The 121,119-nt window shown below is 27.6% G+C and overlaps 3 protein-coding genes and 1 long non-coding RNA gene across 10 annotated transcripts; all 4 read left to right on the top strand.

Moving 5' to 3' along the window:
• The first annotated feature begins 40,831 nt into the window (after positions 1-40,831).
• LOC100207132 (UPF0047 protein YjbQ) lies at positions 40,832-43,137 on the top strand. Its single transcript, XM_065791965.1, has 3 exons — positions 40,832-40,854; positions 42,058-42,199; positions 42,610-43,137. The coding sequence occupies exons 2-3, from the start codon at positions 42,100-42,102 to the stop codon at positions 42,957-42,959; spliced, it is 450 nt and encodes a 149-aa protein (XP_065648037.1). The 5' UTR covers positions 40,832-40,854; positions 42,058-42,099; the 3' UTR covers positions 42,960-43,137.
• Positions 43,138-49,214: 6,077 nt separating this feature from the next.
• Positions 49,215-89,933, top strand: LOC100201609 (T-complex protein 1 subunit theta). The gene is made up of 13 exons (XM_065793981.1): positions 49,215-49,585; positions 55,936-56,026; positions 62,233-62,444; positions 65,066-65,135; positions 71,497-71,579; positions 71,655-71,700; positions 75,226-75,287; positions 79,449-79,586; positions 82,720-83,053; positions 83,129-83,316; positions 83,428-83,592; positions 83,670-83,789; positions 89,683-89,933. The coding sequence occupies exons 1-13, from the start codon at positions 49,529-49,531 to the stop codon at positions 89,746-89,748; spliced, it is 1,632 nt and encodes a 543-aa protein (XP_065650053.1). The 5' UTR covers positions 49,215-49,528; the 3' UTR covers positions 89,749-89,933.
• A 2,476-nt stretch (positions 89,934-92,409) lies between these two features.
• LOC136078834 (uncharacterized) lies at positions 92,410-92,847 on the top strand. The gene has a single exon (XM_065794649.1). It carries the CDS (start codon positions 92,410-92,412, stop codon positions 92,845-92,847), a length of 438 nt encoding a protein of 145 aa, XP_065650721.1.
• An 11,611-nt stretch (positions 92,848-104,458) lies between these two features.
• On the top strand, positions 104,459-109,529 carry LOC136078341 (uncharacterized). Of its 7 annotated transcripts, XR_010637736.1 has the most exons (8): positions 104,463-107,547; positions 107,933-108,030; positions 108,135-108,265; positions 108,337-108,470; positions 108,683-108,752; positions 108,876-108,960; positions 109,048-109,200; positions 109,345-109,529. It is a non-coding gene; the product is annotated as an uncharacterized LOC136078341 (long non-coding RNA). The 7 variants fall into 7 exon arrangements; XR_010637735.1 differs by having other exon boundaries at positions 104,461-107,547; positions 108,683-108,960; XR_010637733.1 differs by having other exon boundaries at positions 108,876-109,200.
• Positions 109,530-121,119: the final 11,590 nt, after the last annotated feature.

The following is a 121,119-nucleotide window of genomic DNA, read 5'->3' as shown; positions in this document are numbered from 1 at the left end:
TTCATAGATTTGCAAAGTGCATGCAAATTAATGATAATTAATATGCAATGATCTAATGATTGTATACTGTTATCTATTAATACAAAATAGTGAAATTTCAATTTAATTCCTTTAACTTATTTACTAATAAAAAAACGTATTAACTTGAAGAAATTAAAATAAAAGAAAAATAAAAGTTGTTTTAACATTTCTTTTCAAAAACCGTTAAAAATAATAATATCATATTAAGTATTTAATAATAAGTTAATAAAAATATCATATTATTGCCGGTGGCGTTACTAGGGGTGGGGACCCACCGGAAGACACCATCACAACATCAAACAGAGGGATGACACCAAATTGAAAAATGCAAGTATAACAGTATGCCTCTAACTTTTTAAAAAGAACTATTTTTTTTTTTTGGAAACTCAAAATTTGTGTTATCGGCCCTGTATGTGAAAGTCTAGAGGGGTGACATAAAAACTTTACCACACTGGGAGATACCAACCCCACCAATGCCACTGATTATTAGTGTTGTTAAATGCACAATAAAAAATAAAAACTATAATAAACATAATAATTCAATATATTCTATTAGATTTTATATATTTTAGCAAAACTTAAAATTCTTTTCAAAACTTTTAAAAGTGTTTTTAATATGCAAACAAACATTACTTCACTTTAAGGAAAATAAGAAAATTTAAAAAAAGCATGCTTTTGAAGAAGGCAATCATAATAATTAGGTATGGTTTCGTTTAAAGTTAATTTTAAATGCACTTATTTTAAGTAAAACCTAACATGATTTTATTAGGGCACACAAAAAACCATGCTAAAACACAATTACTTTCTTCAATAGCGTATTTAGTTATTTTACTTAAAAATAACGTTGAATTTAAAGTACGTAAAACTGAAGAAAGTAATCATGTTTTAGCATGGTTTCTTTTAAAATCTTTGAAAATGTGTATTACATGTTAGTAACTAATTGTTTTTTCTTATAGTAATAGTAATAGTAATATATTTAAATAAGTCCTCGTAGATAAAATGACAAATAAATAAAAACCAAACAAACAAACTCAACAAGTTATACAAAAATTTATGGTTTGTGAAATATAAACTTTAAGTAAAAAAAAAAAAAAAAAAAAAAAAGCAATTGTTATTCATAGCAAGTAAGTTGATATCAAAATTGGGAAAGGGAAAAAAGATTGCTTTCATTAAATTAAAGTTTACATCTATGACAAATAGTATCTAAAAAGCCAATATTTGTAGCTGCTAAAGCACGAATTAATTAATAAACGTGCAGCTCATCTTCAGTAAAATATGTACTGTTTGCAGCTGGAGAAAAAAATACTTGTCAATTCTATTCTTAAATGCGTTAACTGACAGAACCTTTTTGCATGCTGACGGCAAGTTATTCCAATCATTGACAATACGATTTGTAAAAAAATTGTGAGGAGCATTATTATATGTGAATTCACGCATTAGGACGTTGGAAGATGATCTGCGAATTGGTGGATTATGCCAATTGATACTCTCAAAACTGTTTTCTAGCTTAAACTGTTGGATTAAGTTGCCACACCTCCTGCGAGTTTCCAAAGTAATAAAATTGAGCTGACGACACCTTTCAACGTAAGGTAATCCTATTAAATCATGAGAAACTTTTGTTGCTTTGTGCTGAATTTTTTCGATTTCTTTGATGTCACCTTTTAAGTAAGGACACCATACCAGAATAGCGAATTCCAGGTGCGGCCTAACATACGTAGTGTATAACGTACTCCAAACTTTCATATCTCTTGATCTAAATGTCTTTTTTAATAGGCCAAGTATCATATTCGCTTTATATGTTGCAACCTGTATGTGTTGATTCCATTTTAGATCATTGGATATGAAGATACCCAGGTCCCTCTCAATATCCGTTGCCTCAAGAGTAAGTGATGCATTTCCATCATTCATTACATATTCATGATTACTATTTCCATAACCAAGGTGCATAACTCTACATTTTGGAACATTTAACTCCATTAGCCATTCCTTTGACCATTCTGTGACAATGTTTAAATCATTTTGTAGGATCAGGCAATCAGCATCGTGAAACTCAGGTCTTATTTCTTGTAACAGTTTAGTATCGTCAGCATAGATTTTATGAACTGATTTTAACTTATCCGTTAAGTCGTTTACATAAATAATAAATAATGTTGGACTAAGTAGAGACCCTTGAGGAACTCCGCTTAGAACATCGGTCCAGTCGCTAGAGTGTTCACCTAAAACAGTTCGCTTTTTTCTACTAATTAAAAATGACTCAATCCATTTTAGAACATTGCCATTAATCCCATATGCTTTCAATTTATGAAGAAGTCTACGGTGAGAAACTTTATCAAACGCTTTCGCAAAGTCCAAAAATGCAATATCGACAAAATTTCTTTTACTTAACGCTTTCGTGATGTAGTCGACACTCTCCAATAAGTTAGATGTGCATCCTTTTTTGGACATAAATCCAAATTGATTATGTGAGATGCAGCTCGTTTTTTCAAGATATTTAGTTATCTGTTCACTGATAATCTTTTCCATTACTTTACATGGAGCTGATGTGATAGACACTGGTCTGTAATTAGCGGCATCAAGACAACTTCCTTTTTTAAACAACGGTGTGAAGTGTGACTGTTTCCAAGCTGTAGGTGTTGAGCCTTTGGACAGTGCTTTATTGTAAAGGAAAGTAAGAGGGTAAGTCATTTGAGCTGTGCATTCTTTAAGTACCTTTGGACTAATGTTATCAGCACCAATAGATTTATTCGGGTTCAAACCTTTCAAATAAGCTAGCGTCGCTACAAAATTAATAGTTATATCGCCTAAGTCTTCTTGATAATGCCTTCTCTCAAAAATAGGTAACTGACTACTTTTACTATCATCAACAAAAACTGATTTGAAGTGCTCGTTAAGGCTGTTTGCGATATGTATTCCCTCTGTTAAAGTTTCACCTTTTACATCAGATAGAGCACTAATAGATAAATGAACATTCTGTTGCGCCTTAGCATAAGCGTACACCCTTTTAGGATTACTTTTATCTGATGCTAGTTGTGCTTCAAATACTCAAACACGACGTTTACATGCTTTCTGCACTTGGCTTCTTAGTTTCCTATATTCACGAATCAGTGTCGCTGATCGCCAGTTAGTCGCCAGTTAGATAAGTAATTGCCCAGTTGTTTTTTTTGCTTTATCATAGCCAGTACCTCCTTATTCATCCATGGCGCATTACGGGTGGTATGGACTTTTTTTAATGGAATAAATTGTTTGCTGAGTTTATTATATTTATTGCAGAAAAGTTCATAGCACTCATTAGTGTTTTAATTTTCAAATAATTGCTTCCAGTTAGTATCCATAATCTTTTTACCAAAATTTATAGTCACCCTTTATTAAAGTCATATTTTTTGTTTGAGAAAGTAGTCTCATTTTTAGAAAGGACGACATAATCCCAACTCAATATGCGATGACCTTGTGATGAATTACCTAAAGGCAGAGAGCTAGATAAGTTGATTACTCTTGTTGATAAGTCTGTAATAATTAAATCCAAAATTTTTTTTGCTTTACTATTAGATGCTTCGAATGTTGAGAAATCAACTAATTGTTCTAGGTTATGATTAGCCAAAGTATCAAGAAAAACACTTGCCGCACTATTTTGACCACTTAGTAATTCGATCCTGTCATTATCGTGCCATTTGATATCCGGAAAGTTGAAATCACCTGCTAGTAACATACAACTATACGCTTTTCTATCAACAGCTTGCTTAGCCAATATAATTGTTTTATTTATATCATTTATATTCGATAAAGGTGGTCTATTAGACACAACCAATAAGAACAATTTTGTTATAAATATGTTTTTAAAATAAATAAAAAACTATCAATTGCATAACTATTTTTAAAAAAATTGCTGAAGTAATGCTTTTGTTTTAAAAAATTCTAAGCTAACACAAATGCTTGCATAAGTAAAAGTAAAGAAACATGACGTTCATTTTTCTGTCTTTTTTTTAACAAATGTTCATACTTTTGTTGATTTGTTGTTCCCTGACTATTTACAAAAGTACAGACAATCACTACTTATAAAACTACAGACAATCACTATTCAAATTATTGATTATTATATATTGCTTTTAAAAAAAGTAAGAAAGAATTTGAAAAACTTGAAAAGTTATTTATAAATTATGTAAATTATATAAATTGTAAAAACATTGAATCAAAGTTATTTGTACTGATGCTTACAGAAATAAAACTAAACAAATTAATTTTTTATAACAAAACTTTTTTTACAGTAAAAGGATCATGATTGACCAGTCTTACATGATTTAGTTTTAGCGTGTAAATAGAAAAACCCTCCCAGATTAAACCCTCACAGTGTAAATAGAAAAACTCTCAACAACCCTCACAAAAACAATATAAACATAATAGGAAATCAACACCCTAGCAAAATCAAAAGCATTGATAATTATTTGTTAGTGATATTTTTAGTATTTTAAAAATCATTTTCAGACTCTTTAAGTCTTTTCTCTATTTTCTTTTCCTTTCTATTTTCTCTTATTTTCCGAACATAAAAAGTGGTTGTTAGTAAAATTGTTCTGTTTAAAAAAGAGCTATAATTTAACATTTGAATGAAACTTTTTTGAGCTCTATTCTTTATACATCAATTTACTTGATGCATAAGAAATATGCTTCAGTTGAATATTATTATTTTAGGAAATATTACTAAAATTGCAAAGATATATATTTTAAGATATGTATTTTACTCTAAAAATATCAAAAATGTATCACTACAAAAACTACATTACAAAAAAAAAATTTACTTTATTATGTTTACAAAAATGTCAAAAAAGTCTTTTTATTTATTTACAAAAATTATTATTAAAAATTTATTATTAGTAATTTGTCTCTTTGAGACAATACTAAAATATTTTTATTTTGCTTTTTTGTCTTAATTTATATAATAAGAAACTAGTATATATAATAAGGTGTCCCAAAATTTTAAAAATTATGGGTATCCAAAACTCGGCTTCTATATGTAAAATGACTAAATATATCAAAAATATTGATCTTAGACAAGTATGAGCATATTGCAAAACTTGGAAATTTTGAAAATTGTAAATTTTTGTCATATCTTCTAAGTTTTAACTAATTTTATATTTAATATATTTTCAATATGTTATTTTTATGATAAAACATGGTTGAAATTTTAGTCAGAAACAAAATTTTAATCTTTTACAGACATTTAGTTTGTTTTTAAAGATTGTTCTTGCGATCACTGCTATTTATGTTCAGGAATTTTGATCCATAAATATGATTTTAAAAAAATATAAACTTTTTTAGCTTCATATACAAATATATTTTAAAAAATGGAGTACGCTGAAAAAAGACCTAGCAATAAAGGACTAGAAGAAAGGAAAAAATACACTGTTCAAAAAAATGCAAGATAATCTCTTTATCTGCTAAAATTCTCCACAAATGAGCTTCTTGTCAACCAGTTGCCCAATGGTAGAATTATCATGCCATGTTTTCACTTTTTCAAACCATAAAGGTAATTTGAGTACCAAGTTTTTTCATAGCTTATTTACTTACCCCCACAATCAATCGAAAGAAATATATATTTGAGTTGATTTTTTTTTTATTATTGGAAGGTTCTAATCCAGCAAAGAAGTTCACATGTTTGTCAAAAACAAGAAGCTGAACTCTAGTTTTTATCAATACAGCATATGAGAGATTGTAACCTCAGCTGTCACTGATATCTGGATAAGAGCTGGCTTTAAGTGCAACATCAGTGAAAGGACTATTGGGTAAATTTTACAATATTCTTTGCAGATTTGTTTTTTTAGTAACCTTGATTATGTCATAACATTATAGTGTAAAGATTCTTATACTTGTGAAGAAATATAACTAAATGATTGATTGAAATAAACTACACTGGAGTTCCACCAAAGAGAACTGGACTGAAGGCAAGTAAAGTCCCAGTTTGAGTAAAAACTTGTTTGATATATCTAATATAAATTGACATGATTATGAAAGATCAGAGAAGAGCAGAAGAGATGAGAAGTAGATATAGCCTTTTATAAAGACCAGAGATCTGAAAGGAATATGGACATGACTGCAAACAATGATGAAGAGTTTGACTAAGATTATTGAAAAGATAGGTGGACTGGATTGGATGACATAACTACAATATAGCTGAGGTAGTGTTAAAGTTTGACCAAAATGCGTTAAATAATGTTTACTATTGGTGAACATGTTTATGCTATAAATTTCATAAGCCAGAAGCTTGCGTAAAACCAAGCATGGTTATTAGCAAATATAATTTGTTTGCTTACATTAGAAATGACAAAAATATCTCAAACATCACGAATGGAAGGGAAAATAAAAGGGTCAAGACAGCTTCCACATTTATATCTCTGACATACTGTTCTTGGTTCTTTCAACACTGTCTAATTAAAAAAACACCAGTCAATGATTTGGCAGCTGGCTCAATCACTACAAAACATGCACAATCGTGCTTGGTATTTAACTCAACAGCTTGTTATTATGGCTTTATATGATAATGGTATCAAAGGAGACAAGAAAAAGGTGCTTTAAAAACTACAAGAGTTTCCAATTCTTAAGGATTTTAGAAAGGAAAAACCTAAAATTCCTGTTATCATACTGCCTACAACACTATCAGATTTAGTAGGTTATCACAACTGTTTTTTCTTGCCTAGATTACCCATTACCAGGTTGAGTTATTTGTAAACAGTCATAAAGATATAAACCAAAATGAATTGATAATGCAGAAAAAATTAAATATAAGTCTGACCAAAACCCACCTAAATAATATTTAAAGAGCACGTTGCACTTTTTTAACCTTTCTGTCCACAATTTTGAAATATATATGCAACATATATTTGTATAGCGCACAACTTTTATAAGAACAAATGTTTAACAGAAAGAGAATTTTTAAAATCTTCAAAAAAAAAAATATTTTTCTTTTGTTAAACTAGTTTTACACCAACTTAAGTTTTCAAAGTAAAAATTCTATATATATTCTGTATATTTGGTCATTTAGTAAACCAATCTCTAAATAGCACACACTTTGTTTTTTTTTTTTGTTTTTTTTTTACAATTTTAGGACATTCTAATATACTAAATCAAATTGTTTAGTGTTAAGTATAAACCCTAATCCAATTTTTTTTTTTCTATCTAGATATAATATATTTTGAGAAAAAAATATTGAAAATGGGGTTAAATTTATGCACTTTACACTGGCTTATATTTAAATAGTTAATTTGTTTATTTTAAAAATCACTGTAAAAGTTTATAAACCTGATTTGTAACAACACATTCTCCTGGTTCTGCACAACCAGCACAAGTGTATACATCATGTAATATACAATGTATGACATACACTATTTATTAAATAACATATACACTATGGGAATTTCCCCATACATTATTTTCACCATACAGGATGGGAATAACACAAATCTTTCTATGACATGCAATTAAATATCATGTCATTCGAAAATGAAATTAAACTTATCAATCGCATATGACATAAAAATACACATATACACGTATATATTAAACAATATAAAGTATTTAAATTTTTTTTTTTTTTAATTAAAATATTAAAAAAAATTAAGGCTAAATACATCAAAGACTTCAAGAACTACATGTTTAACCTAGTGTTGAAGTTTCTTATTTCAAAAAAATCGTGTAGATAGAAATATACAACTGAACAGCAAACCCAGATTAATGTTTTACCGGGTAATCTACATAATTTTTTAACACTGTTATCTAAAGTTTTTTAATTTTAATCAGTTAGGTCCTTTTTTAATAAAATTCAAAGCCAAATTATTTTAGCAAACAACAAGAAAAATAGCTGCCATTATTAAACTTAAGTTTAGCCAATCAAAAAGCATTATTTTTATTTAGTGTTTAACCCAAAGGTGAAGTGCTATTTCATATATTATCGTAAAACAAGCAATCGAATTTTTATACGTTTATTTTACCTTTACGCTTGAATTGCAGGGGAGCAGCTGGCTCACAGATCAGTTTCTTGAAAAGTTTAAAATGAGTAAACTGTTTAAAATACTAAGATATTTTGTCTGTTTGTGAACTCTGATACATTGTTATCAAATAGAAAAACTTATTACTTGTCCCAGCTAAAACGGGGATAGAATATAAAACAAAGCTACCAATTTTTTTTAATGGATCAGCAAAAAGCAAGCCGAAATTATTAGGACTATTTTCCGTATTAATTATTATCAATGACAACTGCAGCACATCAAGCAACAGCAGTTTGCTAACAATATGTTGCCTAATGTTCTACATGAAGTTTGCTTACGACATGCCTTGACATCAACTCTAAATACTATCATATCTCAACAAAACAATAACGTATGGTTCGATAACGTATAGTTCATAGTTTATAGTTCTTCATAGCTCTAAAACAGAAGGAAACTAAATAAGAACATCTAGTTCGCGGCTTATCAGCATGTTTTAAAATGTTTTTTAACTTATATCGTGAGCTTTGTTTCAAGTTTCCTTTACTATATATGTGCTTTATATAATACACTGTGTTGTTTATGATTCGTTTTACTATAAAAGTGAGATCAGCAAAGAATCCGATCTTACTTATAAAGTGAGAATAAAAAAGCTCCCTAGGTAAAAAATTAATGAATTTTTCTAAGCAAAATGTTTTTCACGTGAAAAATTCATCAATTTCGAGTGAAAATGTTTTTTACTAGAAAAACTGATCAATTTTTTATTTACCTAGGGAGCTTATTTATTCTCTATGAAAAAGAAATTTTGTACCTAAATAAAAACTTGCATAACTAGTCAATGAGTACCGCAAAGTCATTTCAGTTATAAAATAAATTCAGTAAATGCAAGAAGCTCATTTAAACTATAATTAGTAAATGACGCAAAAAATTTAATTAATTATACTCAGTATGAAGCGATGTGTCGCATAGTTTTGTAATGGGACCAACTTTGTTGTTAAATTTCAAAAATCATCTTTTTGAGACGATTTAACTGAAATGAAAACGTTTACAGATAACACTAAGCTTTTAGGGTACATCGGATATCTCCTACCCCCCCCTCGCCCGCTCCCTCTTCTTTAAAAAGGATAAGACGATTCTATAATTAGACATCGACAAATTTGATAAGTAGTGCCAAATTTCTAGTCCACTAATCAATCACCATAACAATACTTAAAGAACTGGGACGAGTTACAATCTAGAGGTTGCGGTTATTGGGAGAAAAGGCCTTAAAGCCACTCAGTAAACAATTCCAACTGGGTCCCAGCTGGAATTGACTAGGATCAAGCTGGGTTTACTGGATTGGATTTGGGCTGGGAATCGATCTAGGTTCTAAAATGTTTTCATATAGTGAAAAGTTGCTACCTCAAATTAAATCTGGGTTTCTAGGTATATAGGCATGGGGCTTCCGTGAATGGTATACAACTGGTTTGAAAATGGGACGCAAGTGGTATAATGGTGGCATGTATTTCGCAATCAAGAGCAGTTTTATTGGCATTGTTTTCATTAAAAGTTTTTAAACAAGTAAGATAAAAATGAAACTTTTAAAAAGACCTGCTGCCCTTATAGGCACCACATCTTTTTTATATATTCGTCTGTCTTAAAAATATCTATTTTAAAAATGTTTAAATATTTTGATAGCAATATTCAGGTATTCGTTCAACAAACAACTTTGCTAGTCTAAAAGAGGTTCATCATTGTTATCAAACTTCTTGTTTATTTTTATTAAGTTGCTATGAAAGGATCATGCTTACTATGTATGTTATCTATGCAATAGTATAATTTTTATTTATACATTAGCAGTTCAGTGATAAATTATGAGGCACATAGTATTATTAAGTGCCTAATAATTTAACAACTGAACTGCTATTGTATAAATAAAATACTACTTTTCTGCATAAATAGTATACATGCTAAGTATTATTATTATTAATGATAGAAAGAATTTTTTTTTTTATGTTTTAAGATTTTCTAAATTGTAGCCACACTGAGACAATAAATTATTTGTATATAATAAAAAATTTCTATTAGTTATTATAGGCTGTTATATTATTATTTTAGAGTATGTTGTGAAATAAAGAAAATATACAATTATAAAATGGTTCTCAACTTCAATATATAATTGGAAATGTAGTTTTAACCCTAAAAATTAAAACTACATTTTCAATTTTATATTGAACTTGAGGGCCTTTTTATAATTGTTTATTTAGTTTATTTCACAACATGATTGATTAATCATGATTGTTTTTTAAGTATTTGTAACTTGCTATAGTAAGTCATTTTTGATTTTGTTATTGATTATATAATTATAACATAAAATAGTAATGTTTGATATCTTTTTTATAACTTTGTAAAAACACTTATAATATTAAATTATTACGTAAAATAAAATACTATTGTTTGGCTGTATGATATAGCAATACAATGGTTATTTATTATATGTGTATTTACAAAGTTTTAAAAAAGATATCAAATATTACTATATTATGATATAATCAATAACATGTCGTTGCGTTGGTTTGACAAGGTTCTAACTGATCCGTGAGTAGTTTTAAGTAAATCTATGTCAAAAAATGTTATGTTCCTACGATAATTTATCCTACAATAATATATTTATTACCATAGTTATAATTTATTACCATAATGTTCCTACCAAAATTTATTAAAAAATTTATTAGCTAACAATATTTTCCACTTATAATAGCATAAGCATTTGCCTTTAGTATCACTATTTGTAACTAAAAAATGTTTTACTCTTCTCTGAAAAATAAATACCCCCAAAAATGCAGTTAGAACCTTGTCATAGTGAAGTATGTAGTTAATGCTTGTCATATCTTCACTATGACAACCACTAACTACGGTTACAACAGTAGACACTAACTGCGGTTATAACACTAGACAACCGCACAAACTGCATTTACAACAGTAGTTAGAAACATTTTAGCAACTTTAAAATTTTGTGATTGAAGTTGTTTACTACTTTTAAATTTTGTAACTGAAACAATAGTATAATAAACGGTAATTGTCATATTATCTAACAAGATTCTAAACGGTAATTATCCAACATAATAACAAGATTCGACAGTTATATTATATATAATAATAATTACATTATGGTTTGAAAGCTTAAAAGCTTTTCACCCTTAAAGTCTGGTGTATTTATTTGAATAACATATTAGTAATGATAATGATTTTTTCCGTTAACTTGTTTAAGGGTGCTTATCAATGCGAATGGTCTATAAAAATCAGCTACCCTTGTGAGCATTTCAAATTAATTATGCGTATGATCCACTTTCTGGACATGAATGACTAGTAAGTCAGTATTTTATAGTGTTTAAGTTAATGCTAGGAATCTTTAAAAATGTAAGACACTACTTGATATTATACTGTTCCGATTTTGAGGGACGCAGCAGTCAGACCAAGTAACTAAGTTGCTTATCAGTTCCTCTGCCACAACATCCAACATCTTGTAAAAGTCACTTGAAAAATATTTGCCGGTATTGGTCACCTTTGATTCAGTTCATAATGCTCAGTATTGTTGCTTGGTTGTTGTATAATATGCGGCCAAGTTAATCACACTTTGTTTTCTCTCATAAAAAAAAAAATTATTTCCAACATTACTATCTTAATTTATAATACTTTAAAAAGTTTTTTTAAATCATTTAAAAAATCTTTTTTATTTATAAGACAGCCTAATTTTTAACATTGCTAATAAATATTTCATTACAAGTTGTTCATTTTTTTAAATATTACTAATGTATGCGATGCAGAAAACTAAAATTATATTATTTTGTTTATCAGCTATATTCAAAATTATACATGCATTAACTGACCGTTAGAAATGGGTAATAAACATGCATGACTTAAGCCATTATTAGCTATGGGTAATAGACATCCATGATTGACCGTTAAGGGCTAGACACAATTAATTGACATTGCATTGACTGAAAGTTAAGGATATGCGCGGCAAAATGTACTTACACCGATTAACGATAAATTTGTGAGAATACTGAATTGTCATTCTTAGATTTTAAAAAAGAGTTCTACCTAATAAAAACCATTTATTTTTGTTTTGTAATAGTTATTTCAACCCTCATAGAAACCAGTGCTTTTCCAGTAAAAAGATTGAGATATTTGTATGTTATAATTACTCACTGATTCTTATTTACTCACTGATTCACTGATTTAACAAGAAATAAAGATATGCCGACCAGTTGTTGTGCAGTTGGTTGCTCAAACAAATTTAAAAATAAATGTGGATTGAAATTTTATAAACTTCTATCAGGAAAATTGCCTATTGAGAAAAGAAGACGTATAGACTGGATTAAAGCTATTAATCGTAAAGATTAGAATAGTTGGGAAAGTGAAAAAATTATTTTGATAACTGACACATTTTTTATCAGTTATGCCCTTTGATGAATGTTGTTAGCTAATAAAACTATTACGTAGTAATACGTTTAACAAGATTCTTTAAATTAGTAATTTATAATATTTGCTACATTTATTAATTTAATTAAATAATGTCAATTGTAAAAAGAATTTATTATATTTTAGGGAAACGTTCTGATGACTCATCCGACATTGACTGGAGTCTATCTGTATTTAATCACCTTGGAGCTGCTCCGATATCTAAGGACGAGAAAAGATTGCCATAAAGCTATATGTAAAAAACAATCTTTCAAAAAATCAATTCTGTTATTTAGCCAATTGAATGATATAGAGCTCAATAACTATAACAATAATATAAATATTGACATAAATCCACCAAATGGCGAGTCAGCTATTTCTAAATTTTGTCAGCGTGATACTTATAAAGCAGAAGTGGAAACTCTTAACTTTCAGTTAATGCAATACAGAAATGAATTCATCGAGAAATCTAATGAAATTAATGAACTTAAGAAAAAATAATGCCAGACTAGACCAAAATAAATGTATTTCATACCAAAACAGATAAGCAAATGAATTTTTTTTCAAGTTTGTCTCGAACTACGTTTATGTGGCTCTTTGAAATAGTTAAAAATTGTATTACAAAAAATCACTCAAGGTTATTGTTGAAGAACCATCTCGTAATTATACTCATAAAACTAAAATTAGGCCTATTTAATAAAGATATTGCTTTTCAATTTAGACTAAGCCCTGCAGTAGTTTCAAAAATTTTCAAAACAATAGTACCAATCTTTCTGCTAGAGTTATCAATCTCATTTTTGGCCAGACCATGGAATAATAAGGAGTAACCTTTCTATATGTTTTAAAAAAAAGTTCAAAGACTTTGTCTGTATTATTGTACCAAAGTATTTATTTAAAGACCAAAAAATTTAACTTCACGATCACAAACTTGGTCTAATTATAAACATAACAATACCATTTAATACCTTATTGGTATCACACCAGCTGGGACAGTTAGTTTTTTATCTCCTGGCTGGGGTCGTCGTGTTTCAGACAAACAGATAATGTTTGAGTCAAGCTTTTGTCAGAAGCTTAATGCTGGTGACTGTGTTCTTGCTGACAGAGGATTCAATATTAAAGATGACCTAAATGCTGTTGGGGCAACATTAAAGATTCCAGCATTTGCAAAAGGTAGACAACAATTATCTGGATGGAAAGTGGATACATCTAGACAGTCTAATGTACATCATATCTAATGTTCACATACATGTAGAAAGAGTGATTGGTCAAGTAAAAAAGTTTTGCATTATTCATATGACTATGTCAATCACTCAAGTGGATTTATTAGATGATATTATGATTATTATTTGTGCTCTTGTAAATCTCAATATGAGTGTTGTTACTTGATTAATGTAATGTATAAAACAAATTTACAGAGAAGCAATTTTTGCAGTTTTAAAATCTAAATACATATTAAAGGAGAGTAATATTTGTTATTATTTATTGCTTGGTTTTCCATTCTTTGCAAAACCAATTAGTACTTTTTGGAGCTCTTTTTAGTCCAACACAAGCGTAATGAAACCATTCATATATGCAGTTAGAGAAATTGCAAGGTATTGTTTTTCCAATTCTTAGTCTTTGGCATATACAGTAAACTTTCCTACTATTTATTGTCGATTTATCAATCATTCTGAGAATAAGATCTGTATCTTTTTTAATTGTTAAAATGAAACTTTGTTCACCTTTAACTGCACGGGAGAATACAAGAAAATCAGCCTCAGTTAACTAATTGTTAACTGTTTCAAAAAATTAGGTGTTATTGTTGACTTCGAAAAACAAAATATATTTCAAAAGAGTAGAAAAATTGCAAGAGCAAGAGCAATTTTCATATCTAAAATGAGTTTAAAATTTGTACAAGAACATCTGTTTTAAAAAGTTAAAAAAATTTTTTTTTTTAATAACAGTTCAAACTTTTATTACCAAAATTTATTTGAAAAATTTGTAAATAATTTTAATTATTATTCTTTCAATAGTTTTTTGAAGGGAATGTTAGGGTATAAAAGAAATACAAAAGAGATATTTAAGTTCTAGCGTTTTTATTTTTTCTAGTACAAGTATGCGCGCGCGTGTGGTTTACAAAATGATGTGACGTCGCACGGAAACTCCCCTACTTCAAAAAAAGTCGCAAAAACGCTAATACTCGCTAATCTTCTTCTTCTTAAATATAAATACGCTAATTTAATAGTGTTAGTGTCGTTTCACTTTAGTTTTTAAAATACCTTCTAGGCTTTTTTACACGCGGTTTTATATTCCACGCGGTCTTTTGAGCAAGGTCTGCAAGCAAATTAGAACTAATAAACTTTTAGTTTCAACAGGAATTGATATCGTTCATTGATTAATTTTTTAATAAAACTTTAAATAAATGTTTGTTTGTTGTTTTTGGTTTTATAATTTTCATAGCCTGTTTCTTTTTCTTTAAATAAACTAAGATTGTTTTTTGTGGACATGTAAGTGTATTAACGTAAATATTTGCTGCTTTAATGAAGTAAAAACTTGATTATAAATGAGTTAATTATGAACATTTTCTTTATTCTAATTTTGTGCCCTCAATTAGATTTATTAAAATATCAATTATTTTTATTTTTAGAACTTACATATGAAAACTGTAAACGTTATCGCGTTGACAAGCCTGATCCTTTGATCTTTTCAAAGATGAGTGCAGTATGGGAGGTCGCACCACCCATCATTTAGATTGGGTGGTCAATACAGGGGTCGAAGGTCCAGTAGGATAATTTTGAAGGTTGATATATATACAATTTTTTTCAAGTTTCACCAATATTTTTTAACACTATTTAAGAAAACATACTTTAATTTTTAATAAACTTTGATTTTCAGTTTTAGTTCGGTTTTTGTTGAGATTAGATAAACATTTTTATATGTGGAACTAAAACTTTGTGTTTATTGTGCTTTTGTATATATGTTTCATTTTCTTTTTTTTTCGATCTCATTAGCCTAAATATTGTTCTGTTTGCACTTATTAGCTATCTTTAGTGATTTTGTAAAATTGTAAACAGTTTTTTTCATTGTCGCACAGAATTTCAAGCGAATAGCTTAGCAAATTTTACATTATTTTTTAGAGCAATTGGAAAGAAATGAAGTGCTTTTTAGTAACTTCAATACATTTTATTGTTGTTTTTGTTGAATAATATGTTGTTTTAGAAGGGTTAGTAATAACGACATTTTTTTAAACAGTCAAACTGATACTGATTTGGATTAGTTTCTTATACAGTTTTAATTTGAAACTTCATTTATGCATTTAACATAAAAAAGTTAAGATTGTTATATGTTTACATTTCAGTATTTTTTATACCTCTCTGTACTATTAGCCATATTTCCTTTTAGAAAAAGTAATAGTAAAAATTAAAAAACTTCTGTTGGAAGTCGTCACAAAAATAAAAAAGGTTATGCTTCTCTATTTTTCTTAGTTTAAGGCGTTATGCTTCTCTTTAAAAAGGTATTTAAGTACATATATTAAAAATTGTTAAATTTGTTATTAAATTGTCTCATTGTTTTTATTACTTTAGATTAAAATATACTGACCAACATTTTTTTAAATATTTTTTTTTGATAAACATCTTAAGATCATTTCAAAATCTTGAAAATTTTAATAAAATTGGTTTTATTTTTATCTATTAGTTTTTTACCTTTTTGTAAATTTTTTTGTTTTGGTAAATCTTTTTGACCAGTTGTTAAATTAAAGAATTAAATTTTAAAGGTTTATATCACTTCTAAAGTTATATTTTGAGCTCTACATTTGCATTGATTTTATAGCTCTTTTAAATAGTTTATTTGAATTGTTTTAAAGATAAGAAACAAAATAAAATTTAAAATTTTTTTCTTTTTTGCTAGCATTAAGAAACCTGTTATACGGGTTAGTAATGAATAAATAGAATTTTAATTTTATTTAAAAAAGTATATGTTTTATTTATCAAAGTTCGGTTACTTGTCTTAGTTATTAAGCTGTAGGCTTTTGTTATTTTTTTTATCATTAAATTTAAAATAGTATACTTTCTTATATAATTTAAAATTGTCTTTAATAAATTAATTTAGTTTTCTTTTTAAATTTTTTTTTAAATAACAGTAAGTTATAAAAGTTACTTGATTTTTTCCTCTTGTTTTACAGTAGTAATACTGTTGGTATTATGTTTCATAATGATGAAACTGAAATAGATGATGTTGGGCTAAAAGAAGTCATTAGTGTAAATGCTACTAGGCGACTTGAAAATAATCGTCATTGAAATGAGAGAAATAGAGCTAGACAAGATAAAATTATTCTTCATCAAAATGAGAAAAATAGAGCTAGGTGAGATGAAATTAATCGTCGTCGAAATGAGAGAAATCGAGCTAGACAAGATGAAATTAATCGTCATCAAAATGAGAAAAATAGAGCTAGGCGAGATGAAATTAATCGTGGTCGAAATGAGAGGAATTGAGCAAGACGAGCAGAAATTCATTTAAACCTTAATGAGAATAATGTACGAAATGAGATGTAATGTACGAAATGAGACAAGGTAGAATGCATTGTATAGCAAGAAGTAATATTATTCCAGATAATAATTATTTAGGAGAAATGAACCAGATCTGTCAACATTGTGGTGCTAAAAAATTTCCTGATGAAAGTCATTTTCTATGTTGCCATAATGGAAAGGTAGTTTTACCTCCTCTTTCACCATTTCCGCATGCTTTACAAGATTTATTTACAGGGAATTATAAAGATCATAATTCCAACTTGAATTTTTTAAAATATATTAGAAATCATAATGTCTGTCTTTCTTTTGCTTCGTTTACAGCTAATGTGGTTCAAACTTTAAATCGCGGGCCACCATGTTTTAGAATATGTGGTCAAGTTTTTCATTGTATAGGTAATCTTCAGCCAGTTCAAGATATTCCTCCGACATATTGTCAACTGTATGTCTATGACCCACTTTCAGCAGTAAATTTTAGAATGCAACAACATGGCAATGATCTTTGCTTACGTGATTTAATGTTTCATTTGTAAACTATAGTAAGTGAAGAAAACCCATTTGATCTTGCATTTAAAAACATGGCTGAAGTAGAAGATGAAGAAATTCGTCGAGCAGCTATAGAGGCTTAGTCTCAATTGTAAAAATATCTTTACTTGAAGGGCAAGAGACGTTGCTATAACCTCCCTTCGCATAATGAAGTTGTCGTTGAATTTGTTGGTGAAGATGGTGCACCACCTGCTTACAGGGAAGTTGTTATTTACCCAATAAGGAATCCTTTTAAAACTATATCAAGTAATTCTGCCAACTTAGATCCTATGGTTTATCCTCTGTTTTTCCTGAGAGGTGATGCTGGTTGGCATAATCAACTGGTTCATAACCCTGAACATGCTACATTGGTTAAAAATCATGTTACTCAATCTCAGTATTACAATTATAGACTTTCAGTGAGACAATTTTTTTCTTCGATCTTTTATGGCAAGAAACTCTTTCAGCAATATGCTGTTGATGCATATGTCAAAATTGATGGCCAGCGCCTTGCTTTTATCAGAAATAACCAAAAAAAAACTGAGACGCGAGTAGTGTGATGCCTTACATGAACATGTAAACAACCTTGGAACTGATCATAATGTTAGACCAGGGCGTGTAGTGGTTCTGCCATCAACTTATGTTGGAAGTCCTAAAGCTTTAAAAGAAAACTTTAAAGATGCAATGGCTATAATTAAAAAAATACGGTAAACCATATCTCTTTATTACTTTTGCCTGCAATCCAAAATTGCGCGAGATAACTGAAAATTTATATCCAGGTTAGACTGCAAATGATAGACCTGACTTAATTACTCGAGTATTCAAACTCAAATTAAGTATCTCTTAAATGATATTTTAAAACATGGTGTATTAGGTGTGTTCAGGTTATCAAATTTTAAAAGCGTGGTTTTCGATGAATATCTGCTGAAATTCTAGATCCGATTTGTAAATCCTCAACTTTATGACATTATTAAAACTTGCGTGATTCACGGTCCATGTGACATACTAAATCCAAATTCCCCCTGCATGAAAGATGAATTGTGCAGCAAAAACTATCCTAAAGAATTTAATGCTAACACAGTAGCAGTTCATTATGGTTATCCGCGCTATAGACGTTGTGATAATGGTTTGGTTATCAATATTAAAGGTAACAATGTAGATAACCGCTGGGTGGTACCTTACAATCCATGGTTATCAAAGAAATATCAAGCTCACATTAATGTTAAGCTTGTATGTCTGTCAAGGCTGTTAAATATTTGTACAAATACGTATACAAGGGTCACGACTGTGCTAATATTTTAATAAATGAACAAATTAATTATAATGAAGTAAATACTTTTTTAGATTGTCGTTATATTAGTGCACCTGAAGCATTGTGGTGAATTTTAGAGTATCCAATTTTTGAGTCATATATCACACACTATTATACGCCTTAAAGTTCATCTTCCTGAGAATAAGATAGTGTATTTTAGAGAAGAAGCAGAACAAGTGGCTTTAGATCGTGCTGCTCAATGAGATACGTATGTATCTCATTTTGCAGCACGATCTAAAGCCACTTGTTCTGCGAAATGAGATACATATGTATCTCATTTTGCAGAACAAAATGAGATACATACGTATATATGTACTTTATACATTCTTACTATCACCTTATTACCATCCCTTTGTCTAACCTTCCATTTACAAAGTTTATCATCAAAAACAAAGTGATAAGGAATGTCTACATATGAATAACATTGGGCTTCTTGATTTTCAGAGTTTAACTTAAACCATGCCTTATCGAATTTCAAAAGCGTGGCATGAGATACATATGTATCTCATACCACGTGCTGCAAAATGAGATACATATGTATCTCATTTTCTGCAAAATGAGATATGTATCTCATACCACGCTTTTGAAATTCGATAAGGCATGGTTTAAGTTAAATTCTGAAAATCAAGAAGCCCAATGTTATTCATATGTAGACATTCCTTATCACTTTGTTTTTGATGATAAACTTTGTAAATGGAAGGTTAGACAAAGGGGTGGTAATAAGGTGATAGTAAGAATGTATAAAGTCAATCCAACTGGAGAATTTTTTTTTCTTAGACTGTTACTTTTGCAAACAAAAGGAGTAACATTTTGGGAGGATGTGCGTACTGTACTGTGCGTACTAATAATATTGTCCTTGAAACGTTTCGTGACGCATGTGTTTTGAAAGATTTGTTGCAAGATGACACTGAATGGGAGAATACTCTTTCTGAGGCGGTTTTAACACGTATGCAAAAGCAAATTAGACACTTGTTTTCAATTATTTTGACCTTTTGTGAACCTGACAACCCTTTACATCTTCGGAATAATACAAAGCTTTTATGATGGAAGATTTCATTCACCGCTCAGTCTCACTTTTTTCATAGCTGAACAAGCTACTCTTCATCAAATTGAAAAAATTATTTATCAAAGTGGTAAAACGCTCGCTAATTAAAATCTGCCTGTTATAGATGACTTTATGGGTTTAAATCTAGAAAATTTTGATGAAAATATTCAACAATCTATTGGCGAAGCCAATCAAATGAGGCTGTTGCTTAATGTCAATCAGTTAAATATATGTAATGCTATCATTGCTACCCTGAATGAGCAACCAAGTGTAGAAAATCAACATTCTAAATTATTTTTCATGGATGGACCAGCTGGTAGTTGAAAAACAATTATGTATAATTATTTGATTGCTGAAACCATAAGTAGGGGTTTTTAATCTGCTACAGCTACATGGACTGGCATAGCAGCATAATTGGATAACAGCACATGTAATTTAACCCCTGACTCTATACATGGACATCTTTTAAGACAAGTTAGTTTGTTTTTTCTTGATGAAACATCCATGATACCTAAACATGCCTTAAATGCAGTTGATCGGTTGTTAAAAAATGTTTGCAACAACAACTTTCCGTTTGGAGGAAAAGTCATTCTTTTTGGTGGTACCTATCGTTAAAAATGATTACAAGTAGTTTCTCTAACTGCTTTTAATCATTCACTAAAAGCCAATATAGCATTTGATATGACTATAGTACAATTGTTTATATCATTCATTTTTTTTTTAATCCTTAGTGTATTAATATTTTTGCTCTTCGAAAGAGATAAATTAAACGAGTTGGCTTTTCATTAAAGATAAAAATATTGGTTTCAAAAATGAACACTATAGCAGGCTTGGTCGGGAAGAGGGAGCGATCGCTCTCGAATACTGACCACGGAAATTATATTTAGTTGCGAAAAACTGGCCAGATTATTTAGTCGTTTTGAGAACATTTCAAAAAACAAAAAAAAGCGCGAAAGATTATTGGACCGTTGAGAGACAATTACCTTGTAGTTCCGATTGAAGTGCGAAGTTTGTTTAAACTTGTCATGTTAACAGGCATGTGCTTTTTATATAGTTCCCGCATTTATTTGTATTGTTTGAATAGATTCCTGGAATTTATTAATTTATTTGTGTGTTTATTTGTAGATTTTTTCATAATGGATAGTATGGAAGGAAAAGGGTGTGCAGTTATAGCATTATTAGATGGGAAGAGAAAACCGTATCAGATTTTCAAAAAATATTTCACCATAGAGGCCAAATTTAATCGACAAAATGATCGCGTCTACGCGAAAAGTCGTGCAGAATTACCTCACCATGTTGGATATGTCACCAGACGCCACCATCCTGAACAAGTTATGGTTTGGGCGGGGGTTAGTGCAATGGGCAAAACCCCATTGCATTTTTGTGAGTTGGGAGTAAAAACAAAAGCAAAAAATTATCAGGAGGACATTTTAGAGCAGGTGGTAAAACCTTTAAATGACTCGTTGTTCAATGGGGAACAATAGTCATTCCAACAAGACAGTGCCCCTTCGCACAAAGCGAAGACAACACAGAGGTGGTTGACAGCCAATGTGCCCGATTTTATCTCTACGGATGCCTGGCCGTCAGCATCACCAGATCTTAATCCATTGGATTATGCAATCTGGTCTAAACTGGAGGCGAAGGTGTGCTGCAAACCTCACACTTCCGTTGATGCCCTCAAGCGATCACTTCTCAGAGAATGGGATACTTTATCCATGGATACCGTGCGTAAATCAATCGAGGAATGGCGTCCAAGACTGGAGGCGTGCATACGGGCAAAAGGGGGTTATTTCGAGGACTCTCTTTATTAATGTGTACTTTAGCATTTTAACTAAAACATAACATGCATATAATATGTATATATTACATTTGTTCTTGCATTAAAAACATGTTCTCTTAAATTTTTTTACTGAATTAAAATTTCGCACTTCAAAAATAACTTTTAGCGCGTAAAAACTTAAAGCAAAATAAATTACGTTTAGAACAAATATTTTCGAAACATCGCTCTTTTATAATTTTATTTATAAAATTAAGCAACATTTTTTATATAAAGTAACATCTTACGATTGCTTAATAAAGAAACAAATGTTCTTTTATTTATCAAAGAGTATAATATAATTTTTATTTATATACTCGTGTCTTATTTCCAGTGCTAGATTAAGGAGGGTTGGTGCTAGAATGGGCTATAGCTCCGGGCCCGGCAATGTTTGGGGCCCTGAAATATTCAAGAAGACTTTTATTTTAGTTATTTTCACGCTGTGGTACATAAAAACGGCCTTCATAATAAAAATAGCCCCAAACCCCAAAAAGTCCAACAAGATTCTAATAAAACTAATGCTACTTTTATTTTTATTTATTTTATAAATAAAAAAGTTAGTTTTTTTAATAACTTTTTATGCTTCGCGTTTAACGTATTTGAAACAATTATTCTTAGTAAGATGAACAAATGAAATAAATAAATCATTGAGTTACTGTGGAAATTAAATTAATTAGATAAAAATTAACTAAAAATGTTAAAAATACTTAATGAAGAGGAAGCGGAACTGCTTCACAATACCGTTGATGATGTTTAGTGAGTGGGCTTTTTAATTTTAATTAGTATTTAAAACAGAAAAAAGTAAATTTAAGTTTAAGTATAACGAGTTTGTAAGAATGGCAACTGAAGCAAAATTAGTTAGAGTTAGTTAAACCAATATCTAAGAACTTAAAAATTTTTCTTTCTCGGGGGAAAGAATCAGTTATCAGGTACACGGAAGTAAATGGATTAGTTGTTAAAATATGGTGCAAGGTTTGTGCTAGGCACAAAACAGCTATATTAAAAGATACTTTAGTTAAAGGAACGTTGAATTATTCGTTTATTGAGGGAAATTGTTTGGTGACAAAACATCTGGTAATTTGTCAGTCCAGGAAATAATTTTAGCATAATTTTTACTCATATATAGTTATTTTACTATGTTTCATTAAAAGCATTATGTATAAAGTATTATATAATGTGTCGTGAATTTATCTTATAAGTTATTACATTGCTAAGAGAACTAACCTATTGTATTATTTAATTTTATTAATTATTAAATATTAATATTAAATTATTTAACTTTAATTGTGAATTTTTTTGATAATAATAAAGGTTGATCGCCATCTTAAAGGGCAATGTCATAGGTTGGCGGTACAAATTGAAAATTGGTACTCTGAAGATCCTGGAAGAAGTCGAGTCACCAATCTTGATATAGAAAACTCGGTACCACATAACAGCTGCGATGCGTTATCAAAGATGTTAAGATATGTCTATGAGATAGCTCTAAAACCGAGCATGTCACATAGCCATTTTGAGACGCTGATAAAATGTCAAAGAATTAATGATGTACTTCTTTTAGAAGGAAAATGCAACAATAAAGCAGGTTATTGATTTTTTTATAACTTTTACAATCTTATTTTTCGAAATGATTTTTCATTTTTTTACAACAGTTTATTTTTTACTTTTTAGTCCATTTTTAAAATGTTGTTTTTAAAAAGATCTTTTTAATGTATTTTTATTCAAATTTCTTTTTTTAGAAGTGAATATATCTCCTGCATTGCCAGTGCTGTAAAAGAAAAAGTTGCTAAAATCATCAATGATGAAAGTTTTTTCTCCATTCTCTCCGATGGCTCACATGCTAGAAAAATGAAGGATGAAAAAGAGTTGATTCTTGTGCGCGTTGAACGAGAGGGGATCCCTGCTTACTTTGTAGTTAATGAATATTCCTTTAACTGCGGCAGCTTACAAATCCAAACTTGTCAGCGCGACGGCCGACGGAGCAAGCGTCAATTTTGGAATTTATAATGGAGTGTTAACACAACTAAAAAACAATAGAATGTGGCTGATTAAAATTCACTGCGTAAACCATTGTTTAGAATTAGCTATAAAAGGTGCTGTAAAAGATATATCGCAGTTTAAAGAGTGTAAACGCTTTTATATTTCCATTTTTAGTTTATTTCGCAATTCTGGCAAATTAAAAAGCGCGGTTAAAAAAGCTGCTGAGGCTTTAAACGTTACATACTACACCTTGCCTAAATATAATTGTCTAATAATATTGGGAACGCGCATTATAAGTCACAGGAGACGCGGCTTTACAAGACTATTAAATAACTGGCCTTCGCTTATTGTGGGTTTTGAAAACGCTCTTGTAGATCGCGACACAAAAGCAGATATGCGAGCTAAGATTTCTGGGATATCCAAACGGTTTCATGAATACAGACTATTATGTATAGTTTGCAATAATTTCGATATTTTAGATAAATTATCTACGTTATCGTTGGTTTTCGAAAAGAAATTGTTATTGGTGAATGAATTAAAACCAGCAGTGGATGTAACTAAGGCTAGCTTAGACAAATTAAGCAATAAAGGTATCAATGATATTATTGATTCATGTTTACTAAAGTTTAGAATCAATGAAAAAGATGGCACAACTAATCTTGTTTCTTCATATTTCAAAGAAGGCCACGAATTAAAAAAATCGAATCCAGAGTTCGTTGAGATTGAGCTCCTGCAACATGGCTAATCTTAACTTGGAATGTCTTAGTTCTGTCATTAAATTAAGAAAATCAGCAATCAACATCATTCTGGCATTGATAAACGATAGATTTAGTTTGCTGTTAAATCCCATATTCGAATCAATGGATTGGTTAGGTCCAAAATTATGGACAGTAGACATGCTGTCTGCTGTAATTTTGACTGTGATACGGACAGCTGACATGCTGTCTATGGTAATGCCAGCCTCTCTTTATTACTAAAGGAACTCTTTTACCCTCTAGAGGCTGCAGGAATAGATTTTAAAATGGTTCTTCCGGAATGAAAAGCTGCAAAACTAGTAATAGTTACTCAGTACACCATTGCACTCACACCACTAGAAATGTGGTAGAAGTTTTTTCTTTATCATAGAATCAAGTTTCCAAACTTTTGTCTTCTAGTTGAACTCATGGTGCATATTTCTGGCTCTAATTCCGCTGTCGAATGCATTTTCAGTATTTTGACTGTAATACTGACTGATCGGCGTTTAAAGATAAATCACTCAACAATGGAAGACTCTATAATCATAGCAGGGAATGACCAGAATTTTACTTACCAAGAACGATAAGATGTTTTGAGTCGCGCTGTGGATATCTACTTAAGTAAGCAAAGAGTTTATCACCTTGATTTATCTAATGCTAGCTATGTCACTGATTATAATAGCGAAGAAAGCTGCTACAGTAATAATTTTAGTTCTACATCTGAATTGGACGGATAAACATTTGATTTTAGAACTTTTTACTCGTAAGTAACTTTATGTATGTAATTGTGTTTGTGCTTTGTTGTGTATGTTTTTGTTTTGTTCATGTATGTTTGTGTTCTGTTTCAACCTCTGGCGTGGTACTGATTCACTCGCAAGTCACTTAATGTATGTAAATATTTTTTGTGCTTTGTGTATGCTTTTGTTTCGTTCATGTATGTTTGTGTTCTATCTCGACCTCTGGTGCGGTGCTGATCCACTCGTAAGTCAATTTATGTATGTAATTATGTTTCTGTTGTGAAACAATATTGTCTAATGTTGGATATAGCTCCTTAACTTGTAGTTTTGTTGAGCTCTCTCCTTATGGAATGCGTCATTGCTGTTTGCCCACTACTCTGTAGTTTGTGCACAAAACAGTTTTCTAGTTTTATTGCTTAGATTCAGTCCTATAAAATTATTATATTACTGAAGAGTCCTAGAGGACGAAACATTGTAATTTCGCATTCATAATCATATAATTTTTTTATAGTATGAGTGTTAGTAAAAAAAAACCCTTTGAAAATGATTTTTTTTTGTTATACATTTTTTATTTATCGTATTTTTGTTTAAGGTGGAGACCACTATTAAAAATCGAAAAAATCATTTTTTCAATTTTAAAGTTTTTAAGTAATATAATTATCGTAGATTACGAATTTCATATTAGTATTATATAAAAATAAAGCTAACCCTATTAAAAATCAGTTTTTAATAATGCGGTTTAAGCATTTTCATAAATTTGTCCGTAGCAACGGATTGTTTATTCCGTTGCTATGTAGCAAAAAAGGAAGTTATCCAACAAAATACCTTAAAATTAAGACAAAAGAACTTCATTTGTGGTGACTGCTACTCTAAAACTACTTTTTGTTTTTTATTAAATTCTTTTGGTGCAGTGTGTTACATGGTTTTTAACGGATTTCTTCATTAAATGTCTAATTACTTTACAACAACAACAACATTCTTCGGCAAATTTTCTGTCTTCTATACTTTGGTTAAATAATAACTGAAATAATGGGAAATAAAGATAAAAGAAATAAAATAAGGTATAGCAAAAAATGCAGATTCTTCAGAGGAAACCAACATAAATCATCAAACGTTGCAGCTGAAAAAAATCTATCTAATTTAGAAGAATTACAATTCAAATGTAGCTCTGCAAAAAAAAAAATGAAGATATTGTCATCCTGTCAATTGTCACTTTCTATTTATTTACTATAAACAAATATTTAATCAAGTTGATAAGAGTTAAAATTGAAACTAAATCGCAAACCAAAAGAAAAACTTTTTTTTTCATGTGTTTTTTTTAAATGTGTTTTTCTCAGTTCTTTAAAATTCACGACTTTGCGGTAATTATCTCTTGATTCTCTTAACTGATTTTCATAAAATTTTCAGGAGTTGTTCTTTTAGTTATTATGGATGTTCCCTACCACTTTTATTGCATTATGATAACTCGATAAAAAGATATTAAAGTTCAAATATGGTCAAAAATGTCCCTTTTTTGTTTTCGAAGTGTTTTTTTTTTATTTAAAAAAAAACTGTTTAATGTTTTTCTTTTGTTTTGGTACAGGATCTTTTTCATTATATTAAAAGCAAGTCTGAAAAATTTCAAGTTAATACCATACATAGTTTTTGAGATATTCACCGCAACAAAATAACACTATTTTAAGGTTTTCGGGAACAAATTTATTAAGCCATTTAAAAATCAAAAAAAAAAAAAAAATTTGTCATTAAAATGTAAATTTTAATCAACTTATATAAAAATGATTTCTAAAATGTAACTTTTGAAGGATATTTTTTTATTAGTGGTCTCCCACCTTAAGACTTAAAATTATTATTTTTTATTTGAGAGGTTTAATAGTATCTATATTTTGTTTTTAGAGTTGGTTTGGTTGATTAATGATTAAAAACTGAAAATACATCAAATATCATTAAATATAATTTTAATAAAATAAAATTTATGAAAAATCCCCCGCAAAATGGTTCATCTAAATTTGCCAAATTTATTTTGAATATAAATGTTTTTTTTTACCTGAAATTTTTGTTTAAATATCACAAACTATTAGTTTACAGAGTTTGATAAAATAAATAATATAATTTCTGCATATCAAAAATATACAAAATTTTTAAAATATACAAGTTTTCGTCGTATTTTTTTTAATTTTTATTTACATGTTCATTTATCAGTTGAGTAATAGATTTTTGTTCTTTTTAGAATACTAATCATACACAGCCATGCTGAACCAGATTTTAGTTTGATGAAGTGACCTAGGGTTGGGTCATACCTTTTTGGGTTTGTTAGAACCATATCATTCTGGGAAAGTTAGTGTGAAAAATCATAAAACTACTCTTTAAAAAATATTTGGATTTAAACAGGGGTCAAAATGGGTCCCGGTCTTTGGCAACCTTCTGGTTAATTCCAAGACCCAATTGAAGGGGGCAAACAACTGTTTTATATTTTGTTAAATAATATAACTAGTTATTAGTTGCCCCCTCTTGAGGGCTTTAAAGGCAATTCAAAGGGCACCAAAGTTCATCTTTTTTTGACCCTTGTGTATATAATCATTACTAAACATAATAAATAAGTTTATAAATAATGAATAATATATTTTATTTAATAGTTCTAAAACAACGAAAGTAAAATATCAAAAATATCTTAATCAATCTAGCCAAATATGTTTATATTGAAAAAATTCAAAAAAAGGCATACAAATATTGTACAACAGTTTTATACTAAGAATTAGTTTTATACTAAACAATAGTTTTATACTAAACAATAGTTTTATACTTAACAATAGTTTTATACTAAACAATACTTTTATACAAAACAGACCGCAACTCATCATTACCACATGTGTAACCAAACTTCTTAATTGTGCGTATTTTCATTTTATTTGTTTTAATTTTAAAACTGAAGTATAATTAATAACAGTTGTAACTTATGTTAAATGGCATTTAATAAGGAACCTATATACTATAATAGTCAGGATTTATATTTGTAATATATTGAAGCGATATTTGCTACCGTTGGTAAAAAAGTTTGTGTTACTCTTAAGAGAAACATCGATGATACTAGTAGTATACAATAATTGTCTATAAACAGTATGATTGACATACAATCAACTTTAGAATTAAGTAACACAAAAGTTCTAAAGCTTGCAAAAGAATTACGATTCAAAGCACAAAACAGAAAAATTGTACAATCAGGGTTAGCAGCAGAGCTCAAACATATTAACCAACAACTTGATGATTGCTTTGTTGAGGATTTTGAACTTTTTAATTTAAGTCGCGAGAGGAAAAAAGTTTGGTTAAACTGATCCCATTTATCAGAACAACAGATGTCAATGAGTTTCTGTGGCAAGTAATAGATAAAAAAAGAGCCTACCTGAAAACCAGTCTTTAAAAATTTCCATTGACGGAGGTCGGGGATTCCTTAAGGTAATTTAATTTTATAATGTGCCACTTTTGTTTCCATAAAAGTTTAACAAGTGTTATTTATTATAAATTATTTAGATTTGTTTAAATATTGTATCAAATCCAAGTGAAACAATTAAAAACAAAATGAGAAAATATGAAGAAATTCAATCATCAAACTTCAAGGAAGAATCTGTAAAATCATCATTTATTATAGCACTGGTACCAGATGTACCAGAGACAAATCATAATGTTAAAATTCTGCTTAACAAGCTCTGTTTGGATAAAATAAGCTTTACTAGTGTAGCAGATATCAAACTCTGTCAAGTCATGTGTGATATATATGTCTCCAAGTTCCATGGCAACTCATCCGTGTTATATTTGTACATGGAAAAGAACATAATTTTTTAAAAATGATTGCACTGAGTTGTAAACACTTGGGTCACTAAGATTAAGTAGCAAGTTGTCTAAATTGAGCGGTTCAAATAAAATTAGAGCAAAATAATATTTTAACTGTACTGATGAAGTTCTTTTAATTGGAGAAGATACTGACCTAGTTGTTAATCATTTTTCTCCTCCAGAACTTCATTTGATGGAAGGGACAACAAACCACTTCTTTAAAACAATAAACAAATTAGCTGATCAAGTACTATTAAAAAAGATCGAAAATGATTTAAATATTTCAAAATCAATAAGAAATGGATCATATAATGGTAACGGTTGCCGAAAAATATTTAAAAAATGGATGAAGTACTATAACTTGTTTCTAGTCCTATTAAAACAATTGGCTGAAGCATTCAGGCTTCTGGATTACCTTGTTCACTCTTGCTTTGGTGTAAAACTAAGAGCAGCATTTGAAAAAGACATCATGTTAATTAAGAATCATTATACAACCTTAGTGGAAGATTATGAAATGACAGTTACTGTGAAGTTACACATAGAATTTCAACATGTAGGTCCTTTTTGTAAAGGTAAGGGCATTGGCTGGGTTTCTTTAGTGAACAAGCAGGGGAATCTGATAACCATCAAAAGTACGCAAAGTGTTTGAAAAAAGCAGTGAGCAATTTCTACATTAATATCAAAAAATTCATTATAAAATTTAATCATACAAATACATCATGACATAAAATTTGCATTTAATGTCATGAACTTTACTTTAATTGCAATTAACATCATGAACTTACATCATAAAATGAAATCAATTTTTATTTATTCAATATATTTACTTTTTATTTATTTAATAATAATTTATATTATTTATTTTTATTTACTTAAAAAGTTATAAATAATTATAAGTTTAAAAATATAAAGATTGATTATTGATTAAGATACAAATATTGTTTTTTTATTGAAACGAGATAAAATGCAATAAAATCTTTTTTAAAAAAGTATATATATTTCTAGACTAGATATAATGCTCTTCTTTGCAAATATTTAAAAGATATCACAAGTATAAAAAACTCTATTTTGGTCCATTTCCAACGACACTTAAAGAAATATAAAATTTAACAGACAAGAAACAAAAAAAAATAAAATTAAAAAAAATAAAATAAAAAAAACTTAAAGAAATTCGCGCGGAATAAATAACCGACGACCAAAAGAGATTTTAGTAACTTCTTGTAAAGAAACAGGAGAACGTAATTTGAATTTAACTTAATAAGATCTTAGTGAGAATATAGTAGACCATGCTAAGATCTATGGCCTACTATATTCACGGCCGCATATCTTCCATTTTCGAGGGGGAAATTAAGAGGCTGGTTTTGAAAGTTTTAGACACAAAATACGCTAAAATATTATTTTTTTAAATATTCTACTTCCTGAATTTACTAACTTTTAAAGAATTTATATTAAAAATGGTCAACAAATGTGCTGCACTAAAATGTACATAGGGATACTTAAGCAACAAACATAAACAAATTGCATCTTATCATTTTCCAACAGACCAAAACTTAAATCAAATTAAGATACGATTTGTTAATCGTTCAGATTGGATTCCAACAAAACATTCTGTTTTATGTGAACTTCATTTTGAAGATAAATATATAATTAGAGATGATAAATATACCCTAAATTGGCTTTTAAAACCTGTTCTTTTAAGTATTCTTGTGAACTTTTGCACACAAAAAAAATCATTTTTACCAGTAAAAACTTCTCGAAGTCCTCCTAAATTGAGAATATTCCAAAAAGATCAGTTAGAAATATTAAAATGATACAATTACAAATGTATTTGAATGAAGCAGTAGCACCACCAGGGTTTCAATTTAAATGATTTGAAAAAGGTGTTGTATTATTAATATAGTATTTAATGAACAGACATATTTTCCAACTATATTAGAATCAATCACAGTTGATTTAGACCTAAATGTACATTTGCAATACAAAGGAACACCACTTCCATTAGCAAGTTGGTTTGTTAAAAGACATAATGCAAAACCTAATAAAAGAGTATGCTAGAAAATTTTCCTTCTTATATGAGAAACTACACATTAGAAAATCATAACACTATTTTAGATGAAATTAAAGATAGAGAGCTTTATCAGCCACAAGGTAGGCCACCATACTCAGCAGAGATGATTCAATATACATTAGTTTTACGATATTCATCTTTACAGGCATACAAACTACAACTTAAAAAACTCCCTTTACCATCAATATCTTTATTAAATAAAGTTCAACAAGGAGGTATCAATTCTATAAAAACTTCTACGTGAAAAAGAAAAAATTTCTCCTGATTGTATTATGAGGATAAATGAAATGTATTTATAAAAAGCAGCGCAATATCAAAGAGAAGAGTATGTTGGTGCTGACGAAGAAGATAACTTGTACAAAGGAATTGTCGCATTCGTGGTAATCGGATTAAAAGAATCTATTCCTTTTATTGTTCATGCAATTCCAGAAGTCACATTCTCTGAAAATCACAAAAATAGCTGGCAAACTTAAAATCTTATAGGTGCTGGGTTCTCTGTGCGTGTTATAGTTAAAGACCATCACTCCACTAACGTTAATGCATTCTCATCATTATATACAATGTTCAAGTCTGAATCAAAATATTTTATAATTCACCTGCAGAATCATGGAAAGAAGACATATTTGTTTTATGATAGTGTGCATTTAGTCAAAAACCTTAAAAATAATTTATTAAATAGTAAAAAATTTGTTTTTCCAGACTTTAAATACTATAATGCATATATTAATATTGATTGTCCATCAGGACATATTAGTTAGGATGATTTTTTTAAGATTTGCCATAATGATAATGATCTGAAAGTTAAACTTAGAAAAACTCCAAAGCTTACATATGAGGCATTACATCCTATAAATAACAAACAAAGTGTGCCACTTGCATTAGCAATTATACATGAAACTACAATTGCAGCTTCAAAAAGCCATTATCCAAATCGAAAAGATGTTTCAAATTTTTTAACTATTTTTAACACTTGGTGGACAATTGCAAATTCTAAACAAAGGTTTTCGCCAAATATTATTGGCAATGCTATTGTATTAGTAGACAATAAATTGACATTTTACCAAGCTCTGACTGATTGGATCAATCAGTGGTCTCTTTCACCTGCATTCACCCTCACAACTCAAACTACATTAGGATTTGTAAATACCTTCTGTGCTCAAGCACTGCTTGTTGAGGAGCTCCTAAATGATGGATATGATTACGTGAAGACAGCTTGTTTACAAAGTGATCCAATTGAGAGTTTCTTACAATACAAGCAAATGAGTGGGGGAAGATTTCTTATAAGTTTAAGAGAAGTTTTAAATTCAGAAATAATTTTGTCATATCGTTCTTTAATTAAGAAGCATATAAACTTCTGGGAAAAAAATCTATTACCAGATATTCATCCTTCCTTGACAATGCTTGATGAACTGTTTAAAAATCGAATAGAAGAAATTATGGAAAGTTGATCTTGAAAATAATTCTTATCTATCTCTGCTAATATGTCAGTTGCATAGCAAAACTGCTAATATGTCAGTTGCATAGCATTTGTTTATATAGTTTAATAAAATATACCTATTGTTTGATTTCTTTGAACTACTTCTTGGCATTTTTTTAAAAAAAGTGTTAAAATATAAATGAATACAGATATATATTATATATAAATATGATATACATAGATATAAATGTATATTGATTTGAATAATTTCTGTGACAATTCTCCAACAAATATTACACAAATGTCTGTAAATCTTTGATATTTATTTTATCTTAAAAAGTATATATAATAAAAACAACTGCCACTATTACATTGAAGAACTTAAAGTTAAAAATTAAGAATAGAGTTGCTTTAAAAAATATAATAATTTGCGCAGCCATTTTTTCAGTAAAATCGGCCTCTTAATTTCCCCCTCAAAAATGTAAGATATACGACTATGAATATGAATCTTACCACGGATCTTAGCAAGATCTTTTAAGATCTTTATAAGTTTTCTTTTTCATTTATTTCTTAAAAAGATCTGAATAAGATCTTAACAAGATCTTTACAATTTTTTTAAAGAAATATTTCTGACAAAACTTGTTAAGATTTATTAATAAGAAGACTTATTAATTAATAACAACTAATAAGTTGTTATTAATTTATGTAAAATAATTAAGATCTTACAGATATTAATAAGATTTGTAAGACACCTCGCTCTGGATGAGCACCAAGAAAAAGAAAAAAGCAAGCTCATTAGTTATCCTGGAAATAACAGAATGAATTTATTGAGGTGTGCGGATAATTAGTGGTTTGAGAAATCAAAATATCAATAAATTTCATCATTATCACGAACAACACTCCCGATTCCTCATTATATTTACAGATGATGTTGGACAGATGTTATTAGACATAGCAAAAACTGATGTTGTTACCCTAACCCTAACAAAATAGATTCACATGTTGTTTTTTAATTAAAAAATTTAAAAAAAAGAAACGACATGTTGATTTTTAATTAAAAAATTAGATTGAAATGTTGATTTTAAATAAAAAAAAATGTATGTACAAGAAAATATTTATCCTGAGGAAATTTTAGTGGTCTGTATTGACTATTTTACAAAACGATTTTAAGCAAAACCTTTTAAAACAAAGCTGCTGATTAGTTCTTCCTATATGAAGTAATCTGTAAAAACTACATGACAGAAACTGAACAAAGAGTAACTTCTACTAATCACCTCCAATCTAATGAACTATGTGAACATTAGAACAGAGCTGTAAAAAGGCATTAGTTAAAGTTCTTGATGAAACAGTTGCTGAATGGCCTTATATTATTGAAGGAACATTATTTAAATACCATGCTCGTAAACACACTTTAATGCAATTCTTGCCATTTTTTCAATTAGCATCGTGGATGTTACCCAAATGCTCATTTTTAAACAGCTGAGACCAAATGCGAAACTCCAATCAGTCTTAAATTAGACATTTTAATCTAAAGTTGCTTTTTTTTAATTTTTTTTTTTTTTAATTTAATCATAAAGTTCAAAAATAAGGCTAAAATAAACAACATAACAAAGTTGTTGTGTATTTTGAATGATTTATCATTTAGATAAATATTATGATTGTCCGTCACATTAATAATATTAAATTCTTTCCAAATAGTTCTTTAATGAATCTCTACGGTTGCTACACCAGAGCCAACGTTAAGAAACCTGTAAAGCTCTTTAAAGAGTCATTCGGTTTAAGAGTCAAATTGTTCAAAGATTTTTTCAAAAATATTGAAAAAACTGTTCAAAACAATAAAATTAAATATTACAGCTAAAAATTAATGCTTTACAATTATAAAAACCATATTTGCTTGTATTTTATGTTGTATAATTTTGTTTGTATCAAATAGTGTAATGCTTTTAATCTACTAATTAAAGTTGAGTTTAATTAAAGAGCTGCCTCAAATTCAGTTATTTTGAAAGAAATCAGAGGACTACTTATTTTGTAGAGGATTTTGTTTATTTTTAATGAAATAAGCACTTTGGGAGTATATATTAACAGGAGGACCTTTTAGCTTCTATAGCAGTGTTTAAAAAATGAAGCCGAAGTTGGTTATTTTTGGGACTAAAATTTTCATGCGATTTACTAAAGCATAATTAATAGTTCAAAAAGGTTAAAAGGTCATTAAACTTTAATAACATCATAACGTATCAATAAGGTGTCAGTAGTGTATCCAAAGATATCTGAGATTATTTGTAATTGTTGATTATTTTATTTTGTAAAACTTAACTATTGTGTAAAATAATTTTTTTATTGAAGCTGTGCGGCCTTAAAAATGTAATTTTATGTTATTTCAATTATATTTCTTTCTGTACGTAAACTATTAACATTTTATATGCCTGTTAGTTATTTATTACCCACAAGAGTCATGTTGAGAAATATTTTTTTTATATAACAACTTTTTTTTCTAAAAAAAAATTAGTAGATAAAAAAAACTATTTTAACTAACCTTTTTACTACTTTTTTTGATAATGGTTTATTAAACACACTTCAATGCTTTGGCAAATATATAGCAAAAACGATTAAAAGAATAGTATATAAAGTTGGACGAATGAAAGTTCTGGGTATATGTACTGACTATACAACCAATATGAAATGAGCATGGAATCTAATTGCTCACGATTTTCTACACATATACCCTTATGGATGCCTGGCCCATACACTAAATTTGATTTTCACTGATGCAAGTAACATTGAATCGATTGGCGATTTCAAACAAAATTGTACAATGGTTGTAAAAGCGATAAAGAAGTCACAAATTATATCAGCTTTGTTAGAACAACACTAGCAGAAATTAGGACAAGCCATTCAACAATCACTACAACTTCCAGTTAAAACTAGGTTTGCTAAAAATTCAATTATATTTAATTGTTATTACACTATTTATCAATCTGAATCATCAAATTTAGTATGTAAGTTTAGTATGTAAGCCTTAAAATTAGACTGCTAAGTTTTTAATTTCAATTTTTTGTTTCTTTAGATGGGGTTCAATTATCTACTGCATGGAAAGTCTTCACCACAACAGATTAGCACTGCAGGGATTAGTGATTGATTATGAAGCTAAATCACTTCCTTAGTCTATTCAAAATCTATTGTTGTCAGAAGTATTCTGGTATAAAGTGGATAGGTTTATTAAATTATTAAAACTAAAAGGCATTGGAATTGCAGCTGTCGAAGGAGAAAAAATAAGCCTCTCCATCGTGGCCAAAACTTTTTCCGATTTTGAAATACCTTTTCAGGGCAATATTCTTTGCAACCCAATACTAAAAATTCAAGAAAATGCTATGATGAAAATAATTTACAGAAGAAGAAAATTTCACATACGAAACATTCATTTTAATGCAAATTTAGTGGATCCATGATATTAAGGATGTCATCTCTGGAGATGACATCCTTAATATCATGGATCCACTAAATTTGCATTAAAATGAATGTGGAGATGACATCCTTAATATCATGGATCCACAGAAATAGTGTATGTGGTATTGAAGCCCTCCATAATTTAGGAAAACTGGATCCTTCGATTAAGGACTGTGATGACAAAATTTTGGGTGAGATTTCTGACTATAGATCTAAAAAAGACTTTTTTCAAAACCTTTTATATGGGCTTCAGTAAAACACACATCTCCTGCAAGTTGGTGGAAGAGAACATGTTGTTTATGCGCTCCAATACAGTTAAGCATTGCTAGTGAAATTATATTACTTCCACCAACAAGTGCGGCAGTCAAAATAACATTTCGTGATAAAGAACAATGTGATAAAGAACCATCAACAAATCTAAGTCAAAACCAAGAAGTCTGGGCAATCTTACAGGTTTTTTTTTAATCTGTGTTTTTTTTTGCAAAAAAGACAGGTGTTTTTTTTATTTTTTATTTTTTTATGCAACTCTAGTTATTATTTATTTATATTATTTTTCCAAACGCTTCTGAAATTTTTATCCTAGCAACAGAAATAAAGTGTATATTTTCACAATAAAACACTTCGAATATTTATATATTGATCAGAGGAAATAGTCATGCGTTTAGTTAAGCTGAACTTGAGATCTTTCTAATTCTAAATTCAGTATAAATGTTATGAAAACATCTGGTTCTAAAGCAATTTTCCTTTTGCTGTTATTGGAAGCAACATTATTTTCTTTTGGCTTTTACTGGTTTTTAAATCTTGGTTTTTACATAACTTTTTTTAAAAGATAGCTACTTAGGCTTATAGATGAGAAGTGAACCTGCAAAACCAGATAAGTCCACTCTGGAAAAATTATGGGAAAATGAGAAAAATAAAAAACATGATTTCAAAGAAGATCTGAATAATGATTGATTGTATTATTCTTATGTATTATTAGACCACACTACACAGTAGAAAGCTTACACATATTGGTGCATTTGTTCCCTGTCCACAGACTCTAAATTTTGAGACTTATCTGCTTTTGCATGCTTATCGTTTATTTTGTTAAGTTACTTTTGTCCAAAATTAACATTTGTTTTTATCTTTCAATCAGAATGAAAACCAAATCAACACTTAAAGTAATCTTTTCATTTTATATCATTTTTTTTTAATTTCCAAAAAGGAAAATTATGATAAAAGTAGTAACTTTTTCCAAAAAATTTTTTAAAATTTCCATGTCTGGAATCTTGTCCATCAATGACATCAGAAATTTGTGATGATAAATCAATTTGTTTTATAATTCTAAAAAATAATGTAACTTTGAAAAATCAAAGTTGAAAATTAATATTAACACAGATCCCTCACCAAACTACCCAGTTTAACATAATCTATTACTGTTTATATCCAAAATGCAACGTTATTATCCGCACAACCGCACTCTTTTCCTGGCCTTGTTTCATCGACTGCATTGGCAGATGTTTCTAAATTTAAATACACTTTGACACCTCGAAGATCTTTCCATTTTGCAGTAAGCTACATGAAGAAGTTTATGAACATCCTTCAACTTCTTAGGGCTGATCGACCTGGATGATGGCAAACGGTTAACCACGATGTTTGAATGTTTTTCCTTTTCTTTAGGAGATTGACTGGAGTGTCCACGTCACATCTGTAGCTGGATTCACATCGAAGATTAATCAAAGGCACTTTGTTTCCACTGTATGTTCTCATTGTAATAATTATTTTTCCTTCTTGAATGTTTTTCACCGGTTTGTAGATAGCACTTGTTGCTGTCTTCCAGTCATCACAAAACCAGTCGGTTCCAATATAGAAAACCTTATCACAATGGTGCCTAAATATTTCATGAAATCCTTTAGGTTCCAATATCGTGTTGTTGATTTTCAACTCCTTCTCGATTCTTCCAAATAAGTGATCACAAGGAAGGAATGAGTGTCCACGTACTGGAAAGAGAAGTTTAATGGAATCAATGTTTGTTGGTGCTTCTGCAAGCCATGATACTGCCATACCAACCACAATGTTGTTTTTGTTCTGCCCTCCACAGCCATCACTAACCAAGCAAACAGTCTTAATTATACTTTCAAATGATTCCCTTTCCTGAACAATGTTTTTCAAATAATGGAAAACTGCGCTAGAAATTTCGTTTGAACCACGAGTAGCTTCATTTTCCATCCACGTATATGAATAATTCTTAAGAGATACCTGATCATGTAATCCAAAGTTGTATAACAACAACTGACAAAAATAAAATGCTTCCTGACACGTCACACGTGGCAAGGATTGAACTTGCACGCGTGACGTGTCAGGAAGTTTCAAACAAACACGATACTGTATGTCTTTTCTGGTATGTTCTTAAGTGATGCATAAAATGTTTTTGTTCGTAATTTGTGCACTCTCAGTTGCATAAGAAGAACAGCTTTATCTTTTGCTGAGCACACTAGTAGGTGATTTCTAAGGCTGTCAAAAGTCGTACAGGTATCACAAGCAGGCGAGGAAAATCCTATGTTGAGCTCCTGTCTGAAAACCCTACTGAAAAAACTATATCCAACTTTTAGGTATGCAGATGAGATGGTTGAATTATAGATTTCGCATAAGTTAGTTGTGTTTTTCAATTAAATTGGAAAATATAATCTTACACTTTTCTTTCTCCTATTGTGGCTTTCTGTTGCTCGAAGAGCACACATTGGCGAACACTCTTTTTTCGAGATTCGTTCTTGTCACCTATATACGATCCCCACCACGGCCTTCAGTGGTACATCCTCGATTTTCAACATGACGTTTAATAACACCATAAAGGCGGTTTCTATCGATTGGATGAATGATTTTTAGAAAGGTATTTTGACAAACACGGATTGTTTTGATGAAATAGTTCGTCGAGTAAGTCTTGTTAAATACCCTTTAGCAAAATCTCGTCCGCATTCTTTTGGAACTGGTCACTTTGACATTTAGAAGAATGTGGTTGTCCTGCTGCACCTTATTATTTGTTTTGAAAAACTCATGACGGAATGACAAAACATCATCATGGCGAACAAGTAAACATCCAAAAGCGGAGCATTTCTTGGTATTCTGATTCTCGGGAGTAGATTTTGTCTTTAGTCGCTTTTTGACTTCGTGTTTATGTTTACATAAACACGAAGTCAAAAAGCTTAGGGTTTAAGCTTAGGGTTAGGTTAAGGTTTGGTTAGGGTTACCTCAAGACTTGCTTGTCTTGTTAGGATTTAATTATGTACAGAATATTTAACCAAGTAATAAGTTGTTATAAACCAAACTTTCTTTAATTAATTTTAATATGGACTTTGTGTCTATATATATGTACATAATGCGTGATTATTAATAACGATAATGATAATAATATTATTAACAGTAATTTATATATATATATATATATATATATATATATATATATATATATATATATATATATATATATATATATATATATGTATATATATATTTATACAAATAAATTAATATATTAATTTTTTCTATATTACTGTAGTTTTATTCCAGGCTATTCATCCTTTATAAGTAGTGGTAGAAATCAAACTTTTGTGAGACACTATTTAAGTTCATCATTTTTTGTTTCACTTAATCTTAAACAAAACGACATAAGATTAAGGGGAAATTTTCAAGTTTTTTCTTGTAACTATTTTTGTGTATATCCGTCTACTTAATCAAAAATTTCAAATTTATCATCTGTATTTTGCTTGTCAAACAATGTTAATAAACATTTGAATTTAATTTATGATAAAAGAGCATATTATCTTAATTCAAGTCAAACAAGATGCTTTGGGCAATGAGAATAGTTAAAAGGAAATAAGTTGAAAAAATTCAGAAAATATAGAGTAGATAAATAAAATTTATGTTGATGTTTAAAAATTTTTATTCTAGAGGAAGGTTTTTATTAATCAGAGAAGTCTGAGAACCACTTTAAATGAGTATTTTTATTAGTAAAAAGTTGATTAAGTTGAAAACGTTAAAACTATTAAATATTATTTTTAAATTTATGATCATGATCTATTTAAATAACTTAAAAAATTACAATAAAATAAATTTAAAATGGTTCCACGATAAAAAGTTGTGAAGTTTTTTTAGGGGATACGGTTATGAGTGGTCAAAATCAAAAACTGATCCGAACTGAAAAGAATCTTCTAAACCGTTTTGCTGAAACATTTTGTTGTAAACACGAGAGAATTTTTTCTGTTTAGAAGAAAATTTTTAAACTGGAAAAAAAAAAGATTTTAAATATCGTTTTTAAATAATAATTATAAAAAAAATAGTTAACATTAAAAAAATTGGCTGCTCATTGATCAACGTTAACGTAGTAAATGTTTTTATTTCTAGATTAGCGTTACGTTGGGACACTGTTGGTTTATTTCGGTATTGCAGTCCGATCTTGCAGTCCGATCAAAAAAAAATTTTCCCCAACAAAAAAATTCACAAAAAACAAATTTTACTAGCTGGTCAACTGAACTAAATATAAACTTTTTGAAACCTTTTTAAAGGTTATTTTAAAACCCTAACTTTTTGAAAATATTTTAAAGGTTATTTCAAAATTCCTAATCTTTTGAAATCTCTTTAAAGGTTAATGCCTACGCTTCATCTTTCAAGTTGTTTAAAATCTTATCCTTTTAGAGTATAGATTATTTCAAAATTTTTACCCTCTTTTTTAACCTTTTTAAATTTTATTTCATAACTTTTTTGAATATCAATTTAAAATTTTATAACCTTAAGAAAAGGTTCAAATCTTTAAAAATTATTTACAAGCCAATCATGACAAAGGTTAACCAAAACCATTTGTTTTCATTCATATAATTTTTTATTTTATATATTGTAAATTAAAAAACAAAAATTTTTTTTATAGATAACCTAACAAATCAATGAGATAAAACGATAAACCAAATAATAACATCAAACAACTCAAAAAAAAAGATGAACGTCGATGAAACGTATGCAACGTGGAAATCTTCAATGCTTCGGTAAGAAACGGCAAAATCACAATGCTTGATATGATCCGCACTTTTATATAAAAATTAATACTATTTTTTTTTATCTATATATATTTATTTATTTTTTCACTAATAAATAAGATAGTGGTTAATAATTTAAATTTTTTATACCAAGCTATCAAAAACAAAAACTTTTTTTTTTCCTACTACAAAACACCTTTACACAGTGTTTCTGATTGCGTCGTTTCAATGCAAAAAAAGGAGAATGTTTTGAAAATTTAATTATTCAAAACTTGGGCTTAAAAATAATTCAGCTAATAATAAAAACAATGCATAAAGCCCTAAAGCATAAAAATTTATTTAGAATCCTGAATATTAATATAGAAGACCACTTAGGTTTTAATTATGTTTGTTTTTTAGATTTAATTAGCTAAATTGAATTTGGATTAGTTGAGAGATCTTTTTTTATGTTGTAAAGTGAGTTTTACATATTTACTGTTTTTAAAAAGTAGGCTGCAATTCATTTTAATCTACTGAATTCATATTACTTGCGTTTGTTCAAACTTTAAAAAGTTAAATTCTTTATAGGTGAATATTATCTGTACAAAAACGCGACAAACATCTGCTTTAATGTAAAAAATAGCTTAAAATTAACTTTTAATTTTTGACTTTTATTTTCAAAATTTTAGCTTTTTTCTATTTGATTTTAGTCATTAAAAGAAACGCCTCCCTAGATTCTTAATCTAGCTCCTCCCAAGTCGTAAGTTGGTTACAAGAGAAATTTTTTACGTTTTAATTTTAAACCGTTTAAACTTCGGCAAAGTTTTAAAAGAATTGTAAAAAAAAAAAAACTGTGTAATAGAAAAAACATAAAAAGAAGAAAATTTTTAAAAACTTCTTATATACTAAACACAAACATGGTCACTTAGAGTAAGTTGAATGTAAGAATATTCTAAATTTCAATAAATATTTTTACTTTTCTATCCTTGCTTTTAAAAATAAAGATTCTGTGTAACTTTTGCATGTATAAAAAAAGAAACAGCTTTTTTGAAGAATAATTTAAAAAATTTGTATCATACGAATTTCATCATACGAATCATAACAAATTATTATTTAGTTTTTAACAGATTTTTCTTATAACTTATTGTCTTATATATTTTATAATGTTAAAATAATTATTAAATTTATTATTATCAGTCAAAAAAATTAATATTATTAAATTATTAATATCAGTCAAAAGTATTAACAAAAGAACAATCAATAATTGCATGTACAATGACAGCAAGAAGTGGAAAAGGCTGTTGCTGGTATCAAACCGAAATTATTTTGCCTCCGAAAGGAAAAGGTGTTCACAAAATAACAAACATTTTAACTGGTAAGATAAGTTAAATTGCAATTGATATAAATTCAAATATACTCAAAAGTAATAAAAGTTAACTTTTCTAATTTAAAATAACTTAAAGAACTTCGTCACCGTTCTCCTTAAACTAGCCGTTTAATACTTTAATACAAACTTTAAATAAGTTTTACTTTAAAGTAAATAACTTAAAGAATTTCGTTACTGTTCTCCTGAAACTAGCTGTTTAATACTTTACGTTTAATACAATCTTTAAATAAGTTAGTTTTACTTAAAAGTAAATACAAAACAGAGCTATTTTGAATTTTAGTGGAATATAAATTGTTGAAATTAAATGTAGTATTCAATTTTTTTAAATTTATTGATATACTTTATTAGTTTTTATGAATTTAAATATTAAAATATTAACTTAAATAATCTTTTTTTAGAACTATCATTTCTTCGTGATATACAAATAGGCGTTTGTAATATTTCCTTAAAAAATACCTCAGCAAGTTTATCTATAAATGAATGTTGGGGCGATGATGTAGGAGCTGATATGGATACATTTTTAAATACCGTTGTTCCTGAAGATGCACCGTACTTGCATACCATTGAAGGTCCTGATGGCATGACTGCTCATATTAAGGCTAGCTTAATTGGATCTTCAGTGACCATACCTATTACTGATGGTAAACTTAATATGAATACATGGCAAGGAGTTTGGTTGCTAGAACATCGTTATCACGGTGGACCTCGTACATTAATTGTTACTGTACAAGGCTGCACAAAAGATTAGTTTTACCTTTTTCAAATGTTTTTTAATTAAATAAAACTCTATACGTTACTTAAAAGAGTATAAAGGGATATATAGGAGGGTACGAAACTTTGATTTTGTAAGAATATAATGCATGGAAAAACTTATATTTAAGCAAACATTTCTATTATTTATACATAAATATTACTTTTAGTTAAAATTTGAGGTTTGTTTACAAAGTTTAAAATGTCTTGAGAGTGCGGGCATAGGTGAAAAATAACAATGACGGATCAAGGAGGGATTGGGAAAAGGGTATACATCGTCCCTCTCACCACCACCAGAATCTGAATGTTCTATAATTTTTAACCCTTTTTTTTTATTTAAGAGACTCAAATGTGACTTAAAATACAAAAAAAATTTATTAAAATAATTCATTAAATAATTCAACATTAAAAATCATAAATTACATAAATTACCAAAGTTTTTTACTAGTAAGAAGCTTATTAAGCTAAAAGGTGAAAAATTGTCATCTTTAAAAGGTGAAAAATTGTCATCTTTAAAAGGTACTTTTGCGTTAAGAAAATTTAATATGCCCATTTTTTTACATGCCCTTCACAACCCCCTCCCCCACTTCCGTTTTGCCGAGTGCTCAAGAAATTTTTATACTTAATATTAGTATTTTATACAACTATATAAAAACATGGGTATCGTTATCTTACCATGAATATTGTTGTTATGTTATTATACAATTGTTTATAAGAAGTCATACATAATTGAGACAAATATCTAAAAATTTAGAAGTTTAGAAAGATGATTATAAAATTTAGAGAAAAAAAAAAGTCTAAAAAACTTAAAACGCTAATACTAGCCACCTTTTTATCAGTCGGTTATGATTTAGTTTAGAATCAGTCAGTTATGATTCAGTTTCTTTAGAAACAAACATATTAATACAAACACAAAGCAAAACTATTTTGAGCTAAAATTAATTAGTCTCTGTTTAAGCACTAATAATTGATGCCTATTCATTTGTAAAAACCAATGTATTCACATTTATTTACGTATGTATCTTTTTCTGAAAATTTTTGAAGTATCCAACGCACTAGTCTAATGTCATAGCTTTTTTTATTTTATTGAATGCTTGGTAGCATTCAGAATCTCAGTTCCAAAATGAATCTTGCTTCAAAATGTAACTGGGAGTATGGACGAGGTTCGTAAGGATAAGTAACTGTGATGTCGTGTAAAATAAAATGTTGTAAATAGTTCATAAGCTCGAGAATGCTTTAAAGAGCTTTTTTTTCTTTTCTTTTTTCTTTTTTCTTTTTCTTTATGTTTTTTGTAGTAAAAAAATGTTCTTGATACTTTGAAGTTTTTCTAGTTATGAAAATAATATTTAGTTATTAAATAACTAAATATTAATTTTCACAGATTTAACATCGTCTAAATTTGGAGTTAAAAAGTCTATTCTTCTAATAGCCTCGTTAACGGTATGCATGTGCACGCAAATTTGTATGTTGCCGCTGTTTTCTGAAACAATTATAATTGCACTTATCCTAAATGTTGCTTCATCCGTGTGGCGCCAATCAAATCATGTTGTATTTAACTAATTATTGTATTTAAATGTATACGTTTAATTACAATAATTAACTAAATACAACATATTAAGTGGTATTTACATAAAAATATTAGATATAATATATTAAGTTTTTATTGGAATATCAGTTAATGTTCCTCTTGAGAATATGTAATATATAAATATCATGATAATGAATGTCTTGCTCTCTTGCAGTCAGGTATCAAGCAATAATAGACTCAAGTACTCAATAATACAAGTTCTCGAAAACCCTTTCTTTGTGTTTAGTTATATCTCGTATTTTATAAATAAGTTATTGAACTTTTTTACAAGTCTAGTCTAAAGTAAAACTTAAGTCCGTTACCGTCTCGATAAACCCTTCTGCTTCAAGCTAGGTAAGTTAAACTTTAACTTTTTTACTGAGTAAAAACGGAATTTCTTTTTCTTTTTGTGCAACTGGTGATATATTTTCATTATTTTTCAATTTTACGTATTATCAGAAAGTTTTTTATATTTTTCTTCTAAAAACTGAATTTTTGCATGAATTTATAAGTGATTGTAATCGTTTTGAAGAGTTTAGAATGAGAATAGCGTTTAATTTGTTAATGTACTGCAAAGAATGGTAAATTTGGTAATTACTATGTCATTGATTGTATGTTTTTATTTGAATATGTAACTTAATATGTCATTACCTTTATAGGTCATAACTGAATGTCTTTGCTAAATTACTCAATATATTATATGCCTTTATCTTAAAAATGTCATTAAGTGTATGTAGTTATCTTAATATGTTATAGTTTGAATTTAATAGAACTAGATGTTTGAAAAATGACACTTTAAAGCATAGTGTAAACTCCAAACTTAAGTTTGAAAAATGCACCCCAAAAAGATCACCCTTCTAAATGTGGTCACCCTCCTAAATGTGATCACCCTCCTAAATCTGATCACTCATCTAAATATGAGGGTAAAGTTAGCAAAGTATTTTTTTTTACTATTTTATAAATTTAAATTCATCGACAGGTTTAAATTTAATCTAATAATCTATGCGTGTTTGAAAATTATAACCATGTAAAGTTTCCGTTTCCATTTTAAATTTTACATGGTCATACCTTTCGAACACTAAGTGGTTATTAGATGAAATTTAAAGCCTGTCGATGATTTAAATTTAATATAAGATAGTAAAAAAATATCTTAATTACTCTTTGTCTTTAAATTTGGAGTATCGAGAGTGTGTGTAATTATTTTGGGAAATTTTGGTTCCCAGGCTCAAGTCACCGCAATTTATTAAGTATGTTTATTCTTATGTCAAATGAAAATGTTTTTGCATTCGTATTTGACGTGAGCATAAACATACTTAAATTTGGAATTGTACAAAGTTGGAGTTTGCACAAAGTGTCATTTCTAAAAAAATCCCATCTTTACCACAAGTTTAAGTCATTATTCGATTTACATATTTTTTTGTCTTTTATTTTAATAGAATGATGCTAGAAATTATTTTATTATTTTATTATTTTTATTAGCTTATAGCCTCCGTGCTGATTTAAAGGGAATGGTGGTAAAATCCATTAATGATTTCGCTATTTTTATGTACCTTATAACACCAGGAAAAGCTGGCCACTTAAAATGATTCTTAACTCTTTCATACAGTTCACCGTATAACCATCGCTGACATTCTAAAGAAAGTAATGATTTTTTTAAATATTGAAAAATTTTAAAGTTTGAAAAATTTAATTCTCATTTGACAAAAGAAAACTTTAAATTTTAATAAACAATCGAAATGATCAAATAATGTTTAAAAGATATTTAATTTTAAAATTTAATGAAAATGAACAGAAAAAAATAAACATTAATATAAATATTTGTACCTACCTCTGAAACCGCCTTTATTAAAAATAGTAGAACATTTTAAAATTTTCCCAAATCTGAGAAGCTAAACAATAATAGTCGTTAAATTAGTTTGAAGAACTCAATTGTTTTACCATTCACGTAAGGAGTACTCAAAATAATATTAAAACTTAGAGAGCAGAAAATTTATTACCTCGATTAGCTGTTGTCTCTTCTTCTTTCAGAAAGCTGCTGTTATTATGTGAGATTGATGATTTTTTTCTGATCTAGTTTGTTTAGCGTAGTTTCTTTTTTGACAGGAATAATTATAATTTGTAAAGGTTCTTCATTTTCCTTACTTGGTCTATCTTGTTTTTGAAGCATTCCAATCATGTTCAACCAAACACAGAACAATATGTTTACTTTCTTCAACAATTGTTTCGACCTTCAGATAACGTATGATAAAATATTCACTCTGATCCTGGGAAACGGTTTTAAGCAAACCTCTTTGGAAGCTGTACCTTGGCTCTTTCATATTTTCTTCGTAAATAACTTTTGTTTCCATAACTGAAGTTAGATATCTTTTTATTCATTATCTGAAACTGAAAAAAGGCCATGTGAAGGGCTTCTTTCAAGTTGCTACCAGTAAAAACGAGTTCCTACCTGTAAAAACAAGTTCCTACCAGTAAAATAAAGCAGCCGTAGCACAATGGTTAGCGCGCTTGTCTTAGAAACTTGAGATCCGTGGTTTAACGCCACCTCTGGGCAAGTTTTAAAACATCGGTAAGGAAGGAAGCGTGAACTTCCTTTGAAATGCTTTTCCGCGGTGCTCTGTGATAAGACTGTAAGGACCTTTTAAGGCACCTAAAATAAAATAAAGAAATAAAAAGATTAAAAAAAAAAGTAGCTTCTTCAATCTTTTCTCCAGAAAGTAAAATTTTTTGCGGCTTAAAATCAAAATCAGTTTTCAGCCTTTAACTAAATTAAAGCTTTGGTAGTACTTATTTTAGTTTAAATTAGATAGCAAAATTAATTATGTTACCTTATTTAAACAAGAGTTTCAGTTATTTTATATAACCATTCTTTTAATGCATAAAAACTTTTGAGGTAATATTGCACCGTTAAAATAACGTTAATTAAAAAAAAAAGAAGCTAAATTGATTTTTTTTTTAAATTTATACAAGCAATAGTCATGTAAAAAATTTAAACCTAATGTTTAATGAACATATTTTGAGACGGACCAATATTGGCTAGCTGACATTGATCAGATGCAACTTTACGGACAAAAAAGATAACAATCCGATATCGAAAGATTCGAAACATCCAGAACGTCTTTTGAACGTTCAAAAGACGGACCAAATACCGTCTGGGTATTCACTAGCAATGACAAGCTAGTTAGAACTAATAACTATCTGTTCGGACAACTGACAAATTTTCTTCCATCTTTTGAAGATTTTTCTTGCTTCAAAATTAACAAGATGGTTTGAGTGATCTACACAAACCTTTAACTAAAACATTGTTCAAGAAAAGTAAAGAGCTTAGGAGTACGCCAGAAATTTAAAAAGCAGATAAAAAGATAAGATAAAAAGTTAGACGCAAAAGATAGCAGCTGGTCGAAAGACGCAAAATCCATCAGAGAAAAGCAAAAAGGCTAAGTCAAACAGAAACAAATAGTGAACAAAATATTGTTTGTCTCAGGAAGACAACAATGAAAAACTAACAATAAACACGAATAAGATTTTTTATTCTCCTAATAATTTATTTTAGTCTGCACTTGTTATTGACCGTTAAACCAGATGCCAACTTATGAAAACTGGACAGAAGCGGAATGCTTTCTAAGTAAAGCAGAAATAACAAGTAAATCTCTTTAACAAAAACTAAAAGGGCTCGCTGAGACAACTACTATGGCATAAATCTAAAGCGTCTCTCTTTAAAAGCGGAGACAAAAGAAAACTTTTGAATTACTGACTAGTTTTTCTTTTATCAATTCTCCGAATGATAATAGAAAGCTTCGTACGCAAGAGAATCATGACATTTTCGAGACATCAAGAGCCATGACATTGTCTTGAAAAAGCTCTCTATACAAAATCCCAACGTGGATTTTTCCGAGACGCGGCTGTACGACAATTCTAATAGAAGCAAGTAACAAAAGCACTATTTTATAATTATGCAATAGTTGTGATTTACATTTGATTTTACAAATATTAATATATTTTTTTAAGTCTTATGCGTACGGCATACGCGGTGCTCTTTCCAAAAGTGGCAGTTGTCGTCAGCGATGGCTTTTTAGGATGGGGAGCTATCACAAGTGAAGTTTTGTCCTAGGTCCACTTCAGTTCCGCATTTATATAAAAGATGGCAATTGAATAGAGTTTGGAATAAAAACATCAAGGATTAGCTGTTGGAGCAAGAATTGGTTTGCTCTACTTGGTAGATAAATAAATAAAAAAAAGTCTTTATACTACATTTAGAGTCTATTTCTCACTAGGAAACACTTGAACGTGTTTAGCAGCAAACAACATTATTGATAACCAAAATCAAACACAGAAATAATATGATGATAAACTAGCCATGCTTGGTTTCACCACTCTAGAAAAGCAACAAAGAAGTGATGACTTGATTCAACAATATATCGTTGCGAAAGAGTAGAAAAGCTGACTTCGTAGTTCCACAAGTACAGACGCATTTTCTCTCAGAGTTCAATCTGCGTGGACAAAGCCGACAACTAACTCATCAAATTGTGGAAATCTGTCAGGAACGGAAAATTTCTTTACAAATTGAGTCGCGCAAGTTGTCAAACGTACGTCAAACGGAATATTTCTTTACAAATTGAGTCTCTGCAATCGTTGTCAAACGCAGCCGGATTTGACGCACTTTAGACGCAAAGGACAGACTGTGTTTCTGAAATTATGTCAATAAAATGACTCTCGATACTGCATCTCTTTCATCGAATCGCAAATCAAAACTTTAGTTTAGTTATATAGTTTATTTTCTTGTTATTTAAAATTTTGATTTTTAAATAAACAAATTCATTAATTTCCAAGGTTCTTTTTCTTTATACGGGGAAGGGGGAGGGGGTTATAAACCTACGAAACCGTAAAGCATGCATTCCAGAACATTCAGACTGTTTACCGAAGAGCTGCGATCTTGTCAGATATCGTATCCGATAACTTGATATCTTAGAACTGCTTCTAAATACTGTTATATAAAGTTTATCATGGCTCTTCCAATACCTAAATCTCTTTTACAGTCAATGATGAAGGAAGGTGCAAAGGTAAAGCATATTTTTCATAATAAAAGATGACATACCTAATTATATATATATAAGGATCTCCAATTATTAGATTTTTCTAATTACATAAAAACTAAAAACCTTCGTTTCATTCACAGTTGTATTAACAATAAGATGCTCTCTATCATTACATAATGGTTTACTCCATTAATAAATGCCTATACCTAATTTACTAGGCTATCTTAGAGAGGTGGGTTGTGAGTTCAAGCTTTTGATACTAAATTCTATGGTAGATATTTCTTTAAGAACTCTGGAATTAATGACTGGAATTTTCTACGAAAAAAGTTATACACTCCTCAGTTTTGGGAACTAATTAAAAAAAGTTTAGAAAACAAACTTAAATTATTATTCTGAAATGCACTTAATTAGAGACAATAGTTTTCCAATAGCATTATAAGAATGTATGCGTACATGTATATATATTCTGTTCTGTTTTTTGCTTTGTTTTCATTTAGTCTTTTATTTTATTAATATTTTTTTATTTATTTTAACAAACACTTTAAATTTTAAAATGTTGACTTAAAATCAAATGGTTTTAAGGAAAAAAAAAGAATAATACAAAAAATAACAAAAAAACTATTTTTTTTAAACCATAAAATCGTATGTAAATTGCACCTGTCTAAACCTAAATCCACAGTTAATAGCAAGCCTCCACAGGCAAGGTAGTTTAGCGATTCCAGAGCGCAAAAAAAACAACATGTAATTTTCATGAATTTTACTCTCATATCTTTTTTAATAATAAAGCTAGAGCCTTAAGGTTTTTTGCATCTATTAGTTTAACTCTACTTCTTTCTGGCCATATATAAAAAGTTGTCTATATGGCATGTTTAATATGGCTTTTTTATATATTATTTATGTTATATATTATTTATTTGTCTTAGGACTACTCTTGATAAAAAAAACTTGCCGTGGGACACGTTTTTTTAAAAGTAGTTTTTGAAGGTAAGATTTCCTAAGTACCAAAACACATCAAATTTGTTTGAAAATTTTCATATATATTAAAAAAGCATAAAGAATCTAATGGAATGGGGAACTTTTTTAACATTTATACATAATTTCTAAGTTCTCAGCATTTAAAAACTTTAAGGTCGGTTTATTTAAAAAAAAACTTTTCTAAAAAGGTTCCTTGTGAAAAAGTAAGTATATACTTTCTTTTATTCAAATCATGTATTTATTTATCCTTTCTTGAAGAAATTGTACTTAGGAATTTTGTTTATAAATTATGTATATAATTTTTTTATTCTTTTGCGTATCGTTTGTTTTGATTTTTGCGCTTGATTTTTGATGTTTTTTATGTTATTTTGGTTCACGGCAAATTTTCCATACTTAAGATCAGCACAAAAAGTTTAATAACTTTGGATCTAATTAACATCTAAAGTTGAAGGACCCCTCATTTTTTAAGTCTTTTTAAGCTCTATACAACTAGTTAATTATATATAAATATATTGACAAAAAAAATTCTATGGAATGGCTAGCTAGTTGCATAAATATTTTAGAGTGTAGCATTTTAATCAGTTAAAATATAAACACAATTTGAATTAACTGAATTATGCCAACTAAACAATTAAGAAAAATTGTGCAAAAAAGGTTTTTTAAAGTAATAATCAATAAAATACAGCATTTTGCAGAGATGCAGAGTCCTAAAAAAGACCCTGTGTTTAAAAGTCACAAAATAATTGTTTCTTCCTGATTTTTGGTACAAAAATGTAAAGAGGTCTATGGACTATCTTTGTTAAAAAACCAAGACTTTTGGGTTGGAGGAACAATAATTTTTCACCATGTATTCTGAAACTTTAGAAATAGCTTATAATAATTTAAACAAAAGTTGGATTTAATGGTAGAGTGTGACCGAAGAAACCCTATATCAGCAAAATCAATAAATTATATTCTCTGCAAAGCTTCACATTAATGAACCACAAACATACATGCTGGGAACTGGGAATGTTAGTGTTAACTTTAAATTTAATGTTTTCATAAGATCAGTAAAAATTTAGAAATGACCAAGCTAAAAATAAAAAACGTATCTGAGTGAAGTGTGTATAGAAATATATAAGAGCTTTGGGCATTAGAAACATGTTTTTCACCAATGGAATTAAATTGATCAACCTGTCTATTGAAACATTATAAAAAATATATTAATTTTTTTATATTATTAATTAGACAAAAAAAAACTTTCAATGGTAAATAAATAAGGGATCGTTCATAAATTATGCAACGCTAAATTTCACAAATATACAAAACCAAAATGATTTAAAATTTTCCCTCACAGAGCTTTAAATTAAATAAAAATACCTCATTAAGTTTAATGAGAATCACTGCGTAAAAGAGCTTTAGATCTTCAACTTCTTTCTTTAAAAAAAATAATTTACTGTTGCATAATTTATTGACGATTCCTAACACTTTATTATAGGCTTGATTGTTATCAAAATTTGCAGTTAGCAAATTTTTGATTGAAAGGATTTGATTAAAAGAAAAATGTGGAGTAAGTTTTTTAATCAAATTTTATCAAATTGATAAAAAGAAAAATTATATAAAGTCTATAATATTTCCTTATTGTTTATAAAATTTACGATTAAAATAAATGAGGGTGTTAACCAGCCCAATGGCACTTTGTATACTGTAGAATTCCCAATAGGTTTGAAATTCCCAATAGGATTAAAACTCCCATAATTCAATGCCTTTTTTTTCTTTTTCTAAGTAAAGGACAATTTCAATAAAAATTTCTAATATCGCAAAAACACAGGTAAAACCCTAGCTAACACCCTGTTAATGAACATGATTATTCATTAATGCTTTTAATCTTAAAGAATGATGCTGATTTCGGTGCATTTTTTTAGCACTAAGAAATGAAATATGTATCTATATATGGAAATTTTCAAGTTAATTGGACTTGTAAATCTTGATATATCTCTGTCCTAAGTATAATGTATATACAGAAAAAACTATCATTCATAAATAACTAACTTTATGTTGGGCAGGATTGAAATTTTTTTTTTTTTCAAAGGAATGACCTTCATAAACTAAATTGGAAAACTAAAAAAAAATAATAACATTTAGAAGGGGGCAATAATATCTATATATGCAACCTATGAAGACCTATTTAGTTTCAGGTAAAGGTATTGTATGTGGAATAATAACTTTTTTGTTATAGCCATTGAAACTTATGTCACGGAAGGAACCTATCGTTCCTTCCGTGACACAAGTTTTAAATGCCTATAACTAAAAATTTAGAATTCTACTAACAATGTCTTTTCTCAAAATTAAATGGATATTTATAGGTAGTTTGTTTGGTATTTTTGCCCTTAACGTTTTTATTTATTTTTTAATTTCCAATTTAGTTTACAACGGTCATTCTGTTTGAAAAACACTACTTTTCGATCCAGCTCGGTTAAACAAAAGTAAAAAGCTCCAGATAAATAGGATTTAACTTGCTCAGTCTTCTCTTTGTTGAATAAACCTTTTTTTATATTTCCAAGTTTATTTTATCTTGAAAGTCCCAATTTACTAATCAGAAGCTATTCTAGGAAAATAATTTTGCAGCAGTACCCCCATGCTGATGCCTACCATAAGGAAATTTGGCAGAAACAATACCATGTGTAGGCATTTTTTGGGGGAAAAAAAACTATATTTGCTATAAAAAAAAAAAGTTCCTCAATTTCTGAATTTGGGCTGTGCCCAAATATGGTTGACGCTGTTGAAAACAATCTAGAATTGCCCTTGATATATATATATCTTTATATATACTATACTTTCTTTTACTAAATAAAATAACAAAATTTTTATTTGAATCTCATTCACATAATTGAAACACTTCCCTCTGTTCCAAATTAAGGGGAAAAAAAACAATAAATGATCTTTGGACCATTTAAGGGGACTCATGAAGTGTAAAAATTCAGTGTAAAAAAAACTTTTAAGTAATTTAATGGTTATAGCACCTTTAGGAAAGCGATGTTAAAATTGAAAAAACTCAATTTTTAGAACACCTGAATTTGTATAATATATTGGGAATATACATTCAAAAATAAGTGTCAATTATCAATTATTTTATAAATTATAATTTACATAGAATACTAGTGGAAACATACAGTGGCATTGTTCTTTCAGAACAAACATGCAGAAGATGGTTCTAACAATTAAAGGGTGGTCATTTTGACTTTGTAGATAAAAACATTCTGGTGCTAAGAAAAAGTTTGAAGATACCAAATTGGAGACATTACTTGATGAAGATCCATGCCAGACACAGGAAGAGCGTGCAGAAGTATTGGGAGTCAATCAATCAGTTTCTAGATGCTTGAATTGATTCAAAAGCAAGGAAGTTAGGTGCTGTATGGCTTGAAACCAAGGGACATCGAAAGACAATTTTTTACCTGCAAACAGCTGCTTGTGCAACAAAAAAGAAAAGGTTTTCTGCATCGAATTTTTACTGGTGATATTAAGTGAATACAGGCCTTGTTAAGAAGCGTTTAACTATTTGAATTTTACGTATGTATTCATGATTTCACGTACTTGTTATGCAATTTACATTACGGAAAATCTTTTTTCAATTAGTCTATTTAAACAGTATTTTAGATTAGTTTATGCGGAAAACATTAAGCTGTAAATAATTGTTGTAAAAAACATTTGTGGAATATTTTTTTTAGTAGATAAAAAAACAGATAGATAAATAAACTTTTTTCTATTTTCGGTTTTTTTTAATAAAAATTATTTTTAATTTATTTTATTAAATTTAAATTAAATTTATTATTAAATATAAATTTATTTTATTAAATTTAACTAAAATTAAAGCGCTACGTTTTGCAATTTTTTTTACAGCTAAAGTTTTCTAACTATGTTAAAGTAAAAAAAAAATGTTAATAAATTTAATTCAAGTTACTTGAAAATGTTCTTATTACATATAACTTTATTTTACTTTACTTTTAACTTTATTTCAGTTTAAAAATTGTTTTTTAAGTTAAGTTTTTTCTTTATCATAAATTTTTTGAATTGATCATAGACTGAACGTGGATTAAAAATGATAAACTAATTTATGAATAGTATGCAAAGATTTTGGTAAAGCCAAAATGCTAAAAAAAAAGGTTAATAGTTTTTATTTATTTTGTGACTGTGAAACTTTATAATTTTTAACGCCTTTTGTTTTTTCTCTATGGAAAGTTCCGGCTCTATGACTTAAAAAAAATACTGGTTGGATTAATGCGCTTCTGTAGTTAATAAATGCTATCAATACAAAAAATTTCTTTCAAACTCGAGTTATAAATGTTGTTTGGGTTTATCCCTTTGCCGTTAAACTGTCGAATGTAGAAGAATTTCATTATTTTTTATTAAACGAACCAAACTTTTATAACCGAATAAAAATAACACGATCAATAAGTAAACGCTTTAAAAGCCCAACTTATATTTATTTTGTTTTAAAAACAAAACTAATACTAGTGCTATAAATATAAGATACGTAAATTTCAAAATTATACTGATATTTGTTAAAAACAAGTTCAGCTAAAAACATCTTAAAGCCAAAAATACTATTGTTTTTGAGAAGAAAAGCGGTAATCTTTGTTTAATTACAATTTTATTTTGTCAAAAACCAGTTAAACTAAAACGTTTTAGCGCAAACTTTTTTTTATAAAGAGGAAAACCCAATCCAATAGTGTAGTTGTGTAAATCGTTTAAAAAACTCTACAATAAGTACATTTAAATTAAAGAAAATAATAACCATAAAACAAGTGTTTTAAAGTAAAAAAAAAAAATTTAAATAAGTATAAGATTTTAAAATAAGGAAATTATTATTTTTTAAACATTTAAATTTTATTTAAAATTTTTTTATAACAATATTGTTTAATTAAAAGATATTTCATAAAGATAAAAAAAAAAATGCTTTAAAATATCCAACTGACGTAATTAAACTTTTACCAATAAATATCTTTATTGAGTAAAGTTTTAATTTGCGTTACGCTTTTCCGTTACGCAACAAAATCTCATAACAAAGCCTGTGAATATGTTACAACAACCCTAAATGCAGAAAAGCATGGGTAGCTGCCGGTACACAGTATTTTGAATGATCTGAGTCTGATAGTCTTCTCAAAATAAATAGTTGATTTTTATAAATAGTGGTTTCAAAATAAATAGTTGATTCAAAATAAATAGTTGATTTAAAAAAAACGCTGATTTTCAGTGTATTCTACCAATAGTAAAATTAATTTTTTACTTATGTAAAAGTTACAATGATTAGATTGGTTTTTAATAAAGTATTTTTTTGTTTCTTATGTTTTATTCAATAACATTTGTAATATAGATGTTGAAAATTGAAATTGTTGAAAGAAATTGTCTTATTTTTGTAGTCATATAGGGGACTTGAAGAAGCAGTTTACAGGAATATAAGTGCTTGTCAGGAGCTTACCAAAATATTACGTTCTTCTTATGGACCAAATGGTATGTTCCAATTTTTATTTGTTTATATATTATTAAATAAAAATTATTGTAAGTAGCATGTTGTTTATATTAAGATTTATATGCTGTCATAATCCAGTTTAGATTTGTTTTCTTATTGTTAACTATTAAATTAGCAGTTAAAATTATTCTCAATCACATTGAAGTATGTACAACGAAATAAGTTTTGTCTCAATAGCTTTTTCTTTGTTGATGTCTAATACTTAAGTATTATTTTTGTTTAGTGGTTTACTGCCTAATATTTTAGAAGCAAAGTTTATAAAAAGTTATGTTAATAAGATTAAAAAAATTAACAAAAATGAAAAAATTAAAACAAAACTTTATTTTCTAACAAATATGTGTGTTGAAAAAGACAAACAAATAAAAAGTGATAGTAGATAAATAATAAAATAACTATATCTTTATAACTTTGTTTCATCATAGATAATTACTAACCACAATCGGCAATTTTAAATAATTACAATCTCTCTGAAAGATTAAAATTTGTCACTAACCATTTAGGCTATACTTGGTTCATTCGGTTTTTGATCATTTTATATTCAATGATCTTTCTTAAAAGGATCCCAAACCTTTAAACAAAAATAATAAATGAATACTTAGAAAAATTTTTTTTATTTTAGCTGAAGCTTGCCTTCTCCATTTTATTGTAAGCCTAAAAGTCAGCATAATATAGGCCATAATTTACTGACTTGATAACTCGAAAAGTTTCAGTACATGATGTCATTGACTTATTTGGTTGTTTACATAATCGATCTCTTAGGCAAACAAAAAAATCAATGATGTCATGTACTAAAATTCTTAGAAATAAAACACGCTTGAATAAATTATCAAGTCTGTAGATTGGGGCGTATATTATGGTGACTTATAGGCCTACAATAAAACAAAGAAGGCAAGCTTCGATTTAAATAAAAAGTTAGTTTCTCTTGGTATTCATTTATTCTTTTGTTTTTGTAAAAAAAATTTAGCCGAAACATTTTTTTTTTATTATTTTCTTTAATACAAATTTCTCGGAGGTTTGGGATCCCTTTAAAATGTCTTAGAAAAGTTCATATGTTAATAAGAATTTATAATAAGAATTTGCAAGTATATTAAATTTATATTAAGAGTATATTTTGTATAAGAGTATATTATATTAAAAATGGAATTTATAATAAGAATTTGCAAGTATATGGAATTTAAAGTAATGATTTTAACGGAATTTTACATTGTATAATTTAAAACCTTTTGAATTGAAAAAAGTTGTTATTTTTGTTAACAGAATGATATTTTTGTTAACAAATGTAAACAGCAAGTTGTTTAATTAACTAAAATCCTGTCTTAACATTACATTAACAGGTATGGTCGGGAAGCGGGAGAGATCACACCTGATTACTGACCACGGAAATAATATTTAGTTGCAAAAAACTGGCCAGATTTTTTTAGTTGTTTTGAAAACATTTAAGTTTATGTATGTCTGTAAAACAAAAAATTTTTGTTTTATGGACATACATGGAAACATACATAAACTTGAATGTTCTTAAAACATCTTGGTGCGAAAAAATAAAAAGAATATTTGCGAACACTAACAACTTGCCAAATCTATGACCAAACTAATTGTATTGGTTCAAAAAATACGCTGACTAAGCAAAATAAGTTCTGCTGAAATGTTTTAAAAATTGTACTAGCTTAAACTGTTTTAAGAATATAACGAACTATTATTTTAATACTGTGGCTCATTCTCGGAGCCACATCTGCAAAGCCGTAAATCTTATTATTTGTAACTGTTATTGTTAACAAAAATAAATGTTTTAAATATATATTTTTTAAATTGTCGAAATTTTAAAAGTTAATTATATTTTATAGATTTTATTAGTATATACTTATTTTTTATTTAAAATGTTTGTATTTTTTATGTAAATGTAATTTTGTGTATTTGTTTTTATCTAATGTAATCTTTTAAAGCAATTTTTATGATTTATTTTATAAGCAAAAAGACTTTCAGCAATAATTGCGTTTTCAGTAAGATCATTAATAATCATCAAAGTTAATAAAACTAATTATGAAATAAACATACAAGATGTTTCCGGTTACTAAACACAAACATGCATACAAAGTAACTTGTGGGTGAACAAGCACCGCACCTGAGATCATGACAGAACACAAATATATATATATATATATATATATATATATATATATATATATATATATATATATATATATATATATATATATATATATATATATATATATATATATATATATTTAACAAATATATATATATATATATTCATAATATATATATATTTCATATTATTATTCACAAATATATAATATATGTATATATAGAACGCAAATATATATATATATATATATATATATATATATATATATATATATATATATATATATACAGGGTTCATGGCACTCAGGGAAAAGTTTTTAAATTCTGAAAAATCAGGGAATACCTGGAAAATTCAGGGAACTTTTTTGAAAATCTTTAAAATCAGAGAAAACTCAGGGAATGTTTTTTAATTGTATAAAAGAATAAATGATAGATACAAATTGTTATTTTTGAAAATATATATTTTTTTTTATTTGTTGGAGTTTTATGGTTTTGTTTCCTTACTACTTTTTATTACTTAAAAACCTTCCTTTAACAGATTGCTATCAATTAATTGAGAAGTATTTAGTTCCTTAAAAAATTCTAATAAAAATATTAGTGGAACATGGATTCAGTTGCGAAAGTGTTATATCCTTCAACTTTAGCATGGAAAATTATATACTTTCACTACCTGAATGCAGGGAAAAAGTACTTGAAATCAGGGAATATTCAGGGAAAATGGATTTCTCATACTGCCATTAACCTTATATATATATATATATATATATATATATATATATATATATATATATATATATATATATATATATATATATATATATATATATATATATATACATATACATATATACATATATATATATATATATATACATATATATATATATATATATATATATATATATATATATATATATATATATATATATATATATATACATATATATATATATATATATATACATATATATATATATATATATATATATATATATATATATATATATATATATACATATATATATATATATACATATATATATATATACATATATATATATATATACATATATATATATATATATATATATATACATATATATATATATATACATATATACTTATATATATATATACATATATATATATATATATGTGTATATATATATATAAGTATATATGTGTATATATATATATATACATATATATATATATATATATATATACATATATATATATATACATATATATATATATATACATATATATATATATATATATATATATATATATATATATATATATATATATACATACATATATATATATACATATATACTTATATATATATATACATATATTATATATATATATATATACATATATATATATATATATATATATATATATATATATATATATATATATATATATACATATATATATATATATATATATATATACATATATATATATATATATATATATATATATATATATATATACATATATATATATATATATATATATACATATATATATATATATATATATATATATATATATATATATATATATATATATATATATATATATATATATATATATATATATATATAAAATATGTCCTCTCAAGTACTTAATAGAAGTATGGAGGGTGAATGTTTATTAATTTTTAGAAAATTTTCCCATCCACCCTAAGCTCATTAAGCCCCCACCCCCACCGCCCGTTTATCAATTTTTACTTGTTATCAATAAAAAAATTATTTCTCAAAACTAAAAAAAAAGAATTTAAGTGAAAAGTGGGCTTAGGAATTAAAAAAAAATACTAGTAACTCATAAATATTGAAACTTTTGGTGTAAATTTGAACCCCTCCCCCACCCTCTCCTCCCCTCATTTTTTAGATCTGGACTAAAATTCCCACCCTTTTTATTCCCATCCCCCTTGTATTATGGACTCGAGAGTAACATTAAACAATATTGTTTTGTCCTCTAGGACTCTTCAGTAATGTAATGATTTTATGGAACTAAATCTTAGCAATAAAACTAGAAAACTGTTTTGTTGTGCACAAACTACTAGGCAAACAGCAATGACCCATAAGGAGCTATATCCAACATTAAACTATTGTTTCACAACAGAAACATAATTACATACAGAGACATTTGAGACAGACAAATATTTTTCAGTTTTAAATACTAATTAAAATTAAAAAGTCCACTCTAAACATCATAAGCCGTATTGTGAAGCAGTTCCGCTTCCTCTTCATAAAATATTTTTAACCTTTTTAGTTGATTTCTATCTAGTTGATTTAATTTCTACAATAACTCAATGATTTATATATTTCATTTGGTTCATCTTTCTAAGAAGAATCGTTTCAAATATGTTAAACTTTTCAAACTACGCGAAGCATAAAATAGTAATTAAAAAAATTAACTTTTTTGTTTAAAATAATTTAAAATGTTATATTATATATATATATATATATATATATATATATATATATATATATATATATATATATATATATATATATATATATATATATATATATATATATATATATACATATACATATAACTTATATATATATAAGTGGGGCACACGCCCATCCCCTCTTCTCTGCTGTCTTGGGCCCGGGATACAATTTGAACATGTATGTTATTCAGCACTACAGAAATGCTGAAAGTTTCAGAGCTCCAGCTAGTCTTGAAGGTAGTGAAAAATCAATCGCAATATTCTGCTAGAAGTGGGAAGTGGGAAAGTAAAATGTGGGAAGCATGCTTAATTATCTATATATGGAAACCCATATACTTGCAGATCAAAATCCTTATATTTTCTAAAAGATCAATGAATATGTAATGATGATTTTTTTGTTTTTGATATCATAAAGGCTACATGGGTTTCCTGAGCATTAAAAAACAGGAATATAAAAAATTGCTTAAATTTATTAAAATTTATAATTACATTTCTGATCAATTAATCGGATTTGCCACCCCTGAAAATTGCCAGTTACAAATTTTTAAAGTTATGTGACTTGAAATCTCTAAAAGTTGTGATTCTGAAGGAACAATATCTGCTAAAAGTAAAATGGTCATATTACAGGATCTTCTTGGAGCTAGATGCTAAAATTTCCAAGGAACTCTTATTTTACTAAGTATTCTCTCTTGTATTATTATCAGCAAAATCTGATATATATGGTGACATTTTTAAAAAACTCTGGTTTATTTATCCAAAAGATAATTTTTTCAGTTTTGAAAGTGTTTTTTAGCTAAAGTTTTTCCATTATCGTTAATTTTTTAGATTTTTTTTTTAATGCGGTAGTGGTGTAGTGGGAGAGCGCTCGCCTCATAACCGAGAGGCTCCAAGTTTGGTTCCTACCTCATCCCTGGTAGTACCACACTCAACTTATTTCTCTGCGCAGCAGCCTTGTTCTTCAAGGTTCGTGTTTCGAAGTTATTGAGTAGGGAGAGGATTATAACCACAAGTAGCCTCCTCATCTGTAGTGGCCTTCTTGGCCTTGGGGAGGTGAATTTATAAAAAAAAAAATTGAAAATATATTTTGAAAGGGGGATTTAAGCAATCGCGAATTGTGATAGGCCAAAGTCGTAAAGCAATTTTTAAAGTATATAATTTGAAGCTATCACTAGTTTTTATATTTCTAGGCAAAAGTTTGATAAAAAAAAGTTTAATCATGTTTTAAAACAATGCTGATGTGAAGTAACCTAGTCAGACATCTTACTCATAACTGATAAACTCCATCGATAGTTTAAGAACTTCAACCATAAACAATTCCATAAGATAAACAAAATCTTATAAGATGACCTGCGGATATAAAAATCTGTATTACACATACAGATAAAACTTGTGTGCATTACTAAGCTACTTGATCAAAACAAGTTAACACTGAATAGATTTTTGTTTGTTTTATCAGTGTTTTATCAAAAGTCAAAACAAAATATATTTATTAAAAAAAAAACAAAGTGACTTAAACATTGTTTTTTTATTGTTGTATAAATATTGTGTAAATTATGGACTATTTTATAAATTATAAGTTATTAATAAATCATTTTATATTTTTTATAGGAATGAATAAAATGGTCATCAACCATCTTGACAAACTTTTTGTTACTAGTGATGCTGCTACACTATTAAAAGAGCTTGAGGTACAACACCCAGCTGCTAAGTTACTTTTATTTGCTTCACAAATGCAAGAACAAGAGATAGGAGATGGGACTAATTGGGTTCTTATATTTGCAGGTGCATTGTTGGGAAGTGCTGAAGAACTACTAAAAATGGTACTTACTTAGACAGTAGAACTTTGTTTCAATTTAATTTTAATCATCTTTAAATAGTTATCTTATTTCAGATTATATTTTATTAGTTGTTTCTAATTTTTTTTTTATGTTATGTCACAGTGTAACTTGTTTTAATGTATTTATATTATATATAATTATATTTTAATGCTATTAGTTGTGAATTAATTTATATAGTCAGAACTGTGTGTTTATATATGTGTGTGTATATATATATATACATAAATATATATATATATATATATATATATATATATATATATATATATATATATATATATATATATATATATATATATATATATATATATATATATATATATGTTTACAAGGGTGGAATTAAGCTATCGCGGTTTGCAAAATCTGGAAAAATATTTGATCTTCAAAATTTTAGTTTATGCAAAGCCGTGTACTTTTTTTCAATGAGCAAGTTATTATAAGTTTGTTAGCAAAAAAGTTATTTAAAAAAAGCAATAAACTTACGACTACAAAAGTAATAACATTCTTGTCACTAACTGCATTATAAAAGTAATAAAACTATAATAGTTTTATTACTTTTTTAAGGCACTTATTACTTTTAAAGTAGATTCATTGTTCAAGCAACATTAGTAATTCCCAACTTTAATCAAAGTAAAAAAGCATTTCAAAAAAATATTTAATTATATATTAAAAACTTCATGAACTTTCACAACTTTATAAAATGTACTTGGTAAAAAATTTAGTATTATGAAAAGCATTACTAACAGGCCGTAAAAATGCACGTTAATTTTAAAATCAACCAATAAAAAGTTTTTATTGGTTGATTTTCAAAATTAACACACGTTTTTACGAACCATTAGTGATGTTTTTCATTATGCTAAATTTTTTTTCATAAACTAGTTTTTTTTTTATATAGTACGTTTTTATAAAGTTGTTTAAGTTCCTTAATAGGTTTAAGTATTATTTAAATATCCACTCTATTTTTCTAGATGCCTTTCTACTTAAATTAAAATTACTAATGTTGTATAAACAAAGAATGAATTATAAAAGTTATAAGTGCATTATAATAGTAATAACACTATTATAGTGTTATTACTTTTGTAGTCGTAAGTTTATTATTATTATTATTATTATTATTATATATATATATATATATATATATATATATATATATATATATATATATATATATATATATATATATATATATATATATATATATATATATATATATATATATATATATATATATATATATGGGTATACTCAATGGCAACAAAATGTGCTAAAAAAACGCACAATAAGGTGACAGTTGTGTTGAGGTAACTATTTGTTGTTACCTTAATGTTTCAATTTTAATGGCTTTTTGCTTGCGCATTATAAATGAAACTTTACCTAGCTTTAGGTATCTATTTAAATAATTTAAAAAATAAATTTTGCTTAAGACTAAATTTTTTTGGGGAGATATGAAAAAAGCATATGCTTATTAGTATTATGCTTAATAGTACAAAAGCATAAAATTTGCATACAAATGCCATATGGTGACAGTTTGTATTTTTGATCGTTTTTTAGTGTTTTAATAAGTATATATTATTATTATGATTAAAAATGATAATTTAGGAGTTAGTTGACTATATTTAATTATTTTCAAAACATTTAGCACGCAGTGTGTGTTTCAAAACATTTAGCACGCATGTGCGACTAAAAAATACAGATTCTTTCACTAAAATTCTAATTTTTTTCTCAAGGCAAAACACAAAACTTCTTTTTTTACTATATTATGTAAGGCGTACGTCTTATTAACTTATAAACATTCATTTCACTAAGATCTGTTGGGGCTTCCTTCACAGCTGCTGACTTTTCACAATGATATTTACGTTAAGGTGACACAACTGAGTAAAATCAACAAAAGAAAAAATGTGAAAGGTAACACTTTTTTTTGTACATCACTATGGGGAAGTGCAATAGTTTTAATTTCAATAGAATATGCTCAAAGGAGTAATTATAATATGAGTAAAGTCTTTATAGAATGAATAAACATTTTTTTTGTGGAGAAAACTGTAATGTAACTGTAATATATATATATATATATAAATATATATATATATATATATATATATATATATATATATATATACACACACACACACACACACACACACACACACACACACACACACACACACACACACACACACACACATGTATATATAAAACCTTATGAGGAAAAGCATGCAGTCGCGCTTCATATTGCCACCCAATCCAATTTATTAGCTTCAAAGTACTAATTAAGACATTTTTAAATTGAAAAATATAAGGTTTGAACTATTTATGAGGTGTTTAAAGTTAAAAAAATAAATCAATTTTATGCTTTTATTTTTCCTGGTTTATCTCTTGTTTGTTTTATTATTTGTTAAGATTTTGTTTATTTTTATAGTTTATGGTTTGTTCATTTTTATTTATCTCTTTTGTTTAGTCTTTTTTTTTCAGCACATTTTTAAAACATGTAAATGTTCTAAAAATATCTCCTAAGAAGCCTTTATATATATATAGTTTATATATAAAGGTATTTTGGCATTTGAAATATGGCTGTTATTATATATAGGCATTGTAATAATTTTTAGGGCATGTCTCCTGCTGAAGTAATTGAAGGATATGAAATGGCATGTAAAAAAGCTTTAGAAATTTTACCCGGTAAATTTATTTGTTTTAAGCTAAAGTTGTTTAACCAATTAGAAATAAAAGCAGGTCAAACAGGTTACACTATTTTTTTGACCACTGATTTAAATATTTAAAAATACAATCCAAGTTTTTCAATCTTTTAATTTTTATAAAAGTTTAAAACAGTTATAAATATTTGCTTTTTTCTTTTATTTGCTATTGTAATAACATAGGAACCTAAATTTGTTTAAAATATTTTTTTCCCTATCTTGTAGAAAATTTAATTTTGTTTATTAAATTTATGAACTAAAATTTTTTTAATTAAATAATATATATTTTTTTTTTTAATTTTATATATATATATATCATTTATATATATATATATATATATATATATATATATATATATATATATTTTATTTAGTATTAAATAAATTTTTGATTAAATTAAAATTAAAATTGATTAAAGTACTGATTCCATAATGTTTTTTCATTTTATAGTTTAAAATCAGACAAAAAAAGTCAATAAATTTATATTGAATTTTTCTGGTAAAACCAATCATTTACATATATACTTTAAGTTCCTATATCAAATACTTCACAAATATGAAGTTTTAAATTAGTTACTTATGTAAATGATTAGATTTTCTCATTTGTTAGTTCTGGCTTCTTTCTATATGAAGTACAAAAATGACTAAATATTTATTATTGATTTTCAACAAGATGTCAACAAGTAAAAAGTTGTACAAGAAAGAAGATATAGAAACTGCGTTAATTCATATAAAAATATTTTTTAATTAGAAAAGCTGAGTTCAAACATGGCATTCCATTCTTCCCTATAATAGGTCGCAAGAACAATAATACAAGTTACAAGAGATAAGGATCGTTAATTTTGTTAAAATAAATTTGTTAACGAAACTTTTAAAAAACAAAACAATAAACTTACGACTACAAAAGTAATAACACTGTAGTATTAAATGCATTATAAAAATAATAACACTATAATAGTGTTATTACTTTAATAACGTACTTATAATTCATTATAATTCATTCCTTAATCAAAAAACAAAAGTAGTTCTGAATTTTATTTGAAGTAGAATTTAGAAAAAATAGCATTTAGAAAAATTAGAGTGAATTCAACGAATATTAAAAACTTTGTGAACTTCTAAGGAATTATTTAATTATTTAATTATTTTTGGGAACTATTAAGAACTTGAAAGAAAATGTAAAATGAGAAATGGTAAACTTTTTGTAAAGTTTATAATTTCAAAAAACGTTACTAACGGCTGTAAAAAAGCGCATATTTTTTAAAATCAACCAGTTAAAAATTTTATATTGGTTGATTAACTCGCATTTTTATGGACCATTAGTAACATTTTAGAAATGCTAAACATTTTTTATAAGTGTGTATTTGTTTAAGTTCCTGAAGTTTTTAGTATTATTTGACTATCCACTATTTTTTTTTAATGATTTTTCTACTTCAATTAAAATTTGGAATTTGGAAGTGCTTTATAAAAGTAATAACACTATTATTACTTTTATAATGCAGTTAGTGACTAAAGGGTTATTATTTTTCTAGTCGTAATTTTTTTTTCCTTGTTTTCATAACTTTTTTGCTTACAAATTTAAGCTAATTTGTTTTATAAAAACAAATTAGCTTAAATTGGTTTAATTTATGCAAAACCGTGTACTTTGTTTTCATAAAAACAAAGTACACGGTTTTGCATAAATTAAAATTTTGATGACCAGATATTTTTCCAGATATTGCAAATCGTGATCGCTCAATTCAACTCTTGCAAGGAATTTAATTTTTTGTAAAAAATAGAAAAGGAGGAAGAAAAGCATAGGAAAAAAAACAACTAATTTTTTTAAATTTAAATAATTTTTTTAATCAAAGTTCTTTCTTAATTATAAGGAAATTTCTGTTTTTACTTTTTTGATATCTCATAATCTGTTATTTTTATTAAAGCTGATGTAAATATTATAAAATATTATTTTTCTAAACTATTATTTTTCACAAAATAAAACTCATAAATATAAACAAAGACATTGCAGGAGCTATATTTTTCAAGCGTAAATTCAAGTAATAAAATTAACAATAGAGTTATATCCATAAAAGAGGTTGTTTTTTTTTTAATTATAAAAAAAATAGACACTTTATCAGATGTTGTTTAAAGTTTGTAATAATGTTTTTTCATTTTTTTGATAAAATGAAAAACATTTTGTAATAAAATATTTATAACAAAGCAAATGAAATTTAAAGTATTAAAAGTGTAGCTAAAATAAAATAAAATTTAATGTGTATTATTTTTTAGCTAGTAATTTTTTTTTAAATATTTTTGTTGTTGTTTGTTATGAGAAATTGTCTTAATAAATATTCTTGCTCTTGATGATGATGATAAATAAGATTTTCTTTTTTGTCCAAATAAATATTCTTGCTCTTGATGACGATGATAAATAAGATTTTCTTTTTTTATGCGCTGATAACATTTTTTTGTTACATTTACTTGACATTTTTGATGAAAAAGTTAGGTTAATAAAAAATAAAATTTTCTTTGTTTTTTCTCAAGTTATTACATTTGTAAATAGCGCTAATATCAAATGTAATTGTTATGCAAATTTTTTTACGTAATCGTCATTTAAATCTTATAAGTAGTTTTTATTACGTTAAATAATTCTTTTATCAGCCTTTTATAAGCTTTTTACAGCCTAAATAATTTCTTTGAACTTATTTAAATATTAAAAAATTGATTTATGTTAAATGGCTAAGTGTGTACTTAAATGGCTCGCCAGTATGCGGTTTAAAACAAGACCTGTGGTAGCATCACAACAAAAATATCAGAATATATAGTAGTTAACTCAATCTCAAACTGTTTGTTCCTTGAAATTGTCTAATCGATTACTATTAAAATTCTCTGGTTAAGTTGAACCTAGGATAACTCGAACTTTGTTAAGTCGAGCAAATTTCTTTGGATAACTCGAACTTTTTGTATGTGAGTTAAAGATTTTGTCATTATTAAAAAAGGAAGTCATTCTATGTAAAACTTAAATACTGTAGCCTAATACTTTCTTTATATTTTCTATTTTTTGGTTATATTGAGATCTGAATAAAATAGATCATTATCAAACGTAAAATAATGGTGTAATTAAACTGTTACAAGATAAATCATGGTAAAACTGTTAAAAAAAAATTATTTTATAGTTTTATGAATTCTAAATAAAAGACCTTTTAGACGCTATTTAATTGCCAAATAATATGGAAGTCATTATGTTGCTAAACTTTTTTGAATGTTATTTTTAGTCTGACTGCGTAAATACAATCCGTAACTTCATTCATTGAAACATTAGTATAATGCTGTAAAGGTAATGCATATACTTGAGCATTGAATAAAGAAAAATGGCCTTAACTTGAACTCGTATCTTAAATCAACCAAAGTTAGACTTAACAAGAATTCCCTGTTAAGTCTAACTTTGAATTTTAGTCAAACATTCATTAAGTCAAACCTTTTTATTTGGTCCTTTTGAGGTTTAAGTTATCTGAAATTAACTGAATGTTTATGTTTGGTTTGAATTTAACAAATATTTATATAAAGATACATAAATATAACATAATACATACTATTATATATAACATAACATAAAATTATATTTGAGATTATATATATTATAAATCTAATAACATTCATATAAATAATCGTACGTAAGAAAAATAACATATAGATTTCAAAAATAATGCTGAATGTTTTTGTAAAAAAAGCATTTTGTTTTGAAATTTGAATCATTTCCCACAATATTTAAAACAGTTCTGTTACGAATAGCGAATGGTATGATAATAAATTTATCGAAAACTACAGCTGAGAATATCAAGTAAATATAATACAAACGAGAGTCATTTTCAATACATTTAACATTGTTGCAATTAAACCATAATTTGTTTAGAAAACATACTTTTTGTTAAATATGATTGTATTATGTGCACATAAAATGTGTGACAAACTTTATCACTTTTTTTTTTGTAGTAAAAAAAACAAAGTTTTTTTTATTGTAAAACAGAAAAAAATGTTTTTTTTAATTTGTAAGTTGCATGCTAACTTAAAAGACTCTGTCACAATGTGGTTATATGTCTCAAAGCTCAATGGATATTCTAAAGTTAAAGTTAGGTGAAAATGAGCTCTAGTCTTAGTGCGCAAACATGTTTTGTAGTAAATATTTTTATTTTAAGACCAACTCCATCTTGTAGTTTGCTTCATGGATTATTATTTTCTGATATTTCTGGAATTCTGTATATTTTTCTCAACATCTAGTTTTTCTGGATATCCAAAACATTTTCCATACATACAAGTTTAGGTGTATATTTTTGTAATATATTTGTTTTTTAAGCTTTTTTACTCATCACTCATACAAAAGTTAAAAAAAAAGTTTGAAAAAAAATATTGAAACAACTCAGAACTCATAATTAAGAGATAAACAACTCAAAATTAAGAGATTTTTTCTAGATATTTTACCAAAACAATTTTCCGGATTTTTAAAAAATGACCTATGATCTATGTTTTTCTTTTAACATATATTTTTTAATTTTATCAAAAAGTGCATCAAAAACTTTTTCCAACAGTACCAAAATGCTGCTTTTTTTTTTACTTTTTAACCAAATAAAAACATAACTACAGTTTCGCTAAAAAAAACTGTTACGAGTAGCGCAAATGGTTTCCTGCCTTAGTACACTTGAGCATGATGGGATCCGATAATAAAAAACTGCTTCTTAAAATAAAATTAATGTCCTTTAATACTGGAAAAGCCTTAGCAAAGCAAAAGACTCAAATTTAAGTCATGTAGTGTGAAATGCAGCATGTCTATCCCCAAATAATATTGTTAACAAAAGTAAAATTATTGATTTGCTCATTTTGGCCAGCTGGTTGATGAGTTGTATAGATCCAAGTTAATATCCACCCTAACAGCTGATTCTGTTATTAAGATTATTTAAAATTTTTTACAAAATCTGTTGTAAAAGTAAATGAGGAAGAGTTCAGTTAATTCAATTGCCTTTAAATGCGCCTTGATAAGTTTTTAATGCATTATTTCATTGGGAACAAATATTTTAAATTATTAAGTCAAGCTTTTATCCTAGTTTTCACTTTATCTCATAGTGAGATATGTTAAGTAGTGATATTTGAGTAGTGATGTTAAGTAGTTGAGCCAGATTTTAGTGTTGACAAAGAGCTTTTTTTTGAGAATATGCAAGAAATTATTTGGATAGTCTGTGCACTGTTTATAGCCATGAAAGTTTTAGCATTCATGCCGAAAAATCTTATTCCATGGATTTCTTGATTAAATCTGATTCCATGGATATATTGCATGTAAGGGAAAGTAAAAGAAAAGCAAACTTTCATTGAACAGCTGGATGATTGTATTGTAAGTTAATTTAAGTTTTAGTCATTTCTTATTTTGAAAGATAGTTTTTATTTTTATTACTGTAAAATTGTTTGACTTTTTAGTATATAATTCTTTACAAAAATTTTAACTACATCACTAACTACATTAAAACAAAAGATTGATATCAGTAATTCTTGCACACAAAAAGTTATAGTTAATTATATTATAGTTATTTGTTATTTAGAAACCTGAAATGTTTAAAATAAAGTTAAGTAAGCCATTATATTATATTTCTTCTATATGTGCATATAGCCGTTATATATTTGTTCATAAATTTATCTAATAAAAAGGTTATGTTTATTACTTGTTTTTGTAAAGTTTTGAACATATTTTTGGAAAAAATATATTTTTTCTTGCTAAATATTAAAAAGAGTAATGGCCACATTGTTTCTTACTAAATATTACAAAGACTTTGTGTCTTTGTAATATTTATTAAGAAACAAGGAAAATTTTAATTTTAAATAATAAAAATGCAAAACAAAGAAAATTTTAATTTTAAATAATAGCGTGCGATCGCATTTTGTTCCTGGTCAAAACTGCGGTGGGCACATTTAAAGTAGCCCTCCTCAACTGTAGTGGCCTTCGTAGCCTTGAGGAGGTCAATTGAAATAGAAAAAAAAATTATTTTAAGTTATATTTTTGTCAAATTTAATTCAGGTTCAATTAATTAAAAAAAAACTTAGCAACCACTTTTTTAGAATCTAAGGAGCCCAGTTACTTTTCATCAAATAAGTGCATCAAATAGTATAGGTGTGTATATATACCACACATACTATTGCAGAACACTGTCAATATTATCAATATCTAAATATATAAAGTATCATATAAAGCAAAAAAATAATAATATTAACAATTGTCAATATTATTAATTTGCTCTTTATGTTTTAAACTGCTGAATTAATTTCAGACTAAAAAAATTTTAAAATTCAAAAAATTATTTTACTATTTTTTTTTTTCTTACTAGACTTAGTTAGTTATACTGTAACTAACCTAAGAGATGTAAAAGAAGTAGCAAGCGCTATAAAACCAGTTTTGTCAAGTAAACAGGTGTAATTTTTAAATTTCTTTTATGTATATAATTTTTCAATATTGTAAATTATAATTTATACTTTATAATTTCAGTATGGAAATGACAGTTTCTTATCAGATCTGATTGCCAGAGCTTGCTGTAAGTACTTTGACTAAATAACATTAGTAGGGAGTCAAAACTGCTATTGCGAATTTTTCTTATTTTTTCAATTTCTTTTAATTTTTATATTTTATTTCTTGATTCTTTATTTATAAAGGAAGGCTTAAAGTATGTTTCAACAACTGTAAGCACGATATTTAAAATATAATTGCAGAGGTAGAGCACCTGGCTCACAATTTTGAGGTTCAAATCCACCATATTATTTTGAAAGCACCTCACTCAACCTGTTTCTCTGTGCAGTGGCCTTGTTTAACAAGGTTTTTGATAAAGAGAAAGAGTTGACAATAAAATCTATTTTAAAAAATTAGTCGCCTTCTTGATGTGGCTACACTGGGTTCTTGGAAATAAATGTGAATTTTCTTTTAAAAAGTCGTTTAAAAAACAAATTCAGTAAAAATTTATTTAAAAAAATAAAAAACTAATTCAATTAAAAAAAATCCCTTTATATTAAAAAATAAAATGATGTTTGAAACCAAAGATAGTTTAAGGTAACTTATTCTGAATTTTTAGTTGTACTTTTTTCAGACTATATTTATATGCTTTTCAAATGAATTGTGTTTGTTCCACCAATCAAAACCATTTTCTATTTTAAATTCTTAATGTATAATTTAAAGTTAAAATTAATTTTAATAAAAAAGAATTAAAACCTTTATATTAATAAACTTTATATTACAAAGGTATTTTAATTTAAAATGCTACTTTATTTGAAAATGTGTCAATGTATGTATTAAAAAATTAAATTGAAACTTCATTAAATCTTTTCGAATTGCATTAGTTAAGGTGTAAGAAGCTTAGAAAAAATAATAATTAACTTCGTAAAGGGTTTTTATATTAATCTAATTATTTGATAATTGTATTTTCTTTTTTAACAAAGAAGTTTTGATTTTTTCATGAGGCTGAATAATGCGAATTTCAAAAGTGTTAACTAACCTAAGTGCAAAGCAGTTGTAAAAACTGGAGTTGGTGTGAAGTGGCTCAAGTGCGAAGTGGCATAAGTGTTGGCATAAGGTGTGAAGTGGCATAAGTGCGAAGCATTTACAAAAACTTGCATAGGTGTGAACTGGGATAAGTGCGAATTAACACATATTGTGACATATTGCACTTATAGCAGTTTGCACTTATGCCAATCTTTGCAAATTCTTTTAGTGAATTTATGCCAGTTCGCATTTGCGCAAGTTTTTGCAACTACTTTGCACTATTTGTTTGCTAATTCTTTTGGTGCACTTATGACAGTTTTTGCTACTGCTTTGCACTTATGCCAGTTAGCACTTAAGCAAGTTTGCACTTAATAATTCCTCACAATTTTTTTTATAGTTAGTTCATAGTTTTTTTATTTTAAATTTTAATTTTACAGAATTTAACATTAATGATACTTTGATTGTTCACTTAATTTTTAGTTATTAAAACTAGTAAATTCAATTAATTGAAACACAATAAAACTAGTAAACTCAATTGATTTTTAATAATTGATTTTACTTATAATATTTTAATATTTGATTATTATAATAATAATTGATTCAATAATTGATTATAAGATATATAATAGATAATAATAATTGATTCAATAATTGATTATAAGATATATAATAGATAATAATAATTGATTCAATAATTGATTATAAGATATATAATAGATAATAATAATTGATTCAATAATTGATTATAAGATATATAATAGATAATAATAATTGATTCAATAATTGATTATAAGATATATAATAGATAATAATAATTGATTCAATAATTGATTATAAGATATATAATAGATAATAATAATTGATTCAATAATTGATTATAAGATATATAATAGATAATAATAATTGATTCAATAATTGATTATAAGATATATAATAGATAATAATAATTGATTCAATAATTGATTATAAGATATATAATAGATAATAATAATTGATTCAATAATTGATTATAAGATATATAATAGATAATAATAATTGATTCAATAATTGATTAAACTAAATAACAATAAGCAATCGCTTAACAAAATTTAAAAGATCAGTTGTAAATCAAATTGCCTATCAAATGTAATTCAATTTTTTTAAATTGTTAATATATCATATAGATATTGGTAATTTATAGCATAATACATAAGGTATAGATATAGGTTTAGTTCGTTTTTTTTTTATATAACTCTTTCAATACTAAATAAAACTCCCCAAATTTCAATTAAAAAATATTGCAGGTTTTATAATGGATAAAAACAAAATAAGTTTGAAAATTAAGAAATATAATTGAATATGTTATTTTCTGCTATATAAGAAAAAATCAGAAAGATTTACAACAAAATCTCGACAAGATCTAAAAATACTATTATTTGGCTAAAAAAAAATTCTGTCATAAATTGTCAAAATTTCAACTCAATACTAAAATATCAACTGTCAAAAAATGCAAAGCTTATTATTTTAAGAATAAAATATGAAAGAAACAGCATACAAAATTTGAATACTAAATAATTTCTCAGTAAAATAAGTAAAGAATCTTTATACTTAAGCAGAGTTCAGTTTTACATGATAATTTTCAAAACAAGAGTAACAATTGTTTTATATTATACTCTCAGCATAAATTGGTGTATACATTAATTTAGAGGGAATAGTTTTTTTAATTCAAAATGTATTTTAAAATCACATTTTCTTTTTAATTCAAAATGAAAATTTATCATTTTTTCAAATGTTATAATGGCATTTTGAATCATGAATGTGTGCATATGATCAGATAAAAACATATCCTGCAGATTTAAGCTGCCACTTTTTTAAATATACTTTTCTCATTTTAATTTTTAAAACTGATTTATATCCAGCCAGTTTTTCTGACAAAGAAAAAAGATCTTTTATCTTTAAAGGTTAAAATAAATATTTGTATTTTGATGAGTTTTTAAAGTTAAAAAAAGTAAAAATAAATTCACTTGCAACAATGCTGCTGACAACTGCTGTTACACTTTTTGAAAATATCTTAAAAACAAGAAAACGTCAACAGGAGATTTGAAAAACTTTAAATTAATAATGAGGAAAATATGATTTTTAAAGCAATGATGTTTGCACACAAAAAAACCCCAGATGATCAAAGTTCTTTTGGCATGGAATGTTATCTATGTTATCTTGAAATTGTTACAGTAAAAATATGCTTTTCTAAACAATGAATCACACGAAATTTAATTTTGGTAAATCATTCAAGGTAATATAATTCATTCAAGCAGCAAGAATTGTAGTATTTACATGAATCACACGAAATTTAATTTTGGTAAATCATTCAAGGTAATATAATTCATTCAAGCAGCAAGAATTGTAGTATTTACAGGAGAAAGAGACAGCATTACACAAATAACATATAAAGACACAACCAATTGCTCCATATTCCCTTTTTGATATTAAATTATTTATTGCATAAAAACTATTTTATATTTAAAAAAGTTACAAAAATTTGATTTTTTTTAAATATAATTTGATTTAGCATTTTTTATTATACTGTGTTTTTTAATTTTTTTTTTAGTAATGGTTTACCCCCAAAGTGGTCATTTTAATGTAGATAATGTTCGTGTTCAAAAAATCATGGTGAGATTTTATGGTTTTAATATTGAAATATTGATTTAATAAATAATTAAAAAGTTAGTTAAAACTATTGCTAATTTTTAAACTTTTTTTTTTGTAAGCATGTTGTGAATCATTTATTTTTATATAAGCATGTTATCTAAATCAACACAGGTATAGTTAAAAGTGAGATAATTTTATTTATATAAATACTATTTATATATTATATGTTTAAATAAATATTCATATATAATTGTAGAAAGATAAAAAACTATTATCGCTAACTCTTTAAATAAAAAATGCCATATTGTAACAGGAAAAAAAACTTAACCTAGACATTTAAGATATTTAAATTTTAAAGGTTAGACTTAACTATTGTATTTATATGTATTGTTATTTTATTAAAGTTATGCAATAAGTTTTGCAAAAACTAGAAGTTTTTGCAAAACTTATTGCATAACTTTAATAAAATAACAATACAAACAACACCCTATTTTGCCCAATATAGGATGACCTAACCAACTAACTTTTCTCTGACTAATTGTTGTTGTTTTTTTGAGATTTTTGATGTAAAATCTCCAAATAATAGTAAGAGATAACTTTGCTAACTTTTTTAAAATTTTTTCTAGTTTAACCACTTTTTCTTAATTGATTTTTCATGCTTATTTTGAATTTCATGTTTTTACTTCATTATCAATATTTAGCCTTCTACTACAATTTTAATAAAAGTGATTATTTTGACAAAGCAATTAACTGTTGAGTTGAAGATTAATGCAATTATCAAAGTTCTTTGATACATATTTTCGAACTGCTTCAACAACTTCTGAGCAATAATCTTCTTTAATGAGATTTTTAAAGTTTCTTTGGTACTTCTTGAACACATGGCTCTTTAAATTCAAAGAGTTATTCATTTCTGACATCATTAGATAAGCTTGCATGCATCTTACTAAAAAACATTTGCAGTTTAGAGTGTGTGGCTTTACCTTTAGTTTTACAGAAAAATGGTGAAATGACTTCAATTCCAAAAGTTGCTACCACAACTAAAGTAACTCTGTAATCAAAGTTCATAGAATCTTGGGCTAAACAAGCAAGTTTATTTGTGATATATTCATGTTGGTCTAAAATCTCCTTAAAGTCATCCCAGTGAAAGCAAACTATAGAAAAACATTTCGAAAGATATTCAAATCGAATATCTTTAAATTCAAAAAGAAAAATATCATTCTTAATGATAATTCCATGGTTTTTGAATAAAACTCATACCAAACAAGTTTAGTACCCATGATAGAAAGGTTAGAGATAACATTTCCATACTTTTGTTAATAGATATATCTAATAGAAAGCCCTTAAAAAGGTTATCTATATTCATTTCATTTTCAACTTAATTTAGAACTTTTTCAATAGCTCTGTCAAAATCTAAAGCTGCATGTGAAATACAAAACAGTTGACCAGCAGGACTTTCTCTATTAAGTATATCAGCTGTGTTTTTGATATGCTTATATTATGAACAGTACTGTCAGTCATATGAGCATCTACCTTCTGGCAAAATTCTTCTGAGGTGTATTTTAAGGCTTCCTGTAACATTTTGAATGTTGTTTTTCTTCCATCTGCAATATTTGCTGTAGTTTCTGAAATTAAAGAAAATTAAACAAACAAAATTGAAGAGAATTAAAGAAACAAAGTTATTTGATTCTTGACACACAAAAGTTTCTTTTAACAAGTTTTTTTATAATTGTATGCTTTTTATGCTCTTCAAAAACACAGAATAAGTGCACAGTATGATCATATGTATCACAATTCGGCCACAACTTTGATCTCTTTTCCTCTTCATAATTTGCTTTGCACATATAGCGAACCTAATTTTTATCTTCTGTGGATTTATATATATGTTTTTGAGTAGATAAAGCATATAGTAATGTTTTTTTCGTTTATTTATAGGTTTATTTGATACAGGAACCTTGAGTACTTCTTTCAATACTGACAGGGTTATTTCATCTTGATCTAAAGATTGCTTTTAGAAATAATCATGAATTTTATCCACATCTGATCTAATTTCTAAAACTAATCTAATTTCATCCATTTCTAAATCAAAGCCTATGAAGAATTAATCAAAAATTGTATTAAGTCCATAAATGACTTATTTCTATATATATTTGTTGTTGACTAATAAGTAGTTATCCAAGTTAGTAGAATTGATAGGATCAGAGTTAATAGAATTCTCTATATTAACAGAAAAATTAAAATTCACATATCCTTTTATCATTTCATGAAAATATTATAATAATATTACCTGGTGCTCCGATTTCATTGATTTCATCTGCTGAATTTAGTATTGGCTGATGGTTGATTAATCCTGGAGTAATAACAAAGTCTACGACCATTGAAGTTGCTGTAAATAACAGTACACATTATTGTTCTCCTCAAACGAATTTGAATGATTTAAAAATAGTAATTATATAAATAAAATAGCTAATTTAACTATAAAAATTTATACCTGAGCTATCGGAAGTCTTAGATGGTAATTTTACCTCTGCAACCATATCTTTCCATATTTCATAAAATCTGCACCAGTGTTGGGAACTGTTTATATTGTCTTTGTTCCATATTTTAAACTGCTTAAGTTCAGCTTTTTCGATTTAAAATATGGAAAATGAGGAGAAAAATAATGTGTGCTGTTATTTACAGCAACTTCAACATTCGAAGACTTTATTATTACTCCAAAATGCTCTCAACTCATCAACAAGCTCTGCAGCCTGAAAACAGCTTGTTGATGAGTTAAGAGCAGCTTATTAAAATGAACTTTATCTAAATTATATGAGTATAAACTTCAGCAAATGCTTTTTTTATGACTTGAGTAGTTATTTGAACAATAGCTTTCATTGCTATGGCAGAAAGTTTGTCATTTGTAATGGCAGCTCCTGGTCATTCTGTAAATCTGCACTTCATGTGCCCAGTAGCCTTGAAGTTCATTACGCTAACATCAGCTGGTTGCTGTATATGTTTGGCATTTGGGTACAAGCAGTATAGTACAACTCCTGTCTTTTTACAATACTTGGATACATCATAGCATCTCAGGTTTATGGAATAACCTTCAATAAAGTACAACTTTCTGATTTTTGTCTTTACAAAATAAAAATGAAATAAGCAAGTTTTTTCCTACTAAATATCGTTTAGCGCTTTCAAATAATAAAGAAAAATCTCACCCTTCATCCATCCATTAGAGCTCCTCTGGACTGTCATTTCAAGTAGAATACGTTGCTGAAAATGCTTAGAAATTTTCCTCTTTAAAATTACCATATGAGGAGCCATTTTTCATGCTGCTGAAAAAATCATTGCAACTATGACATTTTTTTTTTACTAATAGTGCAAACTTGTTGCAAACATTCATGCTTTCTATACCTAACAATAAATTTACCACTGTTTAAATAAAAATAAAAAGCAGTCTCATCTAAATTAAAAATATGTTGATGATATATGATGACTGAAACAAATTTCTTAATTCCTTACCTTCAACGAATTTTTTAAAGTTGTTATACCATGGTTTGATTCCTTCCTGACACTGGATCTACCTAAAAAGTGATGCTTTGTTGTTTTTGACTTTGAGTCTGGGTGCCTGTTTAGGTATTTGTATGCCCAAGTTCTAGAATGGATTCCATTTTTAAATACAGTAGGATGCAAGCTTTTATGTATTATTTCTGAAATTATTAATAAGTCTAATATTTTTAGAGGAAACCCTCTTCTTGCCATTTCAATAAGATACTTCTCACAAGTTTCTTTGATGTATACTGGTAAAGTAGGAACAGGTCCAGATCTTAAACCAGATAGTTTTGTTTGTTAAGTACTGCGAGGAACTTTGTATTTTTTTGCAGCTGATTTAATAGACATCTTCAATTTTTTAACTGAGTCAATCACTCTTTGCATATTAGTAATGCCATACTGCTTTCATTTCTTGACTTCGGCGATGTTATTAGACTGTTGCTTTCTGTCTTGTATACTAAAAATGGATTAATAGAACTCAAAGTAACTCATGGGATGTAAATTAACGCAGACACAAAAAAATAGTTTTTTTTTTTTTTTAGGGTGCAGGTATTTATTCATTAGATATTGTTTTTTGAGGTGCAGGATTTTATTTGTCAGATATATTATTTTTAGGATGCAGCTGTTTATTCATCAGATATTATTTTTTAGGGTGCAGGCGTTTTTTCATCAGATATTGTTCATGGAATGGTATTTAAGCGCAATGTAGAAGGAAATATAACAAAAGTAAAAGATGCCAAGATTTGTGTTCTTTCTTGCCCATTAGACTCAATGGCAACTGAAACTAAGGTTTGAGTTACTTAATTTTTATTTTAAAATAAGCAGGAAATAAAGCAAAAAATGTTAAAGTTATGCTTATGTTATTTATTTGGGATTTTAAACTTGTGGGTGATAAAGGTGATAAAGTTGTTGTGGGACTTTTTATATGACTTCATGTTTTCCATGGCAACAATTATTGTTTAAATATTTTCCAATGCTAAAAATATTTCATCCTAATTATCATAAATCTATATAGTATTGTTGAGATGTTTACTATAGAAAAAACTAGGATCAATAGAATGTTATGTAAACACAGAAGGCAGTGTTTTTTTGTGTTTTTGAAAAATCTTTGTGCTCATTTTTATCTTCAGTAATTAAAGAAATTTTTTAAAAATTTTAAAATTAAGAAAATTTTTCTAAAGATAGGAAAAGTAATTTTTCTCATATATATCTTTAGAGCCTGCTAGTTTTTACTAAAAATAAAACACTTTTTGACTACTCAGTCAAGTTATAATGTTTAATTGATTTCAAATATTTTCTAAATATACTCTTATAATACAACCAATAAGTATTAATAAATACTATTAATATCAAAGTTAATCAAAATTTGTTTAGAAATTTATTTAATTTTTATATCTTTTTATTTATATTTGTTTGTTTTAGTTAAATGTTTCAACTTGACTTTTTATTTCTCTTTTTTTTATTTGTTTTTGATTTTATCTTTATTTTTATTTTCAGTTATTGTCTTGATATTGTTTTGCTGTTTACAAAGTAGATTTGATATTAGATTAAAATTATTATTAGTGAGTAAACTTATAAAAAAAATCAATTATAAGTCTATCCAATAAAGTGTGCGTTTTCATAGTATGTGTATAATTATTTTATCCATTTATTAATTATGTGTAAGTCAATCAAATAAAATGTGCACTTCAAAATGTGCAACAATCATACGCTATAGTGTATGATTATTTTATCAGATTAACAATCAATAGGGGTTTAATATTATTATTTTGGCTCAGGGTACAAACTTTTATGTTTATGAAACTACTTGGCTTAAGCCAATTAGTTTCATAAACATAAGCCACTATATGGCTTCATGGGCATTTAAATCATACTCTGAGCCAAAATATTGTGCTAGTAGTGCAAAAGATTAAGGTGTAAAAATGTTTACTCTACCACTACCCCACTGTGACAGTTATAACAGCTATAACCAGATATAACAGTTGCTTCCATTTTTGGTCTTGTCGTGACAATTACATCAGAGTCAAGGATTTGTAAAGAACTAATTAACGCTCTGCTTTTAAATGACATTTTGATTAAGGATAATAAAGCTTTTATATCTAAAATAATTTTTTCTGATCATTTATAAATACCTAAAAACTTGTGCAAAAATTTTTTACTTGCTCATATAGTCTATACTCCTTAATTAGTAAATTTTGTGACTTAACTAGCATTCTGTTCCTTTTCCAGTATGGTAGATGCATGGCGGCTTGCAACGATGCTAATGTTAAGTTGCCACTATTACTACACCATATTTTATGCAGCCTGGATTTTGCTTTAGCATCCTTTTTTTTTTTTTTTTTTTTTTTTTACTCAATTACTAATATTTTTATGACTTATATAATCTAAATATTATATTAATATTAGGTCTTTTCAATTGGAAATTTTTTTCTGCCAATATTTAGAAATATATTGGAAATATATTTCTTAATATTGGCTGAACACGATGAAATTCAGTTTTAATCATTAATTACTCAAAAACCACTAGACAAATTTTTTTAATATTTTTGCACGCTAATGTGTTGTTGTTTGATTGTAATGGTAATAAGTATAGGTTATTGCTATCAGATTAAAATGAGTAAACAAATATTAAATCGAAAAAAAGTTTTAAGAATTTTTCTTAAAAATCCTTCATTGTCACAAGTTGAAATTTCAAAGTTGACTGGTGTTTCTTGGTCATCAGTTGGATTTATTTTGTGGCAATATAAACTTACTCAATCTGTTGAAAGAGAAGCTGGAAGTGGAAAAAAGAAAGGACTTATAGATAAATCTAAAGCAAAATCAATCATTCACTCCATAAAGGCGAATTTATATCAGTCGCAGAGAGATCTTGCGAAAAAATTGCAGACGAGCTTTGATAGGAAAAGTACTTAGATCTTAAGAATATAACGCATATCATAAAAAGAAAACTCCTAAGCGATCCATTGATAGAGAAGTTAAAGCAATTTGTTGTTCAAAACAGCTATATAAACTTTTAAACTGAGAAAACTTGTGCACAGTTGAAGACGATAAAACCTATTGCAAAAAGGACTTTTCACAATTGCCAGGGCAACAATATTTTTATCAGTCGAAAGGTAGATATATTGCCAAAAAATTCAAGTACATTCAAACTGAAAAATTTGCTCCCAAATTCCTTATATGGCAAGCAATCTGCTCCTGTGGTTTAAAAAGTACACCATACATTCCTCATAATACTTTGAGCGCAGATTTATATATAAAAGAATAATATTTCTGATTTGGTTACAACTCAATACTCCAAGTATGAACAAAATGGTATGAACAAAATGTATGAACAAAATGGCGTATAATTTGTATCTAAGGAAGCAAATCCTCAAAATTTTTCTGACCAGCGAGTTGTTGAAAGTTATTGGTCAGTTATAAAAAGAATCTTATTGAAAAGCAAGAAATAAAAAAGATTTTAAGAAAAAATGGATAGCCGCCTCAAAAAAATTACTCAAAGCAAGATCCAGCAGATGTCAAGTACTCGCAAAGATATTCGGTTTTTATCTAAGCATCCAATAAAAAATAATTGAAATAAATAATTCAATTAGCTTCATTGTGTCAAAAAATTACAAAAATCTGTTAAGTAGTTTTCACGTAATTAACAATTAAAGGGTGCTGAATTTCATTGTGTTCAATCGATATCTAAAAAATTTCTAATCTAAAAAAAATTTTAATATTTCTCACAATTTTAATTACTTTCAATATTTCACATAATTATTACTATTATCTAGAATACTTTTACTTTCAATATTTCACATTAATATGTAGGTTATTTATTTAGAACCCTCAACACAAAAATTAATTTTTGATTTTTATCAGTAATACTAATATGTTTTTTAAAATATTTTTTGAATAATGCTGCAATCCTTAAACATTTTAGGGTACAGTACTTATTAAAAATGCTGAAGAATTAATGGACTTTAGTAAAGGAGAAGAAAATTTACTAGAAGCTCAAATAAAATCAATAGCAGACACTGGCTGTAATGTTATTGTAACTGGTGGTAAAGCAGCTGATATGGCTGTTCATTTCTGTAACAAATATAACATAATGGTAGTTCGACTTCTTTCAAAGTTTGATTTGAGGAGGTTGTGTAAAGCTATTCAAGCTACTGCACTTCCTTTAATGACTCCCCCTACACCTGAAGAAGCTGGTCGATGTGATGATGTCTTTTTATCTGAAATTGGAGATACACCTGTTGTTGTATTTAAACAAGGTTAATCTAAAAAAAGTTTATTAACTTATCTTGGTAGTTATTTTGTTTGTAAAGTTTTGTTTGCATTTTTTGTAGATCGTGAAGACAATGCTGTTGCTACAATTGTCATTCGAGGTGCGACTGCCAATGTAATGGATGACATTGAAAGAGCAATTGATGATGGGGTCAATTGTTTTAAATCATTGACCAGAGATGCCCGCATGGTACCTGGTGCAGGAGCTGTTGAAATAGAACTTGCACAACGATTAGCTAGCTATGGGCAGGTGTGTCAATTTAGACTAACATTTTTGTATTTAATAGATCTAATATTTAATAACAATATTATTTAATAATAATAGTATTTAATATACTAGATATTTTAATTTATATAATAGACCATACCCGGTTTGGAGCAATATGCTATTAAAAAGTTTGCTGAAGCATTTGAAGTTGTGCCACGTACTATGGCTGAAAACGCGGGTATTAAAGCTACTGAGTTAGTTTCAAATTTATATGCTGCCCATGCCTCTGGAGGAAAAAACATTGGTTTTGACATTGAGGTAGTTTTATCTTTATTTAAAAATATTTTATTTATTGATTTGTCAACTTATTTTTTTATTTAAAATTTATTTTAAAGGGTGAAAATGCTGCAACAATTGATGCTCAGGAAGCAAAAATATTAGATTCATTTTTAGTAAAATATTGGGCATTAAAGTTTTCAAGTAATGCTGCTTGTACAGTACTTCGAGTAGATCAGGTTAATAATTTTTTTGTTGATATGGTTTTTGATTTTAATTTTTTAAATATTTGATGATATTTTCACAATTAAAAACAAATTTTTTTTTCTAAATATCAATGGCAAAAATTGTAATAAGTTAAAAAATAAATTTTTTTATGGAAAAATATTTTATATTTGCAAACAATGTTTAGTAAAAATAAAATTAAAAAATTAGTAGAATTAATATTTAACCAAAATTTTTAAAATTATGTTTTATAAGTTTATTTTTATATTGTAGGTGTTGAACAAAATTTAGCTTTTAAGTTTACAAATTTAATGTTCTTTAAAATATAAAATAATATTAGTATAGGGTAAACAGATTCCATCCTGTTAACCAGCTTCGCACCCTTTCTCTATCTATTAGTCTGGCATAGATGTATTTATAATACTTTGTTTCTAGTTAAAGAAGTAGAATGCTGGATCTTCTTGACTCAATTCATGGGTTTTGCTTGTTTCTATGTTTTTATGACTAGGCAACTCATTCTATTATCTCTCAATAAGGTTGCTATCTCATCACACTGAATGACTTGGCTCGTGTGTCAGTTGCTCTGCAAGCATTACGGCTCACAACTGTTGCTGTATCTCCAACACAGATAGGCATCTGGCTTTCCAGACTGTTTGAATCATTTGCCTTCTCTACTCAACTTATGTCTTGTATCTGATCCTAGTCAGTGGTTATTTTGATCTTGCTAAAACTATCATCTCATTCTTTTTATTCCATCTCGCTGAGTCAAGCCTCACTATTCTCCATAGTTTTCCTCTCATTTTGCTGCTGCAGTTTCCAATTGTAACCATTTCTTCCATATTTATCGCCAAAAAAATTCTACAGAAAATAAATGTCTGTTCATTATTGCCAGAAACTATTGTAAAAAGATTTTGTCTGATGCTAAAGCCTCCTATTCTCAGGTCACAAAATCTTGTATTTCATCTCAAAATTTAGACTCTAGAGACTTCTGGAGCATTTTTAACAGTCTATCATAAGGCCAAATTTGTTATTCCTCCTTTCTTTCATGGTTCATATTTTGTTACCTCACCATAGGACAAAGCTCAGTTGTTTGCAAAGAACTTTTCATCATCATCTCATCTCTTAATTCCACTAATCACATCCTACCTAACTTAGCCAGCCAACAGGTTGATCCGTTGCCTAACATTTGTATCACTCCAGCCACTGTATCTAAAGTGCTTTCCTGCTTAGATTCTTCTACAGCTTGTGGTTAGGACAGCATACTAGGCTTGTACAGGAAAGGTGTGCGATTGCACCTTGTAACTGACCACACTTATAATATTTTTTCTTTACAATATAACCACGCCCGTTTTGATGTTTTAACAATTTAAATGCTATTTTAAAAAATGTTTACTTTATAAATAACTTTTAATCATTGATCTTTTCTTAAGTTTTTATTTTAGGTGAAATAAAATAAAAAAGTAATTATAGTAATTGTTTAAAATTTTTTGTAAATTAACAAATGTTATATTTAATTTTTTTTTATTTAGGCATGTTTTATGATAAATTTAAATATAATGATTTGTTTGGCACTATTTTTCCTAAAAATCTTTTGAAAGATAATTTTAAATTATGAAAAAGCTGAATTAAATCTTGTTACAATGGAATGATTTAATTGCTTTATTTTTTTATTTCTATTTTTACATAGAACTGTTTTAACTTTTTTGTTCAACTTGACAAAGTAAATCAGAGCATGAAATGATTAAAAATAAGTATTTTAAATAGACTATGATATTAAAAAAAAAAAATTTTTTTCTACAACTTTTTGGAAAATGTTTATACAATTTAAAAATAATATATATATAACACTTTAGTAATTTAAATAAAATTTGTTTATTCATTAAACAATCATTAGAAGTAATTTGTAAAAGCATTTTGCATAACTTTTATAAAATATTTCAAAAGATAATTTTTTAAGTAATTTATTTTAAACTCAATTAAAAATGCAACAAAAAGTAATTTTGGCTTCAAAAGTAAGTTCAACAAAAAGAAATTTTCGCTTCGTTTGAGTTTTTTGAGTTTTATTTTAGTGCTTATATATTTTCTTTTTTGTAAAGAATTTCTTTTTTCATTATTAATTCTTTAAAAAGAATTTATAAAGAATAAAAAGAATTTATAAAAAAATATAAAAATTCATTATTACTTTTTTTAGTTTTCTTACCAGTTTAAGTTTAGCGTTTCTTTTTTCAGCGCATTTCTAAAATGTTTAAAAATCATTTAAACATCTAAGCAGTCATGGTCAAGTTGTCAAAAAATAAAATCATTTGTGCAGTCTGCATACCTGTTATAGTCTTGCAGAAGTGTTCTTCAGAGCTGTCATCTCTACTTTCAAAACTGTTTTACAAATGCTTATCAATGTCTTGTTTTCCAATCTGCAGAAAAGCGGCATTTGTTATCCCTATTTTTAAAAATTCTGGAGAGCAATTTGACTCATCTAACTACTGTCCCATTAGCCTTCTTACTATCATAAGAAAGGTTCTAATCTTGAACCTAAAAACATACTTTCTTATCATCAATATGGATTTCAATCTTCTTGTTCTACCTTTGTTTTGTTAATGGTAATATCTGATGGTTTTATCATGCATTAGACAGATGTGGAGATGTTAAAGCTATCGCTCTTGACATGTCTTCAATAAAGTTTGACATGCTTTTCTACTCCGTAAACTCTCTTCTAGCAGTGTATCAGGTAACATTTTTCAAGACTATGAAATCCTTCCTTACTAATTGAAGTTAAAAGTTGTCCTCAATGGACAGCTCTCCTTATAATTTCCTGTAACTTCAGGAGTTCCTCAAGGTTCTATCCTTGGCCTTTTATTCTTTTTAATTTACATGAATGATCTCCCAGAAATTCTCACATCAAAGGTGGCATTGTTTGCTGATGATACTATCATTTATTATTGTCTTGATAAGATGCCAACACTCTCTGATTGCTTGGAGAGGGCATTTGACCTCGAAAAAGATCTCACTTTTGGTACAACATAGGGCTCCCATTGGCTGATAAACTTTAACTCAGATAAAACTAAAAAATTTTTTGCTAGTCATTGCAACAATCTAGATTTTTCTATATTTATGAGCAACAATGTACTCGATAAGTCACCTACCCTTCATCTTCTAAGATTAACTTTTACTTCAGATCTTTCTTGGCAATTATATATCAAATTGATTGCAAAATTAGCATCTGGTAAGGTTGCATCTCTTGATTGTACTTGCCACTTCCTTACTCCAGATTCTAATCTTTATCTATATAAATCTCAAATCCGTTCTTGTATGGAATACTGTTGCCATATCTTGGGCGGATCTTCCAATGATTCCCTTTCTCTTTTAGACTAGATGCAAAAATGCATTGTAAACATAGCTAAAGCTGTTCTTGTAGCCAACCTGCCACCATTATCACATCATGTTGCTTCTCTTTTTGATAAATACTATAATGAATGCAGCTCTAAAGAGCTAGCATCTCTTGTGTTATCTTCAAACATTCATTCTTGTGTTACTCATCATTCAATTAAGTCTCATCCTTTTTCTGTGACTATTCCTGAGTGCTCTAAAAGTTCTTTTTTTTCAATTTTTTTTCCTCGAACATAAGTTTTTTGGAATTTGCTCTCTTTATCTTGTCTTCCTAATTTTTATAATTTGCATCTTTAAGTCATCTGTTAATCGTTATTTTCTTTATAAACTTTGTCTTTTCTCTTGCAGTAACTTCCAACAATAATAGTGGTTGCTTGCAGCCTTGTTGGAAGTGAAGATGTTTAAAAAAAAAAAATTTCTTGGCACATTTCTTAGAGAATTATTTCAAATTTATTATCTTGTATTATAAAAGTTTATAAGTTTTATTAGGCGCATTAATCATATAGGATAAAGTTTACACCGGACCACTTTAAAGCAAGAAATATTTAGAGAAAAACTCTATAATACAACATGCTAAAAATGTTATTAAAGTTGAAGGAGAAATTTATAAAACAAACATTAGATATCCTAAAATTATGCTTAATCTCAATAATGGAGTTTTTCACTGGCTGGCTGTACAGACAAGAAACAAAAAAATTATTGGCTTTTTCTTCAACTTCATCATCATGTTATATTAAATAATGATGAATATTTTAAGCCATCGTCATTTCCTAATAGTTGAATTTGGTTTCTGTAAACATTTCATTAATAACACTTTCAAGTGTTATTAAAATATTTGTAAATTTGTACGTTTAGAAATTTACAAAAACAGATTCATCATTGCATTGCTCATATGAATGAATTCAACATTATACACTTAAATGTTTGCTCAGAAAAATTAGTGTGCAAAAACATGTGATCACCTCCCACTTGTCAAAATAATTCATAACTATTTAAAATTGATGATAAAGACATTATCTTATTCTGAATAATATTGAATCATTCGATGAGAGAAATGACCATAGTACAGTTTGCTTTACTAGTCAAATTATGATTTTGCAAAATACCTCAAGACAACAGATTTTTGTTTTTGAAATTTATTTCTTGATACTTGATTTTTATGGCTTAATTTTGAATGTAATTACATAAAATTTATAAAGAGTAAAAACAAATTGCATCACTTACTAATCGCATATGCATATATAGTATTGGCATTAAATTTGTTATTGGAAATCTTTTTCCCTGTAAATTCATTTAATATCCAGTACTTTTTGCATCCTTTAATTCCAGGTGATTCTCCGCATTACTGTATACTTAGTGCACGATGCTGTTTGAGCTACTTTTTATCATTCAGCAGTTTGAGAATAATTTTACGGTTAAATATTTTAAACTTGTAATTTAACTTATTGCTACTCTACTACAGACTAACGAAATTAGTCTGTAGTAGAGTAGCAACCTATCCATCACCAATAAAAGTGATGTAATGTGCACAGAAATGTATAGTGTACATTACATTTTTACTTTTAGGTGTAACATTGTGCACAATAAGGTGTAATGATTTAATTAGGGATCATGCGATTCACCTTAAAATTGGTAACAGTTGCAATAATAAAGCTACATATTCAAATGAGTTACCAGTGCAGGAGCATAACTACAGAATTAAGAGATATATAGTTCAGTGCCAACGCTAGCCATACACGTGACATTGTTAAAAAAAAAGCAGTGGAACTTTCTAGTTAAATGCCTAATCTGTAGTGCTTTTAAAAAGAACATAAGGTCTTAATAACGAAAAAAATATCTAAAGAAACATTTCAGAACGCACAGACGTCTTACAAACGACTTTGCAACGTCTTATATACGTGACAACTCCGTAGGACCTCCAACGAAGAAAAATCAATCAGAGATTATAATTGCAAAAGAAAATGGGCTAAAAACAAGGACTTTTCGAATCCTTAAAATTTTATAAATTCCTTATCTAACAACATTTACATTTACATAAGAAATTTATAGACTGTCACCAAATAAATTGAAAATCAAAAAACTATATGTTGGTCTTGAAACCGAATGACTGAAAAGAAAGCTAGGATTAAAACTTATTATATTAACACATATTAACTTATAGCTTTTTTTTAACTAAAATGCATTAATAGTCAATTTATTTAGAAGATGTTGATGAGTAGCAATAATGATTCTTGTTTGAATATGCTTTATATCATGAAAGTATACTTATTTTTCTTAAATACATCAATATGTTCATCAATATTGTAGCAGAATACTAAGATTGCTCATAGTTTTTGTTATTTTAATAAAAATTGGTTGCGAGTTTTTGCTGATACTGCTTTTTTAGGTTTCAGGCAATTTTACAAGTCCAATTATTTCATGTTAAGCTTAATTAACTTGTGTTAAGTTTGATTTATAACGACAAACGTTTATATAAAATATTGTTGTGCGAATGTTATTGAAAATTAATTTTTTTTTTACTAGATAATTATGGCAAAACAAGCTGGCGGGCCAAAAGCAAAGGAGAACCCTGATTGGGATGAAGATTAAATTAGTTCAAAGAAAATCAACTCGATGGTTTTGACTAAAAAAAGTCCTATTGCCCAAAGCTCTTAACTTTCAATGTCATGACCAACATCGTCAGCCTAGTCTTAAATTCTTGAGTTTCTCGTTGCCACAGAATATTTTAGGCTACCAATAGATATTTGTTTTTATATCAACAAATTAAAAGTGAATTTAGTTTTTTTTTTTCTAAATGTCCCAAAGCTCATGAAAATGCAATTATCGGTGTTGTGGTGGTGGTACGGGGGGGGGGTGTATATAGATACAAAATTTGTTAAGATCAATTTGATTTTTTAAAATTTTAAATAAATTGAATTTATGAAGAAGAAAAAAAGAACTTATAAAGTAATGTTTTTGAAAGAAAATTAAAATTAAAAAAGCAAATTATTGAATGAATAGTATTTTTTAAAACCCATTGTGATTTCAATTAACTTGGTAGTTTTGTTTTATAAGTTTCTTTATATCATTACAAGAAATTACAAAATTTTAAATTTGTGAATTACTTTTTAGTCCACGAGCTTTAAATTTTAAAGTGTTAAAATTTAATTTTTATATGACAAGGTAAAGTGGAACTGATCATTATTTTTTTTCATTATTTCTTCTGTTTAAATCACAAACTACATAAATTTTTTCTATAAAAACGTACATTTCTGACTCAATAGTAAATTTGAGGTTCATTAGTCTTGAGGTTTGGGTAATTAATTGGTTTTCGTGTAATCATGATTTCTGATCCTAAGTTCTTTTGTAACTTTAATGCATTTTTAAATATAAAAAGTTTTTTTCATTTTTATATAAGGGTGCGCAATAGCCCATCCCATTTTGTCTCATGAACAAATTTTAATAGGCGGAGTGTCAAAAAATATTCCCAAAGTATTGTTTTCTTAATGAAGTGTTTCCATTTTTTCTTTTTGATGACTAATCATACTCGCGCCACTCTTTAAGTTTAAAATTTTTTGATTTGATAAGGCCATTTTCAAATGATCGGCGCCATAGAACTTTACAAATCATCAACTATATAATAACGTCTTTACTAATAATGGAAGGTTTTTTATCTGTACCGATTGTGCGTATTTTTATTACTATTACTTTTGTTAACGGGTGGTATTTTAAGAACGCACACATTCGTTATGAAATTTATAAAAATGTGGTTTTTAAACACAATAGCGTTGAGCCCAATACATTGCAATTAGGAAATTGTTAGATGTTTTTGATCTCATACAGTTCACTCGCTTCAAGCGATGGCTATTTAAAAGGGGTTTGTACAAGATTAGTTAAGTTTTCTTGCCGACTACTATTCTTGATAACCTCCTGCCATCATGTCGTAGAGCTTCATATAGCCGTAAATAAATCTGTTAAGCGGGCGAATAAACTATTATCATAAAACCAATAAAGGTTAAAAAATAGTAAGACAAAGATAAAATCACTTTCAAATACCTTTTTGCAAAAACAAAATGTATAAATTTCTAATTTTAAAATTATTTACATTTGTATATATTTGTAAAAATATATACAAATGCGGGAAAAAATCAGACCATTCAGTGAAAATTAACAAATATGGAGCCGCGACGTTCATGAAATTCAAGTTGCATTACTCTAAAATCAGACAGGGTTTTATTCTGAGTAATAAAATACTTAAAGAGATCATTAGAATGGCTGACTACATTTCTCTTTCCATGGCATCGCGGTTTTTGACCTGCGACTATTCTGATTCTGCAATTTTTAAAGCAAAAATTAATTTCAAATTTTGATATTTTAGTTTTATTTTTTAAGAATAATTTGTCGTAAAGTAACAAATTGTTTAAAAACGATGGCTTATAAAATGGTTTAAAACGAGATGTAAAATTCAAATAAAATAACTAAATCTTTTTTTTCCAATGACAGACTTTTCTTTAAATCAGTAGAAATATAATAAAATGAAATTGATAGAAATAGCACTTTAATTTTATCTTGTCAAAATTAAGTGTAATAAGTTTTTAGCAGTGTCATTTTAAATCTTATTTTATCTACATTGCATTATCTTTAATTTAAACCTTTAAAACCAACAAGACTATTGGCAGATATATGATGAGCCCGCTGCAGAGGTGAAATTCAAATAATGTTAAAACCATAGATGTGTTTAGTGCTGGCGTTAGCATCTTTTTACCAAGATCACAATACAAAAATGGTAAAAAGTTCTGTATTCAAAAATAAACGGAGCACCAAAAAGATGTAAAAACAGGTAGAATGAAAGTTGAAATCCCTCTGAATGCAGTTTTATTGATAAAGGCCAGCCACTAGGTCTTGACTTGTATATTTAACCAGGCTTAATTTTTTGATATTCTAGGCCATAGTTTGAAAAAATACCTACGGATGAGACTCCCTCAGACTTTTTGGATACAATCAATTCTAAAACTTTTAAAATCTTTCAATGGCGCTAACAACTCATCAGAACTGACAGCAAAGTCGTAAATCTATTGATCACAGTGTAGGAAATTATAATAGAAATACGTAACAACAATATACAACTTGCAAAAAAATACGTAAAACTTTGCAAAAAAATACGTAAATTTGCAAAAAAATACGTAACAACAACAACAACTTTGCAAAAAAATACGTAACAGCAATAAACAACTTGATAAAAAATTTGGACATACTAATATTGAAAAATATATGAAGGAAAAGCTGCGAAACCTGGAAGGTAGATCAAGAAGAAATAACCTACGAATCGATGGAATTGATGAAAATGGACAAGAATCATGGGGGGACTCTGAAGAAAAAGTTCACGCATTCTTCTGGCAAAATCTTGGATTGAAAAATATCGAAATTGAGCGTGCCCACCGCACTGGATTGAAGAAAGATGGACGACCGAGGACAATAGTTCTTAACCTGCAGAAATATAAAGACAAAATAAGAATCTTGAAAGAATCTCATCGACTTAAAGGCACAAATTGCTTCATTAACGAAGACTTTTCTCGTGAGACCGTTGTCATTCGGAAAAAGTTATTTGCGGAAGTTAAACAAAGGCGCTCAAATGGTGAAAATGTATCGGTAAGATATGACAAAATTGTTTATTTTAATAAAAATTTTGAAAACAATCTTAACAAGTAACTAGCACTTCTAAAAAGAAATCCTTTTTTTTTTTTTTTTTCTTTCCATTTATTATCATGGCTATGACTAGTAACTATGAATCCCTTTTTTTTAATTTATATGAAACAAATCTCTTTTCTTCAGAAGAAAACCTAGACCCTGAAAATAATTTTTATCGCAGTATTTTATCCGATTGTTCTTATCATTTTCCGAACCAACTAGAAGGGTTTCTTTTTAAGAATGCTCGCGAAAAAGGTAATAAGCAAATTGTAATTCTCCACCTCAATATAAGAAGTTTGAAATGCAATTATGAAAAACTTTTAGATCTATTAGAAGAAGCTAAACACATTTTTAATATTATTTGTTTAACTGAAACTTGGATCACAGTAGATGAAATAAATAGTAATTTTGATATTCCTCACTTTAATATAATTTCTATGGAGAGAAAAACGAATAAGCGCGGCGGTGGAGTATTAATTTATGTTCACGAAAATTTTGAGTATTGTTTTAGGAATGATTTGAGCGTTTCTGACAGCGATAAAGAAGTTGTAACTATTGAAATTACAAATAATCAAACTAAACACATTTTACTAAGCTGTTGTTATCGGCCACCTGACGGCGTGAGCGAAAACCTGAGCATGTTCTTACAACAAATCATAAAAAAAGGAAATAATGATAAAAAAAGAAAGCTATATAGTCGGAGACTTAAATATGAACTGTTTTCTCTATAATGACGACCATAAAATTAAGAATTTTTATGACGCAGTTTTTGAAACAGGGTCAGTTACTTTAATAAATCGACCCACAAGAGTTACAATAAATACAGCGACTCTTATAGATAATATTATAACTACTGATATTCTCAATAATAATATACAATTAGGTATCATAAAAACTGATATATCAGATCATTTTCCTCTATATCTGAAACTTAATAAAACAAACTCAGAAAGAAACATCAATACCAAAAAAGTAATAAGAAAACGCATTTATAATGAGACTAATATTAAGTTATTTAAAGACCAACTATCATTACTGCATTGGAAAAATATAAATTTTGATGATAACGCTAATGATATTTATGAAACTTTTTTCAAAACTTTTTTTTCTGTTTATGAAGTTAATTTCCCAATCATAGAAAAAGCAATAACAACAAAGAATATCAATACACCCTGGATTACTAAAGGTTTTAAAAAATCATCCAGAATAAAACAAAAATTATATATAAATTTTTTAAAAACAAAAACAGCTTCAAGCGAAAAAATTTATAAGAACTACAAAAACCTATTTGAAAAAATTCGCAAAAACTTGAAGAAAAATTATTGCTCCCAATTATTCAATACATTTAAAAACGACACAAAGCGCACGTGGCAAATAATGAAGGAAATTATTGGCAAAAAAAATCATGCTCCGGTTTCCTGCCACAAATGGTTAGAGTCGATAACAAAAGTTTACATAAACCAAAAACTATAGCTCAAGAATTTAACAAATACTTCACTCATATAGGACCAACACTGTCTGAAAAAATCCCTAAAACCAACTCTTTGTTTACTGATTATTTAGAATCCCTGGATAATTGCATTTGTTTAGATGAGTTATCTTCCGAATTAAGTTTTGATGAGTTTGAAAGAGCCTTCAAATCTGTTTAAAAAAAAAAGACAATTGGAGCAGATTAAAGATGTTCTATTTAAAATCTTTAAGGCTTCTATCCATCAAATTAATGGAAACGTGATTATAGATTGCTTTGAACAAATTAAAGATGTTCTATTTAAAATCTTTAAGGCTTCTATCCATCAAGGAGTATTCCCAGAACAATTAAAAATTGCCAAAATTATTCCTATTTTTAAAGAAGGGGACAAATCTGAAATCAGTAATTATCGCCCCATCTCTGTTCTCTCCACATTTTCGAAAATTCTAGAAAAAATTATGTTCAACAGATTATACAAATACTTTCATGATAATAATCTACTTTACATTAATCAAATTGGTTTCAAGAAAGATAACTCAACTGAACATGCTATTATCCAATTTGTACGTGAAATCTCAAAATCATTTGAAAAATCACAATATACACTAGGAATTTTTATTGACCTATCAAAAGCTTTTGATACGGTCGATCACCATATTTTGATTCATAAACTCAAATACTACGGAATAAAAAATAAAATTTTAAAATGGTTTAAAAGTTATCTATCTAATCGAAAACAGTTTGTATTATTTAACAATGATTATCAATCCACTTTTCTTAATACTTGTGGAGTTCCACAAGGTTCAATTCTTGGACCTCTCCTTTTTTTAATTTATATAAATGACTTAAATAAAGCTTCAAAACTAATGAGCATTATGTATGCAGATGATACAAACCTATTCCTTTCTAACTATGATATCGCTGAACTTTTTAAAACAATGAACGAAGAACTCAGACATATATCTAATTGGTTTAAGTGTAATAAGTTAACCTTAAATATTAATAAAACAAAATGGGTTTTATTTCATTCGATTACAAAAAAACGATTTCTCCCTACAAATTTACCTCAAATTTTTATCGATCAAAAGGAAATCAAAAGAGATTCTGTTACAAAATTTTTAGGTGTTTATCTTGATGAAAATATTACTTGGAATCACCATATAGATTATATAAGCACAAAAATTTCTTAAAACATGGGGATCCTATATAAATTACGAATCTATCTCAATAAGATAGTCTTAATACAACTTTATTACTCATTTATACATAGTTATTTAAATTATGCCAATATTGCTTGGGGAAGTACTGAAAAAAGTAAGTTGCAACGTCTTTATCTCCGTCAGAAACGCGCAATCCGTATAATCAATTTTGCAAATCGCTTCTCTCATTCGAAGCATTATTTTATGGAAATGAAAATTTTGAATATATACGAGTTAAATGTATTTAATACTTTATGTTTTGTATATATGTGGATAAATAACTTACCCGTAGCCGTTTTCAAAGATCTTTTTTCTCTTAAACCAATCAGTAAATATACTTTGAGAAATAATAACTTTTTAAATGAACCTTTTTGTCAAACAAACTTTAACCAATTTTGTATTACCTATCGAGCGCCACACCTTTGGAATAAACTTGTTTTGCCGAATTTTAATTTTGAAGTACCTATTACTTTTTGCCTTTTTAAAAAAAACCTGAAAAATCTCATTCTTTCATTAGATAATATTTTGAGTTATTATTAGTAGTACAAGTTAAAAATATTTTTTGGTCTACTTTTTTATTGTTTATATACATGTTTATCTTTATAGAATTTTATTCCTACTAATTTTATTTATTGTTCATATACTTTTTAACTTCCACATTGGTTTACTCTTGTATACAATTCTGATGACAAGATCATCTTGATCTTTCTTCAGATCAGATTATTTACCTTGTAGTTTTGTAAAAGTTTATTAACTTTTTTTTTATCTTATCTTTGTTAAATGCTTATTTGAGGTTCTGACGACAAGATCCTTGTGATCTTCTTTCAGATACCTTGTTTATATTTGTTATTTTTTATCATTGTAAGTTTATATTATTATTTTTACTATTTTTTATTTTAAGCTGTACAACGATTAACAAATGTAAAACAAACAAACAAAAAAAAAAAATTATTTCTCAAAACAAGAAATATATTTCTTGTTTTTAAAAATAAATTACTGGGTAAGATATTTATTTCTTAAAACAAGAAACGTATTTTTTGTTTTAAGAAAAATATTTCGTAATAAAAAATTCAATTTTGCTGCGCTTGTAGTAAATTTTTTTCTAGATAATGTGGAGCCTGTGGTGAGTTTGGAAAAGCTTCAGAAGCTACTTCAAATAAAGAGTTCTTGTAAAGAACTTTAAAAAAAAGAAGAAGAGTGGATTCAAGTACCTATCTACGACGACTTTCTTTCTCGCATTCTCGTTATTGAATGGTTCAAATAATTTGAATTTTGATCCGATAGCTAACTGCAAACTCTGAACCTTGGATGAAATTTTAGGGCTTTTTGTTCCCAGCCTCCAATCATCGAAATATTTTGCAAAGCCTCATTATTTGACACAAGTATAAACATACAAATGTTTGGGGTTTGCGCAATATTTGTTAGCTATCTCAAATATCTAAAAATGATAGATCCTTCACTAATCTATGGTTCAATGCCTACTTTAGGCTTTTTTTGACATGAAACAAGCGTAAACTTCCAAGTTAAATGCTCTTCTGTGATGCAACCATTCGGTCTTCTTGGAGCACCTAAAATAACCACAGAAAAAATATGTATATGTATTTTTGAATCACATTGATACGTTTTGATCTAGTTACGTTTTGATCTAGTTACGTTTACACAAAAGATCGAATGTCCTACACCCAATCTTTTAAAGAAACCATTTTGGATTTGGATTTGTTTGATCCAAGGCTCCAGTATTTTTAAAATAAATATCATTTGATACCGAATTAAAGTAAAAAATCAAAAATTTTGTTGTATTACTGAGAAAAAGTTTAAAGATCAACAAAAAATCACTTAACAATAGCCAAAGTCTTAATTTATCAATCCTAATCAGTGAAAAATAGATACAACATATTTCTTAAATTATTAAGCACAGTGTATTTTTTTGTACAGGAACACATTAAGAAAATATCGTTGAACAAATTAACTGGATTTGACATCAGAATCTATTCGCGCGAATGCTTGGAAATTGTTCTAAATTTAGTCAAAAATCATAAAAAGCGTAACTTCGAACAATTGGGGCAAATGCTTTTATCAAGAAAAATTTTTTTTCATATAAATATGACTTCTACGTCACTCATTAGCCACTCCGCATGAAATTTGAATGTCGAAAAAAAATTACGGGATTGGCTAAGTTATTTAAAAAAGAATATTTTTCTAAAATACACTTAACTCAAATTAAACAAATTAACTAAAATCTTAGAAACTGTTGGTGATATTTATTTTTTCCAAATAAATACTGAAATTGGTCAAATTTCATTTTGATGTTTGTTATTTTAATTCTGCTAGCAACACACGTAGCAACCATTTTTAAATACTTTTTTTTTCTTCTAGGTGAGGTTCTTCCAGTTGATTTACTGGTTTTAAATACTGATTTAAATTCTTGCTAAAAATTGGTTAAAATCTATGTTTAATTTTTATTTTAATAACAATTTGTTATACTTTAAAAGATATATTTATATTTATTATTTTGTTGCTGTTAAGCTATATTTATTTATATAGTATATCTATCAAGTCAAAATCGAAGTGGAAAAACTATCTCGTAAACTTCGATCTAAACGACGATAAAGTATGATGTTTCATAATGATTATCACTCTTTTATTCGACTTGAAAGTTTTAATGAAAGCTCTGGAATTACAATTGAAGATAACAGCGCTAAACAGTTTCGATAAGAAGTTAAATGGTTATAAGGTTGAAGTGGTTGATGACTGTTATAAAAAAAACATTACAGGAGCCGAATAGTTAAATTGACATAGTTAGCTGAGATTTTTAACATTCTAGAAGAATGTGCACATTCTTCTATAATGTGCACATTCAATTAGGCTAAATCAAAATCAAAAGTTAGGAATTGCTTTTAAACTTAAATTGTAATGTACAATTTGAGGTTTTAAATGGCTCTGAACTTTATAGAAAGATTTGAAACAAAAAAATTTTGACATTAGTTTTCAATGTTTTGCGTATAACAGGGTATGTAGTATGCGGAGAACAAGGATGGGTTATCAATTTATGAAAATGGTTTTTTATGGATAAAATTGCAACTAATGTTTTATCATAGTGCAATATTTAATAGATAAAAAGGTTCAAGACAAATATAATTGTTTTATAAATAGAATTTGTATAAAAAAATTTTAAAACGTTTTTTTATGAGATATCATTATTTTACTAACTTTGCTTGACTGTGGATATTTCAGGTTTGATCAAAACTTATCATATTTGGACAATTTGTTGACTATATACTATATATTAAGTTGTGGAATGAACCTCAAAATTATATGAATGTATGTGTTAAAAAAAAATGGGGGGGGGGGGGGAGTTAGCATTGGTTCTAAGTCATTTAAAAAAATAAAGCACGGTCTAAAGGAATAAGTTAACTATGAAATTTTTGAGGCTTATTGCATACCTCTAACATCCAGCTAGTTAGGATATACAAAATAATATATATACAAAATAATTTTGCCACAAAATTGGCAATTATTAAGTTTCCGCAACTTAAAAATTGGCCAATTGCAAGCCCATTTTTTTTTTTTTTTCAATTTATTATTTTTTCTTAGTTTTATTATATATTTACTCTACATGCAGTAAAAATTGTTTAACTATAAATATTTAAAGATTTTTTTTGTCTATGGGGTTGTGCCCCCATTCGTTCTACTGAGATAACAAATCAAGAGTTTCTACTATATTAAACAAGATCTAAAACTTAACACAGAATTGCATAGTTCAATCCATCTCGTTTCACATGAGCTTGTAGACATTCCCTTATTTATATATTTAAGCATGTTACTTCGCTTCTGTGAAGCTTTACAAAATAATATTACTTTTTTCATTGTGCCAATTGTATTTCTTACAGCTTGTACAGACGAACATTTAAAAACTGATAAGTTTGAAGCATGGCTAGGGGTCGTCCATAAAGAACCTACGCCAAAAGTTTAGAAATTCGAACCCTCTCTCCCCTCAGTTGTTTCAACTCCCCCTCCCTCCTAAAAAGTACGTTCGCTTTGAAATACCCCTCCTCCGTTTTATTTTGAATAATTAAAAAAGTTTTAATTTAGAAAAAGTAGTGTAAATAAAGAAATATTTTACGCTCTAGTTTATATATAAATTAGAGCGTGCGTCTTTTAAAGTTTATCATATCCCCCCGTTTATTACCTTATTGAACGCTTTTTACTGATCCCACATCCCCCTAATCTCCCTAAGATACTTTAGACGACCCCAAAGCCCTAATCGGAAATGAATTTAAGAAACATAAAATATTATTTTACCAGTATTTTAATTTCCTCTTAACACTTTTAAAAAAAGATACATTATTCAACCGCGCGCACTTCGAAATTTGGCATCTAAAAAACGTATTTTATACCGAAAATACAAAAGAAATTTAAATTTAAATACTTTTATCAAATACAAGAATTACTCACATCTATACAATGCCGAAATAATAAAAAACGCTATTAATAATTAGATAAAGGTATTGTCAATAAAGAAAATATCAACAAAATTTAATCGTTTATCAACGCGACAATTTAAATGACCAGTAAAAATCGCTTTTTTCCCGGTTTCTCTTTCTACCAATTCCAGTAAATAAAACATTATTTTAAGTAGAAAATAATAAATCTCCGGTAAGTAAATAAACCGCCAGTAATTAACTTAATTTCCAGTAGATAGTACTTTTTTTCCAGTAATTTAATATATATATATATATATATATATATATATATATATATATATATATATATATATATATATATATACATATATATATATATATATATATATATATATATATATATATATATATATATATATATATATATATATATATATATATATATATATATATTTATACATACATATATATATTTATACATTATACATTCCTGATGGTTATCTTTAACCCTGATCTAAATCTATTGGATAAAGTATAGAGTTTATTTGAAGTTAAGCTCAGAAGAAGTTTGTTTGTTTATGTGAATTTTAAATAAATCTTCAAGTCAAATAAAACTAAGTTTGGTGAAAACATTCGTTTAATTCAAAATAGATTATAGTTTCTTTTGGAATTATATTCCAAAATCCATTTAACACTTGAAGTATTTTTCAAAAAGAATTTTTCTTCTGAAAAACAAAAATTTTCTACTTGGAAGTTTTTTTTTGGTAAAAAACTGATTTCTTACCGCAAACATTTTACTGAAAAAAAGTTATTATTCTACCGGAAAAAAATTATTTTTACTGCAAATAAATTACTATAAAAAAAATTAAGTTTACCGGGAAAATATAAGTTCAATACATAAGACTTTATTGATAGCCGTTTATCAATTCATAAATTCAAGCGTCATCATTCTGTTGCACCACTTGCAAGTTCTGATGGTTCCCTTTGTTTAGACGATTGTAAAAAAACGCGTGTTTTGAACGACTTTTTTGCCTCTGTCTTCATCACTGACAACGGTGTTGATCCTTCATTAGATTTTCCACCCCATCAAAACTCTTTGAGTAACGTATTATTTCCATATGATTCTGTCTTTTCATAACTACAAAAACCCTCAGCAAAGTTTTCCAAATCTCCGGATGATTTCCCTCCAATATTTTTAAAATCAATTACAACTATCATTGCCATTCCTTATTCTATTTTTCTTCAAAATGTCAATGCCCACTAATACTATACCTAAAATTTGGAAATCAGCAATAATCTGTCCAATATTTAGGCGAGGCAATCCTTCTTTACCAACTAACTACAGACCTTTTTCAATGACCTGTATTGTTTGCAAAGTTATGGAATCAGTCATTGCTAAAACCACATCAATTCAGTTTTATAAATTGCAGATCCACATGTTCACAAATGCTGGCAACTCTATACGAGTGGACCACTGCCGTAGTTAACAAAAAAATAGTTGGCATCATCTATATTGATTTTGAAAAAGCTTTTGACTCGGTAACTCATCCTAAACTAATGTTCAAATTGCAAGACTATGGAATTAAATACGAACTATTTAATTGAATTAAAAATTTTGTAGCTAATCGCCTTCAATGTGTGTGTTGGTACCTCATATTCTTAAATCACTCTAGCTAAGAGTGGAATACCACAAAGAACTGTACTAAAACCATATTGTTCTTAATATTTTTTAACTACATAGTTTATTGCACTGATGGAGATTGTGGCATTAAACTGTTTACATATGATATTAAGCAGTATCAATCAAGAAATGATTGCAGCAACATTGATCTTGTAAACACTTTAAAAAAAATCTTGGCATGGTCCAATGATTGGCAACTAAAAATAGCAACCAACAAATGTTTTCATTTATGCTACAGAAGATATAATATACCTACTCATTCTTATTCATTAAACTCCGTTATCAATATTGAAACTGTTTATTCAATTCAGGTTATTGGAATCACCATGTCCTTTGATACAAAGTTCTCTAATCGCTGCGCTCGTATTTCATGCGTAGCATACTCTCGCATTTACTCACTTTTAAAATCCTTTATCTCTAACAACTCTGAACTTTTGTTAAAAGCTTACAAAGTTCATGTGCGACCTGTATTAGAATCTTGCACAGCAGTTTGGAGCCCTCATCTTTTAAAAGATATAATTTGCATAGTAAAAATTCAAAAATATTTTACCAGAATTGTCTGCAAAAGGTGTCGTATTACATACACTGATTCCTTATCAAGACTTATTGTTTTCCAACTAGAATCTCTTGAGTATCGCAGAGTTAAATTTGATCTTTACATGACTTACGCAATTGTACATAATCTCGTTGATTTACCATTTTCAGATTTTTTTACTTTTTCCAATTCCAAATATTTTACTATAAGTCATTCACAAAAGTTTACTCCATGTAATAAATACATTAATGATACTAGAAGATTCTTTTACAGCGAAAGAATCATTAAAGTATGGAACTCACTTCCTGATCACATAGTGAACTCGCCAGCATCATAGTGAACATCACATAGTGAACTCACTATCAGCATTCAAATTGAATTTAAAAAAATATGATTTAAATTGTCACGCAGTCTACTAACTTGGTTTTTTCATATTACCTCATATTGAATTTTCTTTTTTTTTTTTTTTTGCTGTTAGATAAGAGAAATTTAGTAATTAACTGGCTAACCAGTTTGTACTTTGTACATTTTTCAAATACAAATAAATAAATTTAAGAAAAAATAAGTTAAGTAATACAAATATAATCCGTCATTTGTAAAATGGGTAAAAGCGGCTTCACTTTTCGGATCGAAGTTAGATGTCTAGTTAATAAAATATATCATTGCATATTTATGTAAAAAATATTTGTTTTAATAAAGTTAATTTACATACCTTGTGTCTCGTATATGTGCATGGCCGAGAGGTTAATGCGAGCGATAACATGTCGGAGACCGGAGATCAAATATCAGACATGTCCTAATTACCTTTTATTTTTGAAATTCATAATTTACTTTTTATTTTTGAAAATTATTTTAATGACGAATCAAATTAAAATAAACTTTACTTTAGGCGGATGTTTTTTTGGACACCGCAAGATGAGTAATATTGAAAACAAAGCCTGAAACCCAGAGCCGGGGCTAGGTTTTCAGGCTACGGAGCCCACACCCTCCAATTGGAGGAGCCTAGCAAATTTAGAAGTCCTTTTGCATATTTAAGGAGCTTTTTTATTTAGCAATATCAAATGCAGAAAATCAATATATCAAATGCAGAATCAAAATATCAAATGCAGAAAATTTTATTAAAATTTTGGGGCCCTAATATTTTTCGGGGGGCCTCCGACCCATTATCCACATCACTGCTAAAACCTGTTTTTTGCTGACTCAAAAAAGGGTTGCCTAAAATTCAAGTCTGGCTTACTCAGCCCAAGTGTATAAGGGGTGGCATGTGTGTGCATACCATACATCCTTTTATGTTGGCAAACTAGGACCTTTAGTCAGAAAATTAACTTTTCTATTGTTTAGCTGGCGAATTATGGACAACGATGATACGGTATGGTTTTATTTTAAATGTGTTTATTATTCAAGAACATTTAACAAATACTTTTTAGTTGTAATAAATTAGAAAAACAAACCTTACTAAGGAGTTTTATTTTAATTAGTGCGTGCTTTTTAAATTAAACCATCCCCCACGCCCCACACGCTTTCGTAAGCTATTTGAAGACCCTCTCCCTTCCCCCTATGAACGTACGTACTTTAAGGACAACCCCTCAAAGCATGGATTTTTTGTTATGTTTGTAAGGACCTTTGTTATTTTGTGACTGCTCTGATGTTTTCACCTAACATAAACGCCACAACTATCAGTGCCTATACCAACACAATCTTTTAAATTTAAGCCAAAATTTGTTACTGTGTTTGCTAGCGATTCTCTGGTTAATACAGATTCATTCGTAAAATTAGAATAATTTTTATCATGGATGTTTACAGAACTAAAAAAATCTTCTTGGATTTCACAGTTATTAACATCAATATATCTAAGTATGACTGTCATTTGAGAACTATGACTGATATCCGTTGTTTCATCAAATATAACGCTATAAAATTTTCCTTTAAATATTCTTGCTTTAATTAAGTCCTGAATTTGTTCAGCACATAGTTCAATTATTTCATTTTGAATACTTTTACTTATGTACGTTGCTTTAGAATTACAGTTATTCAAGTGGTTTTTTTAAAATATTATCCCCAGCGCTCTCTCAAAATTAAAGCAACTCACGAAAATTGCTATCATTAATTACTGCGATGATCTCGCAGAACAATGTTCTGAAGAAATGTTATAGGTTTAATTATAGGTTTAAATCTGTCACAATTTTCTTTAGCCTGTTTAAGCCTTCATTCGTTAAATCTATAAACGGGGATTTATAGGATCTGATAAAATCTGATGCTGCCAACTTAGCAACTTCCCTCTAAAAAATGAAGCGTTGATTTGATGTTGATCAACGTTGATTTTGCGTTGACATTAGCGATCAACGGCGATCAACCATAAATGGATGTTGTAGCAACAGCAATGTTATCAACAGCAAATCAACGTTTATTTACAAACACTGAGCGTTCGTTGATTTACTGTTGACAAAAAACAAATTTATTGAGCCGATTACTAACAGTAATTTGCTGAGCATTTTCTGCTGGGATTTTTTTTGTTATTTTTGGTGGTTATAAAATGTTTGTTCAAATTTTAATTGTATTACGGTATGAAACGAATATAAACTTTATTGAAAAACATATATTTTATTAAGTAATTATTTTTTCAGTTCTTGAATAAAGATTATCCTAATGAAATTAGGGTAGTTCTTTAACTATTTGAAGATAATAGAACATCTTAATATAAATATTTTAACAATTTAACATGAATAAGTCACAACTTAGCAGCAATTTGGCCTATTAATGTTTATTATAATAACATTACTATTATCATAGCAAATTATTGATGGCTGCAAGTATTTGCCTGATAAATTCTGACTGCAAACTTAAATCATATAGTACAAAATGCAATTTAAATTGATTTTTTCTGTATAAGAATAATAATGCCTTTAATTTTTTTTCTTTTGTGATGTAATAAAATAAAGATAATAATGCCTAAATATGACAGAAGCCTATATAAGAGAGAATTTATGAAAGAAAAACGAAATACTGAAAAAAGAATAAAATATCTTCTTGAAGAGTGCAACATTGTTGGTAGAGGGAATTGCGTTCATCTAGATTTAGACATTCAAAAGATTTTTGAAGTTTCTGAAGATGTGCACAGTGATATATTGATGTTTTCAATCACTTTGCCACAAAATAAGTTTTGTTTAAGTAAAGTTGAATCTAATTATTGTGATGTTGACGACATTTAAAAATAGTTTATACAGTAGTATTGATACTCTAACTTCAACAAAAGATTTTTTATATGAGTGGTCATTAAAATACTGTATAAAAGATGATGCTTTAAATGCACTTTTATTTCACTTAAATAAATTTACTCCATCTATACCGAAATGCTGGCAGACATTACAAAAATCTCTTCAAAAAGTTAATGTTTTATATGTCAGTGGAGGCGATTATATATATCTTGGAGTTAAAAGTGCAATTGATTATTTTATATCAAACTTGATCTAATTGTAAGTATTGATGGTGCACCTATGTACAATAGTAAAAAGACTTCTATTTGGCCTATACTAGTTACAATTAACAGAAAAGGATCCTATGCTGTTGCAATTTGGCATGGTCAGGGAAAACCAAGCAATTTGGATGAGTACTTTGAAGATTTTATTCTTGAAATGAAAAAATTGCAAACTAATGGGTATAAACAGCTTCTGGTGACTATTAAAGCTTTTGTTTGTGATGCGCCTGCAAGAGCATATGTTAAATGCATTATAGGGCATAGTGGCTATCATAGCTGTGAAAGATGTATGGCAGTTGGCACACAAAAACATGGCGTAAGGTTATTGGAAACGACTACTTTACTTTGTACTGACATGGCTTTTAAAAATAATTTTTATAAAGAAGGTCACCAACTTGAGAGTCTTTCTCCACTTGTTCAGTTAAATTTCCCAATGGTAACTGGATTCCCATTAGACTATATGCACCTTATATGTCTTGGAGTAGTTAAAAAACTTCTAATAAACTGGTGTAAAGGTCCCCGATGTATTAGAATAAGTCAATCTGTTAAAGAAAGTATTTCAAATGAACTCATAAATTTACGAAGTTATACACCATCCAATTTTCAACGTAGACCACGCTCTTTAAATGAACTTGAGAAGTGGAAAGCAACAGAGTTTCGATTATTCTGCTTTATGCCGGACCTGTTGTTTTAAAAAGGAAAAATAAATAAAACTATGACTTATTTATTTCTTTTTCAATTGCTATGCACATACTGCTTTCTAATAAAATGGCCAAAAATGAATTGTTAGTGGTATTTGCTAAACAGCTGCTTATATGGTTTGTCAGAGAAGTAAAAATTTTGTATGGGGAGATCTTGGTAACATACAATGTTCTTAGCATGATTCATTTAGCTGATGATTGTGTTAACTTTGGGTAGAGTCTTGATCATCTATCAGCTTTTCCTTTTGAAAACTTTTTGGGTTGAATTAAAAAAATGGTGTGAAAATCACATCAGACTGTTGCCCAAATAGTGAATCAATTAGATGAGAGAAAAAAGTTGGATATTTTTCTTAGAGAAAGGAATGGTAAAGAAATTTCTGCCCAAGTGGTAAATAAAAAGATCACATCAAATCTATGAGACAGAGTTTATTTTATTCAAGGCAAAGGGTTTATTTTAGTAGAAGAGGTTTTGGTAGATCTTGTAAAATGCAAGGCTCTAAATCCTCATTCAGTTCAAAAGTTTTTTCCTGATTGTTTTGAAACATCTTACTTAGACGTTTGTTATGTAAATTCATTAGCCAACCTAAAAACAATTTTCCAAAAAAAAAAGAACTTTTGAAGAAAGGCTTGATGATACCTGTTTAAAAAGGTGGTTATGCTTTTTTTGTGCTTAGACATTGTGATATTGCTTATGATCACTGATTTCTGGAATTAAAAACACAAACTTTGATTATACTTGCAGACCATCAATTTTTAAAGTATGTCTGTGCATGTGCCATTTTGTAAAATTTGTTGTAAATTTGTCAAATATGTAGTTCATTGAACAAATTTAAAGTGAGTTTAATGCATTTTAATTTATAAATTTTTTGTGTGAAACAAATACCTGGTATGTTTATAGAAATAATAAAATGTTTACACAATGTTTTACATTAATAAATCTAAAAAGCGTTTTACAAAGTTCATTGTTTTTAATCTCTAATGTATTTTTAATTTTATTTTGTAACTTATATAAGATTGTTTAGAATTAAATTGCACCAGAATATTGAAATTTCATTTGCCATTGTTGAATTTTTAAATGGAAAAATTAAAGAAGTGGAAGTGATTGCTAAAAGTTGGATGAAAAATGAAGGGAAATGCTTCTGGCTGCCATTTAAAAGTGATTCGTAAAGCTGTCACAACCTTGCAGGCATCAACCTCCGATTGGAAGATATACCCTGCTAGAATTTTATACACTACAGGTTTGCATATTACTATAAAAAAATGTAAAATAATTGAATTAGATATTGAACTGTATGTTTTGACCAGGGCATTAGAGAGGATAAACATGTGCTGGTGCAAATTTATTTTAGGCCCCCTTTACAATATGACTATTCTCTCATTTAATATCACTTATTTTAAATCCAATATTCCAACGGGTTTTTTTAACAATGTTTTTAGTTTTTTTTAAACTTTTAGTGTTTTTAAAAAACTAAAAAATTCTTTAATTTTCATGGGTTTTTCATTAAAATTCATTAATTTTTATGCGGTGCACCAATTACACTCCATTCTCATAGGGCCTGCTTTTGCCGCAAACATTTCAATTACATCTTCATTAGATATTGATAAATGATTTTACGTACATAGATTTGTGTTTATGAAGAAGCTCAGTCACACTTAGAGAAAGCAGCAGATACTTCAAATATTGAAACTGACATCGAAGAGAAAAAAGGGACAAAGCAAAAGTAAATTTTACTAAAATTAGTTTTTAACAAATAAAAAATTTTTCAATAAAGTATTACACAAATCATGCACTTTTTTTGTTTATAAAGTAAAGTTTATATTAAAGGAGAAAGACAGCAATGACATTTTGTGAAAGTGATGAAGATATTGCGGTTGGTGATGAAGAACTATACGGAAGATACTATTTTGATAGTTCAAATAGCTAAAGAACATCTAACGTGATTCCAAATATAGCAGGTTAACTATTTTTGTAAAAGTTAAATAATGGTTTGTTAAAATAAAATGCTTATTTTTTTACTGAATTATAGATGTTTTTAAATCAATATCAACTCCCCATTTACACAGTGAAATAGCAAGCTTTTCATTTGCTGAAAATAACAATGACTTCTCGAAAGAAACTAATCTATCTCAAGGGAAAATGATGTTGTCTTCAAATATATTGGTAAAAAAAAGTCCTAATGTTGCTTTTGTTCTAATTAAAATCTGTGTGTGTGTGCAGTAAAAAAATTAATAGAAATCAGAACTATATGTTATAGAATATAATTTTGTTGACAAATATTTTATAAATATATGTTTGTTGACAAGTTTAAATAAAAATCACTATATAATGTTTAAAAATTTTATTTAATTTTTGTATGTATAATTTATCTATAGGTAGAAAATGGCTCTAAAAATTGTGTTTTGGATAAAGAGGATAGCAAAGAAAGACATTTGTCTTGCCAGGGTAAATTAAATAAAAGTTTTATTTATTTTTTCCATTTAGGTAATTTTTCATGGTTAATTTTTTACAAAATATTTTACATAAATAATAATAATATTGTTTATTTTACTACATTTTTTTTTAAAGATTTTCAAAAAAGATTTGCGTTGAGTTGGATGGCAAAAATAGATAAAAGAGAAAAGTGATTCAAGAGTCAATTTTAAAAATCCATGTATTGAAATTAAGATAATTTCATTCATATAGAATGAACATAATATGTATTCTGACCCTTAAGTAATTTTTATTTTGTTAATAATAGATGAGTTCTCTTAGTCGTTGTGGAGGTAATATAAATCGGCTTTTGCTTTTGGAAAGTTGTTGATGAGCGAGGACGCTGGGGCCTGTTTTAATGTCTTGGGTGGTTCATTGAAGATAAATTTTAAAACATACACCCTGTATCATATGATAGTAGGTAAGAATGGTTTTATGCATTTTTTTAGATTTTTTATTTCACAGGAAATATATTTTGTTTATCCTAGTCAGTCATTTATGTAACTATTTGCTATAATTTCTGCAGTTTGATTTTTTTCAAATTAGATTTGAATTTTTGATTTAGTTGCGATTACACGACAGCATCATGATGCAAAAATTTGCGAATGTTATTCAGGCATTTCGAAATTTTTAAGGCAATCAGGAACACGACTCAATCGAAAAGTTTTGAAAATGAACAGTGCTGCAAACGCTAAATAAATTGTTTGAAAATGTAAATTTTGTGTTAAATTCAATAAAAAACTTTCTTACTTTCTTTCATTATTCTTTTGAGTTAGCTTTGAATTGCTCTATTAATAAATTTTTTGCTAAATCCTTTATTTACAGCCTGTTTTTTACAAAACAAATAAAGATTTGAGCAATATGTATAAATTTTATATACAAATATTTTATATATATATACATATATACATACATAATATATATATATATATATATGTATATATATATATATATATATATATATATATATATATATATATATATATATATATATATATATATATACATACATATATATATATATATATATATATATATATATATATATATATATATATATATATATATATATATATATATATATATATATATGTATATTTATATATATATATATATATATATATATATATATATATATATATATAAATTATAAATCAGTAGAAAATCACTTAACAAAGTTTTTTTTCATTTAACACTGTGTTTCATTAATAAAAAGACTCATCAGAAATACTGAGTTTTTTTATTGATGAGAGCATTTCTGATGAGTCTTTTTATTGATGAAATACAGTGTTAAATGAAAAAAAATTTTCTTAAGTGATATCCTACTAATTTATAATTGCTCAGTTCTTTTAAGAACATTGAGCACTCTATTTTGTAGAATAGATTTTAAAGTTGTTTAAATATAAACTTTAAGTTGTTTAAATTTCGTAAACTGTTGATATATATTTTTTTGATATATGCATCAAAAAGCGATATCAAAATACCGTCGGCTATTATAAAAATCAGTGTTGAATCACCAAGAAAAAATGATTGTTGATTAAACGTTGAAAAGCAACATTCGATCAACGTTTTTTGTAAACACCAAATTAACGTTGATAAGTGGCTAACATTTTGGACAAAAAATCAATATGGAATCAATGTTGACGAGAAACATTGAATCAACATCAAATCAACGCCTCATTTTTTAGCGGGTTTGTGATACGCATGGTAATCATGTAATTGTAAATCTCCATCCTTACCCAATATCTTTGAATAACTTTTCAGAGGTAAAGTAACAAGCTTGAATAATGGTACTTGACTTGATCCCCCAACTTTTGCAAAAAGAAAGCAATACAAATAAAAAATTCCACAAATTTCTGAAATCATTATCAATGGAAATTTATATAAATGTTTCTTTAACAAAAAGCAATTAACATTCTTACCCTTCTTTGAATGCATCAATTGTATTTTGGTATTCGGTATTTATCTTGCTCAGTTACCTGACATTGAAAATTTTTTGATGTCTATAAATAAACAGCTATCATCTGTTGTCGCAGAAAATTTCGATGGGTTAATTCTAAAACAAATTTAGTCTATATTGAGTTATGAATGTTGAAATATGGACCTCTGCGCCCACTACTGTCTGCCAAATTATAAGGAGTGGAGGAGATTTTTAATTATTTAATAAAAACCAAATGTTGCATGTATGCATGTACGAGTTTAAACTTTTAATATTGTTTTTCTCACAACTTTAAAATGAACATGCATTGTTTTAGAATTAATCCTTCGATATATCTTCTTTATTAATTTCACATGCTGTGTTATTTTTACTTGTAAAATTCACAGATTCCATACTAAATTCAGGATCAGGAGAAAAAAGACCAAATTTCATTGTAATTTGATTATTTTCAGCCGAACAAATGAATGGGAAATTACTTTGTTTAGATGACGATGCTAAAAATAAAGGCGACCATGGTCCTGGGTTAGTAGAATTTTAATTCTTTTGACAAAATAGTCATCTAAAGTGCTAGTCTTCTTTACTCTAATGGTTATTCCTCTAGTCTACCCTGGTGGTCATTGCAGCTAATAGAATAAAATGTCATTATTTAGTAAACAGAAATGTGATTATTATTATTTTGAATGTCATTCAAAATAATAACAATCACATTTCTGTTTACTAAATAAGAAACTAATTCATAAGAAACTAATTCAGTTACTTTACTTTAAAAAAATATTTTTCTTCATATCTTAAATGAAAAACGTGACAACCTGTATTTGTGAATTTGTATAAGTGCAAATCAGTTGCAAAAAGTGGCACTAATGCAAACTGGCATAAATGCGAACTAGCATAAGTGCGCTAAAAGAACTTGCAAACATTGACATAAGTGTGAACTGGCATAAGAACAAAGCAGCTGCAAAAATTGGCGTAAAAAGTTCTCCCTTGTTACACAATTACACATTTACACGACGGTTTTAATTAACAATAGTAATAAAGTTATCGTTTAAAAAAAGTGTTTAGATTTCCAACACAATTTTACAGATATTAGAACTTTTTTAATTATTTTTATCAGGTATATATTACGTTTAAAGTTTCGCTTAAATAAACATCCAATATTAACTAGATGTACAATGTTCCATGTCCATTTTTTTAATGAATCCAATTTTTACCTAAAAATGATATCCAGAATTTTCGGAACTACATGAAATGTAATTTCGTTTTTATTATATATTATCACAGAAAACAAATTGTTTCTTCTAATGAAATTAATTATAAACAGTTTTTAAATGTTTCCTGTAGTGTTCCGCAAGGTTTCATCTCAGGCCCTCTTTAGTTTTTAGTATATATCAACGGCTTGCATAAAGCATTAAATCTTCTAAGTATTATGTTTGCTGATGACACTAACTTATTTCTCTCTCACAGTGACATATTTCTACTATTTTCCATGATGAACGAAGAACTTCAAAACATATCTAAATGGTTTAAAAGTAACAAATTAACATTAATTGTAAGCAAAAAAAAATTGATTTTTTCCACCCACTCTCCAAAAAACGTTCTCAACCCCCAAATCTACCAAAATTTCTTATTGACCATATTGGAATAAAAAGAGATTCTGTAAATAAATACCTGGGGGTTTTGATTGACGAGAACATCACACTGAAACATCATATTAACTATGTCTGCTCGAAAGTTTCAAAAAGGATCGGAATTTTATATAAGGCGCGTACTCATTTAGATAAAAATAATTTAAATTTATTACTCTTTTATTCATAGTTATGTAAGTTATGCAGTTATTGCCCGGGGTAGCACTGATCAAAGCAAGTTGCAATGTCTCTATCGCCGTCAGAAACATGCTATCCGTTTAATTAATTCTGCGGATCGGTTCGCACATTCCTCAATATTTTTCAATCAAATGAAAGTCCTCGATATATATAAACTAAACGTATATAAAAATTTATCTTTTGTTTATATGTGGAAGTATGATTTATCTCCTTTAATTTTTAAAGACCTTTTTATTTTGAAACCATTAAGCAAGTTTAATATAAAGAATAAAAATTATTTAAACGAACCACTCTGTCGAACAAAATTCAATCAATTTTGTGTCACTTATTGTGCAGCTCATCTCTGGAACAAAATTAGTTTGCCTAACTTCGACTTACCCCTAACTTATCCTGTTTTTAAAAATAAATTAAAAGATCTCATTCTCTCTATTTAAAATATCTTAGAATATTTTAAATTTATCTTGTGATAAAAATAATTTTTATTTTCATATATGTTCAAGTTTTGTTTTATACTTGTTTACAATTTATTTTCATTTATCTAAGTACGATTTAATGTTTTTTATGTTATTTTTTACGTACTCTTATTGTAAAAAGGTGTTTTTATAATATTTTACGTATTTTCTTTTGTAAAAGGCTTCTGACGATGAGATCATTGTGATCTTCTTTAAAAAGCCTTGTTTGTATTTTAAAAATATGTAATTTATATATATATATTTTTTTTAGTTTACAATTACTAATCGTAATATAACAATATAACAATACATAAACTTGGTATCTGAAAGAAGATCCAAAAGATCTTGTCGTCAGAACCTTATAAAATATATCAAACGTGTATATATAATATAATAAAAATACAATTGATTTAATAATTATTAACAATGTAGAATAAACAAAAACAGAAAATAATTTTACATTTCAAAAATATTTATATATATTGTCAGTAGAAAGAATAAAGTTTTTTAATTTAGTTTTAAAAACAGAAAATGAAATTGACAAATCAAAATTTGGAACTGCAATTTTGTTCCATAAATACGGTGCTCGATAGTTTATGCAAAATTGATTAAACTTTGTTTGACCAAAGGGTTCAATTATTAAATTATTATTTCGTAAAGTATATTTGTTTATAGCTTTATGGGTAAAAAGATCTTTAAAAATGAACAATGGTTGTTCACTTTTACAACGAAACATAAAACATAAAATATTATAGACATTGAGTTCGTAAACGTTAAGTGCTTTAACGTTTTTAAACAAAATATTAGAATGAGAAAAACGATTTTCAAAACATATTAAACGCATTGCGTGTTTCTGACGATGGTAGAGATTTCGTAACTTACTTTTAGGGGTACTTCCCCAAACAATATTGGCATAATTTATATAGCTATGAATAAATGAGTAGTAGAGTTGAATTAAATTTTGCTTATTTAGATAGTATCTGACCTTATATAGAATTCCAATACTTTTGGCCAATTAGTAGAAATAAAGTCGATATGATACTTCCATGTAATATTTTCATCAATGTAAATGCCTAAATATCTTGTGACCGACTCCTTTTTTATTTCAATTTTATCAATAAAAAGTTTAGGTAAATTATTTGGTAAAAAATGCTTTTTTGTGAGGGAGTGGAAAAGGATCCATATTGTTTTGTCCATGTTTAAAGTTAACTTGTTGCACTTGAACCAGTTGGAGATGTGATTGAGTTCTTTATTTATATTTAAAAAAACTCATAAATGTCACTGTTTGACAAAAATAAATTAGTATCGTCCGCAAAAATGAGTTTCTTAAGTAAAATTTGGTGATCGACCGTGTCGAATGCTTTTGACTGGTCAATGAAAATACCTAGTGTATATTGTGATCTACCAAATGAATCGGAGATTTCACGAATGAACTGTGTAATGGCTTATTCAGTTGAACAATTTTTTTTAAAACCGAATTGATTTTTATATAGAAGTTTATTTAGATTAAGGTAATTGTATGTTCTATTGTATATAATTCTTTCTAAAATTTTCGAGAAGGTTGAAAGAACTGAGATAGGGCGATAATTACTAATATTTGATTTTTTTCCGTCTTTGTAAATTGGAGTAACTTTAGCTATTTTTAATTGGTCGGGGAATACACCTTGCTGTATAGATGCCCTGAACACTTTAAAAAGAATACATTTTAAATTTTCAAAGCAATCTATGACTATGTTGCCATTTATTTCGTCCGCACCTGTAGCTTTGTTTCTTTTAAGAAATTTGTAAGCTCTCTCAAACTCATCAAAAGATAAGTCAGAATATAAATTATCTATAAAAAGCGAATCATTTATAGGCTCTAGGAAATCACTAAAAGTTTTTTCCGTAATAGGAATCTTATTTGCCAATTTAGTTCCTATATCAATAAAATATTTATTAAACTCGTTTGCAATTTCGTTTAGTTCATATATATTTGTTTTATTTATTTAAATTACTTTAAGAAGGTAGTTTGAATTTGTTTTTTGTTTTCCTGTTATTTCTTTCAACGTTCTCCAAGTATTTTTTGAGTCGTTTTTAAATTTACTAATTAAATTTGAATAATATTTTTTTTTTAGTTTTTTACGAATTTTTTCAAATAAATGTCGGTAATTTTTATATTTTTGTTGGTTTATCTGATTTTGTTTTTAAATATTTTATATATAGTTTCTGTTTGATTTTGGAGGATTTTCTTAGTCCTTTGGTAATCCAAGGACTATTCAAGGTTTTTTTTTTGTTATTTGTTCACAAAGTGGAAAATTTGCATTGTATATTGAGAAGAAAGTATCAAAGAACTTATTATATATTGTATTTGCGTCATCACTAAAGTTAATATGTTTCAAATGCAGAAGTGATAATTGATATTGAAAGGATTTTATGTTGTTTTCGTTGAAGACACGTTTTTTTATTATATTTTGTCTTTCGGGGTTATTAGAGGATACAGTATGAATTGTAAGAAAAATGGGGAAATGATCGGATATGTTGGTTTTTATAATTCCTTTTTGTAATTTCTTATTATAAATATCTGTTGTAAAAATATTATCTATCAACGTCGTTGAAGTTTTGGTTATTTTAGTAGGGCGATTAATTAAAGGAAGAGCTCCTGCCATAAATATTTCATCATGAAAACTTTTTACTTTTTTATTTTTACTATAAATTAGACAGTTCATGTTGAAATCTCCAGTTATAAAAGAATTTTGTTTTCTTTGCTACCTTCGTGAATGATATTACGCTGTAAAAAGAAACTAAGATTTTCAGACGCACCATCTGGTGGTCTATATATATTTATATTACGTCTAATGTAAACAAAACATTAAAAAATAAAAAAATAAAAAAGAAATTCTGATTTCCGATATAATTCCGAAATTGCAAAAAAAAAACTCGATAGAAAAAAAAATTTAAAGGATTTCAAATTCATTAATACTTAATTTTTTTAAGTATCTACCCAATATCTTTAAAATCTGCTTCGACTATAAGCTCTTCGCCACTTAATTTTTTTTTTCCCGCGTTAAAGTTTAAAGAGAAAATTAAAACAATATATAAAAACTTTTTTTTTAAATTTTGATTTTTAAAAAAGCTTCTTAGCGTACACAAATTATCTAATGCCGTATCTTTAAGTCTTGACCGGATTTTTGTTGAAAATGTTCCAGCATCGGAAAAAGCTCTCTCTGCAACCCACTTTCGTCCCAAAATTTAATTTTATTTTGTTCTGCTGATTAAATTTGATGGTTTTTTTAAAGTTCTTGTTCTCGGGTGTAAGTGACTGCTGGATTTTTTTCTGAAGCAATTTTGCCAAGGAGAGTTCAGTTTTACTTTCGTTAAGTTAAAGTTCAGATTCTATATCAGGATCTGACTCAGAATTCGTTGAATTGACTTGAATAAGATGTTGGGCTAAGGTTAGAATAAAGTTATTTTCGTTGTAGAATGAACAGAAATACTCTTATGAATTTTTTTTCCCTTTATCTCCATTATGCAGATACTCTAAAACATCAGATAAAATAGTTCTTTTTCGGTTAATTTGGATTTTTAGCTCTTTTCTCAATGCAAGGCCAATTTTGTAATCTTCGCCTAATTTTGTTTCATAAACGTAAATGTTGCGTTCGCAGAAATTAAGTTGGCGTCAGCACGGCATAACGAATCTACAGCTAACTTTATTGACATAAAATTTTTAGATATCTGTGATACTGTATCCCATTTCGTTTCATATAAAAGTCCGCATAGATATTAATTAGTGCTTTTTTTAATGAAGATTTTAAAACATTTAAACGATCTAACATGAACAAAATGCTTCTCCATCTACTTTTCAAATCTAACACAAAGTTTAACTTTTTTTTACGATCTTGCTTCACGTATTTTTGAAGCACTTCATTATTCGGATTACTTTAACAACTTTTTGGTCTTTAGTGGTCAATGCTCGTAGCTGGAAAATTTTTAGTGGTCTTTATACATTAGTTTTATTATCCATGTCTGCCCGCGTTCCATTTCATTTCCCATGTCTATCCGCGTTCATCAACCTCGTCATCAGTAAGTACTTTCTTCGTCGAATTTAAGCTTTAGGTAACTTTCACTATTACATTCCTTTTCCTTTAATTCGGTTTGTTTTTGATATAATATATTCGCTATAGCAAATTGAATTGCATGGGCAAAACTTAAAATTTGTTCACAAATTAGCTATCTACCCAATTTTTGCATCGTTGAGGCACCGTCAGTCACAATCCACAAAATATCATTGTGAAGCTTTTTTTCCAACAACTTTACGTTACCCCTTAGCCAAAAATTGGCCATTAATACGAGACAAGCCCGAATTTCAAACATGACCTCCTGATTCATGTACTTTAACACTCATAAAATGCTGGTTACGAGAGGAAGTCCACGCTTTGTTAAACATTTTCTTAAATCGTTTGAAGTACAAAAAGCGTGAAAACGATAATTCGTCTGAGGTGTCTATTCATGATATTATTGCACCTCCGTCTGAGGTGTCTATTCATGATATTATTTGCAGCAAAACTTTCGTCTACTTTTAAATTATAAAATATTTTAAAATTTTTTTTTTTCATTCAAATTAACACATCACACCAGCAACACATGAATTATAATCAATTTTTTTTAATACCTTGTTGTGCTTTGCATTGGGTATGCATTGGTGTCGTACCCTAGTGGGCACGCGTCGTCCGGGGGACGTCTGTAAGACGTCTGAAGGATGTCCCCTGGACGACGCATGCTTACTGGGACATCTACTCAGTATCTTTAAAATCTACTTAAACATTTCTTTTTGCTAATCTGACATCTTAGATATTAAAATTAAGTATACACAATAAATATATGCAACGTTAAAACCAATAAAACTTACCTAATATGCTTTGAACTGGGCTTATATAATAAATGTTATTTAATAAATATTACTAAAACGAGTGTAAGTCACGTAACCTGCTTGTTCACAATTTCACTACAAAATCTTTTCGCTGTTGTTTCAATAAAAACAAAATGAGTTACGGTTTTTGCTTTTCGCATTGGTTTTCGCGTTTAAGCACAACAACAACAAAAGTTCGATATTGAAAAAAGCTAACTATATGAAATTCAGAATTATCCGAAATTCGGTTTCCTTCTATTCCGGAAATTCAAATTTGATAAAAGCAAATGAATTTCTGATTTCCGAAATCCAAAATCCGGATTTTCTTATCTACATTTAATGCACGACAAATTATTTTTAAAAATTAATAGTCGACACGGATAATTGTTGAAGCAAAAATTAAAATTTAAAAGACCTAAAACGATATAATATATTGTTACATGAGAACATCGTTTTTATGATATTATCATTAAAACAATAGTTTTGTTGGTAAAAACAAAATGTATACACCAACACAACACTTATCTAATTATATCAAACAAAATTATATCTAATTATAGGAGTTGGTTATAAACAACTATTTTTTCGTTGAATCCGTAGTTTGAAAAGTACTGAAGGAGATTTGATAAGCTGTTCGATGTTTTTTATTTTTATTGTTAAAATGCTTTAAGAATTCTTTACATTCTTGTTAAAAGGTACCGCAGAAAAGCATTTAATGAAAAAGTCTACACGGCAGAAAAGCATATAACATCTTTCCGGTGTTGCATATACGACCACAGCAGTAATGAAATCTCGGATCGCTTGTTTCTCGATTTTATATATAATTTACAGGGCATTGAAATAAACTTTTTTCGATAAAATTAAATTTGAAACTATTTTATATTAAAAATTTTCCATCTAAACCTAAATTTCCCACCTAAACTAAATTTATATTATCGTTAGTGAGTAGATGGCATTGATAATAAATTGTATTAATTATATAGGAATTTATGAAGTAAGACACAGATTTATTGTATACGATATGTATTTTATATATTAAAATTTTATAATACATATGTCTAATCGAAGACGTTTTAATAGACTTTATCTATTAAAACGTCCTTGGTCAAATAAAGTCATTCAATTATTCTGTGTTATTCGTTATCTTGGATCCTTACATAATTTATTATCATTCTTGGATCCTTATTTTATTATTATCACTCTTGGATCCTTACATAATTTATTATCATTCTTGGATCCTTACTTTATTATTATCACTCTTGGATCCTTACATAATTTATTATCATTCTTGGATCCTTACTTTATTATTATCACTCTTGGATCCTTACATAATTTATTATCATTTATTATCATTGTCATCATATTATTCAACAACGAATAATGTAAAATCAGCAATAGTCTCATTGATTCTCATTGACACAAAAAAAACACATTATCAGTGTCTATCATTTTATGATGGATTGAGTTAATTTAAGACTTTATTTTGTCCTACATTGTTTGCTTGCATAATTAAGTTAATAAAAATTTTTAATATGCAGTTTTAAAGAGACTATGAAAAAATTTTAGAGCGCAAAATAATTTTAGGTTGTATACTATAGTGGAGGTTTACATATAAGTATTTTTTAAATGTCGTAAAAATTTTTTTGCTGCCTTTTATATTTGTTCTTTAGAGTATGGTTTGGTGTTTAACACAAAGTTAGAAGAATGGTTGTTTCTACTGATTTGATATTTAGTTTAGATGGGCAGGGCTTATTTTAGTTTAAATTAGATATTTTTAATATAAAATGTTTCGCACTATATTAAAAATTTGCTTGCAGTCTAATCTTTACACACAATAAATTACTAAAGAATGCTTATATTCTTGAACTTTGAAAAATTACTAAAGAATACTTATATTATATTCTTGAAAAAAAAAAAACTTTGTTTTAAAATCTGAGATAAGAATGTTAACTTATACTTTATTTCCGTTTTCTGTAAATAATTGATTTTTATTTCCCTATTTTATTTTATTAAATGTACAGAATTGGTGGATTAAAGTTTATGCGGATTAGCATAACTATTGCAATATGTTGTACTAAAGTATATTGATAATTAACAATTGATTGTTTCTAGTATACCTAAACAACACTATGTAACACTATGTATGTATACTTTTATCTTTGGATTCAAAATGTTATTTCAATTGCCTACGTCTAAAGACTGTGGAAAATTAATCATATTTGATACAAACTTAGATTTTATTTACACAGCAAAAAGAAAATATTTAATGAAGTAGAAAAATAATTATTTCATACTTTTTTATTTGATCTGGTATGAAACAACAATTGCATTTTGAATAGACAGACAGTAGATTACCTTTCAAAAAAAAAGAATCCGCCCTGGTAAGCTCCAGATTCTACTGAACTAATTGAGATAAGCGTTAAGACCTGAGAGAGAATCTGTATCCCATTAAAACGTACATTTTTATGAGATTATAAACCAGTGACGCAAGTTTCCAGCATTATAAGTACCAAAACTGTTTCCTGCCACTCTCTCTCTTTAGTTCTGGAATATGTCAAACTCGTTACATTCAATGATCTTCTTGATCCGTGGTCCGAAGAGAGACACCAGCTCTAATCTTAGCGTCAAATAGCTTTAAAAGAAGATCTTAGAGGTGCCTCAGTGTTAAGAGCAGTGACATAATGCTTAATGAGGTCTAACTTAATGCGCAGTGGTGACGTAAGCACACTCTGATGTTTTACCAGAGGCTTCCACTTCACATTTCTTTTACCCAAAGTACATTGGGTCCATGGTGGCTTTATTCCAATAGACATTTATTTTTATAAGTTAGAAATTACCGCTGTTCAATCGAGTTGCATCTTCTATAAATAGTCTCAAAATGATCTGCTGAATTGCGGTAAAATTCATTGGAATGCAAACTTTACGACTCTCTTTCTCACTAGTTACCAACCTACAACAAAGAACAAATGATAGTTATATAAACTTAAAAACAGGAATTTACTCACATTTATTACTAATACATGGTCTATTTACATACATTTTTTCATAGAATACTAACTCCAACACGCATATGCATATATATATATATATATATATATATATATATATATATATATATATATATATATATATATATATATATATATATATATATATTTATATATATATATACAGAGGCGAATTTACAAGGGTGTCCCCCACCCCCCGAAGAAGGTGATTTTTAGTTTTAAAGTTAAAGCTAGTT

Source organism: Hydra vulgaris, chromosome 03 (genome assembly GCF_038396675.1).
Source record: "Hydra vulgaris chromosome 03, alternate assembly HydraT2T_AEP".
NCBI lineage: Eukaryota > Metazoa > Cnidaria > Hydrozoa > Anthoathecata > Hydridae > Hydra > Hydra vulgaris.
The sequence above is the reverse complement of the archived record's forward strand: the minus strand, read 5'-3'. Positions and strand labels throughout refer to the sequence as shown.

What these genes read in the sequence shown, in the direction of transcription:
- LOC136078834 (XM_065794649.1), top strand. Translation starts at nt 92,410, where the DNA reads ATGAAGGAAAAGCTGCGAAACCTGGAAGGTAGATCAAGAAGAAATAAC.
- LOC100207132 (XM_065791965.1), top strand. Translation starts at nt 42,100, where the DNA reads ATGACAGCAAGAAGTGGAAAAGGCTGTTGCTGGTATCAAACCGAAATT. An exon ending in AATAACAAACATTTTAACTG is followed by an intron (nt 42,200 to 42,609) that starts GTAAGATAAGTT and finishes ATCTTTTTTTAG; the next exon opens with AACTATCATTTCTTCGTGAT.
- LOC100201609 (XM_065793981.1), top strand. Translation starts at nt 49,529, where the DNA reads ATGGCTCTTCCAATACCTAAATCTCTTTTACAGTCAATGATGAAGGAA. An exon ending in CAGTTTTGTCAAGTAAACAG is followed by an intron (nt 71,580 to 71,654) that starts GTGTAATTTTTA and finishes TTATAATTTCAG; the next exon opens with TATGGAAATGACAGTTTCTT. An exon ending in TGTTGTTGTATTTAAACAAG is followed by an intron (nt 83,054 to 83,128) that starts GTTAATCTAAAA and finishes CATTTTTTGTAG; the next exon opens with ATCGTGAAGACAATGCTGTT.